General features: G+C 54.1%; 5 protein-coding genes and 3 non-coding genes across 11 annotated transcripts in view; 4 read left to right on the top strand and 4 right to left on the bottom strand.

Annotated features, from left to right (window-relative positions):
* Nucleotides 1–1,058: 1,058 nt before the first annotated feature.
* On the bottom strand, nucleotides 1,059–16,967 carry LOC148833270 (uncharacterized). Its single transcript, XM_088915975.1, has 4 exons — nucleotides 15,897–16,967; nucleotides 7,007–7,029; nucleotides 5,172–5,233; nucleotides 1,059–3,254 (listed from the first exon to the last, which is right to left on the bottom strand). Exons 1-4 carry the CDS (start codon nucleotides 16,446–16,448, stop codon nucleotides 2,374–2,376), a joined length of 1,518 nt encoding a protein of 505 aa, XP_088772101.1. The 5' UTR covers nucleotides 16,449–16,967; the 3' UTR covers nucleotides 1,059–2,373.
* Nucleotides 16,968–19,311: 2,344 nt separating this feature from the next.
* On the top strand, nucleotides 19,312–40,186 carry LOC148833269 (cerebellin-1). The gene is made up of 4 exons (XM_088915974.1): nucleotides 19,312–19,408; nucleotides 22,716–26,727; nucleotides 37,321–37,440; nucleotides 37,562–40,186. Exons 2-4 carry the CDS (start codon nucleotides 26,461–26,463, stop codon nucleotides 37,757–37,759), a joined length of 585 nt encoding a protein of 194 aa, XP_088772100.1. The 5' UTR covers nucleotides 19,312–19,408; nucleotides 22,716–26,460; the 3' UTR covers nucleotides 37,760–40,186.
* Nucleotides 40,187–45,147: 4,961 nt separating this feature from the next.
* trnag-ucc (transfer RNA glycine (anticodon UCC)) lies at nucleotides 45,148–45,219 on the top strand. Its single transcript has one exon. It is a non-coding gene; the product is annotated as a tRNA-Gly (tRNA).
* A 654-nt stretch (nucleotides 45,220–45,873) lies between these two features.
* Nucleotides 45,874–45,945, bottom strand: trnag-ucc (transfer RNA glycine (anticodon UCC)). Its single transcript has one exon. It is a non-coding gene; the product is annotated as a tRNA-Gly (tRNA).
* A 638-nt stretch (nucleotides 45,946–46,583) lies between these two features.
* Nucleotides 46,584–46,655, top strand: trnag-ucc (transfer RNA glycine (anticodon UCC)). The gene has a single exon. It is a non-coding gene; the product is annotated as a tRNA-Gly (tRNA).
* A 3,509-nt stretch (nucleotides 46,656–50,164) lies between these two features.
* ripk3 (receptor-interacting serine-threonine kinase 3) lies at nucleotides 50,165–73,168 on the bottom strand. 3 transcript variants are annotated; one of them, XM_088915968.1, is made up of 17 exons: nucleotides 73,024–73,168; nucleotides 72,159–72,334; nucleotides 70,642–70,963; nucleotides 69,587–69,729; nucleotides 61,444–61,493; nucleotides 59,886–60,041; nucleotides 59,710–59,792; nucleotides 56,085–56,172; nucleotides 55,625–55,701; nucleotides 55,254–55,293; nucleotides 54,465–54,526; nucleotides 53,237–53,276; nucleotides 52,880–52,941; nucleotides 52,102–52,141; nucleotides 51,734–51,837; nucleotides 51,107–51,167; nucleotides 50,168–50,336 (listed from the first exon to the last, which is right to left on the bottom strand). In XM_088915968.1, exons 2-17 carry the CDS (start codon nucleotides 72,314–72,316, stop codon nucleotides 50,182–50,184), a joined length of 1,641 nt encoding a protein of 546 aa, XP_088772094.1. In that variant the 5' UTR covers nucleotides 72,317–72,334; nucleotides 73,024–73,168; the 3' UTR covers nucleotides 50,168–50,181. The 3 variants fall into 3 exon arrangements, with proteins under 3 accessions (XP_088772092.1, XP_088772093.1, XP_088772094.1); XM_088915966.1 differs by lacking the exons at nucleotides 55,254–55,293; nucleotides 55,625–55,701 and having other exon boundaries at nucleotides 50,165–50,336; XM_088915967.1 differs by lacking the exons at nucleotides 52,102–52,141; nucleotides 52,880–52,941; nucleotides 55,254–55,293; nucleotides 55,625–55,701 and having other exon boundaries at nucleotides 50,165–50,336.
* Nucleotides 73,169–76,124: 2,956 nt separating this feature from the next.
* khnyn (KH and NYN domain containing) lies at nucleotides 76,125–97,066 on the bottom strand. 2 transcript variants are annotated; one of them, XM_088917937.1, is made up of 9 exons: nucleotides 96,992–97,066; nucleotides 92,504–92,911; nucleotides 90,684–90,818; nucleotides 86,580–88,627; nucleotides 84,573–84,703; nucleotides 81,652–81,748; nucleotides 78,796–78,903; nucleotides 77,765–77,866; nucleotides 76,125–77,399 (listed from the first exon to the last, which is right to left on the bottom strand). In XM_088917937.1, exons 2-9 carry the CDS (start codon nucleotides 92,855–92,857, stop codon nucleotides 77,036–77,038), a joined length of 3,339 nt encoding a protein of 1,112 aa, XP_088774063.1. In that variant the 5' UTR covers nucleotides 92,858–92,911; nucleotides 96,992–97,066; the 3' UTR covers nucleotides 76,125–77,035. The 2 variants fall into 2 exon arrangements, with proteins under 2 accessions (XP_088774063.1, XP_088774062.1); XM_088917936.1 differs by lacking the exon at nucleotides 96,992–97,066 and adding an exon at nucleotides 96,744–96,985.
* A 9,403-nt stretch (nucleotides 97,067–106,469) lies between these two features.
* The window catches only part of LOC148833263 (adenylate cyclase type 2), a 63,361-nt gene continuing 59,329 nt past the window's right edge, over nucleotides 106,470–110,501 (top strand). The window contains exon 1 of the mRNA XM_088915972.1: nucleotides 106,470–106,853. The gene's annotated coding sequence lies outside the window, so the exon portion shown is untranslated. The remainder of the gene's footprint in view (nucleotides 106,854–110,501) is intronic.

The following is a 110,501-nucleotide window of genomic DNA, read 5'->3' as shown; positions in this document are numbered from 1 at the left end:
ACGGACCAGGGGTCAAGACACTCCTACTCTTACTGACAGTGTCCCAGGATCTGGACTGAACAGTCAGGACACCCCTACTCTTACTGACAGTGTCCCGAGATCTGTACTGACCAGCAGTCAGGACACCCTTACTCTTCCTGACAGTGTCCTGGGATCTGGACTGACCGGCAGTCATGACACCCCTACTCTTACTGACAGTGTCCTGGGATCTGGACTGACCGGCAGTCATGACACCCCTACTCTTACTGACAGTGTCCTGGGTCTGGACTGACCAGCAGTCAGGACACCCCTACTCTTACTGACAGTGTCCTGGGATCTGGACTGACCAGCAGTCAGGACACCCCTACTCTTACTGACAGTGTCCTGGGATCTATACTGACCAGCAGTCAGGACACCCCTACACTTACTGACAGTGTCCTGGGTCTGGACTGACCAGCAGTCAGGACACCCCTACTCTTACTGACAGTGTCCCGGGATCTGTACTGACCAGCAGTCAGGACACCCCTACTCTTACTGACAGTGTCCTGGGATCTGTACTGACCAGTCAGGACACCCCTACTCTTACCGACAGTGTCCTGGGGTCTGGACGGACCAGCAGTCAGGACACCCCTACTCTTACTGACAGTGTCCTGGGGTCTGGACGGACCAGCAGGTTCCCAGGTGTACTACAGGTGTTCACACACACAAGGAAGGGAACCTGCTGGCCTGAGTGAAGACACAGCGAGCAGCAGCAGCACCTGGCTTCCTGGCAGACACGTCGGGAAAATCATCTCACACTCACAACATCTCACAGGTGAACGCTGTCCAGAGGGGAGCTGGACACAGACCGCCTGCTGTCCCTGCATGCAGCTGGTTATGTTACCTTCGATCATCTGTAGTCCACAGGCACTCTCTGCCTGCCGGCCTGATCGGTGAAGAAGCTCGGTGTTCGTCTCGGTGTCTTCCTGTGCCGTTAACCTCACTTCCATTGCGGGCATCCCAGAAGGCCCTGCAGCTAGCAGTAGCAATTGAAGTACCAAAAAACGGTCAGCCCTCTCCAGACAACAACACACAGTACTGAAATACACGTTTTATTAACAGCTCAATTCAACATCTTCTTTGACAACAAAAGGCAGTAAAGTCTGTCCGAGTCCTTATAGGTTCAGTTTCCAGAGAAAATAAAAATGGCAGCCCCGAATCTGAGACACCAGGAGCAGGAATACTGACACTGGATCAGACACGCCCACAGTGGGAATAATAAAACTGGATCAGACACGCCCACAGTGGGAATACTGACACTATCAGACACACTCACATTGGGAATATTGACAGTGTATCAGACACACCCACAGTGGGAATAATGACACTGGATCAGACACACCCACAGTGGGAATAATAAAACTGGATCAGACACGCCCACAGTGGGAATAATAAAACTGGATCAGACACGCCCACAGTGGGAATAATAAAACTGGATCAGACACGCCCACAGTGGGAATACTGACACTGGATCAGACACGCCCACAGTGGGAATAATAAAACTGGATCAGACACGCCCACAGTGGGAATACTGACACTATCAGACACACTCACAGTGGGAATATTGACAGTGTATCAGACACACTCACATTGGGAATACTAACACTATCAGACACGCCCACAGTGGGAATACTGACACTATCAGACACACTCACATTGGGAATATTGACAGTGTATCAGACACGCCCACAGTGGGAATACTGACACTATCAGACACACTCACAGTGGGAATATTGACAGTGTATCAGACACACCCACAGTGGGAATACTGACACTGGATCAGACACGCCCACAGTGGGAATACTGACACTATCAGACACACTCACAGTGGGAATATTGACAGTGTATCAGACACACCCACAGTGGGAATACTAACACTATCAGACACACTCACAGTGGGAATATTGACAGTGTATCAGACACACCCACAGTGGGAATACTGACACTATCAGACACACTCACAGTGGGAATATTGACAGTGTATCAGACACACCCACAGTGGGAATACTGACACTATCAGACACACTCACATTGGGAATATTGACAGTGTATCAGACACACCCACAGTGGGAATACTAACACTATCAGACACACTCACAGTGGGAATATTTACAGTGTATCAGACACACCCACAGTGGGAATACTAACACTATCAGACACACACACAGTTAAGCTCGAGATCAGAAAGGAGGTAGTTGAGAAAAGTGCACCAGACACATCGGTGTCGTTGCTCAGCCTGCGACCGAGCACCATGCTGAGCCCCTACACGGCGCAGGAACGCCGCCAGGCCTGCAGAGGGCGCCAAGGAACCTTCAGGGGGCTTCTGGCTCACCCGGCATCTCCTCTTCCTCCTCCTCAGCTGGAAGAGGAGTATTCCTCCTCCCCCCCATAATCTGCATCCAAGTACGCATCGCTGCCTTCATCTTCGGATGTGCTGATCTCCTCCTCTTCCTCATCTTCATCACGGACTCCAGAGTACTCCTCAATGGCAGGGGTCCCAATCTCCCCCACTTCCTCATGTTCATCACGGTCTCCGAAGAACTCCTCTTCCTCGTCTTCATCACAGACTCCAGAGTACTCCTCAGTAGCAGGGGTGCCAATCTCCTCCTCTTCCTCGTCTTCAGTGAAGAGTTCCTCAAAGGCAGAAGTGGCAGTATCTTCCTCTTCCTCGCTCTCTCCATCATACTCCTCAAGCGCATGAAAGTCATTCTCTTCTTGGTCTTCATCATGGCCTTGGAAGTGCTCCTCATCCTCACCCTCTCCACAGCTGTCCTCCTCTTCCTCCCCGCTCCCTTCCGCCAGCTCCTCCTCCTCTTCCACCACATAGTCCCCACCCCCGCAGCTCTCCTCTTCCTCATCGTGGCTGGAGGGGTCCTCAGAGGCATACAAATAGCTCAATACCTCTTCCTCCTCCTCCTCCTCTTCCTCCCCGCTCCCTTCCGCCCGCTCCTCCTCCTCTTCCACCACATAGTCCCCACCCCCGCAGCTCTCCTCTTCCTCGTCGTGGCTGGAGCGGTCCTCAGGAGAATTCTCTTGGTCTGACTCCTCTTCCTCTTCCTCCTCCTCGTCCTCCTCTTCTTCCTCCCCGCTCCCTTCCGCCAGCTCCTCCTCCTCTTCCACCACATAGTCCCCACCCCCGCGGCTCTCCTCTTCCTCATTGTGGCTGGAGGGGTCCTCAGAGGCATACAAATAGCTCAATACCTCTTCCTCCTCCTCGGCCAGCCTCGGTCGCAAGCCTGCTGACAGGAGCAGAGTGTGAGTTTGTGTGTGTGTACCACTGTATGTGTGTCAGTGTACCACTGTGTGTGTGTCTGTGTGTGTGTACGCGCGTGTGTCTGTGAGTGTACCACTGCGTGTGTGTTTCTGTGACTGTACCACTGTGTGTGTGTCTGTGTGAGTGTACCACTGCGTGTGTGTTTCTGTGACGTACCACTGCATGTGTGTTTCTGTGAGCGTTCCACTGCATGTGTGTTTCTGTGAGTGTACCACTGCGAATGTGTTTCTGTGAGCGTACCACTGTGTGTGTCTGTGTGAGTGTACCACTGCGTGTGTTTCTGTGAGCGTACCACTGCATGTGTGTTTCTGTGAGCGTACCACTGCGTGTGTGTCTGTGTGAGCGTACCACTGCATGTGTGTTTCTGTGAGTGTACCACTGCGAATGTGTTTCTGTGAGCGTACCACTGTGTGTGTCTGTGTGAGTGTACCACTGCGTGTGTTTCTGTGAGCGTACCACTGCATGTGTGTTTCTGTGAGCGTACCACTGCGTGTGTTTCTGTGAGCGTACCACTGCGTGTGTGTCTGTGTGAGCGTACCACTGCGTGTGTGTTTCTGTGAGCGTACCACTGCGTGTGTGTTTCTGTGAGCGTACCACTGCGTGTGTGTCTGTGAGTGTACCACTGCGTGTGTGTTTCTGTGAGTGTACCACTGTGTGTGTGTCTGTGTGAGCGTACCACTGTGTGTGTGTCTGTGAGTGTACCACTGCGTGTGTTTCTGTGAGTGTACCACTGTGTGTGTGTCTGTGTGAGCGTACCACTGCGTGTGTGTCTGTGTGAGTGTACCACTGCGTGTGTGTTTCTGTGAGTGTACCACTGCGTGTGTCTGTGTGAGTGTACCACTGTGTGTCTGTGTGAGCGTACCACTGCGTGTGTTTCTGTGAGTGTACCACTGTGTGTGTCTGTGTGAGTGTACCACTGTGTGTGTTTCTGTGAGTGTACCACTGCGTGTGTGTTTCTGTGAGTGTACCACTGTGTGTGTGTCTGTGTGAGTGTACCACTGCGTGTGTGTTTCTGTGAGCGTACCACTGCATGTGTGTTTCTGTGACCGTACCACTGCGTGTGTGTTTCTGTGAGCGTACCACTGCGTGTGTGTTTCTGTGAGTGTACCACTGTGTGTGTGTTTCTGTGTGAGTGTACCACTGCGTGTGTGTTTCTGTGAGCGTACCACTGCGTGTTTCTGTGAGTGTACCACTGTGTGTGTGTTTCTGTGTGAGCGTACCACTGCGTGTGTGTTTCTGTGAGCATACCACTGTGTGGATGTGTGTGTTTCTGTGTGAGTCTAATACTGTCTGTGTTGTTGTGTCAGTGTAATAGTGTCTGTGTTGTTGTGTCAGTGTAATAGTGTCTGTGTGTCTTGTGTGAGTGTAATATGAGCTGTCAGTGTAATAGTGTCTGTGTGTGTTGTGTGAGTGTAATATGAGCTGTTGTGTCAGTGTAATAGTGTCTGTGCTGTTGTGTCAGTGTAATATGAGCTGTTGTGTCAGTGTAATAGTGTCTGTGTGTGTTGTGTGAGTGTAATACTGTCTGTGTTGTTGTGTCAGTGTAATAGTGTCTGTGTGTGTTGTGTGAGTGTAATATGAGCTGTTGTGTCAGTGTAATATGAGCTGTTGTGTCAGTGTAATAGTGTCTGTGCTCTTGTGTCAATGTAATACAGTATGAGCTGTTGTGTCAGTGTAATAGTGTCTGTGCTGTTGTGTCAGTGTAATATGAGCTGTTGTGTCAGTGTAATAGTGTCTGTGTGTGTTGTGTCAGTGTAATGTGTGTTTATAGGTGTGTTGTTTGTATCTGAGCTACACCAGAGCCCACTCCAGTCAGCCTTGTTGATGAGTCGGGCGCTGATGCGCTGGAGCACGGACATGTTTCACACGGGACACATACGGGTCGGGCTCCTGTCCCGATGGGCCGCCGGAACCGCTGAGCTCCTCGGCTCCTCACTCCTGCTGCGGACAAAAGAAGATAACATGGTCCCAGTCTCCGGTACCGGTACCTCCCGATCAAGACGCGGTTCTGAATCCAGCCTGTTATAATAGGCGAGAGGGGGCCCCTCAGTCTGGCTGACCCGTTTGGTCTCTAGATAATTGTTCTGAGCCTCTCACCCAGCTGTGTCTGGAGAGGAGCCAGGGTATCGGCTTCAACAACAGGGCTGGGCAGCTTGTTCCCCACCCCCACCACCCTCTGTGTAAAGAAGAGCCTCCTGTCCTGACTGGAGGGTCTCACCCAGCTGTGTCTGGAGAGAAGCCAGGGTATCGGCTTCAACAACAGGGCTGGGCAGCTTGTTCCCCACCCCCACCACCCTCTGTGTAAAGAAGAGCCTCCTGTCCTGACTGGAGGGTCTCACCCAGCTGTGTCTGGAGAGAAGCCAGGGTATCGGCTTCAACAACAGGGCTGGGCAGCTTGTTCCCCACCCCCACCCCCCTCTGTGTAAAGAAGAGCCTCCTGTCCTGACTGGAGGAGCTCACCCAGCTGTGTCTGGAGAGGAGCCAGGGTATCGGCTTCAACAACATGGCTGGGCGGCTTGTTCCCCACCCCCACCACCCTCTGTGTAAGAAGAGCCTCCTGTCCTGACTGGAGGAGCTCACCCAGCTGTGTCTGGAGAGGAGCCAGGGTATCGGCTTCAACAACAGGGCTGGGCAGCTTGTTCCCCCCTCTGTGCAAAAACATGTTCAATTCGCCCACAAAGCAGCACCCTGTGACAAATACAGAGCTGTAATTTGGAAGCCGGTTTGTGAAACACAAATGGAAGGGGCTATCATGTATCATATCCTTCTCATACTATGCTGTAAGTATATGTAAGAGAATCCCCAGTCTGCCTACAACAGCGAGCTGAGCTACAGTCTCCAGGTTCACAGCTGAAAGTCACAAGAAAAACACAAAATTTTATCACCCTGTTCTTCAGGTTTGGCACTTTCCAGCAGCCCTGAATATCTCAATATTTACCCCTGATTTTTTTATGTTATCCCAACTTGAGACCGTAACCCCTCCCCTAAACACAGGGCCCATCTGACCTGAAACATGAGCCAGGTCTGCTGTTGCTATGTGTCTGTGTCTTTGTGTGTCTCCGTCTGTCAGGGTGTGCGTCTGTGTCTTTGTGTATGTGTCTGTCAGTTTGTGTGTGTGTCTGCGTGCATGTCTGTGTGTGTGTCTGTCAGTGTGTGGGTGTCTGTCAGTGTGCGCGTCTGTGTCTTTGTGTGTGTCTGTCAGTGTTTGTGTCTGTGTGTTTGTGTGTGTCTGTCAGTTTGTGTGTGTGTCTGTCAGTGTGCGCGTCTGTGTCTTTGTGTGTGTCTGTCAGTGTTTGTGTCTGTGTGTTTGTGTGTGTCTGTCAGTTTGTGTGTGTTTGTGTGTGTGTGTCTCTCAGTGTGTGGGTGTCTGTCAGTGTTTGTGTCTGTGTGTTTATGTGTGTGTGTCTGGCAGTTTGTGTAACATTGTGTGTGTCTTTGTGTGTGTTTGTGTGTGTCTGTCAGTGTTTGTGTCTGTGTGTGTGTGTCTGTCAGTGTGTGTGTTTGTGTGTGTGTGTCTCTCAGTGTTTGTGTCTATGTGCTTGAGTCAGAATCTCTCTACTATACATGCACACTATCTCAGATCTACAGTGAATTCACAGCCGAAGTCATCTTGCGCAGACTGTGCCACACTGTCTCAGCAGCGTGCTTGCTAAAAGGCTGGGGGCTGGGGGGGTGATATAGTTTTAATATCATTACAGAAAAAGAGATACTTACTTTCTCGGGATAGAACTGTTGTTCTGGAAGAAAAAGGGGAAAATTCTGGATGAGTTGTGAACACTTCCTCTCAACAACCAAGCAAGCCTGTCGTCTCTTCACCGAACTAATCAACCAGGCATGGAGAGAGGACCTCCTTTTCATCCCATCAGTCTCCAGTCCTGTGGAGCCCCTCTCATGTCAGTCCAGGGGTCTCCAGTCCTGTGGAGCCCCCATCACGTCAGTCCAGGGGTCACCAGTCCTGTGGAGCCCCTCTCATGTCAGTCCAGGGGTCTCCAGTCCTGTGGAACCCCTTTCATGTCAGTCCAGGGGTCTCCAGTCCTGTGGAGTCCCTCTCATGTCAGTCCAGGGGTCTCCAGTCCTGTGGAGCCACCATCACGTCAGTCCAGGGGTCACCAGTCCTGTGGAGCCCCTCTCATGTCAGTCCAGGGGTCTCCAGTCCTGTGGAGCCCCCATCACGTCAGTCCAGGGGTCACCAGTCCTGTGGAGCCCCTCTCATGTCAGTCCAGGGGTCTCCAGTCCTGTGGAGCCCCCATCACGTCACTCCAGGGGTCACCAGTCCTGTGGAGCCCCTCTCATGTCAGTCCAGGGGTCTCCAGTCCTGTGGAGTCCCTCTCATGTCAGTCCAGGGGTCTCCAGTCCTGTGGAGTCCCTCTCATGTCAGTCCAGGGGTCTCCAGTCCTGTGGAGCCACCATCACGTCAGTCCAGGGGTCACCAGTCCTGTGGAGCCCCTCTCATGTCAGTCCAGGGGTCTCCAGTCCTGTGGAGCCCCCATCACGTCAGTCCAGGGGTCACCAGTCCTGTGGAGCCCCTCTCATGTCAGTCCAGGGGTCTCCAGTCCTGTGGAGTCCCTCTCATGTCAGTCCAGGGGTCTCCAGTCCTGTGGAGCCCCCATCACATCAGTCCAGGGGTCACCAGTCCTGTGGAGCCCCTCTCATGTCAGTCCAGGGGTCTCCAGTCCTGTGGAGCCCCCATCACGTCAGTCCAGGGGTCACCAGTCCTGTGGAGCCCCTCTCATGTCAGTCCAGGGGTCTCCAGTCCTGTGGAGCCCCCATCACATCAGTCCAGGGGTCACCAGTCCTGTGGAGCCCCTCTCATGTCAGTCCAGGGGTCTCCAGTCCTGTGGAGCCCCCATCACGTCAGTCCAGGGGTCACCAGTCCTGTGGAGCCCCTCTCATGTCAGTCCAGGGGTCTCCAGTCCTGTGGAACCCCTTTCATGTCAGTCCAGGGGTCTCCAGTCCTGTGGAGTCCCTCTCATGTCAGTCCAGGGGTCTCCAGTCCTGTGGAGCCACCATCACGTCAGTCCAGGGGTCACCAGTCCTGTGGAGCCCCTCTCATGTCAGTCCAGGGGTCTCCAGTCCTGTGGAGCCCCCATCACGTCAGTCCAGGGGTCACCAGTCCTGTGGAGCCCCTCTCATGTCAGTCCAGGGGTCTCCAGTCCTGTGGAGTCCCTCTCATGTCAGTCCAGGGGTCTCCAGTCCTGTGGAGCCACCATCACGTCAGTCCAGGGGTCACCAGTCCTGTGGAGCCCCTCTCATGTCAGTCCAGGGGTCTCCAGTCCTGTGGAGCCCCCATCACGTCAGTCCAGGGGTCACCAGTCCTGTGGAGCCCCTCTCATGTCAGTCCAGGGGTCTCCAGTCCTGTGGAGTCCCTCTCATGTCAGTCCAGGGGTCTCCAGTCCTGTGGAGCCCCCATCACGTCAGTCCAGGGGTCACCAGTCCTGTGGAGCCCCTCTCATGTCAGTCCAGGGGTCTCCAGTCCTGTGGAACCCCTTTCATGTCATTCCAGGGGTCTCCAGTCCTGTGGAGCCCCCATCACGTCAGTCCAGGGGTCACCAGTCCTGTGGAGCCCCTCTCATGTCAGTCCAGGGGTCTCCAGTCCTGTGGAACCCCTCTCATGTCAGTCCAGGGGTCTCCAGTCCTGTGGAGTCCCTCTCATGTCAGTCCAGGGGTCTCCAGTCCTGTGGAGTCCCTCTCATGTCAGTCCAGGGGTCTCCAGTCCTGTGGAACCCCTCTCATGTCAGTCCAGGGGTCTCCAGTCCTGTGGAGTCCCTCTCATGTCAGTCCAGGGGTCTCCAGTCCTGTGGAGTCCCTCTCATGTCAGTCCAGGGGTCTCCAGTCCTGTGGAGCCCCCATCACGTCAGTCCAGGGGTCTCCAGTCCTGTGGAGCCCCTCTCTAGCCCTGGCCCTGCTCTGAGCACAGTGACACCTGAAGGCCTCTCTCTCTCAAATTTCAAATTCAAGGTGCTTTATTAGCATGGCCGATGGGTACAATCAGTGTTGCCAAACCAAATGAAATAATGAAATTTACATGAAACAAAACAAAAAATAACATTAATATAAAATCTACAGACATATTACAAACATTTACAACAATGACATATTATAAAATATTGACATATACTGTAGACAGAAGGAGCATTATTGGGAGACAGACTCACTGTTCCTCAGGCTGTGACAGGAGATCACACACTGTATTATTATTATTGAGAGACAGGCTCACTGTCTGTTCCTCAGGCTGTGACAGGAGATCACACACTGTATTATTATTATTGAGAGACAGGCTCACTGTTCCTCAGGCTGTGACAGGAGATCACACACTGTATTATTATTATTGAGAGACAGGCTCATTGTCTGTTCCTCAGGCTGTGACAGGAGATCACACACTGTATTATTATTATTGAGAGACAGGCTCACTGTCTGTTCCTCAGGCTGTGACAGGAGATTACATACTGGGCTGCCAGTTCAACTGAGTTCCCTCCTCCCTCTCCCAGTAGGATTGGGACCCGTTGTGATTCTGGCAGGTGTGGGAACTCTGGGACTAGATTTCTGAGTTTAGGGAAGAATGTTTCTCTAATCCCAGAGTATCTGTCAGTGCAGTAGGAAGTGCACCTCTGTCTCTATTTCTCCCCGCTGGCAGTGGGAGCACAGCCTGTCCTCTCTGGGCAGCCAGGTCTGCCTGTGTCCAGTGTCTCTGTCCAGGCTGTGGTCACTGAGCCTGTCCTCTCTGGGCAGCCAGGTCTGCCTGTGTCCAGTTTCTATGGCCAGGCTGGGGTCACTGAGCCTGTACTTGTCAGGGTCTGTTTCTTTTTGTTGTTTCTTATCTTGGTCAAATATTCGAGCTAGTGTGTATTGTCTGTTTAGGGATCTGTAGCATTCCAGTTTATGTTGTGTTTGTGTGTCCCAGTGTGTGAGATATTGATGTGTGATCTGTGCTGTGCTCGATTCTAGCAGTGCTGTCCTGAGGCTGGCTGGTGTCGGTGTGGCTCAGGTCAGTGAGTCTCAGGACCAGCTGGCTCAGGGGGCTCCTCTCTCTGTGTGTGTCCCAGTGGGTGAGGTAGTGTTGTGTGTGTGTGTGTGTCCCAGTGTGTGAGATATTGCTGTGTGATCTGTGCTGTGCTTGATTCTAGCAGTGCTGTCCTGAGGCTGGCTGGTGTCAGTGTGGCTCAGGTCAGTGAGCCTCAGGACCAGCTGGCTCAGGGGGCTCCTCTCTCTGTGTGTGTCTCAGTGTGTGAGGTAGTGTTGTGTGTGTCCCAGTGTGTGAGATATTGATGTGTGATCTGTGCTGTGCTTGATTCTAGCAGTGCTGTCCTGAGGCTGGCTGGTGTCGGTGTGGCTCAGGTCAGTGAGCCTCAGGACCAGCTGGCTCAGGGGGCTCCTCTCTCTGTGTGTGTCTCAGTGTGTGAGGTAGTGTTGTGTGTGTGTCCCAGTGTGTGAGATATGGCTGTGTGATCTGTGCTGTGCTTGATTCTAGCAGTGCTGTCCTGAGGCTGGCTGGTGTCGGTGTGGCTCAGGTCAGTGAGCCTCAGGACCAGCTGGCTCAGGGGGCTCTGTTTTGGGCTCAGCTCTTGGCTCAGCAGGGCTTTGTGGTGGTAGGAGTTTTGGTCGCTGTTTTTTAGGTGTAGCCAATACTTTAATATTCTTTTCTGTATGTTTATCAATAGTGAGTACTGTCTGTCTGTCTGTCTGTCTGTCTCTGTCTCTGTCTCTGTCTCTGTCTCTGTCTCTGTCTCTGTCTCTCTCTCTCTCTCTCTCTCTCTCTCTCTCTCTCTCTGTCCTCACCTGCTCTGAGCGCACTGACACCTGAAGACCTGTCTCTCTCTCTCTGCCCTCACCTGCTCTGAGCGCAGCGACACCTGAAGGCCTGTCTCTCTCTCTCTCTCTGCCCTCACCTGCTCTGAGCGCAGTGACACCTGAAGGCCTGTCTCTCTCTCTCTGTCCTCACCTGCTCTGAGCGCAGCGACACCTGAAGGCCTGTCTCTCTCTCTCTCTGCCCTCACCTGCTCTGAGCGCAGCGACACCTGAAGGCCTGTCTCTCTCTCTCTCTCTGCCCTCACCTGCTCTGAGCGCAGTGACACCTGAAGGCCTGTCTCTCTCTCTCTCTCTGCCCTCACCTGCTCTGAGCACAGCGACACCTGTAGGCCTGTCTCTCTCTCTCTCTGCCCTCACCTGCTCAGAGCACAGCAACACCTGTAGGCCTGTCTCTCTCTCTCTCTGCCCTCACCTGCTCTGAGCGCAGTGACACCTGAAGGCCCGTCTCTCTCTCTCTCTGCCCTCACCTGCTCTGAGCGCAGTGACACCTGAAGGCCTGTCTCTCTCTCTCTCTCCCCTCACCTGCTCTGAGCGCAGTGACACCTGAAGGCCTGTCTCTCTCTCTCTCTCTCTCTGCCCTCACCTGCTCTGAGCGCAGTGACACCTGTAGGCCTGTCTCTCTCTCTCTCTCTCTCTGCCCTCACCTGCTCTGAGCGCAGTGACACCTGAAGGCCTGTCTCTCTCTCTCTCTGCCCTCACCTGCTCAGAGCACAGCGACACCTGTAGGCCTGTCTCTCTCTCTCTCTGCCCTCACCTGCTCTGAGCGCAGCGACACCTGAAGGCCTGTCTCTCTCTCTCTGTCCTCACCTGCTCTGAGCGCAGCGACACCTGAAGGCCTGTCTCTCTCTCTCTCTGCCCTCACCTGCTCTGAGCGCAGTGACACCTGAAGGCCTGTCTCTCTCTCTCTCTCTCTCTGCCCTCATCTGCTCTGAGCGCAGTGACACCTGAAGGCCTGTCTCTCTCTCTCTGCCCTCACCTGCTCTGAGCACAGCGACACCTGTAGGCCTGTCTCTCTCTCTCTCTGCCCTCATCTGCTCTGAGCGCAGTGACACCTGAAGGCCTGTCTCTCTCTCTCTCTCTGCCCTCACCTGCTCTGAGCACAGTGACACCTGTAGGCCTGTCTCTCTCTCTCTCTGCCCTCACCTGCTCTGAGCGCAGCGACACCTGAAGGCCTGTCTCTCTCTCTCTCTGCCCTCACCTGCTCTGAGCGCAGTGACACCTGAAGGCCTGTCTCTCTCTCTCTCTGCCCTCACCTGCTCTGAGCGCAGTGACACCTGAAGGCCTGTCTCTCTCTCTCTGTCCTCACCTGCTCTGAGCGCAGTGACACCTGAAGGCCTGTCTCTCTCTCTCTGCCCTCACCTGCTCTGAGCGCAGTGACACCTGAAGGCCTGTCTCTCTCTCTCTCTGCCCTCACCTGCTCAGAGCACAGCGACACCTGTAGGCCTGTCTCTCTCTCTCTCTCTCTGCCCTCACCTGCTCTGAGCGCAGTGACACCTGAAGGCCCGTCTCTCTCTCTCTGCCCTCACCTGCTCTGAGCGCAGTGACACCTGAAGGCCTGTCTCTCTCTCTCTCTCCCCTCACCTGCTCTGAGCGCAGTGACACCTGAAGGCCTGTCTCTCTCTCTCTCTCCCCTCACCTGCTCTGAGCGCAGTGACACCTGAAGGCCTGTCTCTCTCTCTCTCTGCCCTCACCTGCTCTGAACGCAGCGACACCTGTAGGCCTGTCTCTCTCTCTCTCTGTCCTTACCTGCTCTGAGCGCAGCGACACCTGTAGGCCTGTCTCTCTCTCTCTCTGCCCTCACCTGCTCTGAACGCAGCGACACCTGTAGGCCTGTCTCTCTCTCTCTCTGCCCTCACCTGCTCTGAGCACAGCGACACCTGAAGACCTGTCTGTCTCTCTCTCTCTCTCTTTGCCCTCACCTGCTCTTAGCACAGTGACACCTGAAGGCCTGTCTCTCTCTCTCTCTGCCCTCACCTGCTCTGAGCGCAGCGACACCTGAAGGCCTGTCTCTCTCTCTCTCTGCCCTCACCTGCTCTGAGCGCAGTGACACCTGAAGGCCTGTCTCTCTCTCTCTCTGCCCTCACCTGCTCTGAGCGCAGTGACACCTGAAGGCCTGTCTCTCTCTCTCTGTCCTCACCTGCTCTGAGCGCAGTGACACCTGAAGGCCTGTCTCTCTCTCTCTGCCCTCACCTGCTCTGAGCGCAGTGACACCTGAAGGCCTGTCTCTCTCTCTCTCTGCCCTCACCTGCTCTGAGCGCAGTGACACCTGAAGGCCTGTCTCTCTCTCTCTCTCTCTCTCTGCCCTCACCTGCTCTGAGCGCAGTGACACCTGAAGGCCTGTCTCTCTCTCTCTCTGCCCTCACCTGCTCAGAGCACAGCGACACCTGTAGGCCTGTCTCTCTCTCTCTCTGCCCTCACCTGCTCTGAGCGCAGCGACACCTGTAGGCCTGTCTCTCTCTCTCTGCCCTCACCTGCTCTGAGCGCAGTGACACCTGAAGGCCTGTCTCTCTCTCTCTCTGCCCTCACCTGCTCTGAGCACAGCGACACCTGAAGGCCTGTCTCTCTCTCTCTCTCTCTCTCTCTGCCCTCACCTGCTCTGAGCGCAGTGACACCTGAAGGCCCGTCTCTCTCTCTCTCTGCCCTCACCTGCTCTGAGCGCAGTGACACCTGAAGGCCTGTCTCTCTCTCTCTCTGCCCTCACCTGCTCAGAGCACAGCGACACCTGTAGGCCTGTCTCTCTCTCTCTCTGCCCTCACCTGCTCTGAGCGCAGTGACACCTGAAGGCCTGTCTCTCTCTCTCTCTCTGCCCTCACCTGCTCAGAGCGCAGTGACACCTGAAGGCCTGTCTCTCTCTCTCTCTCTGCCCTCACCTGCTCTGAGCGCAGTGACACCTGAAGGCCTGTCTCTCTCTCTCTGCCCTCACCTGCTCTGAGCGCAGTGACACCTGAAGGCCTGTCTCTCTCTCTCTCTCCCCTCACCTGCTCTGAGCGCAGTGACACCTGAAGGCCTGTCTCTCTCTCTCTCTCCCCTCACCTGCTCTGAGCGCAGTGACACCTGAAGGCCTGTCTCTCTCTCTCTCTGCCCTCACCTGCTCTGAACGCAGCGACACCTGTAGGCCTGTCTCTCTCTCTCTCTGTCCTTACCTGCTCTGAGCGCAGCGACACCTGTAGGCCTGTCTCTCTCTCTCTCTGCCCTCACCTGCTCTGAACGCAGCGACACCTGTAGGCCTGTCTCTCTCTCTCTCTGCCCTCACCTGCTCTGAGCACAGCGACACCTGAAGACCTGTCTGTCTCTCTCTCTCTCTCTTTGCCCTCACCTGCTCTTAGCACAGCGACACCTGTAGGCCTGTCTCTCTCTCTCTCTGCCCTCACCTGCTCTTAGCACAGCGACACCTGTAGGCCTGTCTCTCTCTCTCTCTGCCCTCACCTGCTTTAAGCGCAGCGACACCTGAAGGCCTGTCTCTCTCTCTCTCTCTCTCTCTGCCCTCACCTGCTCTGAGCGCAGTGACACCTGTAGGCCTGTCTCTCTCTCTCTGCCCTCACCTGCTCTGAGCGCAGTGACACCTGAAGGCCTGTCTCTCTCTCTCTCTGCCCTCACCTGCTCTGAGCGCAGTGACACCTGAAGGCCTGTCTCTCTCTCTCTGTCCTCACCTGCTCTGAGCGCAGTGACACCTGTAGGCCTGTCTCTCTCTCTCTCTCTCTCTCTCTGCCCTCACCTGCTCTGAGCGCAGCGACACCTGAAGGCCTGTCTCTCTCTCTCTCTCTCTCTCTCTCTGCCCTCACCTGCTCTGAGCGCAGTGACACCTGAAGGCCTGTCTCTCTCTCTCTCTCTGCCCTCACCTGCTCTGAGCGCAGTGACACCTGAAGGCCTGTCTCTCTCTCTCTCTCTGCCCTCACCTGCTCTGAGCGCAGTGACACCTGTAGGCCTGTCTCTCTCTCTCTCTGCCCTCACCTGCTCTGAGCACAGCGACACCTGAAGGCCTGTCTCTCTCTCTCTCTCCCCTCACCTGCTCTGAGCGCAGTGACACCTGAAGGCCTGTCTCTCTCTCTCTCTGTCCTTACCTGCTCTGAGCGCAGCGACACCTGTAGGCCTGTCTCTCTCTCTCTCTGCCCTCACCTGCTCTGAACGCAGCGACACCTGTAGGCCTGTCTCTCTCTCTCTCTGCCCTCACCTGCTCTGAGCACAGCGACACCTGAAGACCTGTCTGTCTCTCTCTCTCTCTCTTTGCCCTCACCTGCTCTTAGCACAGCGACACCTGTAGGCCTGTCTCTCTCTCTCTCTGCCCTCACCTGCTCTGAGCGCAGCGACACCTGAAGGCCTGTCTCTCTCTCTCTCTCTCTCTGCCCTCACCTGCTCTGAGCGCAGTGACACCTGTAGGCCTGTCTCTCTCTCTCTGCCCTCACCTGCTCTGAGCGCAGTGACACCTGAAGGCCTGTCTCTCTCTCTCTCTGCCCTCACCTGCTCTGAGCGCAGCGACACCTGAAGGCCTGTCTCTCTCTCTCTCTCTCTGCCCTCACCTGCTCTGAGCGCAGTGACACCTGAAGGCCTGTCTCTCTCTCTCTCTGCCCTCACCTGCTCTGAGCGCAGTGACACCTGAAGGCCTGTCTCTCTCTCTCTCTCTGCCCTCACCTGCTCTGAGCGCAGTGACACCTGAAGGCCTGTCTCTCTCTCTCTCTCTGCCCTCACCTGCTCTGAGCGCAGTGACACCTGAAGGCCTGTCTCTCTCTCTCTCTCTGCCCTCACCTGCTCTGAGCGCAGTGACACCTGAAGGCCTGTCTCTCTCTCTCTCTGCCCTCACCTGTTCCTCCTCCAGCACACAGGCGGGACAGAGGTGCCGCTTCCTCTGGGTGCAGTAGAACCGGGCCGCCTGGCCGTGCCGCGGGCAGCGCTGGGCCCGGGGGTCCGGCAGGGGCTGGACCAGGGGGTGGTGGGCGTAGGCGGGGCGCTCCAGGTGCGGCCGCAGGTGGTCCAGGCAGAGGGACACCTCGCACTGCAGGCAGGTCCTGGCCGCCGGCGCGCCGCCCTGGGGGCAGGTGTCGCAGGGCACCGGCGCCGTCCCGTCCCCGACCCGGTCCCGGCGCAGGAAGTCCAGGGCGATGTTGGCCAGCCGGTAGTTCTGCCGCGGCTCCTCGGGGCCGCACTCCTGCCGGCACTCGGGGCACCGGATCGGCCCCCCCGGGGCCTCCAGGGCCCCCAGGGCCCGCACGCAGCGCAGGCACAGGTTGTGGCCGCAGGGCAGCAGGCGGGGGTCCTGGAAGATGTCCAGGCACACGGGGCAGGTCAGCTCCCCCTCCAGGGAGGAGTCTCCCTGCGAGAAGGAGGAGGAGGAGAAGGAGGAGGCGGCCGCCATCTTCCCGGCGGGTCTGAACGCCAGCAGCACCACCCGCCGCCCGGAAAGACACGGCAGCCGGACGCCACACTCCACGACACGGCCGCACGCCGCTTCCTCGCGTCTCGGCGAGGAATTATTATTCCTCAGGAGCTTTTTTTTAAAAAAAAATAAATATATATAAACACGGAGCTTCGCCGAGCGGGTGTGTGTTCGGGTCTCTCCAGCCGCCCGGAAACGGGCTGCTCCAGGGAGACACCGGTCGGCTCCCGACCTCACTCCGGGCGAAAAGGAAAGTATCGGCTGCTTGACTTCACGAAAACAGCAGCCGGCGCTTTCGCTTTCCAAACGGCGTGACGTGACGTGACGGTCGCGGGAAGTGGGAAGTGGAGTTGAGCGTGGTGGAGAGGGGGAGTGGGATTAGGGTCCCGTTTATAAAATGCTTGAAACAAGGCTTCCAGGAAAGCGAGCCGAGCCGAGCCCGTCCTGCGGGTCTGCACACCCCACCGGGAACCCGTCCCCCCCCCCCTCGCGCCAGCCGGCGGGGGGGGAACCGGAAGCGAGCGCGGTTGGGGGAGGAAGTGCGAGAAGGGGGTGTTTACCCAGGGTGCACCGGGAATGTAGTTTTTCTTCACCGCTGCGGGCAGGCAAGCACGTGACATTCCTGTCAAATTCTTTCCTTCCCGGGCGGGTGGAGCTGTACGGGAAAGAGTATTTCATGTGGCATCTCGCCACGACTTTCCCCTGGGGTTCATTCAGAACGAAACGTTATAACACAATTATAACCACGGGGGCGCTCACGCATAAAATCAGATCTCTTCACTGTCCCTATACAACTTCTTGCATCAGGGATGTGTCTTTTCACAGACCCCAGCTTGCTCTCCATGAGACACACAGGCAGGGAGAGAAGCTGGGGGTCAGAGCGCAGGGTCAGCCATTTATACAGCACCCCTGGAGCTGTTGGGGTGAAGGGCCTCGCTCGGGGGCCCAGCAGAGTAGGATTCCTCTGCCGGCTGCCTGGATACGAACCGGCAACCTCCCAGCCACAGGCACAGCTCCTGAGCCCCAGAGCCAGCGCTCGGCCCGATGTCCTTAAAACCACGACCGCACGATTGATTCCACTGCTTCAAACGGAAAGTCAGCTAATGATGATGGAGGTGCTGTACGACAGCTGAGCTATCGCCTGATGATCGCATGAAGTACGTGATCGTCTCCTATACGGACGGAGGTCATTCTGGAAGATCCCGGAGGGACGGCAGCGGCCAGGTTCAACCAGACCCGGCTGTCCGTCAGAAGCGATCTCTGCTGACGTCGTTCCTCTCCTAAACCCCGAGGAATACCGGACGTGATCGCCGCCCGTCGGGGATGGCGCTAGGAGCGCCCGGTCGGACCCGACGCGGCGCCGAGTCTGTAGGCAGCTAGTGGTTGGTGTCCGAAAGGCGAAAGGCGTAGCCGTGGCGGGAGAGCTAGGTCGGGTATCACAGGAGTCAGGACCAGGGCACCCAAGTCCCAAACGAGAGGCGAGCCGGAGGCGGAGGAAAGACGAGGCGGGGCCGCCAGGCATCAGGGCGAGAGTATTAAACGCGCACCAGAGAAAGCACCAGGGTAATTCTCACCAGTGAGCGGGGACTGAGCGGGTATCAGCAGGGCAGAGCGTGAGGAGTAATTGATTAATTAGCGCGCGGGTGGTGGCGGGGAGAGAGAGGTCCTCACAGGAAGGCGGTTCGTGACGCCGCATCTCTCTCTCTCGCGCACTTCTTTCTGCCCCCCCCCTCATTCCGCAGGCGGGGGGGTCTCCCAGCCTCCCCGCCTCCTCCTCGTGCCCCGGCCCTCGGCCAGGCGGGTTCAGACCAAGTCTGACTCCAACCCTCCCTCGCCCACTCAGGACCGTGCGATCGCGGGTGTTGTTCTGACCGGAGCCCACGACCTGTCCGGTCTGAGCGAGCTGGTTTCGTGGAGATAGCCCGTGAAATACTCTATTTCTTGTTTTCTCCCCCCGAGCCGTGTCCGTATCGCGTCGTCCTCTCCCAGCGCTAGGTCTTGGCACAGGCGTGCGCTCACTACGTCCCCCCCCAAAAAAAATTTCCGCCTCCAACTCTCCTCCATCACGGGGGGGGGGAACAATTCCAGATCTCCCAGTCCTGCGGGTTTGATGTTGCTGTTGTTTTCGTCGTGTGTTTTTTTTTAAATATAAATTTTGGGCTGTACGTGTTTGACACGCGTTCTCGCGCTCGCTCTGTTTCGGAAGACGTCCATGAATGTGTTTGTTTGTTTTTTCCTCGAAGAAAAAACAAAGAGTCGAGGACTGATCTGCGGTGACCAGCTTTATTCTTATTTTTATTTTTTTTTCCCCCGCAATCAGTGTTCCGCGGCGGTGTCCGCAGCCACGCGTGTGCGAGCACAAATCAGATTGATCTCCCGCGTGGGAAGGAAAAAGTTGGGATTCGAGCTTCGCTCGAGCGCGGCGCGTCGGTCGGGACCCCCTACTTTCCCACCGGCAGATCGGTACCGAAATCCCCTTTTCCTCTCCCTGAAACACAAGAGGTGCGACGAGGTTCGAGGGCGAGGCGAGGCGCTCACTCCTGTTAGACCGGCGAGCTCGGATCTCCGCCCGAGCCAGCGGGACAGCACCGACCCGACCGGCCCGCGGGGCGCGCAGTACCGCCTGCGGGCGGCAGGGGGCGCCGGGTCCTCGACTCTCCGTTCCGAGCAGGTGTGCGTGTGTGTGTGTGTGAGAGAGAGAGAGACCGGGAGAACGAGGCAGGCTGGAGGCGCTGAAGGGAGAGAGAGGGGGACACTGGCGCACAGGGCGATTGGAAAACGGAGAGAAGAGGAGGGAGAGAGAGAGAGAGAGAAAGTAGGAGGAGGGTGTGTTCAGTGTGAGAGAAGAATGCAGATGCCCCAACACCTCAGATCTGACACAGCGATCTGCTGCAGAACAGAGACGGCAAAGACAAGGACACAGGTCTTCATCACAGCCGGTAAGAGCTGCATTTATATCATTTCAATGAGAGAGGTCTGTAGTCTCACACTGACTCTGTGTACAGTTATAATCTAGTGTCTCTCACACTGACTCTGTGTACAGTTATAATCCACTCTCTCACACTGACTCTGTGTACAGTTATAATCTAGTGTCTCACACTGACACTGTATACAGTTATAATCTAGTCTCACATACTGACTCTGTGTACAGTTATAATCTAGTCTCACACTGACTCTGTGTACAGTTATAATCTAGTGTCTCTCACACACTGACTCTGTGTACAGTTATAATCTAGTGTCTCTCACACACTGACACTGTGTACAGTTATAATCTAGTGTCTCACACTGACTCTGTGTACAGTTATAATCTAGTCTCACATACTGACTCTGTGTACAGTTATAATCTAGTCTCTCACACTGACACTGTGTACAGTTATAATCTAGTGTCTCACACTGACTCTGTGTACAGTTATAATCTAGTCTCACACACTGACACTGTGTACAGTGATAATCTAGTGTCTCACACTGACATTGTGTACAGTTATAATCTAGTGTCTATCTCACTGACTCTGTGTAGTTATAATCTAGTGTCTCACACTGACACTGTGTACAGTTATAATCTAGTGTCTCACACTGACACTGTATACAGTTATAATCTAGTCTCACAAACTGACTCTGTGTACAGTTATAATCTAGTCTCACACTGACACTGTGTACAGTTATAATCTAGTGTCTCACACTGACTCTGTGTACAGTTATAATCTAGTGTCTCTCACACTGACTCTGTGTACAGTTATAATCTAGTCTCACATACTGACTCTGTGTACAGTTATAATCTAGTGTCTCACACTGACTCTGTGTACAGTTATACTCTAGTGTCTCACATACTGACTCTGTGTACAGTTATAATCTAGTGTCTCACACTGACTCTGTGTACAGTTATAATCTAGTGTCTCTCACACTGACTCTGTGTACAGTTATAATCTAGTCTCACATACTGACTCTGTGTACAGTTATAATCTAGTGTCTCACACTGACACTGTGTACAGTTATAATCTAGTCTCACATACTGACTCTGTGTACAGTTATAATCTAGTGTCTCACACTGACACTGTGTACAGTTATAATCTAGTCTCACATACTGACTCTGTGTACAGTTATAATCTAGTGTCTCACACTGACTCTGTGTACAGTTATAATCTAGTGTCTCACATACTGACTCTGTGTGTAGCTGTAATGCTGGCACTGCCTATGTGCCTGACAGTCGGAGTGCTTGTTTAGTTAATGACACCGCTCTGCAGACCTTTGATCAAACACCAGTTGTGTTTAATTTCCTCACGGCACCATTTTCTGACAAGACCGCACAGAGCCGTGTAATCCGCGCCCCGTGCGTGAGTCTAATCTGCTCTCGCTGCGGCCTGTGTGTGGACATCTGTCTCTCATCGGTGTTAGAGACTCAACACCTGCACCGGTACAGGGCCTGAATGCAGAGGCCTCCGACCCTGCTCCCACAGAGGCCGTCACGGGCAAGAGGGCAGAAGTGGAAACTCCAGGGGACATCCCTGTAAAAACCGAGAGCTTGAAGCACTTCTTTACACAGAGGGTGGTGGGGGTGTGGAACAAACTGCCCAGCCACGTTGTTGAAGCCGATACCCTGGCTTCTCTCAAGACGTGGTTGGAGATCTTTGGATCAATGAGCGACCAGCATCCTGATGGGCCACATAGCCACCACTCATTTGTCTCTGTGTCTGTCTGTGTGTGATTGCGAATGCCTGTCTGTCCTGGTCCTTCTGTCTGTCTGTGTGTGATTGCGAATGCCCGTCTGTCCTGGTCCTTCTGTCTGTCTGTGTGTGATTGCGAATGCCTGTCTGTCCTGGTCCTTCTGTCTGTCTGTGTGTGATTGCGAATGCCTGTCTGTCCTGGTCCTTCTGTCTGTCTGTGTGTGATTGTGAATGCCTGTCTGTCCTGGTCCCTCTGTCTGTGTGTGATTGCGAATGCCCGTCTGTCCTGGTCCCTCTGTCTGTGTGTGATTGTGAATGCCTGTCTGTCCTGGTCCCTCTGTCTGTCTATGTGTGATTGTGAATGCCTGTCTGTCCTGGTCCCTCTGTCTGTGTGTGATTGTGAATGCCTGTCTGTCCTGGTCCCTCTGTCTGTCTGTGTGTGATTGTGAATGCCTGTCTGTCCTGGTCCCTCTGTCTGTCTGTGTGTGATTGTGAACGCCTGTCTGTCCTGGTCCCTCTGTCTGTCTGTGTGTGATTGTGAATGCCTGTCTGTCCTGGTCCCTCTGTCTGTCTGTGTGTGATTGTGAATGTCTGTCTGTCCTGGTCCCTCTGTCTGTGTGTGATTGTAAGACTTCTGTGTCTGTCCTTGTCTTTATGGTCTGCCCTGTGGGTCCAAAATTGTGCGTGTCTCAGGCAGCGCCTGTGGGAGAATTCCTCTACTTGCTGGGGTGGAATGACAGGAGAGAGAGAAGGAGTGATGGAGAGGAAGAGAGAGCGTGCGAAGGACAGATGGCGTCTCTGTGGGACAAGCGCAGTGGAAAAGCCAATTCCTGCTGCGCACACTCCTCATCCAGCTGGCGTGGCGCATGTGGCCCTGGCACTGTCACACCCACGGATACTCATGCATTCATTACATCATGGTCTTCCGCATGCCATTACATCATGCCCCCCTCTGTGAGGCATTACATCATGGTCTTTCGCATGCCATTACATCATGCCCCCCTCTGTGAGGCATTACATCATGGTCTTCCGCATGCCATTACATCATGCCCCCCTCTGTGAGCCATTACATCATGCTCCTGCATCCAGCATCATTATCCTTCACTCTGTCTTTGTCTTTGGACGTGAAGGAGAACACAAAGTCTTATGTGCTTGTTTTTTTGGGGGGGTTTTCATGTTCACTTGTCCATCCATCCGTTTTCCAGCCTCAGTACAGGACACCAACCCATCACAGGACACACACACACACACACACACACACACACACACACACACACACACTGGACAGGACACCAGCCTGCGTATTAGTGAGCAGTAGTGTGTCAATGGGTATATTAGTGAGAGGGAGTGTGTCAGTGCTTATATTAGTAAGTAGTAATGTGTCAGTGTGTTTGGGAGGTAGTGTGTCAGGGTGTGTATTAGTGAGCAGTAGTGTGCCAGAGTGTGTATTAGTGAGCAGTAGTGTATCAGGGTGTGTATTATGAGAGAGGGTGTGTATTAGTGAGCAGTAGTCTGTCAGGGTGTGTGTTAGTGAGAGGGAGTGTGTCAGGGTGTGTTATGAACTCTATCCTCTCCTCCTCCACAGGATCTGGTGACCTGGTGTGATCAACACCCCCATCCTCCCAACTCCACTGAGGATCTGCAGGTCACAGACTGCCCTGTCTCAGGCCATGGCTCTGTAACCTAAAATAAGACCATCATTAGTCCTGGGACGTCCTGCTCTGATGCAGCTCAGCCTCTTGTCCACGCTGCTCCTGCCCTCTCTATAGAGGAACACCCAGCTCGTCCAGGGTCCCTGTAGAGGAGCACTCAGCTGTCCCAGGGTCCCTATAGAGGAGCACTCAGCTGTCCCAGGGTCCCTGTAGAGGAGCACTCAGCTGTCCCAGGGTCCCTATAGAGGAGCACTCAGCTGTCCCAGGGTCCCTATAGAGGAGCACCCAGCTCGTCCAGGGTCCCTATAGAGGAGCACTCAGCTGTCCCAGGGTCCCTATAGAGGGGCACTCAGCTGACCCGGGGTCCCTATAGAGGAACACTCAGCTGGCCCAGGGTCCCTACAGAGGAACACTCAGCTGGCCCAGGGTCCCTATAGAGGAGCACTCAGCTGGACCAGGGTCCCTACAGAGGAGCACTCAGCTGTCCCAGGGTCCCTATAGAGGAGCACTCAGCTGGACCAGGGTCCCTATAGAGGAGCACTCAGCTGGACCAGGGTCCCTATAGAGGAGCACTCAGCTGTCCCAGGGTCCCTACAGAGGAACACTCAGCTGGACCAGGGTCCCTACAGAGGAGCACTCAGCTGTCCCAGGGTCCCTATAGAGGAGCACTCAGCTGTCCCAGGGTCCCTACAGAGGAGCACTCAGCTGTCCCAGGGTCCCTATAGAGGAGCACTCAGCTGTCCCAGGGTCCCTACAGAGGAACACTCAGCTGGACCAGGGTCCCTACAGAGGAGCACTCAGCTGTCCCAGGGTCCCTACAGAGGAGCACTCAGCTGTCCCAGGGTCCCTATAGAGGAGCACTCAGCTGGACCAGGGTCCCTATAGAGGAGCACTCAGCTGGACCAGGGTCCCTATAGAGGAACACTCAGCTGGCCCAGGGTCCCTATAGAGGAGCACTCAGCTGTCCCAGGGTCCCTATAGAGGAGCACTCAGCTGGACCAGGGTCCCTATAGAGGAGCACTCAGCTGTCCCAGGGTCCCTATAGAGGAGCACTCAGCTGGACCAGGGTCCCTATAGAGGAGCACTCAGCTGGACCAGGGTCCCTATAGAGGAGCACTCAGCTGGCCCAGGGTCCCTACAGAGGAGCACTCAGCTGTCCCAGGGTCCCTATAGAGGAGCACTCAGCTGTCCCAGGGTCCCTACAGAGGAGCACTCAGCTGGACCAGGGTCCCTATAGAGGAACACTCAGCTGGCCCAGGGTCCCTATAGCAGAACACTCAGCTGGCCCAGGGTCCCTATAGAGGAACACTCAGCTGGCCCAGGGTCCCTACAGAGGAACACTCAGCTGGCCCAGGGTCCCTATAGAGGAGCACTCAGCAGCCCACTGCAGGAGCAGTGTGTGTGCCGGGCCGGGCCTGGACTTGTGGCTTTCGTCCGGCTCCAGACGTCTATAGAGGAGCACTCAGCTGGCCCAGGGTCCCTATAGAGGAACACTCAGCTGGCCCAGGGTCCCTACAGAGGAGCACTCAGCTGGACCAGGGTCCCTATAGAGGAACACTCAGCTGGCCCAGGGTCCCTACAGAGGAACACTCAGCTGGCCCAGGGTCCCTACAGAGGAGCACTCAGCAGCCCACTGCAGGAGCAGTGTGTGTGCCAGGCCGGGCCTGGACTTGTGGCTTTCGTCCGGCTCCAGACGTCGAGACCTCGAGCTCAAAGGCCCAGTTGGAGGACTAGAGAAAACTCCAGGTGATCAACAGGAGTCCCACAAGATCAGGTTTGTGATGACATAGTCTGTGAGCCTCCCTTATACAACACACTGTCTACAGGACAGCTCTGCTGGCACCTCCACAGACCAGAACAGCACAGGATCCGGAACCGTCTCGAATCGGCTCCAGAAAGGGAGGCACTAGAACTGACCAGAACCTGTTCAGGAACAACACAGGCTCGGACATTGTCTTGAAACTGTCCCGGAACGAGAGACACTGGACTTCACTGGGTGTTGTTCCAGAACGACAGGGGCTTGGGGCTGGTCTAGAACGTGTTCCAGAAGGACACCAGTACTGGAAGGGTCTAGAAGCTACTCCAGAGAGAGAGGCACTAGGATTGACTGGATGTTGTTCTAGAACAACAGAGGCTCCGGAATGGTCTAGAAGCTCCCTCAGAAGGACAGAGGTTCTGGACTGGTCTAGAACGTGTCCCACAAGGACACCAGCACTGGAAGGGTCTAGAAGCTGGTCCAGAAGACCAGGGGATCGGCAGATGTTCATGACTCGTGCTCTGCCTGTGTGTTCAGCCCATTCCTCCTGATTAGAGACCAGTGTATTCAGTACAGCTCGTACAGCTCACTGCCCCATGCTTAGATACAGTGTGGCCCCTATTAACACGCTCTCCATACTGTAGTTAGGCAGCGTATGGATACTGTCCACGAGGACACACGGTGTGGCCGCTGTCCTCACTGTAACCAGTGAGCAGTATAATTCATTCAGTGTCACCAGAGACACCAGTGAAATCTGAATATTTAGTAGAGACAGTGTATTTATAGTCCAGCCCTTGTATGTGAAGTGGATTCTGTGTAGCCAGTGTATTCAATGTGTAACCAGTGTATTGAGTGTCAGCCCAGTGTATTTGCAGGGTGACCACTGTATCGGCTGTACAGTACAACCAGTGTCTGTCTAGCATATTTACCAGTGTAGCCAGTGTATTCAGTGTCTCTCCAGTATAGTAACTTTACTGTACTTTAGTATAGACAGTGTATTTACAGTGTAACCAGTGTATTTACAGTGAAATCAGTGTCTATCAAGTGTATTTACAGCGCAGCCAGTCTGTGCAGTCTGTTTACAGTGCAATCAGTGTATTTAGTGTATTCTGTCTCTCCAGTTTATTTACAGTGAAGTCAACAAATTTCCAATTCAATTACAATGTAGCATGTGTATTTACACTACAGACAGTGTCAGTCCAGTTTATTTAAAGTAAAGTCAGGGTACTGTTTGTACAATGATGTTAGTATCTTCCCATTGTATGTACAGTGAAATCAGTATATTCACAGCAAAGACAGTGTCTGTTCAGTGTGTTTACAGTGAAATTGATGTCTCTCCAAAAGTATTTACATTGAAGGTAGTGTATTGACAGTGAAGACAGTGTTTGTTCAGTGTGTTTACAGGACAGTTAGTATATTTACATTAATATCAGAGTACTTACAGTGAAGTCAATGTTTGTCCAGTGTATCTACAATGAAATCAGTATAGAGTATCCAGAGAACTCACTGTAGTCCGTGTATGTACAGTGAAGACAGTATATTTGCAGTTAAGTCCGTGTCTCTCCAGAGTATAAACTGTAAGGTCAGTGTATTTACAGTGAAGTCCGTGTCTCTCCAGAGTATTTAATGTAAAGTCAGTGTATTTACAGTGAAGTCCGTGTCTCTCCAGAGTATTTAATGTAAAGTCAGTGTATTTACAGTGAAGTCCGTGTCTGTCCAGAGTACTTAGTGTGTAGTCAGTAAATCTACAGTAAAGTCTGTGTATTTGCAGTGAAGTCTGCCTGGTGTTTCCACAGTGAAGTCAGTATAGAGTGTCCAGTCTGACCTGTGTATTCGTAGCACTAGAGTGGACATCGTGCTGAGAGTTCCCTCGATAATCAGGATAGCCAGGGTGTCCAGGGTGTCCAGGGTGACAGGTGGTCATGCCAACTCCAGCGGGACCCCTGCTCCTCCTGCTGCTGGGCCTGTGGGCCCCTCTGGCGCCGGCCCAGAACGACACGGAGCCCATCGTCCTGGAGGGGAAGTGCCTGGTGGTGTGCGACTCGGTGCCGTCCACCGAGCCGGCGGGCACGGCGCTGGGCATGTCGGTCCGCTCGGGCGCGGGCCGCGTGGCCTTCTCCGCCATCCGCAACACCAACCACGAGCCCTCGGAGATGAGCAACCGCACCATGACCATCTACTTCGACCAGGTAACCTGTCTCTCTCTCAGTGCAGTGTTAATGTACTGGAGTGTCCAGTCAGTCAGTGTGTCTGTATGAACCCCTCTCTCTCAGTGCAGTGTTAATGTACTGGAGTGTCCAGTCAGTCAGTGTGTCTGTATGAACCCCTCTCTCTCAGTGCACTGTTAATGTACTGGAGTGTCCAGTCAGTGTGTCTGTATGAACCCCTCTCTCTCAGTGCAGTGTTAATGTACTGGAGTGTCCAGTCAGTGTGTCTGTATGAACCCCTCTCTCTCAGTGCAGTGTTAATGTACTGGAGTGTCCAGTCAGTGTGTCTGTATGAACCCCTCTCTCTCAGTGCAGTGTTAATGTACTGGAGTGTCCAGTCAGTCAGTGTGTCTGTATGAACCCCTCTCTCTCAGTGCAGTGTTAATGTACTGGAGTGTCCAGTCAGTGTGTCTGTATGAACCCCTCTCTCTCAGTGCAGTGTTAATGTACTGGAGTGTCCAGTCAGTCAGTGTGTCTGTATGAACCCCTCTCTCTCAGTGCAGTGTTAATGTACTGGAGTGTCCAGTCAGTGTGTCTGTATGAACCCCTCTCTCTCAGTGCAGTGTTAATGTACTGGAGTGTCCAGTCAGTCAGTGTGTCTGTATGAACCCCTCTCTCTCAGTGCAGTGTTAATGTACTGGAGTGTCCAGTCAGTGTGTCTGTATGAACCCCTCTCTCTCAGTGCAGTGTTAATGTACTGGAGTGTCCAGTCAGTCAGTGTGTCTGTATGAACCCCTCTCTCTCAGTGCAGTGTTAATGTACTGGAGTGTCCAGTCAGTGTGTCTGTATGAACCCCTCTCTCTCAGTGCAGTGTTAATGTACTGGAGTGTCCAGTCAGTCAGTGTGTCTGTATGAACCCCTCTCTCTCAGTGCAGTGTTAATGTACTGGAGTGTCCAGTCAGTGTGTCTGTATGAACCCCTCTCTCTCAGTGCAGTGTTAATGTACTGGAGTGTCCAGTCAGTGTGTCTGTATGAACCCCTCTCTCTCAGTGCAGTGTTAATGTACTGGAGTGTCCAGTCAGTCAGTGTGTCTGTATGAACCCCTCTCTCTCAGTGCAGTGTTAATGTACTGGAGTGTCCAGTCAGTGTGTCTGTATGAACCCCTCTCTCTCAGTGCAGTGTTAATGTACTGGAGTGTCCAGTCAGTCAGTGTGTCTGTATGAACCCCTCTCTCTCAGTGCAGTGTTAATGTACTGGAGTGTCCAGTCAGTGTGTCTGTATGAACCCCTCTCTCTCAGTGCAGTGTTAATGTACTGGAGTGTCCAGTCAGTCAGTGTGTCTGTATGAACCCCTCTCTCTCAGTGCAGTGTTAATGTACTGGAGTGTCCAGTCAGTCAGTGTGTCTGTATGAACCCCTCTCTCTCAGTGCAGTGTCAATGTACTGGAGTGTCCAGTCAGTCAGTGTGTGTGTATGAACCCCTCTCTCTCAGTGCAGTGTTAATGTACTGGAGTGTCCAGTCAGTCAGTGTGTCTGTATGAACCCCTCTCTCTCAGTGCAGTGTTAATGTACTGGAGTGTCCAGTCAGTGTGTCTGTATGAACCCCTCTCTCTCAGTGCACTGTTAATGTACTGGAGTGTCCAGTCAGTGTGTCTGTATGAACCCCTCTCTCTCAGTGCACTGTTAATGTACTGGAGTGTCCAGTCAGTGTGTCTGTATGAACCCCTCTCTCTCAGTGCAGTGTTAATGTACTGGAGTGTCCAGTCAGTCAGTGTGTCTGTATGAACCCCTCTCTCTCAGTGCAGTGTTAATGTACTGGAGTGTCCAGTCAGTGTGTCTGTATGAACCCCTCTCTCTCAGTGCAGTGTTAATGTACTGGAGTGTCCAGTCAGTCAGTGTGTCTGTATGAACCCCTCTCTCTCAGTGCAGTGTTAATGTACTGGAGTGTCCAGTCAGTCAGTGTGTCTGTATGAACCCCTCTCTCTCAGTGCAGTGTCAATGTACTGGAGTGTCCAGTCAGTGTGTCTGTATGAACCCCTCTCTCTCAGTGCAGTGTTAATGTACTGGAGTGTCCAGTCAGTCAGTGTGTCTGTATGAACCCCTCTCTCTCAGTGCAGTGTTAATGTACTGGAGTGTCCAGTCAGTGTGTCTGTATGAACCCCTCTCTCTCAGTGCAGTGTTAATGTACTGGAGTGTCCAGTCAGTCAGTGTGTCTGTATGAACCCCTCTCTCTCAGTGCAGTGTTAATGTACTGGAGTGTCCAGTCAGTCAGTGTGTCTGTATGAACCCCTCTCTCTCAGTGCAGTGTTAATGTACTGGAGTGTCCAGTCAGTCAGTGTGTCTGTATGAACCCCTCTCTCTCAGTGCAGTGTTAATGTACTGGAGTGTCCAGTCAGTCAGTGTGTCTGTATGAACCCCTCTCTCTCAGTGCAGTGTTAATATACTGGAGTGTCCAGTCAGTGTGTCTGTATGAACCCCTCTCTCTCAGTGCAGTGTTAATGTACTGGAGTGTCCAGTCAGTGTGTCTGTATGAACCCCTCTCTCTCAGTGCAGTGTTAATGTACTGGAGTGTCCAGTCAGTCAGTGTGTCTGTATGAACCCCTCTCTCTCAGTGCAGTGTTAATGTACTGGAGTGTCCAGTCAGTGTGTCTGTATGAACCCCTCTCTCTCAGTGCAGTGTTAATGTACTGGAGTGTCCAGTCAGTGTGTCTGTATGAACCCCTCTCTCTCAGTGCAGTGTTAATGTACTGGAGTGTCCAGTCAGTCAGTGTGTCTGTATGAACCCCTCTCTCTCAGTGCAGTGTTAATGTACTGGAGTGTCCAGTCAGTCAGTGTGTCTGTATGAACCCCTCTCTCTCAGTGCAGTGTTAATGTACTGGAGTGTCCAGTCAGTGTGTCTGTATGAACCCCTCTCTCTCAGTGCAGTGTTAATGTACTGGAGTGTCCAGTCAGTCAGTGTGTCTGTATGAACCCCTCTCTCTCAGTGCAGTGTCAATGTCCTGGAGTGTCCAGTCAGTGTGTCTGTATGAACCCCTCTCTCTCAGTGCAGTGTTAATGTACTGGAGTGTCCAGTCAGTCAGTGTGTCTGTATGAACCCCTCTCTCTCAGTGCAGTGTTAATGTACTGGAGTGTCCAGTCAGTGTGTCTGTATGAACCCCTCTCTCTCAGTGCAGTGTTAATGTACTGGAGTGTCCAGTCAGTCAGTGTGTCTGTATGAACCCCTCTCTCTCAGTGCAGTGTTCATGTACTGGAGTGTCCAGTCAGTGTGTCTGTATGAACCCCTCTCTCTCAGTGCAGTGTTAATGTACTGGAGTGTCCAGTCAGTCAGTGTGTCTGTATTAACCCCTCTCTCTCAGTGCAGTGTCAATGTACTGGAGTGTCCAGTCAGTCAGTGTGTCTGTATGAACCCCTCTCTCTCAGTGCAGTGTTAATGTACTGGAGTGTCCAGTCAGTCAGTGTGTCTGTATTAACCCCTCTCTCTCAGTGCAGTGTCAATGTACTGGAGTGTCCAGTCAGTCAGTGTGTGTGTATGAACCCCTCTCTCTCAGTGCAGTGTTAATGTACTGGAGTGTCCAGTCAGTCAGTGTGTCTGTATGAACCCCTCTCTCTCAGTGCAGTGTTAATGTACTGGAGTGTCCAGTCAGTCAGTGTGTCTGTATGAACCCCTCTCTCTCAGTGCAGTGTTAATGTACTGGAGTGTCCAGTCAGTGTGTCTGTGTGAACCCCTCTCTCTCAGTGCAGTGTTAATGTACTAGAGTGTCCAGTCAGTCAGTGTGTCTGTATGAACCCCTCTCTCTCAGTGCAGTGTTAATGTACTGGAGTGTCCAGTCAGTCAGTGTGTCTGTATGAACCCCTCTCTCTCAGTGCAGTGTTAATGTACTGGAGTGTCCAGTCAGTCAGTGTGTCTGTATGAACCCCTCTCTCTCAGTGCAGTGTTAATGTACTGGAGTGTCCAGTCAGTGTGTCTGTATGAACCCCCCTCTCTCAGTGCAGTGTTAATGTACTGGAGTGTCCAGTCAGTGTGTCTGTATGAACCCCTCTCTCTCAGTGCAGTGTTAATGTACTGGAGTGTCCAGTCAGTGTGTCTGTATGAACCCCTCTCTCTCAGTGCAGTGTTAATGTACTGGAGTGTCCAGTCAGTCAGTGTGTCTGTATGAACCCCTCTCTCTCAGTGCAGTGTTAATGTACTGGAGTGTCCAGTCAGTCAGTGTGTCTGTATGAACCCCTCTCTCTCAGTGCAGTGTCAATGTACTGGAGTGTCCAGTCAGTGTGTCTGTATGAACCCCTCTCTCTCAGTGCAGTGTTAATGTACTGGAGTGTCCAGTCAGTCAGTGTGTCTGTATGAACCCCTCTCTCTCAGTGCAGTGTTAATGTACTGGAGTGTCCAGTCAGTGTGTCTGTATGAACCCCTCTCTCTCAGTGCAGTGTTAATGTACTGGAGTGTCCAGTCAGTCAGTGTGTCTGTATGAACCCCTCTCTCTCAGTGCAGTGTTAATGTACTGGAGTGTCCAGTCAGTCAGTGTGTCTGTATGAACCCCTCTCTCTCAGTGCAGTGTTAATGTACTGGAGTGTCCAGTTAGTCAGTGTGTCTGTATGAACCCCTCTCTCTCAGTGCAGTGTTAATGTACTGGAGTGTCCAGTCAGTGTGTCTGTATGAACCCCTCTCTCTCAGTGCAGTGTTAATGTACTGGAGTGTCCAGTCAGTCAGTGTGTCTGTATGAACCCCTCTCTCTCAGTGCAGTGTTAATGTACTGGAGTGTCCAGTCAGTGTGTTTGTATGAACCCCTCTCTCTCAGTGCAGTGTTAATGTACTGGAGTGTCCAGTCAGTGTGTCTGTATGAACCCCTCTCTCTCAGTGCAGTGTTAATGTACTGGAGTGTCCAGTCAGTCAGTGTGTCTGTATGAACCCCTCTCTCTCAGTGCAGTGTTAATGTACTGGAGTGTCCAGTCAGTGTGTCTGTATGAACCCCCCTCTCTCAGTGCAGTGTTAATGTACTGGAGTGTCCAGTCAGTGTGTCTGTATGAACCCCTCTCTCTCAGTGCAGTGTTAATGTACTGGAGTGTCCAGTCAGTCAGTGTGTCTGTATGAACCCCTCTCTCTCAGTGCAGTGTTAATGTACTGGAGTGTCCAGTCAGTGTGTCTGTATGAACCCCTCTCTCTCAGTGCAGTGTTAATGTACTGGAGTGTCCAGTCAGTCAGTGTGTCTGTATGAACCCCTCTCTCTCAGTGCAGTGTCAATGTCCTGGAGTGTCCAGTCAGTGTGTCTGTATGAACCCCTCTCTCTCAGTGCAGTGTTAATGTACTGGAGTGTCCAGTCAGTCAGTGTGTCTGTATGAACCCCTCTCTCTCAGTGCAGTGTTAATGTACTGGAGTGTCCAGTCAGTGTGTCTGTATGAACCCCTCTCTCTCAGTGCAGTGTTAATGTACTGGAGTGTCCAGTCAGTCAGTGTGTCTGTATGAACCCCTCTCTCTCAGTGCAGTGTTCATGTACTGGAGTGTCCAGTCAGTGTGTCTGTATGAACCCCCCTCTCTCAGTGCAGTGTTAATGTACTGGAGTGTCCAGTCAGTGTGTCTGTATGAACCCCTCTCTCTCAGTGCAGTGTTAATGTACTGGAGTGTCCAGTCAGTGTGTCTGTATGAACCCCTCTCTCTCAGTGCAGTGTTAATGTACTGGAGTGTCCAGTCAGTCAGTGTGTCTGTATTAACCCCTCTCTCTCAGTGCAGTGTCAATGTACTGGAGTGTCCAGTCAGTCAGTGTGTGTGTATGAACCCCTCTCTCTCAGTGCAGTGTTAATGTACTGGAGTGTCCAGTCAGTCAGTGTGTCTGTATGAACCCCTCTCTCTCAGTGCAGTGTTAATGTACTGGAGTGTCCAGTCAGTCAGTGTGTCTGTATGAACCCCTCTCTCTCAGTGCAGTGTTAATGTACTGGAGTGTCCAGTCAGTCAGTGTGTCTGTATGAACCCCTCTCTCTCAGTGCAGTGTTAATGTACTGGAGTGTCCAGTCAGTGTGTCTGTATGAACCCCTCTCTCTCAGTGCACTGTTAATGTACTGGAGTGTCCAGTCAGTCAGTGTGTCTGTATGAACCCCTCTCTCTCAGTGCAGTGTTAATGTACTGGAGTGTCCAGTCAGTGTGTTTGTATGAACCCCTCTCTCTCAGTGTAGTGTTAATGTACTGGAGTGTCCAGTCAGTGTGTCTGTATGAACCCCTCTCTCTCAGTGCAGTGTTAATGTACTGGAGTGTCCAGTCAGTCAGTGTGTCTGTATGAACCCCTCTCTCTCAGTGCAGTGTTAATGTACTGGAGTGTCCAGTCAGTGTGTCTGTATGAACCCCCCTCTCTCAGTGCAGTGTTAATGTACTGGAGTGTCCAGTCAGTGTGTCTGTATGAACCCCTCTCTCTCAGTGCAGTGTTAATGTACTGGAGTGTCCAGTCAGTCAGTGTGTCTGTATGAACCCCTCTCTCTCAGTGCAGTGTTAATGTACTGGAGTGTCCAGTCAGTGTGTCTGTATGAACCCCTCTCTCTCAGTGCAGTGTTAATGTACTGGAGTGTCCAGTCAGTCAGTGTGTCTGTATGAACCCCTCTCTCTCAGTGCAGTGTTCATGTACTGGAGTGTCCAGTCAGTCAGTGTGTCTGTATGAACCCCTCTCTCTCAGTGCAGTGTTAATGTACTGGAGTGTCCAGTCAGTGTGTCTGTATGAACCCCTCTCTCTCAGTGCAGTGTTAATGTACTGGAGTGTCCAGTCAGTCAGTGTGTCTGTATGAACCCCTCTCTCTCAGTGCAGTGTTAATGTACTGGAGTGTCCAGTCAGTGTGTCTGTATGAACCCCTCTCTCTCAGTGCAGTGTTAATGTACTGGAGTGTCCAGTCAGTCAGTGTGTCTGTATGAACCCCTCTCTCTCAGTGCAGTGTTAATGTACTGGAGTGTCCAGTCAGTCAGTGTGTCTGTATGAACCCCTCTCTCTGCCAGTGCAGTGTCAATGTACTGGAGTGTCCAGTCAGTCAGTGTGTCTGTATGAACCCCTCTCTCTCAGTGCAGTGTTAATGTACTGGAGTGTCCAGTCAGTCAGTGTGTCTGTATGAACCCCTCTCTCTCAGTGCAGTGTCAATGTACTGGAGTGTCCAGTCAGTGTGTCTGTATGAACCCCTCTCTCTCAGTGCAGTGTTAATGTTCTGGAGTGTCCAGTCAGTCAGTGTGTCTGTATGAACCCCTCTCTCTCAGTGCAGTGTTAATGTACTGGAGTGTCCAGTCAGTGTGTCTGTATGAACCCCTCTCTCTCAGTGCAGTGTTAATGTACTGGAGTGTCCAGTCAGTCAGTGTGTCTGTATGAACCCCTCTCTCTCAGTGCAGTGTTAATGTACTGGAGTGTCCAGTCAGTCAGTGTGTCTGTATGAACCCCTCTCTCTCAGTGCAGTGTTAATGTACTGGAGTGTCCAGTCAGTCAGTGTGTCTGTATGAACCCCTCTCTCTCAGTGCAGTGTTAATGTACTGGAGTGTCCAGTCAGTGTGTCTGTATGAACCCCTCTCTCTCAGTGCAGTGTTAATGTACTGGAGTGTCCAGTCAGTCAGTGTGTCTGTATGAACCCCTCTCTCTCAGTGCAGTGTTAATGTACTGGAGTGTCCAGTCAGTCAGTGTGTCTGTATGAACCCCTCTCTCTCAGTGCAGTGTCAATGTACTGGAGTGTCCAGTCAGTGTTTCTGTATGAACCCCTCTCTCTCAGTGCAGTGTTAATGTACTGGAGTGTCCAGTCAGTCAGTGTGTCTGTATGAACCCCTCTCTCTCAGTGCAGTGTTAATGTACTGGAGTGTCCAGTCAGTGTGTCTGTATGAACCCCCCTCTCTCAGTGCAGTGTTAATGTACTGGAGTGTCCAGTCAGTGTGTCTGTATGAACCCCTCTCTCTCAGTGCAGTGTTAATGTACTGGAGTGTCCAGTCAGTCAGTGTGTCTGTATGAACCCCTCTCTCTCAGTGCAGTGTTAATGTACTGGAGTGTCCAGTCAGTGTGTCTGTATGAACCCCTCTCTCTCAGTGCAGTGTTAATGTACTGGAGTGTCCAGTCAGTCAGTGTGTCTGTATGAACCCCTCTCTCTCAGTGCAGTGTTCATGTACTGGAGTGTCCAGTCAGTCAGTGTGTCTGTATGAACCCCTCTCTCTCAGTGCAGTGTTCATGTACTGGAGTGTCCAGTCAGTCAGTGTGTCTGTATGAACCCCTCTCTCTCAGTGCAGTGTTAATGTACTGGAGTGTCCAGTCAGTCAGTGTGTCTGTATGAACCCCTCTCTCTCAGTGCAGTGTTAATGTACTGGAGTGTCCAGTCAGTCAGTGTGTCTGTATGAACCCCTCTCTCTCAGTGCAGTGTTAATGTACTGCAGTGTCCAGTCAGTCAGTGTGTCTGTATGAACCCCTCTCTCTCAGTGCAGTGTTAATGTACTGGAGTGTCCAGTCAGTGTGTCTGTATGAACCCCTCTCTCTCAGTGCAGTGTTAATGTACTGGAGTGTCCAGTCAGTGTGTCTGTATGAACCCCTCTCTCTCAGTGCAGTGTTAATGTACTGGAGTGTCCAGTCAGTGTGTCTGTATGAACCCCTCTCTCTCAGTGCAGTGTTAATGTACTGGAGTGTCCAGTCAGTCAGTGTGTCTGTATGAACCCCTCTCTCTCAGTGCAGTGTTAATGTACTGGAGTGTCCAGTCAGTCAGTGTGTCTGTATGAACCCCTCTCTCTGCCAGTGCAGTGTCAATGTACTGGAGTGTCCAGTCAGTCAGTGTGTCTGTATGAACCCCTCTCTCTCAGTGCAGTGTTAATGTACTGGAGTGTCCAGTCAGTCAGTGTGTCTGTATGAACCCCTCTCTCTCAGTGCAGTGTTAATGTACTGGAGTGTCCAGTCAGTGTGTCTGTATGAACCCCTCTCTCTCAGTGCAGTGTTAATGTACTGGAGTGTCCAGTCAGTCAGTGTGTCTGTATGAACCCCTCTCTCTCAGTGCAGTGTTAATGTACTGGAGTGTCCAGTCAGTCAGTGTGTCTGTATGAACCCCTCTCTCTCAGTGCAGTGTTAATGTACTGGAGTGTCCAGTCAGTCAGTGTGTCTGTATGAACCCCTCTCTCTCAGTGCAGTGTTAATGTACTGGAGTGTCCAGTCAGTGTGTCTGTATGAACCCCTCTCTCTCAGTGCAGTGTTAATGTACTGGAGTGTCCAGTCAGTCAGTGTGTCTGTATGAACCCCTCTCTCTCAGTGCAGTGTTAATGTACTGGAGTGTCCAGTCAGTCAGTGTGTCTGTATGAACCCCTCTCTCTCAGTGCAGTGTTAATGTACTGGAGTGTCCCTGGAAGTGTCCAGTCAGTCAGTGTTGTGTCTGTATGAACCCCTCTCTCTCAGTGCAGTGTTAATGTACTGGAGTGTCCAGTCAGTCAGTGTGTCTGTATGGAACCCCCCTCTCTCTCAGTTGCAGTGTTAATGTACTGGAGTGTCCAGTCAATGTCAGTGTGTCTGTATGAACCCCTCTCTCTCAGTCAATTATGTGTGTGCCTGTATGAACCCCTCTCTCTCAGTGCACTGTTAATGTACTGGAGTGTCCAGTCAGTGTGTCTGTATGAACCCCTCTCTCTCAGTGCAGTGTTAATGTACTGGAGTGTCCAGTCAGTCAGTGTGTCTGTATGAACCCCTCTCTCTCAGTGCAGTGTTAATGTACTGGAGTGTCCAGTCAGTGTGTCTGTATGAACCCCTCTCTCTCAGTGCAGTGTTAATGTACTGGAGTGTCCAGTCAGTCAGTGTGTCTGTATGAACCCCTCTCTCTCAGTGCAGTGTTAATGTACTGGAGTGTCCAGTCAGTCAGTGTGTCTGTATGAACCCCTCTCTCTCAGTGCAGTGTCAATGTACTGGAGTGTCCAGTCAGTGTGTCTGTATGAACCCCTCTCTCTCAGTGCAGTGTTAATGTACTGGAGTGTCCAGTCAGTCAGTGTGTCTGTATGAACCCCTCTCTCTCAGTGCAGTGTTAATGTACTGGAGTGTCCAGTCAGTGTGTCTGTATGAACCCCTCTCTCTCAGTGCAGTGTTAATGTACTGGAGTGTCCAGTCAGTCAGTGTGTCTGTATGAACCCCTCTCTCTCAGTGCAGTGTTAATGTACTGGAGTGTCCAGTCAGTCAGTGTGTCTGTATGAACCCCTCTCTCTCAGTGCAGTGTTAATGTACTGGAGTGTCCAGTCAGTGTGTCTGTATGAACCCCTCTCTCTCAGTGCAGTGTTAATGTACTGGAGTGTCCAGTCAGTGTGTCTGTATGAACCCCTCTCTCTCAGTGCAGTGTTAATGTACTGGAGTGTCCAGTCAGTCAGTGTGTCTGTATGAACCCCTCTCTCTCAGTGCAGTGTTAATGTACTGGAGTGTCCAGTCAGTGTGTCTGTATGAACCCCTCTCTCTCAGTGCAGTGTTAATGTACTGGAGTGTCCAGTCAGTCAGTGTGTCTCTATGAACCCCTCTCTCTCAGTGCAGTGTTAATGTACTGGAGTGTCCAGTCAGTGTGTCTGTATGAACCCCTCTCTCTCAGTGCAGTGTTAATGTACTGGAGTGTCCAGTCAGTCAGTGTGTCTGTATGAACCCCTCTCTCTCAGTGCAGTGTTAATATTAAACTGTGTCTCTCTCTGTCAGATCCTGGTCAATGTGGGTGGTCACTTTGACTCGGCCCGCAGTATCTTCATCGCTCCCAGGAAGGGTGTGTACAGCTTCACCTTCCACGTGGTCAAGGTGTACAACAGGCAGACCATACAGGTCAGCTCCCCGCCCTGACACCCTGACACCCCGACACCCCAACACCCCGACACCCTGGGCCGGACAGCCGCCCCGCCGCGGCCCACCGCTCTCTCACTCTGCCCCTCGCTCTCCCTCCCAGGTCAGCCTGGTGCTGAACGGCTGGCCGGTCATCACGGCGTTCGCAGGCGACCAGGACGTGACCCGCGAGGCGGCCACCAACGCCGGGCTGGTCACCATGGAGCGAGGCGACAAGGCCTACCTCAAGCTGGAGAGGGGCAACCTCATGGGCGGCTGGAAGTACTCCACCTTCTCGGGCTTCCTGGTCTTCCCCCTGTAGAGAGAGAGACGGGAGAGAGGGACAGGGGAGAGAGACAGGGGAGAGTGAGACACAGGAGGGAGAGACACAGGAGGGAGAGACACAGGAGGGAGAGACACAGAAGAGAGAGGAAGTACTCCACCTTCTCGGGCTTCCTGGTCTTCCCCCTGTAGAGAGAGAGACGGGAGAGAGGGACAGGGGAGAGAGAGACACAGGAGAGAGACACAGGAGAGAGAGGAAGTACTCCACCTTCTCGGGCTTCCTGGTCTTCCCCCTGTAGAGAGAGAGACGGGAGAGAGAGACAGGGGAGAGAGAGACACAGGAGGGAGACACAGGAGAGAGAGGAAGTACTCCACCTTCACGGGCTTCCTGGTCTTCCCCCTGTAGAGAGAGAGACAGGAGAGACACAGGAGAGAGAGAGACACAGGAGGGAGAGACACAGGAGAGAGAGGAAGTACTCCACCTTCTCGGGCTTCCGGTCTTCCCCCTGTAGAGAGAGAGACGGGAGAGAGAGACAGGGGAGAGAGAGAGACACAGGAGAGAGAGACACAGGAGGGAGAGACACAGGAGAGAGAGGAAGTACTCAACCTTCTTGGGCTTCCTGGTCTTCCCCCTGTAGAGAGAGAGACGGGAGAGAGAGACAGGGGAGAGAGAGAGACACAGGAGAGAGAGACACAGGAGGGAGAGACACAGGAGAGAGAGGAAGTACTCAACCTTCTTGGGCTTCCTGGTCTTCCCCCTGTAGAGAGAGAGACAGGAGAGAGAGACAGGGGAGAGAGAGAGACACAGGAGGGAGAGACACAGGAGGGAGAGGAAGTACTCCACCTTCTCGGGCTTCCTGGTCTTTCCCCTGTAGAGAGAGAGACGGGAGAGAGAGACAGGAGAGAGAGAGACACAGGAGAGAGACACAGGAGGGAGAGACACAGGAGGGAGAGACACAGAAGAGAGAGGAAGTACTCCACCTTCTCGGGCTTCCTGGTCTTTCCCCTGTAGAGAGAGAGACAGGAGAGAGAGAGACAGGAGAGAGAGAGACACAGGAGAGAGACACAGGAGAGAGACACAGGAGAGAGACACAGGAGAGAGACACAGGAGGGAGAGACACAGGAGGGAGAGACACAGAAGAGAGAGGAAGTACTCCACCTTCTCGGGCTTCCTGGTCTTCCCCCTGTAGAGAGAGAGACAGGAGAGAGAGACAGGAGAGAGAGAGACACAGGAGAGAGACACAGGAGGGAGAGACACAGGAGGGAGAGACACAGAAGAGAGAGGAAGTAATCCACCTTCTCGGGCTTCCTGGTCTTTCCCCTGTAGAGAGAGAGACAGGAGAGACACAGGAGGGAGAGACACAGGAGGGAGAGGAAGTACTCCACCTTCTCGGGCTTCCTGGTCTTCCCCCTGTAGAGAGAGAGACAGGAGAGAGGGACAGGGGAGAGAGAGACACAGGAGAGAGACACAGGAGAGAGAGGAAGTACTCCACCTTCTCGGGCTTCCTGGTCTTCCCCCTGTAGAGAGAGAGACGGGAGAGAGGGACAGGGGAGAGAGAGACAGGGGAGAGAGAGACACAGGAGGGAGAGACACAGGGGGGAGAGGAAGTACTCCACCTTCTCGGGCTTCCTGGTCTTCCCCCTGTAGAGAGAGAGACGGGAGAGAGAGACAGGGGAGAGAGAGAGACACAGGAGAGAGAGACACAGGAGGGAGAGACACAGGAGAGAGAGGAAGTACTCAACCTTCTTGGGCTTCCTGGTCTTCCCCCTGTAGAGAGAGAGACAGGAGAGAGAGACAGGGAAGAGTGAGACACAGGAGGGAGACACAGGAGGGAGACACAGGAGGGAGAGACACAGGAGGGAGAGACACAGAACAGAGAGGAAGTACTCCACCTTCTCGGGCTTCCTGGTCTTTCCCCTGTAGAGAGAGAGACAGGGGAGAGAGAGACAGGGGAGAGTGAGACAGGGGAGAGTGAGACACAGGAGGGAGAGACACAGGAGGGAGAGACACAGAACAGAGAGGAAGTACTCCACCTTCTCGGGCTTCCTGGTCTTTCCCCTGTAGAGAGAGAGATGGGAGAGAGGGACAGGAGAGACACAGGAGAGAGAGACAGGAGGGAGAGAGACACAGGAGAGAGAGACAGGGGAGAGAGAGACAGGAGAGAGAGGAAGTACTCTACCTTCTCGGGCTTTCTGGTCTTCCCCCTGTAGAGAGAGAGAGACAGGAGAGAGAGAGACAGGGGAGAGAGAGAGAGGGGAGAGAGAGGAAGTACTCCACCTTCTCAGGCTTCCTGGTCAATCAATCAATCAATCAATCAAAGGTTATTGATCAAATGCACAGCACAGTTGCTGGTAATGAAATGTCTTTTCTACGAGCTCACCATGGGGGGTAAAAATCACAAAATAAGGTTACATAATAATAGATAATGTAACAGAAATTGAATAAAATAAACTCAGACAAAACTCACCATGAATAGAGCTGTTCTGTGTCCAGGGTGTGTACAGTATATTATGTCCCAGTAGTGCAGTGTGCACAGTACAGTGAAAACTGTGTGTCCATGTAGCCAGTCCAGGTGATTTGCTAAAGGAGCTGCAGGTTGGCTGTTTAGCAGTCTTATTGCCTGGAGGTAGAAGCTGTTCCGTAGTCTGTTGGACTTTGACCGAATGCTTCGTTACAGTTTACCGGACAGTAGGAGGGAAAACAGTTTGTGACTGGGATGACTGGGGTCCCTGAGAATGGACCTGGCCTTCTTCAGACATCTAGCTGAGTAGATCTCCTGGATGCTTGGTAGCTCAAAGCCGGTAATGAGCTGCGCTGACTTCACCACCCTCTGCAGTACTTTGCGATCCCGGGCGGAGCAGCTCCCACACCAGGCAGTGATGCAGCCAGTCGGGATGCTCCCAATAGTGCACCTGTAGAAGCTGGCCTGGATATGTGACGGCATGCCGAACATCTTTAGCCTACGGAGAAAGAACAGGCGCTGCCGTGCTGTCTTGACCACGGTGTTGGTGTGGTGGGTCCAGGTTAAGTCCTCTGAGATGTTAACTCCCAAGAACTTAAACCTGCTGACCCTCTCCACTGCAGTCCCACTGATATAGACAGGTGTGTGATCTCCCTGGTGTTTCCTATAATCCACAATCATCTCCTTAGTTCTACTGATGTTCAGAGAGCCTCTTACCTTTAAAGCAACATTCAAGACTTCTGTTCCATTAATGAAACCAATTCCTGCACAGTTATATATTGACTCTCACCAAGTCTGGGGTTAAAAGGTCATTTTGCCACCTTTAAGCATTATCGAACACCTGACATCAGGGTGTGCCTGCTCATTACACTGGCTGTCTTAGCAGGGTAACCATCATCACAGATAATAAAGCCCTTTCAGAAAAACAGTTGACCGTAACCTTAAATTGAAAAAAATTGGGGTGATATTCGATTCTGGCTTAACATTCGACCCACATGTGCAGCATATTGACAAATCTTTTTTTTTCACCTCAGAAATATCGCTCGACTACGCCCTGTGTAATCACTAACTGTGGCTGAAAAGCGGATCAACACATTTGTGTTTTCCCAAACCGACTACTGTAACTCTTTACACACTGGGGTGTCTAAATCCACAGTGAACAAACTCCAGTCTGTCCAAAATTCAGCAGCCAGAATCCCGACCAGGTCTAGTGCAAGTGATCACATTACTCCCATCCTGGAGTCCCTGCACTGGCTCCCGGTCAAAATTCCGTGTAGACCTTAAAATCCTCCTGCTCACCTATAAGGCTACGCATGGCTTGGCACCTCAGTACCTGTCTGAACTTTTATCGCCCTACTCCCCACCTCAAAACCTTCGCTCCTCTAATTCTGGGCTCCTAACTGTCCCCCAAGCCCGTCTACACTCTGGGGGTGACAGGGTCTTCTCCTGGTATGCCCCCAAGCTCTGGAACTCTCTCCCCAAGGATATCAGAGAGTCACCTTCTCTAAACTCCTTCAAATCCAGACTCCAAACCCTCTTCTTCAGAAGAGCCTTTACTGACCTGGTTCCATTCTTCACCCCTCTGCTCCTACAATACTTAGTACCACCATCCACGGTCTCCTCTGTGTGTTGTAATTGTGTCTTATCTTGTGTATTCTTCTTATTTATTGTTGTTGTCATTCTGTAAAGCGTTTTGAGAAGCCACCTTTAAAGATGCTATATAAAATAAAGTGTATTATTATCAGTAGTAGTATAATTATTAAAACTTAACACAAGACACCAGCAAGGAAAGAAATTCCTGGGGAAAAAAAAAAGGCAAAGTACCGCCGGAAAACATGAAGGTAGGAAAAGCAGGGCAGAGCTGGAAAGGGAGGAGTGAACCACACCTCCAGTGATTGCAGTAACTGTGGTCCAGGATGTCGAGTTGCTGTGGCACGCGCAGATTTTACTGCAGAAAACCGCATACCAAACGAGGGCAAGTCCGCACGCTGACAGAGCTAGAGCAGTCCTCCCCGTATCACTGCCCCCTGCTCTGCGGCAGTGTGGTGGCATGGAGAACAGTGCTCAGGGTTCGTGCTCGGGGAGCAGGACATCCTCCTATCCAGGCTCACAGTTACAGGAGTTAAAGGGATGAGCCGTCTAGTTGGTTTAGCGGTTTAGGATCAGATCTCTTTACTGGCCCTGTACAGTCTCCTGCATGAGGACTGTGTCTTTTCTCAGACCCCAGCTTGCTCTCCAGGAGACACACAGACAGGGAGAGAAGCTGGGGGTCAGAGCGCAGGGTCAGCCATTTATACAGCACCCCTGGAGCAGCTGGGGTTAAGGGCCTCGCTCAGGGGCCTAGCAGAGTAGGATTCCTCTGCCGGCTGTGGGATTTGAACCGGCAACCTCCCAGCCACAGGCACAGGCACAGACCCTGAGACACAGTGCTACCGCTCCGCACTTGACTTGATATTGCCTGAAAGCAAGAAATTCTTCGGCGTGAGGAGTGCGATGGGTGTAGCTCTTCCCCCTCTGTAGGGACAGGGCCGAAATCCGCAGGCGGAAGTGAAAAGGGCTTCAGAAAGAGTTTCGCCGCGGCGCGCTCACGCACACACACACACACACAAACACACCCCGACCTGACAGCAGCGCTTCCGGGACGGCTGTAAATTTAGCTCGTCTCCTGCCGGGAGGTGTGTGTGTGTGTGTGTGGCGCTCCCACAAGTCCCAGCCGGCTCGCTCGCCCACCCCTGCGATTCCGGAGCCAGATGGTCGCCGTGGCTCTGACTGCCAGGATCCCCGCGGGCCGAACCGCGGGCCCTGTCAGAACCCATCAGCTGCTCTGCTCCAGTGAGCGGCGTCCCCGCCCGCCCCGCCGCCTACAGCTCCGGGACTTAACCCTCTCGCGACAGGCGCAGAGAGCGCCCGCAGGACGCCCTGCAACCACAGTGGATCTGTGCCACCGGCAGGAGAAGCGGTAATACTGTCAGCAGCTGCAGTGATATCTGGAGCTGTAGTAGTGTCAGCAGCTGTAGTGATATCTGAAGCTGTAGTAGTGTCAGTAGCTGTAGTGATATCTGTAGCTGTAGTAGTGTCAGTAGCTGTAGTGATATCTGAAGCTGTAGTAGTGTCAGTAGCTGTAGTGATATCTGTAGCTGTAGTAGTGTCAGCAGCTGCAGTGATATCTGGAGCTGTAGTAGTGTCAGTAGCTGTAGTGATATCTGAAGCTGTAGTAGTGTCAGTAGCTGTAGTGATAGCTGTAGCTGTAGTAGTGTCAGCAGCTGTAGTGATATCTGAAGCTGTAGTAGTGTCAGTAGCTGTAGTGATATCTGAAGCTGTAGTAGTGTCAGCAGCTGTAGTGATATCTGGAGCTGTAGTAGTGTCAGCAGCTGCAGTGATATCTGGAGCTGTAGTAGTGTCAGCAGCTGTAGTGATATCTGTAGCTGTAGTAGTGTCAGTAGCTGTAGTGATATCTGAAGCTGTAGTAGTGTCAGCAGCTGTAGTGATATCTGTAGCTGTAGTAGTGTCAGTAGCTGTAGTGATATCTGTAGCTGTAGTAGTGTCAGTAGCTGTAGTGATATCTGTAGCTGTAGTAGTGTCAGCAGCTGCAGTGATATCTGTAGTAGTGTCAGTAGCTGTAGTGATATCTGTAGTAGTGTCAGCAGCTGCAGTGATATCTGGAGCTGTAGTAGTGTCAGCAGCTGCAGTGATATCTGGAGCTGTAGTAGTGTCAGCAGCTGTAGTGATATCTGTAGCTGTAGTAGTGTCAGTAGCTGTAGTGATATCTGTAGCTGTAGTGGTGTCAGTAGCTGCAGTGATATCTGTAGTAGTGTCAGCAGCTGTAGTGATATCTGTAATAGTGTCAGCAGCTGCGGTGATATCTGTAGCAGTATGTGTGTCTCAGTGGGTGAGGTAGTGTTTTGTGTGTGTGTGTGTGTGTCTCTGTGTGTCAGGCAGTGTGTGTGTGTGTGTGTGTGTGTGTGTGTGTGTCTCAGTGGGTGAGGTAGTGTTGTGTGTTGTCGTGTTGTTGCAGCTCTGGTGGGTGTCAGTGAGCCTCAGGACCAGCTCAGATACAGATCTCCTCCCCCCTCCCTCGTGCTCTGCCTCACCCACACAGACACACACACAACACACTGCACAACACTGCCTCACCCACTGAGACACACACACAACACTGCCTCACCCACACAGACACACACACAACACACTGCACAACACTGCCTCACCCACTGAGACACACACACAACACTGCCTCACACACACACAACACACTGCACAACACTGCCTCACCCACTGAGACACACACACAACACTGCCTCACCCACACAGACACACACACAACACACAACACTGCCTCACAGACACACACACAACACACTGCACAACACTGCCTCACCCACTGAGACACACACACAACACACTGCACAACACTGCCTCACCCACTGAGACACACACACAACACTGCCTCACCAACTGAGACACACACTGCACAACACTGCCTCACCCACTGAGACACACAACACAACACCACCCCACCCACTGAGACACACACACAACACACAACACTGCCTCACAGACACACACACAACACACTGCACAACACTGCCTCACCCACTGAGACACACACACAACACTGCCTCACCCACACCTCACCCCACTCACTAAGACACTGGACACTCACACACACACACACACACACACACACAACACCACCCCTCCCACTGAGACACTGGACACACACACACACACAACACCACCCCACCCACTGAGACACTGGACACACACACACAACACCACCCCACCCACTGAGACACTGGACACACACACACACACACACACACGCTGCCTAGAAACGTCGGGATCCTGGAAAGGTGTGAGGAGCGCGAGGGAGGGGGGAGGAGATCTGTATGTGAACTGGACGCGACACCGGGTCCGGTTCCGGGGTCCAGCGGTACCAGCAGGAACAGCGAGCGGGGAGCGCGGCGCGTTGGTGGTATAGTGGTCAGCATAGCTGCCTTCCAAGCAGTTGACCCGGGTTCGATTCCCGGCCAACGCAGAGTGAAGCTTTTGTCACCTTTATACGCGCGGGGAACGGATAATATATGTCTTATTTTTCTCACCGTGACGTATTTTTGAAGTTTGTTTTCGACACGCCGCTCTCAGTATCAGTATCAGCACCTCTGGTGGGTGTCAGTGAGCCTCAGGACCAGCTGGCTCAGGGGCTCAGGGGGCGTGTTCCTAGCGTCTGTGACGCCTCTACCGTCCGCGGCCGGTTCTCCGTCTGAGCAGGAGATACGCGGCCGTTTGCTGCGGACGAGGCCCGTCGCCGGTGTGACAGCGAACCGGAGAGTCTGTGGTCTTGACTGACACCTAGCGGCCACACGGCACAGTCGCAGGAGCACCTCGACCGGATCAGGGCGCCGGAGGAAGTCGCTTCCTGCGCGGATACGAACGACTGGCAGTGTAGTATTTGTGTAGCGGATCAAAGTGAATATGAATGTGTGTGAATTGAAAATGAAACCTGTCAGGTAGCCCCGGCGCTCTTTCCCAGACCTCCGCTCAGATCTCCATGACTGATGTCACCCGCTCTCTTTGACGCGATACTGAGAGCGGCGTGTCGAAAACAAACTTCAAAAATACGTCACGGTGAGAAAAATAAGACATATATTATCCGTTCCCCGCGCGTATAAAGGTGACAAAAATCTCACTCTGCGTTGGCCGGGAATCGAACCCGGGTCAACTGCTTGGAAGGCAGCTATGCTGACCACTATACCACCAACGCGCCGCGCTCCCCGCTCGCTGTTCCTGCTGGTACCGCTGGACCCCGGAACCGGACCCGGTGTCGCGTCCAGTTCACATACAGATCTCCTCCCCCCTCCCTCGCGCTCTGCCTCACCCACACAGACACACACACACAACACACTGCACAACACTGCCTCACCCACTGAGACACACACACAACACTGCCTCACCCACACAGACACACACACAACACACTGCACAACACTGCCTCACCCACTGAGACACACACACAACACACTGCACAACACTGCCTCACCCACTGAGACACACACACAACACTGCCTCACCAACTGAGACACACACTGCACAACACTGCCTCACCCACTGAGACACACAACACAACACCACCCCTCCCACTGAGACACTGGACACACACACACAACACCACCCCACCCACTGAGACACTGGACACACACACACAACACAACACCACCCCACCCACTGAGACACTGGACACACACACACACACACACACGCTGCCTAGAAACGTCGGGATCCTGGAAAGGTGTGAGGAGCGCGAGGGAGGGGGGAGGAGATCTGTATGTGAACTGGACGCGACACCGGGTCCGGTTCCGGGGTCCAGCGGTACCAGCAGGAACAGCGAGCGGGGAGCGCGGCGCGTTGGTGGTATAGTGGTCAGCATAGCTGCCTTCCAAGCAGTTGACCCGGGTTCGATTCCCGGCCAACGCAGAGTGAGACTTTTGTCACCTTTATACGCGCGGGGAACGGATAATATATGTCTTATTTTTCTCACGGTGACGTATTTTTGAAGTTTGTTTTCGACACGCCGCTCTCAGTATCGCGTCAAAGAGAGCGGGTGACATCAGTCATGGAGATCTGAGCGGAGGTCTGGGAAAGAGCGCCGGGGCTACCTGACAGGTTTCATTTTCAATTCACACACATTCATATTCATCTTGATCCGCTACACAAATACTACACTGCCAGTCGTTCGTATCCGCGCAGGAAGCGGCTTCCTCCGGCGCCCTGATCCGGTCGAGGTGCTCCTGCGACTGTGCCGTGTGGCCGCTAGGTGTCAGTCAAGACCACAGACTCTCCGGTTCGCTGTCACACCGGCGACGGGCCTCGTCCGCAGCAAACGGGCGCGTATCTCCTGCTCAGACGGAGAACCGGCCGCGGACGGTAGAGGCGTCACAGACGCTAGGAACACGCAGCGCTGGACTGTGCGAGTCCAGGAGGACAGACTGCAGCCCGAGCGCTCGGAAGCCAGTATCCCTCTTGCTCCGACCTGTAGCGGTACTGGTGCGTCACACTGTAAGCGCCGAGTGCAGATGTCTGCCAGCAGACAAGCAGGAAAGTCAGCAGGCGAGGCAGAGCTGCTGTCTAACCCAGCTGCAGCCTGACTTGCGGAGGGATTCGACTCCCCACACAGGTGGGAAACGGGAGTCAGGCTCCTGCTGGGCCCAGAGAAGAGCCCCCTGAGCCAGCTGGTCCTGAGGCTCACTGACACCCGCCAGAGCTGCAACAACATGACCACACACACACACAGCACTGCCCGACCCACTGAGCTGAGACACACACACATTCACAGCACTCCCTGACCACACACACACACAGCACTGCCTGACCCACTGAGCTGAGACACACACACACACAGAGCACTGCCAGACCCACTGAGCTGAGACACACACACACACAGAGCACTGCCCGACCCACTGAGCTGAGACACACACACATTCACAGCACTCCCTGACCCACACACACACAGCACTGCTTGACCCACAGAGACACACACAGAACACACTGCCTCAGCCACTGGGGGACAGACACAAACACAAACTGGAACTTTCAGGACCCTAAACAGACAATAGGCTGAGTATCTGACTGGGATAAGAGATAGTTCAGAGGACCAGACCCTGACAAAGCACAGACTCAGTGACCACAGCCTGGACACAGACACTGGACACAGACACTGGACACAGGCAGACCTGGCTGTCCAGAGAGGACAGGCTCAGTGATCACAGCCTGGACACAGACACTGGACACAGACAGACCTGGCTGTCCAGAGAGGACAGGCTCAGTGATCACAGCCTGGACACAGACACTGGACACAGACAGACCTGGCTGTCCAGAGAGGACAGGCTCAGTGACCACAGCCTGGACACAGACACTGGACACAGGCAGACCTGGCTGTCCAGAGGACAGGCTCAGTGACCACAGTCTGGACACAGACAGTGGACACAGGCAGACCTGACTGTCCAGAGAGGACAGGCTCAGTGACCACAGCCTGGACACAGACACTGGACACAGGCAGACCTGGCTGTCCAGAGGACAGGCTCAGTGACCACAGTCTGGACACAGGCAGACCTGACTGTCCAGAGAGGACAGGCTCAGTGACCACAGCCTGGACACAGACACTGGACACAGGCAGACCTGGCTGTCCAGAGAGGACAGGCTCAGTGACCACAGCCTGGACACAGAAACTGGACACAGGCAGACCTGGCTGTCCAGAGAGGACAGGCTCAGTGACCACAGCCTGGACACAGACACTGGACACAGACAGACCTGGCTGTCCAGAGAGGACAGACTCAGTGATCACAGCCTGGACACAGACACTGGACACAGACAGACCTGGCTGTCCAGAGAGGACAGGCTCAGTGATCACAGCCTGGACACAGACACTGGACACAGACAGACCTGGCTGTCCAGAGAGGACAGGCTCAGTGACCACAGCCTGGACACAGACACTGGACACAGGCAGACCTGGCTGTCCAGAGAGGACAGGCTCAGTGACTACAGCCTGGACACAGAAACTGGACGACACAGGCAGACCTGACTGCCCAGAGAGGACAGGCTCAGTGACCACAGCCTGGACACAGACACTGGACACAGACAGACCTGGCTGTCCAGAGAGGACAGGCTCAGTGACCACAGCCTGGACATACATACTGCACACAGACAGACCTGGCTGTCCAGAGAGGACAGGCTCAGTGACCACAGCCTGGACACAGACACTGGACACAGGCAGACCTGGCTGCCCAGAGAGGACAGGCTCAGTGACCACAGCCTGGACACAGACACTGGAAACAGGCAGACCTGGCTGTCCAGAGAGGACAGGCTCAGTGACCACAGCCTGGACACAGAAACTGGACACAGGCAGACCTGGCTGCCCAGAGAGGACAGGCTCAGTGACCACAGCCTGGACACAGAAACTGGACACAGGCAGACCTGGCTGCCCAGAGAGGACAGGCTCAGTGACCACAGCCTGGACACAGAAACTGGACACAGGCAGACCTGGCTGCCCAGAGAGGACAGGCTCAGTGACCACAGCCTGGACACAGAAACTGGACACAGGCAGACCTGGCTGTCCAGAGAGGACAGGCTCAGTGACCACAGCCTGGACATACATACTGCACACAGACAGACCTGGCTGTCCAGAAAGGACAGGCTCAGTGACCACAGCCTGGACACAGAAACTGGACACAGACATAATAATCCTCATCATCATAGAGCTGTGATCACTGTCACAGCCTGAAAAACAGGTCGGTCCAGCTCTGAGTGCAAGTCAGTGAGTGACAACGTCAGTCAGGATGGGCGGGACAGAAGACTTGAGAGGTTGTGGGTTCGAACTGGGCGTAGGATGTTTCTGTTGTGCCCTTGAACAATTGTTAATGCATTGATACATTGTTAAAAATGTTTCAGCTAATGTTGTCTTTGTTTCATTAGATTTATAAGAATTCGCAGTTTAGAGCTGGAATATATGATTCTCAAAGTGATATATAAGATCACTTTACTGTCCCTGTACAGTCTCCTGCATGAGGACTGTGTCTCTTCACAGACCCCAGCTTGCTCTCCATGAGACAGACAGGGAGAGAAGCTGGGGGTCAGAGCGCAGGGTCAGCCATTTATACAGCACCCCTGGAGCAGCTGGGGTTAAGGGCCTCACTCAGGGGCCCAACAGAGTAGGATTCCTCCGCCGGCTGCGGGATTCAAACCGGCAACCTCCCAGCCACAGGCACAGCTCCTGAGCCCCAGAGCCAGCGCGCCGCCCCAGTGATCTGCTGCACTACAAGTCAGGATCAAGACAGGGAGGAACTGACTGGAAGGTGCAGTACAGCGAGGACACCCAGGACACATGAAAGATGACAGCCCCACGGACAGAGTCCTCGAACCCAGGGGCAGTCCACACCAACAGCCTCTCTGACAGCTGACAGAGTCAAGACTCCGCACACAGGTCGCTCCGAATATAAAACAGGGTTTATTTGCTGGGCGGGTGGCTTTGCTGCAATGCCGAAGGGGAGACAGCAGAGGGCGCTGTCATGTTCCTCCTCCGTGGCCTCTCTGTGATTATCATGGTGTTGTTGTTTCCAATCTGGACCCCTTGGACATGGGAAGAGTAAATGCTGATCCCACCTACAGAGAGAGAGAGGGGTTAATACAGACACACTGGCTGGACACTCCAGTACATTAACACTGCACTGAGAGAGAGGGGTTCATACAGACACACTGACTGACTGGACACTCCAGTACATTAACACTGCACTGAGAGAGAGGGGTTCATACAGACACACTGACTGACTGGACACTCCAGTACATTAACACTGCACTGAGAGAGAGGGGTTCATACAGACACACTGACTGACTGGACACTCCAGTACATTAACACTGCACTGAGAGAGAGGGGTTCATACAGACACACTGACTGGACACTCCAGTACATGAACACTGCACTGAGAGAGAGGGGTTCATACAGACACACTGACTGGACACTCCAGTACATTAACACTGCACTGAGAGAGAGGGGTTCATACAGACACACTGACTGACTGGACACTCCAGTACATTAACACTGCACTGAGAGAGAGGGGTTCATACAGACACACTGACTGACTGGACACTCCAGTACATTAACACTGCACTGAGAGAGAGGGGTTCATACAGACACACTGACTGACTGGACACTCCAGTACATTAACACTGCACTGAGAGAGAGGGGTTCATACAGACACACTGACTGACTGGACACTCCAGTACATTAACACTGCACTGAGAGAGAGGGGTTCATACAGACACACTGACTGACTGGACACTCCAGTACATTAACACTGCACTGAGAGAGGGGTTCATACAGACACCCTGAGCGGTTAGTGAAGGGGGAGAAGGTCTGGGACTCTAGTTATTACCTGGGGAGAGCTGAGGGCCGAGGAAGTTTCCAGGCTGAAACCGCGGAGATCCCCACATGCCCTGGAGAAACACACAGGTCAGTATGAGTTTGTGCACCAGTCTGTTCACAGGAAAGACAATATTAATCAGCTCTGGCCCTTTCAGAACGTTAGAGGAGTCCAGACAAACTACAGATGGCTTCAGCCCTGGTAGGACTCATCAGCATGGAATGGAACTGACAGTGCACAGTGATACAACAGGGTCAGCACCTTGACCGTGGACCAGCTGTCCTCCCGGTACAACAGGGTCGGCACCTTGACCGCTAGACCAGCTGTCCTCCCGGTACAACAGGGTCAGCACCTTGACCACCGGACCAGCTGTCCTCCCGGTACAACAGGGTCAGCACCTTGACCGCTGGACCAGCTGACCCTGGTAAAACAAGAGCTAAACCTTGACCACTGACCACTGACTGCCCAGTCCTTGTGATCAGTTACTGGACCTGTCGTTACCGCATAAGGAATGACTGGACAGTCATCTCACTGCACTCCCAACCCGTTCCTCACAACCTGGAGGCACAGAAACCCGCCTGTGTGGGAAACCAGTGCCCCACTTCCTTGCCACCTGAAAACATCCCTCTCAAGCCCCACCTGCTGGTTCCAATTGGTGGAAGGGATATACGCAGGTATCTGATTGGCTGATGGGCCGTGTGCCTCAACAGAGAATGCCCTCATTGGCTGAGGTGGAGCACTTCCTGGAAAAGGACACAAATGAAGTAGATTACAGAGATGTCTCTCTCTCTCTCACACTCACACTCACACTCACACACTGACACACACTGACACACACTGACACACACTGACTCTCTCTCTCTCTCTCTCTCACACACAGACTCTCTCCCTGTCTGTCTCTCTCACACACACTGACTCTCTCCCTGTCTGTCTCTCACTGATTCTGTCTGAGTGTGTCTGCGTCTGTCTCTCATTGTATGGATGGTAAATTATTAATACATTTTTACCTTTATCCATTCTATTCACAACTGGTTGCTCTGATGTTTTCTAAAAACAACAAAGTTCAGAATTAGCAGTCATTTTCTTCATGTTCAACATTCTTCATTTCACAGAGATTTCACATTTCACAATGAGCTCCGTGGAGCTGCCCTCTACAGGCAGCACAGCCAAGGAAACGCATCAGCAGCAGCGTCTGAGCTGCTATTGCTCCCGAGATGTAGCGCCTTTCTTTCAGGGCGGCAAGTGAGCCTGGGTGCCATTGTAGGGGGGCTGAGAGACGTCACACCCTGAATAAGGGTGGAGCTATCTCTCAGGAATGAAAGCAGCTCAGATGCCACTTTCAAGAGAGCAAACCAGCACAGACAGAGCACTATCAAAGGCCCTGGGTTACACTGTCTGCGCTGCTCGCAGGGGGACCAGCTTCACGGAGCTGACACCATGTCAGTGTGACGAGAAAATCCATCGGTATAGTCATACAGAGATATCAAAAAAGGCACAGCAGGGGTACTGCAGCTCAGGCTGGTAATGCTGACATGAGAAACAGCGCCCCTCTCTCTGTACAGGCAGAGCAGGGGAACTGCAGCTCAGAGTCATAGTGCAGAAAGGAGAAACAGCGCCCCCTCTGCCCAAACAGGAACAGCAGGGGTACTGCAGCTCAGGCTGGTAATGCTGACATGACAAACAGCGCCCCCTCTCTCTGTGCAGGCCCAGCTGGGAAACTACAGCTCTTAAAAATAACCAAAACAATTCCTTTTGCTACCACATATGACAGATAAGAGCTCGTACCTCTCGGGGGGGTGGCCTGGTCTGTATCACTGGTGTTGCTTTGACATGATCCTGAGGTCCAGCTGATGCAGAGACAAACACAATGACTACGAGCACAGCAGTTATTACACACACTGACTCGCTCCCTGTCTGTCTCTCTCTCTCACACACTGACTCGCTTCCTGTCTGTCTCTCTCTCACACACACACTGACTCACTCCCTGTCTGTCTCTCTCTCACACACACACTGACTCTCTCCCTGTCTGTCTCTCTCTCACACACACTGACTCTCTCCCTGTCTGTCTCTCACTGATTCTGTCTGAGTGTGTCTGCGTCTGTCTCTCATTGTATTGATGGTAAATTATTAATACATTTTTACCTTTATCCATTCTAATCACAACTGGTTGCTCTGATGTTTTCTAAAAACAACAAAGTTCAGAATTAGCAGTCATTTTCTTCATGTTCAACATTCTTCATTTCACAGAGATTTCACATTTCACAATGAGCTCCGTGGAGCTGCCCTCTACAGGCAGCACAGCCAAGGAAACGCATCAGCAGCAGCGTCTGAGCTGCTATTGCTCCCGAGATGTAGCGCCTTTCTTTCAGGGCGGCAAGTGAGCCTGGGTGCCTTTGTAGGGGGGGTGAGAGACGTCACACCCTGAATAAGGGTGGAGCTATCTCTCAGGAATGAAAGCAGCTCAGACGCCACTTTCAAGAGAGCAAACCAGCACAGACAGAGCACTATCAAAGGCCCTGGGTTACACTGTCTGCGCTGCTCGCAGGGGGACCAGCTTCACGGAGCTGACACCATGTCAGTGTGACGAGAAAATCCATCGGTATAGTCATACAGAGATATCAAAAAACTGAGAGAGCACCCCCTCACTGTGTGCAGGCACAACAGGGGTACTACAGCTTAGGTGGTAATGCTGACATGAGAAACAGCGCCCCCTCTCTTTATGCAGGCACAGCAGCAGAACTGCAGTTCAGGCAGGTAGTGCCGACATGAGAAACAGCACCCCCTCTCTCTGTACAGGCACAGCAGCGAAACTGCAGCTCAGGCTGGTAGTGCAGAAAGGAGAAATAGCGCCCCCTCTGCCCAAACAGGCACAGCAAGAGTACTGCAGCTCAGGCTGGTAATGCTGACATGAGAAACAGCGCCCCCTCTCTCTGTACAGGTGGAGCAGGGGAACTGCAGCTCAGAGTCATAGTGCAGAAAGGAAACAGCGCCCCCTCTGCCCAAACAGGCACAGCAAGAGTACTGCAGCTCAGGCTGGTAATGCTGACATGAGAAACATCACCCCCTCACTCTATGCAGTCTCATCAGGGGTACTGCAGCTCAGGCTGGTAGTGCTGACATGAGAAACAGTGCACCCTCTCCCTGTACAGGCAGAGCAGGGGAACTGCAGCTCATAATCATCATGCCAACACGAGTAACAGCGCCCCCTCACTCCTTGCAGGTCCAATGGAGGAACTGCAGCTCAGAGTCATCATACTGACAACAAAGGGCAAGCCCTCTCTCTGTGCAGGCCCAGCTGGGAAACTACAGCTCTTAAAAATAACCAAAACAATTCCTTTTGCTACCACATATGACAGATAAGAGCTCGTACCTCTCGGGGGGGTGGCCTGGTCTGTATCACTGGTGTTGCTTTGACATGATCCTGAGGTCCAGCTGATGCAGAGACAAACACAATGACTACGAGCACAGCAGTTATTACACACACTGACTCGCTCCCTGTCTGTCTCTCTCTCACACACACTGACTCTCTCCCCGCCTGTCTCTCTCTCTCACACACACTGACTCTCTCCCCGCCTGTCTCTCTCACACACACACTGACTCTCTCACACACACAGTGTCTCTCTCCCCGTCTGTCTCTCACACACACAGTGTCTCTCTCCCTGTCTGTCTCTCTCTCTCACAGTGTCTCTCTCCCCGTCTGTCTCTCTCTCTCACACAGTGTCTCTCTCCCCGTCTGTCTCTCTCTCTCACACACACCCACTCTCTCCCTGTCTGTCTCTCTCTCTCACACACACACACACTGACTCTCTCCCCGCCTGTCTTTCTCTCACACACACTGACTCTGTCCCTGTCTGTCTCTCTCTCTCACATACTGTCTCTCTCTCACACACTGACTCTCTCTCTCACACACTGACTCTCTCCCCGTCTCGCTGTCTCACACACTGTCTCTCTCCCTGTCTGTCTGTCTCTCTCTCTCTCTCACACACACACTGACTCTCTCCCTGTCTGTCTCTCTCTCACACACACACTGACTCTCTCCCTGTCTGTCTCTCTCTCACACACACTGACTCTCTCCCTGTCTGTCTCTCACTGATTCTGTCTGAGTGTGTCTGCGTCTGTCTCTCATTGTATTGATGGTAAATTATTAATACATTTTTACCTTTATCCATTCTATTCACAACTGGTTGCTCTGATGTTTTCTAAAAACAACAAAGTTCAGAATTAGCAGTCATTTTCTTCATGTTCAACATTCTTCATTTCACAGAGATTTCACATTTCACAATGAGCTCCGTGGAGCTGCCCTCTACAGGCAGCACAGCCAAGGAAACGCATCAGCAGCAGCGTCTGAGCTGCTATTGCTCCCGAGATATAGCGCCTTTCTTTCTTTCTTACAGGCAGAGCAGGGGAACTGCAGCTCATAATCATCATGCTGACACGAGTAACAGCGCCCCCTCCCTCTGTGCAGGCCCAGCTGGGACACTGCAGCTCTTAAAAATAACAGAAACAATTCCTTTTGCTACCACATATGACAGATAAGAGCTCGTACCTCTCGGGGGGTGGCCTGGTCTGTATCACTGGTGTTGCTTTGACATGATTCTGAGGTCCAGCTGATGCAGAGACAAACACAATGACTACGAGCATAGCAGTTATTGCAGTAGCTACACAATCCATCCATCCACATTCTTTCCATTTCTGGACAGGACACACCCCCTGGACAGGACACCAGCCCATCACAGGACACACACACACACACACACCCTGAACAGGACACCAGCCCATCACAGGACACACACACACAGCCTGGACAGGACACCAGCCCATCACAGGACACACACACACATACACACCCTGGACAGGACACCAGCCCGTCACAGGACACACACACACACACACCCTGGACAGGACACCAGCCCGTCACAGGACACACACACACACACACACACACCCTGGACAGGACACCAGCCCGTCACAGGACACACAGCAGTCCTACCTGACAGAGTGCGTGGAGAGGAGGAGAGGTGCAGAGACACCACCTGGCGGTGTAGTTTCTCCACGCTCTGCTCCGAGGATCGCCCACACTGCAGAGGGACAGGCAGGCAGTGAGGGGCAGGCAGGACCAGGCTATCCAGGAGCGTGGAGCCCAGGTGAGGGGAGAGGGTGAGGGTGTGTGCCAGTGCAGTGTCTGTGCCAGTGTACAGTCAGTGTGCCAGTGTAGTGTGTGCGCCAGTGTAGTGTCTGTGCCAGTGTAGACAGTCAGTGTGCCAGTATAGTGTGTGCGCCAGTGTACTGTGTGCCAGTGTAGACAGTCAGTGTGTCAGTGCAGTGTCTGTGCCAGTGTACAGTCAGTGTGCACCAGTGTACAGTCAGTGTGCCAGTGTAGCGTGTGCGCCAGTGTAGACAGTCAGTCTGCCAGTGTAGTGTGTGCGCCAGGGTACAGTCAGTGTGTCAGTGCAGTGTCTGTGCCAGTGTAGTGTGTGCCAGTATAGACAGTCAGTGTGCCAGTATAGTGTGTACGCCAGTGTAGACAGTCAGTGTGCCAGTGTACTGTGTGCCAGTATAAACAGTCAGTGTGCCAGTGTAGACAGTCAGTGTGCCAGTGTACTGTGTGCCAGTATAAACAGTCAGTGTGCCAGTGTAGTGTGTGCGCCAGTGTAGACAGGCAGTGTGCCAGTGTAGTGTGTGCGCCAGGGTACAGTCAGGGTGCCAGTATAGTGTGTGCTCCAGTGTAGACAGTCAGTGTGCCAGTGTACTGTGTGCCAGTGTACAGTCAGTGTGCCAGTGTAGTGTGTGCGCCAGTGTAGACAGTCAGTGTGCCAGTGTAGTGTCTGTGCCAGTGTAGACAGTCAGTGTGCCAGTGTAGTGTGTGCGCCAGTGTAGACAGTCAGTGTGCCAGTGTAGTGTCTGTGCCAGTGTAGACAGTCAGTGTGGCAGTGTACTGTGTGCCAGTGTAGACAGTCAGTGTGTCAGTGTAGACAGCCAGTGTGTCAGTGCAGTGTCTGTGCCAGTGTAGACAGTCAGTGTGCCAGTGTACTGTGTGCCAGCGTAGACAGTCAGTGTCTCAGTGAAGTGTCTGTGCCAGTGTACAGTCAGTGTGCCAGTGTAGTGTCTATGCCAGTGTAGACAGTCAGTGTGTCAGTATAGTGTGTGCGCCAGTGTACAGTCAGTGTGCCAGTGTACTGTGTGCGCCAGTGTAGACAGTCAGTGTGCCAGTGCAGTGTCTGTGCCAGTGTAGACAGTCAGTGTGCCAGTGTAGTGTGTGCGCCAGTGTAGACAGTCAGTGTGCCAGTGTAGTGTGTGTGCCTGTATAGACAGTCAGTGTGCCAGTGCAGTGTCTGTGCCAGTGTAGACAGTCAGTGTGGCAGTGTACTGTGTGCCAGTGTAGACAGTCAGTGTGTCAGTGTAGACAGCCAGTGTGTCAGTGCAGTGTCTGTGCCAGTGTAGACAGTCAGTGTGCCAGTGTACTGTGTGCCAGCGTAGACAGTCAGTGTCTCAGTGAAGTGTCTGTGCCAGTGTACAGTCAGTGTGCCAGTGTAGTGTCTATGCCAGTGTAGACAGTCAGTGTGTCAGTATAGTGTGTGCGCCAGTGTACAGTCAGTGTGCCAGTGTAGTGTGTGCGCCAGTGTAGACAGTCAGTGTGCCAGTGTAGTGTGTGTGCCAGTGTAGACAGTCAGTGTGCCAGCGTAGTGTGTGCGCCAGTGTACAGTCAGTGTGCCAGTGTAGACAGTCAGTGTGTCAGTGCAGTGTCTGTGCCAGTGTAGACAGTCAGTGTCTCAGTGAAGTGTCTGTGCCAGTGTACAGTCAGTGTGCCAGTGCAGTGTCTGTGCCAGTGTAGACAGTCAGTGTGCCAGTGTAGTGTGTGTCAGTGTACAGTCAGTGTGCCAGTGTAGTGTGTGCGCCAGTGTAGACAGTCAGTGTGCCAGTGTAGTGTGCGCCAGTGTAGACAGTCAGTGTGCCAGTGTAGTGTGTGCACCAGGGTACAGTCAGTGTGCCAGTGTAGTGTGTGCGCCAGTGTAGAGAGTCAGTGCGCCAGTGTAGTGTGTGCGCCAGTGTAGACAGTCAGTGTGCCAGTGTAGTGTGCGCCAGTGAAGACAGTCAGTGTGCCAGTGTAGTGTGTGCACCAGGGTACAGTCAGTGTGCCAGTGTAGTGTGTGCGCCAGTGTAGACAGTCAGTGCGCCAGTGTAGTGTGTGCGCCAGTGTAGACAGTCAGTGTGCCAGTGTAGTGTGTGCACCAGGGTACAGTCAGTGTGCCAGTGTAGTGTCTGTGCCAGTGTAGACAGTCAGTGTGCCAGTGTAGTGTGTGCGCCAGTGTAGACAGTCAGTGTGCCAGTGTAGTGTGCGCCAGTGAAGACAGTCAGTGTGCCAGTGTAGTGTGCGCCAGTGTAGACAGTCAGTGCGCCAGTGTAGTGTGTGCACCAGGGTGCAGTCAGTGTGCCAGTGTAGTGTGTGCGCCAGTGTAGACAGTCAGTGCGCCAGTGTAGTGTGTGCGCCAGTGTAGACAGTCAGTGTGCCAGTGTAGTGTGTGCACCAGGGTACAGTCAGTGTGCCAGTGTAGTGTCTGTGCCAGTGTAGACAATCAGTGTGCCAGTGTAGTGTCTGTGCCAGTGTAGACAGTCAGTGTGCCAGTGTAGTGTGTGCGCCAGTGTAGACAGTCAGTGTGCCAGTGCAGTGTCTGTGCCAGTGTAGACAGTCAGTGCGCCAGTGTAGTGTGTGCGCCAGGGTACAGTCAGTGTGCCAGTGTAGTGTGTGCGCCAGTGTAGACAGTCAGTGTGCCAGTGCAGTGTCTGTGCCAGTGTAGACAGTCAGTGCGCCAGTGTAGTGTGTGCGCCAGGGTACAGTCAGTGTGCCAGTGTACTGTGTGCCAGTGTACAGTCAGTGTGCCAGTGTAGTGTCTGTGCCAGTGTAGACAGTCAGTGTGCCAGTGTAGTGTGTGCGCCAGTGTAGACAGTCAGTGTGCCAGTGTACTATGTGTGCCAGTGTACAGTCAGTGTGCCAGTGTAGTGTCTGTGCCAGTGTAGACAGTCAGTGTGCCAGTGTAGTGTCTGTGCCAGTGTAGACAGTCAGTGTGCCAGTGTAGTGTGTGCGCCAGTGTAGACAGTCAGTGTGCCAGTGTAGTGTGTGCGCCAGGGTACAGTCAGTGTGCCAGTGTAGTGTGTGCGCCAGTGTAGACAGTCAGTGTGCCAGTGCAGTGTCTGTGCCAGTGTAGACAGTCAGTGCGCCAGTGTAGTGTGTGCGCCAGGGTACAGTCAGTGTGCCAGTGTACTGTGTGCCAGTGTAAAGTCAGTGTGCCAGTGTAGTGTGTGCGCCAGTGTAGACAGTCAGTGTGCCAGTGTAGTGTCTGTGCCAGTGTAGACAGTCAGTGTGCCAGTGTAGTGTCTGTGCCAGTGTAGACAGTCAGTGTGCTAGTGTAGTGTGTGTGCCAGTGTAGACAGTCAGTGTGCCAGTGTAGTGTGTGTGCCAGTGTACAGTCAGTGTGCCAGTGTAGTGTCTGTGCCAGTGTAGACAGTCAGTGTGCCAGTGTAGTGTCTGTGCCAGTGTAGACAGTCAGTGTGCCAATGCACACACCATAATACCACATAATACCAATACTGGCACACGGACAGTGGCGTGTCAGTACCAGTTCAGTCTGCACACGGTGGATGGCATCTGCTAATGTGGCCTTGTGGAGCTTGAACACTCGTTCTGTCACTGGCAGGCATTCTGCAACGATGGCAGGGAAACCGAACAGAGAAACAGGTGAGAAACTGCAGCTCAGACAGCGGGCACAGCCAGTCCCCACTACCGCCACCTCACCATGGAAGGAGGGCCTCTCTCCGCTCTTCGGACTCCAGCACCGTGTCATCAGCCCCACCAGCTCCGGCAGACCCTCCGCCTGACCCTGGTCCACTTTCGACAGGTCGGGCCTGTCTCCCAGCGGGATTCGGAAACGGATGAGACTAGAAATAGCATCTAAGAGACAGAGGGGTTCATACAGACACACTGACTGGACACTCCAGTACATTAACACTGCACTGAGAGAGAGGGGTTCATACAGACACACTGACTGACTGGACACTCCAGTACATTAACACTGCACTGAGAGAGAGGGGTTCATACAGACACACTGACTGACTGGACACTCCAGTACATTAACACTGCACTGAGAGAGAGGGGTTCATACAGACACACTGACTGACTGGACACTCCAGTACATTAACACTGCACTGAGAGAGAGGGGTTCATACAGACACACTGACTGACTGGACACTCCAGTACATTAACACTGCACTGAGAGAGGGGGTTCATACAGACACACTGACTGACTGGACACTCCAGTACATTAACACTGCACTGAGAGAGAGGGGTTCATACAGACACACTGACTGGACACTCCAGTACATTAACACTGCACTGAGAGAGAGGGGTTCATACAGACACACTGACTGGACACTCCAGTACATTAACACTGCACTGAGAGAGAGGGGTTCATACAGACACACTGACTGACTGGACACTCCAGTACATTAACACTGCACTGAGAGAGAGGGGTTCATACAGACACACTGACTGGACACTCCAGTACATTAACACTGCACTGAGAGAGAGGGGTTCATACAGACACACTGACTGACTGGACACTCCAGTACATTAACACTGCACTGAGAGAGAGGGGTTCATACAGACACACTGACTGACTGGACACTACAGTACATTAACACTGCACTGAGAGAGAGGGGTTCATACAGACACACTGACTGACTGGACACTCCAGTACATTAACACTGCACTGAGAGAGAGGGGTTCATACAGACACACTGACTGGACACTCCAGTACATTAACACTGCACTGAGAGAGAGGGGTTCATACAGACACACTGACTGGACACTCCAGTACATTAACACTGCACTGAGAGAGAGGGGTTCATACAGACACACTGACTGACTGGACACTCCAGTACATTAACACTGCACTGAGAGAGAGGGGTTCATACAGACACACTGACTGGACACTCCAGTACATTAACACTGCACTGAGAGAGAGGGGTTCATACAGACACACTGACTGACTGGACACTCCAGTACATTAACACTGCACTGAGAGAGAGGGGTTCATACAGACACACTGACTGACTGGACACTCCAGTACATTAACACTGCACTGAGAGAGAGGGGTTCATACAGACACACTGACTGGACACTCCAGTACATTAACACTGCACTGAGAGAGAGGGGTTCATACAGACACACTGACTGGACACTCCAGTACATTAACACTGCACTGAGAGAGAGGGGTTCATACAGACACACTGACTGAGAGGGAGGATCTTTATCTCGCACATCTTTCCCTCTTTACCTGAAGATGGTGACTTACTTGGATAGGGCTGCTCCCCAGTAATAATCGACCACAGGAGAACTCCAAAGCTGGAGAGAGAAGGACACCGGTGTCAACACAGTGTTCCACAGCAAAGAGCAGGTCAGGCAGTCTGAATGTGTATCTTTCAGAATGTCAGTGTTTCATTCAGTCAGGGCGACAGTCAGGGGGTGAGGGGGTCAGTCAGGGGGTGAGGGGGTTCAGTCAGGGGGTGAGGGGGGGTCAGTCAGTGTGTCAGTCAGGGGGTGAGGGGGGTCAGTCAGGGGGTGAGGGGGTCAGTCAGTGTGTCAGTCAGGGGGTGAGGGGGTCAGTCAGTGTGTCAGTCAAGGGGTGAGGGGGTCAGTCAGGGGGTGAGGGGGGTCAGTCAGGGGGTGAGGGTGTCAGTCAGTGTGTCAGTCAGGGGGTGAGGGGGTTCAGTCAGGGGGTGAGGGTGTCAGTCAGTGTGTCAGTCAGGGGGTGAGGGTGTCAGTCAGTGTGTCAGTCAGGGGGTGAGGGGGTCAGTCAGTGTGTCAGTCAGGGGGTGAGGGCGTTCAGTCAGGGGGTGAGGGGGTTCAGTCAGGGGGTGAGGGTGTCAGTTAGGGGTTCAGTCAGGGGGTGAGGGGGTCAGTCAGTGTGTCAGTCAGGGGGTGAGGGGGGTCAGTCAGGGGGTGAGGGTGTCAGTCAGTGTGTCAGTCAGGGGGTGAGGGGGTCAGTCAGTGTGTCAGTCAGGGGGTGAGGGGGTCAGTCAGTGTGTCAGTCAAGGGGTGAGGGGGTCAGTCAGGGGGTGAGGGGGTTCAGTCAGGGGGTGAGGGTGTCAGTCAGTGTGTCAGTCAGGGGGTGAGGGGGTCAGTCAGTGTGTCAGTCAGGGGGTGAGGGGGTTCAGTCAGGGGGTGAGGGTGTCAGTCAGTGTGTCAGTCAGGGGGTGAGGGTGTCAGTCAGTGTGTCAGTCAGGGGGTGAGGGGGGTCAGTCAGGGGGTGAGGGTGTCAGTCAGTGTGTCAGTCAGGGGGTGAGGGGGTCAGTCAGTGTGTCAGTCAGGGGGTGAGGGGGTCAGTCAGGGGGTGAGGGGGGTCAGTCAGTGTGTCAGTCAGGGGGTGAGGGGGGTCAGTCAGGGGGTGAGGGTGTCAGTCAGTGTGTCAGTCAGGGGGTGAGGGGGTCAGTCAGTGTGTCAGTCAGGGGGTGAGGGGGTCAGTCAGGGGGTGAGGGGGGTCAGTCAGGGGGTGAGGGGGTCAGTCAGTGTGTCAGTCAGGGGGTGAGGGGGTTCAGTCAGGGGGTGAGGGTGTCAGTCAGTGTGTCAGTCAGGGGGTGAGGGTGTCAGTCAGGGGGTGAAGGGGTTCAGTCAGGGGGTGAGGGTGTCAGTCAGTGTGTCAGTCAAGGGGTGAGGGGGTTCAGTCAGGGGGTGAGGGGGGTCAGTCAGGGGGTGAGGGTGTCAGTCAGTGTGTCAGTCAGGGGGTGAGGGGGTCAGTCAGTGTGTCAGTCAAGGGGTGAGGGGGTTCAGTCAGGGGGTGAGAGGGGTCAGTCAGGGGGTGAGGAAGGGTCAGTCAGTGTGTCAGTCAAGGGGTGAGGGGGTTCAGTCAGGGGGTGAGAGGGGTCAGTCAGGGGGTGAGGAAGGGTCAGTCAGTGTGTCAGTCAGGGGGTGAGGGTGTCAGTCAGTGTGTCAGTCAGGGGGTGAGGGGGGTCAGTCAGGGGGTGAGGGGGTCAGTCAGTGTGTCAGTCAGGGGGTGAGGGGGTCAGTCAGTGTGTCAGTCAGGGGGTGAGGGGGGTCAGTCAGGGGGTGAGGGTGTCAGTCAGTGTGTCAGTCAGGGGGTGAGGGGGTTCAGTCAGGGGGTGAGGGTGTCAGTCAGTGTGTCAGTCAGGGGGTGAGGGGGGTCAGTCAGGGGGTGAGGGGGTCAGTCAGTGTGTCAGTCAGGGGGTGAGGGCGACAGTCAGTGTGTCAGTCAGGGGGTGAGGGTGTCAGTCAGGGGGTGAGGGGGTCAGTCAGTGTGTCAGTCAGGGGGTGAGGGGGTCAGTCAGGGGGTGAGGGGGGTCAGTCAGGGGGTGAGGGTGTCAGTCAGTGTGTCAGTCAGGGGGTGAGGGGGTCAGTCAGTGTGTCAGTCAGGGGGTGAGGGGGGTCAGTCAGGGGGTGAGGGGGTCAGTCAGTGTGTCAGTCAGGGGGTGAGGGGGTCAGTCAGTGTGTCAGTCAAGGGGTGAGGGGGTTCAGTCAGGGGGTGAGGGGGGTCAGTCAGGGGGTGAGGGGGTCAGTCAGTGTGTCAGTCAGGGGGTGAGGGGGTCAGTCAGGGGGTGAGGGGGGTCAGTCAGGGGGTGAGGGGGTCAGTCAGTGTGTCAGTCAGGGGGTGAGGGGGTTCAGTCAGGGGGTGAGGGTGTCAGTCAGTGTGTCAGTCAGGGGGTGAGGGTGTCAGTCAGGGGGTGAAGGGGTTCAGTCAGGGGGTGAGGGTGTCAGTCAGTGTGTCAGTCAAGGGGTGAGGGGGTTCAGTCAGGGGGTGAGGGGGGTCAGTCAGGGGGTGAGGGTGTCAGTCAGTGTGTCAGTCAGGGGGTGAGGGGGTCAGTCAGTGTGTCAGTCAAGGGGTGAGGGGGTTCAGTCAGGGGGTGAGGGGGGTCAGTCAGGGGGTGAGGAAGGGTCAGTCAGTGTGTCAGTCAGGGGGTGAGGGGGGTCAGTCAGGGGGTGAGGGGGGTCAGTCAGGGGGTGAGGGTGTCAGTCAGTGTGTCAGTCAGGGGGTGAGGGGGGTCAGTCAGGGGGTGAGGGGGTCAGTCAGTGTGTCAGTCAGGGGGTGAGGGGGTCAGTCAGTGTGTCAGTCAGGGGGTGAGGGGGGTCAGTCAGGGGGTGAGGGGGTCAGTCAGTGTGTCAGTCAGGGGGTGAGGGCGACAGTCAGGGGGTGAGGGTGTCAGTCAGTGTGTCAGTCAGGGGGTGAGGGTGTCAGTCAGTGTGTCAGTCAGGGGGTGAGGGGGTCAGTCAGTGTGTCAGTCAGGGGGTGAGGGGGGTCAGTCAGGGGGTGAGGGGGTCAGTCAGTGTGTCAGTCAGGGGGTGAGGGGGTCAGTCAGGGGGTGAGGGGGTCAGTCAGTGTGTCAGTCAGGGGGTGAGGGTGTCAGTCAGGGGATGAGGGGGTCAGTCAGGGGGTGAGGGTGTCAGTCAGGGGGTGAGGGGGTCAGTCAGTGTGTCAGTCAAGGGGTGAGGGGGGTCAGTCAGGGGGTGAGGGGGTCAGTCAGTGTGTCAGTCAGGGGGTGAGGGGGTTCAGTCAGTGTGTCAGTCAGGGGGTGAGGGGGTCAGTCAGTGTGTCAGTCAGGGGGTGAGGGGGTTCAGTCAGTGTGTCAGTCAGGGGGTGAGGGGGTTCAGTCAGGGGGTGAGGGGGTCAGTCAGTGTGTCAGTCAGGGGGTGAGGGGGGTCAGTCAGGGGGTGAGGGTGTCAGTCAGTGTGTCAGTCAGGGGGTGAGGGTGTCAGTCAGGGGGTGAGGGGGTTCAGTCAGGGGGTGAGGGGGTCAGTCAGTGTGTCAGTCAGGGGATGAGGGGGTCAGTCAGTGTGTCAGTCAGGGGGTGAGGGGGTTCAGTCAGGGGGTGAGGGGGGTCAGTCAGGGGGTGAGGGTGTCAGTCAGTGTGTCAGTCAGGGGGTGAGGGGGTCAGTCAGTGTGTCAGTCAGGGGGTGAGGGGGTTCAGTCAGGGGGTGAGGGGGGGTCAGTCAGTGTGTCAGTCAGGGGGTGAGGGCGTTCAGTCAGGGGGTGAGGGGGGGTCAGTCAGTGTGTCAGTCAGGGGGTGAGGGCGTTCAGTCAGGGGGTGAGGGGGGGTCAGTCAGGGGGTGAGGGTGTCAGTTAGGGGTTCAGTCAGGGGGTGAGGGGGTCAGTCAGTGTGTCAGTCAGGGGGTGAGGGGGGTCAGTCAGGGGGTGAGGGTGTCAGTCAGTGTGTCAGTCAGGGGGTGAGGGGGTCAGTCAGTGTGTCAGTCAAGGGGTGAGGGGGTCAGTCAGTGTGTCAGTCAGGGGGTGAGGGGGGTCAGTCAGGGGGTGAGGGGGTCAGTCAGTGTGTCAGTCAGGGGGTGAGGGGGTCAGTCAGTGTGTCAGTCAAGGGGTGAGGGGGTTCAGTCAGGGGGTGAGGGGGGTCAGTCAGGGGGTGAGGGTGTCAGTCAGTGTGTCAGTCAGGGGGTGAGGGGGTCAGTCAGGGGGTGAGGGTGTCAGTCAGGGGGTGAGGGGGTTCAGTCAGGGGGTGAGGGGGTCAGTCAGTGTGTCAGTCAGGGGATGAGGGGGTCAGTCAGTGTGTCAGTCAGGGGGTGAGGGGGTCAGTCAGTGTGTCAGTCAAGGGGTGAGGGGGTCAGTCAGTGTGTCAGTCAGGGGGTGAGGGGGGTCAGTCAGGGGGTGAGGGGGTCAGTCAGTGTGTCAGTCAGGGGGTGAGGGGGTCAGTCAGTGTGTCAGTCAAGGGGTGAGGGGGTTCAGTCAGGGGGTGAGGGGGGTCAGTCAGGGGGTGAGGGTGTCAGTCAGTGTGTCAGTCAGGGGGTGAGGGTGTCAGTCAGTGTGTCAGTCAGGGGGTGAGGGGGTCAGTCAGGGGGTGAGGGTGTCAGTCAGGGGGTGAGGGGGTTCAGTCAGGGGGTGAGGGGGTCAGTCAGTGTGTCAGTCAGGGGATGAGGGGGTCAGTCAGTGTGTCAGTCAAGGGGTGAGGGGGTCAGTCAGGGGGTGAGGGGGTCAGTCAGTGTGTCAGTCAGGGGGTGAGGGGGGTCAGTCAGGGGGTGAGGGTGTCAGTCAGTGTGTCAGTCAGGGGGTGAGGGGGTCAGTCAGTGTGTCAGTCAAGGGGTGAGGGGGTTCAGTCAGGGGGTGAGAGGGGTCAGTCAGGGGGTGAGGGTGTCAGTCAGTGTGTCAGTCAGGGGGTGAGGGGGTCAGTCAGTGTGTCAGTCAAGGGGTGAGGGGGTTCAGTCAGGGGGTGAGGGGGGTCAGTCAGGGGGTGAGGGTGTCAGTCAGTGTGTCAGTCAGGGGGTGAGGGGGTTCAGTCAGGGGGTGAGGGGGGGTCAGTCAGTGTGTCAGTCAAGGGGTGAGGGGGTTCAGTCAGGGGGTGAGGGGGGTCAGTCAGGGGGTGAGGGTGTCAGTCAGTGTGTCAGTCAGGGGGTGAGGGGGTTCAGTCAGGGGGTGAGGGGGGGTCAGTCAGTGTGTCAGTCAGGGGGTGAGGGCGTTCAGTCAGGGGGTGAGGGGGGGTCAGTCAGGGGGTGAGGGTGTCAGTTAGGGGTTCAGTCAGGGGGTGAGGGGGTCAGTCAGTGTGTCAGTCAGGGGGTGAGGGGGGTCAGTCAGGGGGTGAGGGTGTCAGTCAGTGTGTCAGTCAGGGGGTGAGGGGGTCAGTCAGTGTGTCAGTCAAGGGGTGAGGGGGTTCAGTCAGGGGGTGAGGGGGGTCAGTCAGGGGGTGAGGGTGTCAGTCAGTGTGTCAGTCAGGGGGTGAGGGGGTCAGTCAGTGTGTCAGTCAAGGGGTGAGGGGGTTCAGTCAGGGGGTGAGGGGGGTCAGTCAGGGGGTGAGGGTGTCAGTCAGTGTGTCAGTCAGGGGGTGAGGGGGTTCAGTCAGGGGGTGAGGGGGGGTCAGTCAGTGTGTTAGTCAGGGGGTGAGGGTGTCAGTCAGTGTGTCAGTTAGGGGGTGAGGGTGTCAGTCAGGGGATGAGGGTGTCAGTCAGTGTGTCAGTCAGGGGGTGAGGGGGTCAGTCAGTGTGTCAGTCAGGGGATGAGGGGGTCAGTCAGTGTGTCAGTCAAGGGGTGAGGGGGTTCAGTCAGGGGGTGAGAGGGGTCAGTCAGGGGGTGAGAGGGGTCAGTCAGTGTGTCAGTCAGGGGATGAGGGGGTCAGTCAGTGTGTCAGTCAGGGGGTGAGGGGGTCAGTCAGTGTGTCAGTCAAGGGGTGAGGGGGTTCAGTCAGGGGGTGAGAGGGGTCAGTCAGGGGGTGAGGGGGTCAGTCAGTGTGTCAGTCAGGGGATGAGGGGGTCAGTCAGTGTGTCATTTAGGGGATGAGGGGGGTCAGTCAGGGGGTGAGGGGGTCAGTCAGTGTGTCAGTCAAGGGGTGAGGGGGTTCAGTCAGGGGGTGAGGGGGGTCAGTCAGGGGGTGAGGGTGTCAGTCAGTGTGTCAGTCAGGGGGTGAGGGGGTCAGTCAGTGTGTCAGTTAGGGGGTGAGGGTGTCAGTCAGGGGATGAGGGTGTCAGTCAGTGTGTCAGTCAGGGGGTGAGGGTGTCAGTCAGTGTGTCAGTCAGGGGGTGAGGGGGTCAGTCAGTGTGTCAGTCAGGGGGTGAGGGGGGTCAGTCAGGGGGTGAGGGGGGTCAGTCAGGGGGTGAGGGTGTCAGTCAGTGTGTCAGTCAGGGGGTGAGGGGGTCAGTCAGTGTGTCAGTCAGGGGGTGAGGGGGTCAGTCAGGGGGTGAGGGGGGTCAGTCAGGGGGTGAGGGTGTCAGTCAGTGTGTCAGTCAGGGGGTGAGGGGGTCAGTCAGTGTGTCAGTCAGGGGGTGAGGGCGACAGTCAGTGTGTCAGTCAAGGGGTGAGGGGGTTCAGTCAGGGGGTGAGGGGGGTCAGTCAGGGGGTGAGGGTGTCAGTCAGTGTGTCAGTCAGGGGGTGAGGGGGTTCAGTCAGGGGGTGAGGGGGGGTCAGTCAGTGTGTCAGTCAGGGGGTGAGGGGGTCAGTCAGTTTGTCAGTCAGGGGGTGAGGGGGTTCAGTCAGGGGGTGAGAGGGGTCAGTCAGGGGGTGAGAGGGGTCAGTCAGTGTGTCAGTCAGGGGATGAGGGGGTCAGTCAGTGTGTCATTTAGGGGATGAGGGGGGTCAGTCAGGGGGTGAAGGGGTTCAGTCAGGGGGTGAGGGGGTCAGTCAGTGTGTCAGTCAAGGGGTGAGGGGGTTCAGTCAGGGGGTGAGGGGGGTCAGTCAGGGGGTGAGGGGGGTCAGTCAGTGTGTCAGTCAGGGGATGAGGGTGTCAGTCAGTGTGTCAGTCAGGGGGTGAGGGGGGTCAGTCAGGGGGTGAGGGGGGTCAGTCAGGGGGTGAGGGTGTCAGTCAGTGTGTCAGTCAGGGGATGAGGGTGTCAGTCAGTGTGTCAGTCAGGGGGTGAGGGGGGTCAGTCAGGGGGTGAGGGGGGTCAGTCAGGGGGTGAGGGTGTCAGTCAGTGTGTCAGTCAGGGGGTGAGGGGGTCAGTCAGGGGGTGAGGGGGGTCAGTCAGGGGGTGAGGGTGTCAGTCAGTGTGTCAGTCAGGGGGTGAGGGGGTCAGTCAGTGTGTCAGTCAGGGGGTGAGGGGGTCAGTCAGTGTGTCAGTCAAGGGGTGAGGGGGTTCAGTCAGGGGGTGAGGGGGGTCAGTCAGGGGGTGAGGGTGTCAGTCAGTGTGTCAGTCAGGGGGTGAGGGGGTTCAGTCAGGGGGTGAGGGGGGGTCAGTCAGTGTGTCAGTCAGGGGGTGAGGGGGTTCAGTCAGGGGGTGAGGGGGGGTCAGTCAGTGTGTCAGTCAGGGGGTGAGGGCGTTCAGTCAGGGGGTGAGGGGGTTCAGTCAGGGGGTGAGGGTGTCAGTCAGTGTGTCAGTCAGGGGGTGAGGGGGTTCAGTCAGGGGGTGAGGGGGGGTCAGTCAGTGTGTCAGTCAGGGGGTGAGGGGGTCAGTCAGTGTGTCAGTCAGGGGGTGAGGGGGTTCAGTCAGGGGGTGAGGGGGGGTCAGTCAGTGTGTCAGTCAGGGGGTGAGGGGGTTCAGTCAGGGGGTGAGGGGGGGTCAGTCAGTGTGTCAGTCAGGGGGTGAGGGGGTCAGTCAGTGTGTCAGTCAGGGGGTGAGGGGGTTCAGTCAGGGGGTGAGGGGGGGTCAGTCAGTGTGTCAGTCAGGGGGTGAGGGCGTTCAGTCAGGGGGTGAGGGGGTTCAGTCAGGGGGTGAGGGTGTCAGTTAGGGGTTCAGTCAGGGGGTGAGGGGGTCAGTCAGTGTGTCAGTCAGGGGGTGAGGGGGGTCAGTCAGGGGGTGAGGGTGTCAGTCAGTGTGTCAGTCAGGGGGTGAGGGGGTTCAGTCAGTGTGTCAGTCAGGGGGTGAGGGCGTTCAGTCAGGGGGTGAGAGGGGGTCAGTCAGGGGGTGAGGGTGTCAGTTAGGAGTTCAGTCAGGGGGTGAGGAAGGGTCAGTCAGTGTGTCAGTCAGGGGGTGAGGAAGGGTCAGTCAGGGGGTGAGGGTGTTAGTCAGGGGGTGAGGGGGGTCAGTCAGAGAGAGGGACAGTCACAGTGTCTGACCTGTACACGTCAGAGGCTGTAGTAGGACTGTAGCTCAGTGAAGTGAGGGCCTCAGGAGGCATGTAGGTAATCGTACCCCCAGCCTCCTCATGAGCGCCTCTGGAAACACTGTGGGCTCGTTTAGACAGACCAAAGTCTGTGATCTACAGGGAAAGAGAGAGGTTAATACAGACACTCTGACTGGACACTCCAGTACATTAACACTGCCCTGAGAGAGAGGGGTTCATACAGACACACTGACTGGACACTCCAGTACATTAACACACAGGTGTGTGTCTGTGTGTCTGTGTGTCTGTGTGTGCGCGCCTGTGTCTGGTGCCTGTGCGCCTGGTGTTTGTGTGTGTCTGGTGTGTTTGTGTGTTTGGGTGTGCGTGTGCATGTGCGTGTCTGTCTGTCTGTCTGTCTGTCTGTCTGTCTGTCTGTCTGGTGTGCGTGTGCATGTGCCTGTCTGGTGTGTGTGTGTGTGTGTCTGGTGTGCCTGTGCCTGTGCATGTGTGTGTGTGCGTGTGCATCTGCGTGTGTCTGGTGTGCCTGTGCGTGTGTGTGTGCGTGTGTGTGTATGTGTGTGTGTATGTGTGTGTGTCTTGTGTGCCTGTGCGTGTGTGTGTATGTGTGTGTGTGTGTGTGTGTCTTGTGTGCCTGTGCGTGTGTGTGTATGTGTGTGTGTGTGTGTGTGTGTCTTGTGTGCCTGTGCGTGTGTGTGTGTGTGTGTCTTGTGTGCCTGTGCGTGTGTGTGTATGTGTGTGTGTGTCTTGTGTGCCTGTGTGTGTGCGTGTGTGCGTGTGTGCGTGTGTGCGTGTGTGTATGGTGTGCCTGTGCGTGTGTGCGTGTGTGTCTGGTGTGCCTGTGCGAGCGTGCATGTGTCTGGTGTGTGTCCTTGAACCAACAGAGCTGCCGGGAAATGGAAGCAGGGAAGACAGACCATAGTCTGCTCATGGATGTTGCCCTGACAACACTGTATGTCACCTGTCATGGTAATAAAGATCGCGAATCAGACAGTCGTCCTACATGAGGCCTAGCGCCCCTTCCCCCAGCTCCCGGGACCAGGGACTCACCTGTGCGTTGAGGCTGCTGTCCAGCAGCACGTTGCTGGGCTTGAGGTCCAGGTGCAGCAGGGGGGGCCTGTGGCAGTGCAGGAAGTTCATGCCGAGGGCGATCTGGTGGACCAGCCTGAAGGCCAGCGGCCAGGGCGGGGGGCCACCCCTGTGCTCCAGGAGGGACGCCAGGGAGCCGTTCTCCATGAACTCCATCACCAGCCCCATGCTGGCCTGGGGCAGGCCCGGAACGTCGCCGCGGTACACCCCCAGCACGCGCAGCACGAACGGGCTGCCACCCTCCCTCATCAGGTTGGCCTCCTTCAGGAGGGAGGAGCAGTCACTGAGGGAGAGAGGGGCGGTCGTCACTCCGGAGGACAAGAAACCAAACGACAACGGGACAGAAGTCCTCACGCAAGGTCGTGGGGTGAGACAGGGCTGCAGATCCCAGCCCAACTGATCAATATTGCGATCAATGAGCTCCTGGTCCAGCACTGATCAATATCTCTATCAACGAGCTCCTGGCCCAACACTGATCAATATCTCTATCAACGAGCTCCTGGTCCAGCACTGATCAATATCTCTATCAACGAGCTCCTGGCCCAACACTGATCAATATCTCTATCAACGAGCTCCTGGTCCAACACTGATCAATATCTCTATCAACGAGCTCCTGGCCCAACACTGATCAATATCTCTATCAACGAGCTCCTGTACTGGACAGCGCTGGGAGAGGAGGGTCCAGAAAGGCGCTATATAAGTGTTATGTGAACACTATATCACTACTATTAAACACAACACTGAACTGCTACAGGACCAAAAACACAACAGGTCCCATGGAGGAGAGAATTCAACTGAGCACAGTGTGTGATCTCCTGTCCCAGCATGAGGAACAGACAGTGAGCCTGTCTCTCAATAATAATAATACAGTGTGATCTCCTGTCCCAGCCTGAGGAACAGTGAGCCTGTCTCTCAATAATAATAATACAGTGTGTGATCTCCTGTCCCAGCCTGAGGAACAGTGAGCCTGTCTCTCAATAATAATAATACAGTGTGTGATCTCCTGTCACAGCCTGAGGAACAGACAGTGAGCCTGTCTCTCAATAATAATAATACAGTGTGATCTCCTGTCCCAGCCTGAGGAACAGTGAGCCTGTCTCTCAATAATAATAATACAGTGTGTGATCTCCTGTCCCAGCCTGAGGAACAGTGAGCCTGTCTCTCAATAATAATAATACAGTGTGTGATCTCCTGTCACACCCTGAGGAACAGACAGTGAGCCTGTCTCTCAATAATAATAATACAGTGTGTGATCTCCTGTCACAGCCTGAGGAACAGTGAGCCTGTCTCTCAATAATAATAATAATAATAATAATAATAATACAGTATAATTTGTTGCATGTTAATGTCCAATAACGTGTACTATTAATGCTGTTAATTGTATCAGCTTTATCAACATTGTAAATCATCAATCCTACCAATAGAGCTCCTGGATTTTGTGTGGAGAGGAGAGAGGAGCAGCTTGAACACTGACTTACCCGCTGTGTGCGTGGAGAAGCTTGACGGCCACGTCCATCCCCCACTCCTTGTGCCGGGCTCGGTGGATCACCCCAAACCCACCCTGGCCAATCAGGGTCCATGACTCCAAATTGGAGTCGCTGATAATGACTGGCGGGGTGCAGCTGACCAACTCCATCACACCAGTCACCACTCACTGAGAGAGAGGGGTTCATACAGACACACTGACTGACTGGACACTCCAGTACATTAACACTGCACTGAGAGAGAGGGGTTCATACAGACACACTGACTGACTGGACACTCCAGTACATTAACACTGCACTGAGAGAGAGGGGTTCATACAGACACACTGACTGACTGGACACTCCAGTACATTAACACTGCACTGAGAGAGAGGGGTTCATACACACACACTGACTGACTGGACACTCCAGTACATTAACACTGCACTGAGAGAGAGGGGTTCATACAGACACACTGACTGACTGGACACTCCAGTACATTAACACTGCACTGAGAGAGAGGGGTTCATACACACACACTGACTGGACACTTCAGTACATTAACACTGCACTGAGAGAGAGGGGTTCATACAGACACACTGACTGGACACTCCAGTACATTAACACTGCACTGAGAGAGAGGGGTTCATACAGACACACTGACTGACTGGACACTCCAGTACATTAACACTGCACTGAGAGAGAGGGGTTCCTGATATAAATAGAAATAAGGAATAAGAGAGAATAGAGAAGTACAAACACAGTAATTTCGATCCGTGTTTCTCCTCTCCGCCTTCGGCAGAGAAGCCAGCGAAGCTGTCTTTTAAACGCGACGAGAAGTTAGATCGCGGCAAACTTCAGAAAACCGCGCCCGACTCACCTCTGTCCCCCCCAGCGTCCGCCCGCGGCTCCGGCGAGACAGGAGAAATGTTTTATTTTTCCTTTTCAAGTACCAGGTAGAAGAAAGAAACACGGAAATAAAACTCCGAGAGGGATCCTCTCGAGTCTGACAGACGATCCCTCCCTCTCTCTGCCCGTCATATCCGGAGTCTATACCACCGCGCCTTTCACTTCTCTGAACCCGGAGCTCCGGCCGGGAGACCCGGGGGGAGAGAGACACCGCGCCGTGCGCCTCGTGTTTCATCGTGTCCGGCTTCGGCAGCTCCGTCTGTCGTCGGCCGTGCTCAGACACGGCTCTCTTCTTGAGTGTGAACCCGGGGCGGAGAGAGCCCAGGCTCGGAGACGCCAGGAGCGGGGCACGGCGGCTCTGTCCGCCGAGCTTGGAGGCCCCGTGTCGCCTGGACGCGAGTGACCGGCACCCCTCAGCGCTTCTGGCGGGCGGAACCGAGCCCCCCCACCACCACCCGTGTCCTCGGGTTCAGTCCCCTGCTGAGAAGTGGGACAAGGCTGTGGTCATCGTTACCGAGAGACACGGTGAAGCCCAGAGGACATCTCCCCTTTCCGACTACCTGCTGTTACCCCACTTTAGAATGAATCATTACAACATTAATATCCTCCACTGGGCTGCTATCTGTGAGTTTAGACATTCTGGGAATACAGACTTCAACTGGAGACACTGTATACACCCCCCCCCCCCCCCCCTGTACAGACTCTTACTGGACACTCTGTATACACACCCACACACACCTGTACAGACTCTTACTGGACACACACACACACACACACACACCTGTACAGACCCTTACTGGACACACTGTATACACACACACCCCCCTGTACAGACTCTTACTGGACACACTGTATATGTACACACACACACACCTGTACAGACCCTTACTGGACACACTGTATACACACACACACCTGTACAGACTTCAACTGGAGACACTGTATACACACACACACCCCTGTACAGACTCTTACTGGACACTCTGTATACACACCCACACACACCTGTACAGACTCTTACTGGACACACACACACACACACCTGTACAGACCCTTACTGGACACACTGTATACACACACACCCCCCTGTACAGACTCTTACTGGACACACTGTATATGTACACACACACACACCTGTACAGACCCTTACTGGACACACTGTATACACACACACACCTGTACAGACTTCAACTGGAGACACTGTATACACACACACACACCCCTGTACAGACTCTTACTGGACACACACACACACCTGTACAGCCTCTTACTGGACACACTGTACACACACACACACACCCCTGTACAGACTCTTACTGGACACACTGTATATACACACACACACCTGTACAGACTCTTACTGGACACACTGTATACACACACACCCCTGTACAGACTCTTACTGGACACACTGTATATACACACACACACCTGTACAGACTCTTACTGGACACTCTGTATACACACACACACACCCCTGTACAGACTCTTAATGGACACAATGTATACACACACACTACCCTGTACAGACTTCAACTGGAGACACTGTATACACACCCACACACCCCTGTACAGACTCTTACTGGACACTCTGTATACACACCCACACACCCCTGTACAGACTCTTACTGGACACACTGTATACACACACACCCCTGTACAGACTCTTACTGGACACTCTGTATACACACCCACACACCCCTGTACAGACTCTTACTGGACACACACACACACACCTGTACAGCCTCTTACTGGACACACTGTACACACACACACACACACACCCCTGTACAGACTCTTACTGGACACTGTACACACAGACACCTGTACAGACTCTTGCTGGACACACTGTATACACACACACACACCCCTGTACAGACTCTTAATGGACACAATGTATACACACACACTACCCTGTACAGACTTCAACTGGAGACACTGTATACACACCCACACACCCCTGTACAGACTCTTACTGGACACACACACACACCCCTGTACAGACTCTTACTGGACACACTGTATACACACACACACCCCTGTACAGACTCTTAATGGACACTGTACACACAGACACCTGTACAGACTCTTGCTGGACACACTGTATACACACACACACACCCCTGTACAGACTCTTAATGGACACAATGTATACACACACACCCCTGTACAGACTCTTAATGGACACAATGTATACACACACACTACCCTGTACAGACTTCAACTGGAGACACTGTATACACACCCACACACCCCTGTACAGACTCTTACTGGACACACTGTATACACACCCACACACCCCTGTACAGACTCTTACTGGACACACTGTATACACACACACACACCCCTGTACAGACTCTTACTGGACACTGTACACACAGACACCTGTACAGACTCTTGCTGGACACACTGTATACACACACACACACACCTGTACAGCCTCTTACTGGACACACTGTACACACACACACACACACACACCCCTGTACAGACTCTTACTGGACACTGTACACACAGACACCTGTACAGACTCTTGCTGGACACACTGTACACACACACACTACCCTGTACAGACTTCAACTGGAGACACTGTATACACACCCACACACCCCTGTACAGACTCTTACTGGACACACACACACACTCCTGTACAGACTCTTACTGGACACACTGTACACACACACCTGTACAGACTCTTACTGGACACACAGTATACACACACACACACCTGTACGACTCTTACTGGACACACTGTACACACACACACACACACCCCTGTACAGACTCTTACTGGACACTGTACACACAGACACCTGTACAGACTCTTGCTGGACACACTGTATACACACACACACACACCTGTACAGCCTCTTACTGGACACACTGTACACACACACACACACCCCTGTACAGACTCTTACTGGACACTGTACACACACACCCCTGTACAGACTCTTACTGGACACACTGTATACACACACACACACACCTGTACAGACTCTTACTGGACACACTGTATACACAGTATATATTGTGCATATGGTCAACAGTCAAATGTGAGATAAAAACAAATCAGTTTAAATTCTTTTTAATAAAACATCAGATTTTAAACCCAATTTCAATTAGAAATGAAATCTGTCAATAAATATGTACTTCCACACCAGTGCAATAGGCAATCACTGCTCGACAAAAAACTGCCCCCCACTTTTAAACACAGGCAGCCTGAACAAGCCGATTCACAGAGACGAACACCGCAAGACAAGGTCAGCCACTACAGCTGTAAGAGTTGGCCCCCATTCTCGATGTCGGCCTGATTTACAAAATGTATTTAAAATCCTGAACCGGTGGGGAGCAGGACGTGTTCCGAGCGCAGGGCTGGGCTGGACACGTCAGACATCAGTAAGAACTGAAGAGCAGGTACAGAGGAGAGGGGACCATCCTGCCATCCAACCTGTTTGTCCGTTATCAATTATGTGATTCCCTGGAGCCCATAAAGCTGGGCCTGGAGAGAAGCAACAACTTCCTCTTGCTCCCCACCCCCACCACCCTCTGTGTAAAGAGCCTCCTGTCCTGACTGGGGGGGTCTCACCCAGCTGTGTCTGGAGAGAAGCCAGGGTATCGGCTTCAACAACAAGGCTGGGCAGCTTGTTCCCCACCCCCACCACCCTCTGTGTAAAGAAAAGAGTCCTGTTCCCAGTTTTCAAAAGCAGCTCCCGATAGATTTCACTTGCTCCCCCTGGGGCTGGCTCGGTCCCCGCCTGTTTTTAGATACTCGAATGGCGCCCCCTTTGGCTCTCCTCTGCGTTAAGACGAAAGAGTTTCGAGGTCCTTTGGCCCGTCAGCGTGGGCCACGCCTTCCAGCCCACAATGCATCTGGCTGCTGGTGTCTGGAGCGCTTCCAGAGCGGCGGTGTCTTCTGTCTGGGGGTGTCTCACGCACACTGCTTTAACACCCCGACCCCCCCCCCCCCCCACCCCAGCATGCTACTCCCCCGCCTGCAGGCCGAGGATGACGTACGACAGATCGTTGACGTCTCGCAACGTGGGGTTAAAGTTCAGGGCCAGCTGCACGGTGCTGTCCTGCTCGGGGAAGACCTCCAGCAGCTGGAGCCTCAGCCTGTCCGTCTCCGCCGCGCTCCTGTCCCGGCCCGGCTCGCCGGCGGCCCCCGGGGGCCGCTCCTGGGCCTGCGCGGCGGCGGCGGCGGCGGCAGAGGCGCCCCCTGGGGCTCGGTCGCGGTACTGCAGCACCTCGGACTGGCTGCGCGGCGGGGGGCTGTGGGCGGAGGAGGAGGAGGCTCCCGTCGCCGCCAGTGGGCCTGTGAAGGTGTGACTGCCGGTGACAGGAGGCCTGAGAGACGGGGAGAGGAAGAGGAGCAGGTGACCCCACCAGCACAGGGCCCCAGGGTGCTCATGGGATTGAGGGGGATTCGACATGAACGCGAAAGCAGTCGGGTGTGCTGGGGTGTCTCTGTGTGTGTGGTTTGGGGGTGTCTCTGTGTGTTGGGGATTCTCTGTGTGTGTATGGTTTGGGGGTGTCTCGGTGTGCTTGGTTTGGGTGTGTCTCTGTCTTTTGGGGATTCCCTGTGTGCTGATTGGAGGTATCTCTGTGTGTTAGTTGGGGATGTCTCTGTGTGTGGGGGATTGTTGGGGATCCTTGTGTATATTTTAGGGTGTCTGCGTTTGCTACAAAGGTCTTCCATGTGTCTGGGTTACCTGTGCTCAAAGGAGAGGAAGACATCCAAGTGGGGTCCCCCTCGTCCCAAGGGGTCATCAGGAACCATGAAGTGATCCCCAGCAAATGTGTACTGGAGCAACCTGGAGGAGAAGAGAGGGGTTCATACAGACACACTGACTGACTGGACACTCCAGTACATTAACACTGCACTGAGAGAGAGGGGTTCATACAGACACACTGACTGACTGGACACTCCAGTACATTAACACTGCACTGAGAGAGAGGGGTTCATACAGACACACTGACTGACTGGACACTCCAGTACATTAACACTGCACTGAGAGAGAGGGGTTCATACAGACACACTGACTGGACACTCCAGTACATTAACACTGCACTGAGAGAGAGGGGTTCATACAGACACACTGACTGACTGGACACTCCAGTACATTAACACTGCACTGAGAGAGAGGGGTTCATACAGACACACTGACTGGACACTCCAGTACATTAACACTGCACTGAGAGAGAGGGGTTCATACAGACACACTGACTGACTGGACACTCCAGTACATTAACACTGCACTGAGAGAGAGGGGTTCATACAGACACACTGACTGACTGGACACTCCAGTACATTAACACTGCACTGAGAGAGAGGGGTTCATACAGACACACTGACTGACTGGACACTCCAGTACATTAACACTGCACTGAGAGAGAGGGGTTCATACAGACACACTGACTGACTGGACACTCCAGTACATTAACACTGCACTGAGAGAGAGGGGTTCATACAGACACACTGCCTGACTGGACACTCCAGTACATTAACACTGCACTGAGAGAGAGGGGTTCATACAGACACACTGACTGACTGGACACTCCAGTACATTAACACTGCACTGAGAGAGAGGGGTTCATACAGACACTCTGACTGGACACTCCAGTACATTAACACTGCACTGAGAGAGAGGGGTTCATACAGACACACACTGACTGACTGGACACTCCAGTACATTAACACTGCACAGAGGGGTTGGAGATGTTGAGTTCTATCTCACTCTACCTCTTCTTGATTATGTTCCTAAATGCAGGAGACTCATCTACCAGGTCTCTGAGGTTGTCATTCGTCACAACCACTCCATCAGTCTGCTGGGCCAGCTGGAGCATAAACCTGAGGCACAGAGAGAAGCGCAGGGGTTCCGTAATCACCGAGCTGTGTCTGGTCACGAGCCCCTCAAGTCAGAGCAGGGCACTACGTTCATTAACACCCAGACCAGTGGGCGTGACAGAAGAGGAGTGGTCTCTGATAGGTGGGCGAGACAGAAGAGGAGTGGTCTCTGATAGGTGGATGTGACAGAAGAGGAGTGGTCTCTGATAGGTGGGTGTGACAGAAGAGGAGTGGTCTCTGATAGGTGGGAGAGACAGAAGAGGAGTGGTCTCTGATGGGTGGGTGTGACAGAAGAGGAGTGGTCTCTGATGGGTGGGTGTGACAGAAGAGGAGTGGTCTCTGATAGGTGGATGTGACAGAAGAGGAGTGGTCTCTGATAGGTGGGTGTGACAGAAGAGGAGTGGTCTCTGATAGGTGGGAGAGACAGAAGAGGAGAGGTCTCTGATGGGTGTGTGTGACAGAAGAGGAGTGGTCTCTGATGGGTGGGTGTGACAGAAGAGGAGTGGTCTCTGATGGGTGGGTGTGACAGAAGAGGAGTGGTCTCTGATGGGTGGATGTGACAGAAAAGGAGTGGTCTCTGATGGGTGGGCGTGACAGAAGAGGAGTGGTCTCTGATAGGTGGGTTTCACAGAAGAGGAGTGGTCTCTGATAGGTGGGTTTCACAGAAGAGGAGTGGTCTCTGATAGGTGGGTTTGACAGAAGAGGAGTGGTCTCTGATAGGTGGGAGAGACAGAAGAGGAGTGGTCTCTGATAGGTGGGCGTGACAGAAGAGGAGTGGTCTCTGATAGGTGGGCGAGGCAGAAGAGGAGTGGTCTCTGATAGGTGGGCGAGACAGAAGAGGAGTGGTCTCTGATAGGTGGGAGAGACAGAAGAGGAGTGGTCTCTGATGGGTGGGTGTGACAGAAGAGGAGTGGTCTCTGATGGGTGGGTGTGACAGAAGAGGAGTGGTCTCTGATGGGTGGATGTGACAGAAGAGGAGTGGTCTCTGATGGGTGGGCGTGACAGAAGAGGAGTGGTCTCTGATAGGTGGGCGTGACAGAAGAGGAGTGGTCTCTGATAGGTGGGTTTGACAGAAGAGGAGTGGTCTCTGATAGGTGGGTTTGACAGAAGAGGAGTGGTCTCTGATAGGTGGGCATGACAGAAGAGGAGTGGTCTCTGATAGGTGGGCGAGACAGAAGAGGAGTGGTCTCTGATAGGTGGGCGAGACAGAAGAGGAGTGGTCTCTGATAGGTGGGAGAGACAGAAGAGGAGTGGTCTCTGATAGGTGGGCGAGACAGAAGAGGAGTGGTCTCTGATAGGTGGGTTTGACAGAAGAGGAGTGGTCTCTGATAGGTGGGAGAGACAGAAGAGGAGTGGTCTCTGATAGGTGGGAGAGACAGAAGAGGAGTGGTCTCTGATAGGTGGGAGAGACAGAAGAGGAGTGGTCTCTGATGGGTGGGTGAGACAGAAGAGGAGTGGTCTCTGATAGGTGGGAGAGACAGAAGAGGAGTGGTCTGATAGGTGGGAGAGACAGAAGAGGAGTGGTCTGATAGGTGGGAGAGACAGAAGAGGAGTGGTCTCTGATAGGTGGGTGTGACAGAAGAGGAGTGGTCTCTGATGGGTGGGTGTGACAGAAGAGGAGTGGTCTCTGATAGGTGGGTGTGACAGAAGAGGAGTGGTCTCTGATGGGTGGGTGTGACAGAAGAGGAGTGGTCTCTGATGGGTGGGTGTGACAAGAGGAGTGGTCTCTGATGGGTGGGTGTGACAGAAGAGGAGTGGTCTCTGATGGGTGGGTGAGACAGAAGAGGAGTGGTCTCTGACGGGTGGGCGTGACAGAAGAGGAGTGGTCTCTGACGGGTGGGCGTGACAGAAGAGGAGTAGTCTCTGACGGGTGGGAGAGACAGAAGAGGAGTGGTCTCTGATAGGTGGGAGAGACAGAAGAGGAGTGGTCTCTGATAGGTAGGAGAGACAGAAGAGGAGTGGTCTCTGATAGGTGGATGTGACAGAAGAGGAGTGGTCTCTGATAGGTGGGTGTGACAGAAGAGGAGTGGTCTCTGATAGGTGGGAGAGACAGAAGAGGAGTGGTCTCTGATAGGTGGATGTGACAGAAGAGGAGTGGTCTCATAGGTGGGTGAGACAGAAGAGGAGAGGTCTCTGATAGGTGGGTGTGACAGAAGAGGTGTGGTCTCTGATAGGTGGGTGTGACAGAAGAGGAGTGGTCTCTGATGGGTGGGTGTGACAAGAGGAGTGGTCTCTGATAGGTGGGAGAGACAGAAGAGGAGTGGTCTCTGATAGGTGGATGTGACAGAAGAGGAGTGGTCTCATAGGTGGGTGAGACAGAAGAGGAGAGGTCTCTGATAGGTGGGTGTGACAGAAGAGGTGTGGTCTCTGATAGGTGGGTGTGACAGAAGAGGAGTGGTCTCTGATAGGTGGATGTGACAGAAGAGGAGTGGTCTCTGATAGGTGGGTGAGACAGAAGAGGAGAGGTCTCTGACGGGTGGGTGTGACAGAAGAGGAGTGGTCTCTGATAGGTGGGTGTGACAGAAGAGGAGTGGTCTCTGATGGGTGGGTGTGACAAGAGGAGTGGTCTCTGATAGCTGTGTGCGTGAGAGGAGGGGCAGACCCTCCCTCTCTCCCCATGCGGAATGGGAAGACCACAGCCATCACGCTGTGCTGATCAACACCTAGAGAATTTCAAATTGGGAACAAACAGGAACGAATATGTATGAAATAACTGGAGATCCTATATGCAAAAAACAGCAGCCGACCCACCTGTCGTCATAGCTGCTGATCCTCTTCCCCATGATCTCTCGGGAGGGGGTGAGGGACAGTAGGCCCAGGTTCTGCAGCTCCGTCAGGTAGTGTTGCTCTGGACAGGTGGGCAGATGGACAAAGACCACAGGACGGGTTTACAAGCAGGTACAGCAGCTTCCCTGACACTGCAGGATCCCACCCGAGGGCAGCGGTCTGAGACAGCGGGGTGAAACCAAGCACAAAGACAGGCAGACAGGTAGACAGGCAGACAGAAGAATGCAGACAGGCAGACAGGCAGACAGAAGAATGCAGCCAGGCAGCCAGGCAGCCAGGCAGACAGGCAGGCAGGCAGGCAGGCAGGCAGGCAGGCAGAAGAAAGCAGACACGCAGGAAGGCAGACAGACAGGCAGGCAGACAGACAGGCAGGCAGAAGAAAGCAGACACGCAGGCAGGCAGACAGGCAGGCAGAAGAAAGCAGACACGCAGGCAGACAGGCAGGCAGGCAGACAGAAGAAAACAGACAGGCAGTCAGACAGACAGGCTGAAGAAAGCAGACAGGCAGGCAGTCAGACAGACAGGCTTAAGAAAGCAGACAGGCAGGCAGTCAGACAGGCTGAAGAAAGCAGACACGCAGTCAGACAGACAGGCTGAAGACAGCAGGCAGGCAGGCAGGCAGGCAGACAGGCAGACAGAAGAACGCAGACAGGCAGACAGGCAGGCAGAAGAAAGCAGACACGCAGGCAGGCAGACAGACAGGCAGGCAGGCAGGCAGACAGACAGACAGACAGACAGGCAGGCAGGCAGGCAGGCAGGCAGAAGAAAGCAGACACGCAGGCAGGCAGACAGGCAGGCAGAAGAAAGCAGACACGCAGGCAGGCAAACAGGCAGGCAGGCAGACAGAAGAAAGCAGACACGCAGGCAGAAGGGCAGACAGGCAGACAGAAGAAAACAGACAGGCAGTCAGACAGACAGGCTGAAGAAAGCAGACACGCAGGCAGGCAGACAGGCAGGCAGAAGAAAGCAGACACGCAGGCAGACAGGCAGGCAGGCAGACAGAAGAAAACAGACAGGCAGTCAGACAGACAGGCTGAAGAAAGCAGACAGGCAGGCAGTCAGACAGACAGGCTTAAGAAAGCAGACAGGCAGGCAGTCAGACAGGCTGAAGAAAGCAGACACGCAGTCAGACAGACAGGCTGAAGACAGCAGGCAGGCAGGCAGGCAGGCAGACAGGCAGACAGAAGAACGCAGACAGGCAGACAGGCAGGCAGAAGAAAGCAGACACGCAGGCAGGCAGACAGACAGGCAGGCAGGCAGGCAGACAGACAGACAGGCAGGCAGGCAGGCAGGCAGGCAGGCAGGCAGAAGAAAGCAGACACGCAGGCAGGCAGACAGGCAGGCAGAAGAAAGCAGACACGCAGGCAGGCAAACAGGCAGGCAGGCAGACAGAAGAAAGCAGACACGCAGGCAGAAGGGCAGACAGGCAGACAGAAGAAAACAGACAGGCAGTCAGACAGACAGGCTGAAGAAAGCAGACACGCAGTCAGACAGACAGGCTGAAGACAGCAGGCAGGCAGGCAGGCAGGCAGGCAGGCAGGCAAGCTTATAGCACAGAGCAGACCCCGAAGTGAGGCTGATAACAGGCTGAGTCAAAATGTGGGAGAACACAGGAAGAGCACAGAGTGGGGATGGTGATCCAGACGCGTAGCTGAACTCTGCAAGCGAAGAAAACACATGAAGGCCAAATGGGAAAGGAACGCGCTGAGATGAGAGGCAAAGCTCTAAAGACCGAGAGGGGAGGCGCTGCTGGATCTGGTGTTAAATACCCCCCTCAGCAACGAGTAAGTGATCGTTTCTCTGCGCGCGGGTGGAATCAATCTCACACCAGATCACGTCGTCACGGCAACTGGCTGACGGGCATGTTGAGGAGAGGCAGCACCTGCTCCAGAGGTAACCCAAGCCGTGCCCTCGGGGGAGGGATACCCCAGACTCAAACCAGGCTGCTGCTGCTGTAGTGCTCCTGGTGGAGCGGTAAGAGGCGCTCTCTCCGGTCCCAGAATCTCCAATCAGGACGACCGCCTGCCCCACGTCAGGACCCATCCTGCTGTGGGACAGACCCGCCCTGGGTTCTAGAGCTCCGATCCAGACCAGCGAGATGGGCCGGGCCGGAACCGAGCCGCCCTCGTCCGGGATTTTCGGTGGGGGGGGGGGGGTGCTAATGCGCCGCAGTCGCTGTCCCGAACGCGCGAGCGAGCGAGCGACGGCAAACCAGCCAACACTCTCCCCCCCCCCCCCCCCCCTGACGTGACCACGCTGGGGCAAGCCACAGGAGAAACTCGACCTAGGCAGCGAGACCCCACAGATCCACACCCCCATCCTGGGCACCGCGAAGGAAACCTTCTGGGCTACGTCCCGCTCCCCGTCTCTCTCCCAGGAGGAGCCTGATACCTGATGGCGATGGGGGAGACAGACAAATCCACACACACACACACCCGGGCTCCTGGAGACCCCCACTTCAGTCAGGTCACCCTGAATCACGCATTTCCCAAGACGGGGATCACTTGAGGGGTTTCCGATCACACAGGCAACTCAACTCGGGGGCCCCTGCTCCTCAAGGGCTGAAGGGACGCGCTCCTAATGATCCGACCCAGATCAGGGGTCTCCAAGCCTGGTCTTGGGGAGCCCCAATGTAATCTGTGTTCCTGGTGGCCCGAGATCACTCGTTAACGAAGACGGGGTTCACTTCAGAGGTTCTGATCCGTAAGGCCGGCTGATTCGGGGGACTCTGGTCCTCAGGGGCTCCAGAGAATAGCGTCTTAGAAACCCCACAACCGCGGGCATGCTCAGGGCACGGGGTGGCATGGGACAGCGTGAGCCCAGGGGGACGGCTCCACCCCCCGCCCAATGACACCCCGACTTCACACCGCTCCGGGGCGTCTTACCTTTGACCTTCGGGTCCTTCTTCAGCCTCCACTGCGGGACAAAGGTCGTGATCTTGCGGTGACCCCGCTTCCAGAAATACTGGACAGCCAGAGCGATTCCCCGGCAGGAGAAGAAATGACCCAGGCCATGACTGAGAGAGAGAGAGGGGTTCATACAGACACACTGACTGACTGGACACTCCAGTACATTAACACTGCACTGAGAGAGAGGGGTTCATACAGACACACTGACTGGACACTCCAGTACATTAACACTGCACTGAGAGAGAGGGGTTCATACAGACACACTGACTGGACACTCCAGTACATTAACACTGCACTGAGAGAGAGGGGTTCATACAGACACACTGACTGACTGGACACTCCAGTACATTAACACTGCACTGAGAGAGAGGGGTTCATACAGACACACTGACTGGACACTCCAGTACATTAACACTGCACTGAGAGAGAGGGGTTCATACAGACACACTGACTGGACACTCCAGTACATTAACACTGCACTGAGAGAGAGGGGTTCATACAGACACACTGACTGACTGGACACTCCAGTACATTAACACTGCACTGAGAGAGAGGGGTTCATACAGACACGCTGACTGACTGGACACTCCAGTACATTAACACTGCACTGAGAGAGAGGGGTTCATACAGACACACTGACTGACTGGACACTCCAGTACATTAACACTGCACTGAGAGAGAGGGGTTCATACAGACACGCTGACTGACTGGACACTCCAGTACATTAACACTGCACTGAGAGAGAGGGGTTCATACAGACACACTGACTGACTGGACACTCCAGTACATTAACACTGCACTGAGAGAGAGGGGTTCATACAGACACACTGACTGACTGGACACTCCAGTACATTAACACTGCACTGAGAGAGAGGGGTTCATACAGACACACTGACTGACTGGACACTCCAGTACATGAACACTGCACTGAGAGAGAGGGGTTCATACAGACACACTGACTGACTGGACACTCCAGTACATTAACACTGCACTGAGAGAGAGGGGTTCATACAGACACACTGACTGGACACTCCAGTACATTAACACTGCACTGAGAGAGAGGGGTTCATACAGACACACTGACTGGACACTCCAGTACATTAACACTGCACTGAGAGAGAGGGGTTCATACAGACACACTGACTGGACACTCCAGTACATTAACACTGCCCTGAGAGAGAGGGGTTCATACAGACACACTGACTGACTGGACACTCCAGTACATTAACACTGCACTGAGAGAGAGGGGTTCATACAGACACACTGACTGGACACTCCAGTACATTAACACTGCCCTGAGAGAGAGGGGTTCCTACAGACACACTGACTGGACACTCCAGTACATTAACACTGCACTGAGAGAGAGGGGTTCATACAGACACACTGACTGGACACTCCAGTACATTAACACTGCACTGAGAGAGAGGGGTTCATACAGACACACTGACTGACTGGACACTCCAGTACATTAACACTGCACTGAGAGAGAGGGGTTCATACAGACACACTGACTGGACACTCCAGTACATTAACACTGCCCTGAGAGAGAGGGGTTCATACAGACACACTGACTGACTGGACACTCCAGTACATTAACACTGCACTGAGAGAGAGGGGTTCATACAGACACACTGACTGGACACTCCAGTACATTAACACTGCACTGAGAGAGAGGGGTTCATACAGACACACTGACTGAGTGGATACTCCAGTACATTAACACTGCACTGAGAGAGAGGGGTTCATACAGACACACTGACTGACTGGACACTCCAGTACATTAACACTGCACTGAGAGAGAGGGGTTCATACAGACACACTGACTGGACACTCCAGTACATTAACACTGCACTGAGAGAGAGGGGTTCATACAGACACACTGACTGACTGGACACTCCAGTACATTAACACTGCACTGAGAGAGAGGGGTTCATACAGACACACTGCACTGAGAGAGAGGGGTTAATACAGATGCTTTCTCACCTCATGGCCACGTTGCTGCCGTCGATGATGATCTGACGCAGGTTGGGGTTACCGGGGGCATCCGTCAGCTGGAGGTCAAAGGGGGTCTGCAGTACTTCCTGGTAACGCTGGGGCCCCGTGACAGCCGTCTTCGTGGACCCCCCCCGCCTCCTTCCCCTCCCTGCAGGAGCAGCCTGGGTCTCCCGGGGCAGGGGGGCTGGGAGGAGGGGGTCGGGGCTCTGCCCGGGAGAGAAGTCCTGGATGGATTTGGGATAGGTGTGCTGGGGAGGGCCCTTCACCGCCGGGGCAGCCGAGCGACTGGCCCTCCTCCTGGGGGAGGCCGCGCCCCCGCCGGTGTCGGGGTGCAGGCGCCGCTCCTGCCTGTCGGGAGACCTCGCGTCTCCCCCGAGGCCGGACCCGCCGTTCCGCAGGCCCGGGTCCTGTGGGAAGACCCCCGGCGGAATCCGGGTCCCGCGGCCCGGCCAGGGCTGGCTGGCCGAGCGTTCAGGCCGGGGGCAGTCCCGGGGGTCAGGAATGTCCGGCGGGTACTCGCAGCCTCCTCCTCCTCCTCCTCCTCCTCCTCCTCCCCACTCCAGCTGTCCCGCGTCAAGCCCCGGTCGGTCGCGGCTCATGGAATCGAAGCCCTCCAGATCAACACCTCTCCTGACATCTCGCTCTCTCCCCCTCTCCCCGCCCACCTCCCCGAGCCCCGCCCGCTGCCCCCTCTCCCCGCCCAGCTCCCCGAGCCCCGCCCGCTGCCCCCTCTCCCCGCCCAGCTCCCCGAGCCCCGCCCGCTGCCCCCTCTCCCCGCCCAGCTCCCCGAGCCCCGCCCGCTGCCCCCTCTCCCCGCCCACCTCCCCGAGCCCCGCCCGCTGCCCCCTCTCCTCGCCCAGCCCGGCCCCCGCCCGCCTCTCCCCGACCACTCCAAGCCCCGCCCACTTCCCCATCTCACCGCCCACATTGTTGAGCCCCGCCCACTCCCTCCTGTCTACGCCCCCCACCTCCTCAAGCCCAGCCGGCTGCCTCCTCTCCTCGCCTGCCTCACCCAGCCCGGCCCCCATCCGCCTCTCCCCGCCCACTTCAAGCCCCGCCCACTCCCCCACCTCGCTGCTTACATCGCCGAGCCCCGCCCACTCCCTCCTCTCCCCGCCCCCCTCCCCGAGCCCCGCCCCTCTCCCGCTCCCGGCCCCTCCCTGTGCCTCGGCCTCGGCCTGGAGCTGCAGCAGGAGCTGCCCGGCGGAGAGCCCGCCGCCCGTGCCCGGCATCGCGCTGCACGCCCGCAGGACGTCCTCCTCCGCGTAGCCGCAGCTGGCCGCCGCCGAACGCAGGATGCCCATCACGAAGTCCCCCGCCTCCCCGCCCCCTCCCAGCTCCTCCGGGCCGGGACCCGCCCCGCTGCCCTGGAGGGGGTCCCCGTCCTGCTCCTGCTGGACCAGGTCCAGGATCTGGGAGGCCTCCCGGGGCCCAGTTCTGGCCAGGACCCGCTGCACCACGCCCTCGCCGTAGCCCATGGCGGTGAAGAACCTGAGCAGCAGGCTGAACTCCTCCTGCGAGCCGGACGAGAGGAGCGCGCCCGGCCCCTCCTCCTCCTCCTCCTCGCCCACCTCCTGGGGGCCGCTCCCCGAGCCCGGCCCGTCCTCCCCGCCGCCCAGCGAGGGGTCCGTCGACTCTTCCGCCACCCGCGCTCCGGGGCCCCCCCCTCTCCCGTCCTGCCCGGGCCCCGGCCCGGAAGGAGGAGCCCCCTCCCGGCCCGGCCAGGCCCTCGGGAGCCCCCCGGCCCCCCCCCCCGGCCCTGCGGAGTGGCGGGACTCCCGGAGCAGCTCCAGCAGGACCTCCTTGACCGGCCCCGGCAGCAGCAGCAGGTCCATGGAGTGCCGGTCCTCGTGCGCCTCCACCAGCGCCTGGAAGGCCCTGCGCACGTCCTGGGGGTCGCCGGCCGCGGCCCCCCGGGGCTCGGGGGCCTGGCTCTGGGTGCCCTGGTACTTGTCCACCAGGTCCAGGACCAGCGTGTAGGCCTGCATCACCGGCTCCATCAGCCCCGACACCAGCAGGCACCCCGGGGAACCGACCTGGGGGAGAGGAGCAGGGAGAGGAGCAGGGAGAGGGAGAGGAGCAGGGAGAGGAGCAGGGAGAGGAGCAGGGGCAGGGAGAGGAGCAGGGAGGAGGAGAGGGGCAGGGAGAGGAGCAGGGGCAGGGAGAGGGAGAGGAAGAGGAGCAGGGGCAGGGAGAGGAGCAGGAAGAAGGAGAGGGACAGGGAGAGGAGCAGGGAGAGGGAGAGGGGCAGGGAGAGGGGCAGGGAGAGGGGCAGGGGCAGGGAGAGGAAGAGGGAGAGGGGCAGGGGCAGGGAAAGGAAGAGGGAGAGGAGCAGGGAGAGGGAGAGAGGCAGGGGCAGGGAGAGGAGCAGGGAGAAGGAGAGGGACAGGGAGAGGAGCAGGGAGAGGGGCAGGGGCAGGGAGAGGAGCAGGGAGGAGGAGAGGGGCAGGGAGAGGAGCAGGGAGATGAAGAGGGAGAGGGGCAGGGGCAGGGAGAGGAAGAGGGAGAGGAGCAGGGAGAGGGAGAGGAGCAGGGGCAGGGAGAGGAGCAGGAAGAAGGAGAGGGACAGGGAGAGGAGCAGGGAGAGGGAGAGAGGCAGGGAGAGGGAGAGAGGCAGGGAGAGGAGCAGGGAGAGGGGCAGGGAGAGGGGCAGGGAGAGGGGCAGGGGCAGGGAGAGGAGCAGGGGCAGGGAGAAGGAGAAGGACAGGGAGAGAGGCAGGGAGAGGGGCAGGGAGAGGGAGAGGGGCAGGTAGAGGGGCAGGGAGAGGGAGAGGAGCAAGGGCAGGGAGAGGGAGAGGAGCAGGGAGAGGGGCAGGGAGAGGGGCAGGGAGATGAAGAGGGAGAGAAGCAGGGAGAGGAGCAGGGAGAGGGAGAGGGACAGGGAGAGGGGCAGGAGCAGGAAGAAGGAGAGAGGCAGGGAGAGGAGCAGGGAGAGGGAGAGGAGCAGGGAGATGAAGAGGGGCAGGGGCAGGGAGAGGAAGAGGGAGAGGAGCAGGGAGAGGGAGAGAGGCAGGGGCAGGGAGAGGAGCAGGAAGAAGGAGAGGAGCAGGGAGAGAGGCAGGGAGAGGGGCAGGGGGAGGGGCAGGGAGAGGGAGAGGGGCAGGGAGAGGGGCAGGGAGAGGAAGAGGGAGAGGAGCAGGGAGAGGGAGAGGGGCAGGGAGAGGGGCAGGGAGAGGGAGAGGGGCAGGGAGAGGGGCAGGGAGAGGGAGAGGAGCAGGGAGAGGAGCAGGGAGAGGGAGAGGGGCAGGGAGAAGGAGAGGGACAGGGAGAGGAGCAGGGAGAGGAGCAGGGGCAGGGAGAGGAGCAGGGAGGAGGAGAGGGGCAGGGAGAGGAGCAGGGGCAGGGAGAGGAAGAGGGAGAGGAGCAGGGAGAGGGAGAGGAGCAGGGGCAGGGAGAGGAGCAGGAAGAAGGAGAGGGACAGGGAGAGGAGCAGGGAGAGGGAGAGAGGCAGGGAGAGGGAGAGAGGCAGGGAGAGGAGCAGGGAGAGAGGCAGGGAGAGGGGCAGGGAGAGGGAGAGGAGCAAGGGCAGGGAGAGGGGCAGGGAGAGGGAGAGGAGCAAGGGCAGGGAGAGGGAGAGGAGCAGGGAGAGGAGCAGGGAGAGGGGCAGGGAGAGGGGCAGGGAGAGGGAGAGGAGCAGGGAGAGGGAGAGGAGCAGGGAGAGGGGCAGGGAGAGGAGCAGGGAGAGGAGCAGGGAGAGGGAGAGGGAGAGGGAGAGGGAGAGGGAGAGGGAGAGGAGCAGGGAGAGGGGCAGGGAGAGGAAGAAGGAGAGAGGCAGGGAGAGGAGCAGGGAGATGAAGAGGGAGAGGGGCAGGGAGAGGGAGAAGAATAGAGGCAGGGAGATGGAGAGGGAGAGAGGCAGGGAGAGAGGCAGGGAGAGGAGAGGAGCGGGAGAAAGAGACGGCCAGGGAAAGGGAGAGGAGGGAAAAAGGAGAAAGGAGAGAGGGAGTCGAGGGGAAAAAGAGAGAAGGAGACACAGTAGGCCGGAGGAGAGAGGAGAGAAGGAGGAAGGTTAGAGAGACAGATTTATGTAGCTTTAAAGTGTCTACTACATCTGCAACACCTGTACAGTCCTGGCATGGTCATGTCACTCACCACGACGTAGGCAGAGGTGTTTCTGATCAGGCAGTCCAGGAACAGCCCCCGGGCCCCAACGAACACACAGTGAAGACCCTGAGGATATGTCACTTCCTGCTGATCTTCCACACTCACCACCCCTTTAATAAACACCTGAGGAAGAACAGGAGGGAGAGGGGTTCATACAGACACACTGACTGGACACTCCAGTACATTAACACTGCACTGAGAGAGAGGGGTTCATACAGACACACTGACTGGACACTCCAGTACATTAACACTGCACTGAGAGAGAGGGGTTCATACAGACACACTGACTGGACACTCCAGTACATTAACACTGCACTGAGAGAGAGGGGTCCATACAGACACACTGACTGGACACTCCAGTACATTAACACTGCACTGAGAGAGAGGGGTTCATACAGACACACCGACTGACTGGACACTCCAGTACATTAACACTGCACTGAGAGAGAGGGGTTCATACAGACACACTGACTGACTGGACACTCCAGTACATTAACACTGCACTGAGAGAGAGGGGTTCATACAGACACACTGACTGACTGGACACTCCAGTACATTAACACTGCACTGAGAGAGAGGGGTTCATACAGACACACTGACTGACTGGACACTCCAGTACATTAACACTGCACTGAGAGAGAGGGGTTCATACAGACACACTGACTGACAGGACACTCCAGTACATTAACACTGCACTGAGAGAGAGGGGTTCATACAGACACACTGACTGGACACTCCAGTACATTAACACTGCACTGAGAGAGAGGGGTTCATACAGACACACTGACTGGACACTCCAGTACATTAACACTGCACTGAGAGAGAGGGGTTCATACAGACACACTGACTGACTGGACACTCCAGTACATTAACACTGCACTGAGAGAGAGGGGTTCATACAGACACACTGACTGACTGGACACTCCAGTACATTAACACTGCACTGAGAGAGAGGGGTTCATACAGACACACTGACTGACTGGACACTCCAGTACATTAACACTGCACTGAGAGAGAGGGGTTCATACAGACACACTGACTGACTGGACACTCCAGTACATTAACACTGCACTGAGAGAGAGAGGTTCATACAGACACACTGACTGACTGGACACTCCAGTACATTAACACTGCACTGAGAGAGAGGGGTTCATACAGACACACTGACTGGACACTCCAGTACATTAACACTGCACTGAGAGAGAGGGGTTCATACAGACACACTGACTGACTGGACACTCCAGTACATTAACACTGCACTGAGAGAGAGGGGTTCATACTGACACACTGACTGACTGGACACTCCAGTACATTAACACTGCACTGAGAGAGAGGGGTTCATACAGACACACTGACTGACTGGACACTCCAGTACATTAACACTGCACTGAGAGAGAGGGGTTCATACTGACACACTGACTGACTGGACACTCCAGTACATTAACACTGCACTGAGAGAGAGGGGTTCATACAGACACACTGACTGACTGGACACTCCAGTACATTAACACTGCACTGAGAGAGAGGGGTTCATACAGACACACTGACTGGACACTCCAGTACATTAACACTGCACTGAGAGAGAGGGGTTCATACAGACACACCGACTGACTGGACACTCCAGTACATTAACACTGCACTGAGAGAGAGGGGTTCATACAGACACACTGACTGACTGGACACTCCAGTACATTAACACTGCACTGAGAGAGAGGGGTTCATACAGACACACTGACTGACTGGACACTCCAGTACATTAACACTGCACTGAGAGAGAGGGGTTAATCTAATAAATCACACTTCCTGACCTTGGCTGACCCCACGCCTCCTCTCTGGCCCCGCAGCTGGAGCCACATCTGGTTGTCGCTGAGGGAAGACCCTCCTGCCAGCTCTGCCGGGCCCCCCACCTCATCGAAGCACAGTGACACCCCAAAAACCCGCAGCAGGGTGGGCCTGAGCGAGGTCAGGGTGGCCCGCACGACCGCAGGCACGGTGAACTCGTCCAGCACCTCCTCTTCCTCCTCCTCCTCCTCCTCCTCTTTCTCCCTGCCCTCTCCTCTGGTGGGGTGCCTCCCGTCTCCCCGAGATCCCCCTTGGTTCACCCCGGCGTTCCGGTCGGCGTCCTGGAGCCCGGGCCCGCGGGACAGGAGGAACATCGCCATGTGGTCCGTGTGGGCGTGGCAGGAAGTGCAGTCATAGAGGACGAAGCGGATTGGCTGCAGGGGGAGAGGAGGGCACACAAGACAGGAAATAGGTCAATCTCTCTGCTCAGCCCCTCCCACATCCTCGTTTTCTGGAGCTCTGCGGCAAGCACCTCTTCAAGTCCGCTGCTGACAGGCCCAGCCCAGGCTCAGACCCTGAACACAGAGCGTCTCACCGCTGAGCACAGAGGAGTCTGACCCCTGAACCCAGAGCGTCTCACCGCTGAGCACAGGGCAGTCTGACCCCTGAACCCAGAGTGTCTCACCGCTGAGCACAGAGGAGTCTGACCCCTGAACCCAGAGCGTCTCACCGCTGAGCACAGGACAGTCTGACCCCTGAACCCAGAGTGTTTCACCGCTGTTCACAGAGGAGTCTGACCCCTGACCCCAGAGCGTCTCACCACTGAGCACAGGGCAGTCCGACCCCTGAACCCAGAGCGTCTCTCCACTGTTCACAGGGCAGTCTGACCCCTGAACCCAGAGCGTCTCAGAGGAGTCTGACCCCTGAACCCAGAGCGTCTCACCGCTGTGCACAGGGGAGTCTGACCGCTGAATTATTGAAGTCACTACTCCAGTAACTGTCTCATACCAGCTGTAATACTGAAGTCACTACTCCAGTAACTGTCTCATACCAGCTGTAATACTGAAGTCACTACTCCAGTAACTGTCTCATACCAGCTGTAATACTGAAGTCACTACTCCAGTAACTGTCTCATACCAGCTGTAATACTGAAGTCACTACTCCAGTAACTGTCTACTACCAGCTGTAATACTGAAGTTACTACTCCAGTAACTGCTCATACCAGCTGTAATACTGAAGTCACTACTCCAGTAACTGTCTACTATCAGCTGTAATACTGAAGTCACTACTCCAGTAACTGTCTCATACCAGCTGTAATACTGAAGTCACTACTCCAGTAACTGTCGCTACTACCAGCTGGATTACTGAAGTTACTACTCCAGTAACTGTCTCATACCAGCTGTAATACTGAAGTCACTACTCCAGTAACTGTCGCTACTACCAGCTGGATTACTGAAGTTACTACTCCAGTAACTGCTCATACCAGCTGGATTACTGAAGTTACTACTCCAGTAACTGCTCATACCAGCTGGATTACTGAAGTCACTACTCCAGTAACTGCTCATACCAGCTGGATTACTGAAGTTACTACTCCAGTAACTGTCTCATACCAGCTGGATTACTGAAGTCACTACTCCAGTAACTGTAGCTACTACCAGCTGTAATACTGAAGTTACTACTCCAGTAACTGGTCATACCAGCTGGATTACTGAAGTTACTACTCCAGTAACTGCTCATACCAGCTGGATTACTGAAGTTACTACTCCAGTAACTGTCTCATACCAGCTGGATTACTGAAGTCACTACTCCAGCAACTGTAGCTACTACCAGCTGTAATACTGAAGTTACTACTCCAGTAACTGCTCATACCAGCTGTAATACTGAAGTCACTACTCCAGTAACTGTCTACTATCAGCTGTAATACTGAAGTCACTACTCCAGTAACTGTCTCATACCAGCTGTAATACTGAAGTCACTACTCCAGTAACTGTCGCTACTACCAGCTGGATTACTGAAGTTACTACTCCAGTAACTGTCTCATACCAGCTGTAATACTGAAGTCACTACTCCAGTAACTGTCGCTACTACCAGCTGGATTACTGAAGTTACTACTCCAGTAACTGCTCATACCAGCTGGATTACTGAAGTTACTACTCCAGTAACTGCTCATACCAGCTGGATTACTGAAGTCACTACTCCAGTAACTGCTCATACCAGCTGGATTACTGAAGTCACTACTCCAGTAACTGTAGCTACTACCAGCTGTAATACTGAAGTTACTACTCCAGTAACTGCTCATACCAGCTGGATTACTGAAGTTACTACTCCAGTAACTGCTCATACCAGCTGGATTACTGAAGTTACTACTCCAGTAACTGTCTCATACCAGCTGGATTACTGAAGTCACTACTCCAGCAACTGTAGCTACTACCAGCTGTAATACTGAAGTTACTACTCCAGTAACTGCTCATACCAGCTGGATTACTGAAGTTACTACTCCAGTAACTGTCTCATACCAGCTGTAATACTGAAGTCACTACTCCAGTAACTGCTCATACCAGCTGTAATACTGAAGTCACTACTCCAGTAACTGTAGCTACTACCAGCTGTAATACTGAAGTCACTACTCCAGTAACTGCACATACCAGCTGGATTACTGAAGTCACTACTCCAGTAACTGCTCATACCAGCTGTAATACTGAAGTCACTACTCCAGTAACTGTCTCATACCAGCTGTAATACTGAAGTTACTACTCCAGTAACTGCTCATACCAGCTGTAATACTGAAGTCACTACTCCAGTAACTGCTCATACCAGCTGTAATACTGAAGTCACTACTCCAGTAACTGTAGCTACTACCAGCTGTAATACTGAAGTCACTACTCCAGTAACTGTCGCTACTACCAGCTGTAATACTGAAGTCACTACTCCAGTAACTGTCTCATACCAGCTGGATTACTGAAGTTACTACTCCAGTAACTGCTCATACCAGCTGTAATACTGAAGTCACTACTCCAGTAACTGTCTCATACCAGCTGTAATACTGAAGTCACTACTCCAGTAACTGTCGCTACTACCAGCTGTAATACTGAAGTTACTACTCCAGTAACTGCTCATACCAGCTGGATTACTGAAGTTACTACTCCAGTAACTGCTCATACCAGCTGTAATACTGAAGTCACTACTCCAGTAACTGTAGCTACTACCAGCTGTAATACTGAAGTCACTACTCCAGTAACTGTAGCTACTACCAGCTGGATTACTGAAGTTACTACTCCAGTAACTGCTCATACCAGCTGGATTACTGAAGTTACTACTCCAGTAACTGTCTCATACCAGCTGTAATACTGAAGTCACTACTCCAGTAACTGCTCATACCAGCTGGATTACTGAAGTTACTACTCCAGTAACTGCTCATACCAGCTGGATTACTGAAGTCACTACTCCAGTAACTGCTCATACCAGCTGGATTACTGAAGTTACTACTCCAGTAACTGTCTACTACCAGCTGTAATACTGAAGTCACTACTCCAGTAACTGTAGCTACTACCAGCTGTAATACTGAAGTCACTACTCCAGTAACTGTAGCTACTACCAGCTGGATTACTGAAGTTACTACTCCAGTAACTGCTCATACCAGCTGTAATACTGAAGTTACTACTCCAGTAACTGTCTCATACCAGCTGTAATACTGAAGTCACTACTCCAGTAACTGCTCATACCAGCTGGATTACTGAAGTCACTACTCCAGTAACTGCTCATACCAGCTGGATTACTGAAGTCACTACTCCAGTAACTGTCTACTACCAGCTGTAATACTGAAGTCACTACTCCAGTAACTGTAGCTACTACCAGCTGTACTGCTGCTACTATAACCTACAGCATGACTGTAGCTGCTGCTACAACACTGTCTCTATGTCGCTACTACAAGCGCTTCTGCGCCCTCCCCACGGCTGCCGGTGAACTAGTGAACCTCCCCTTTCAAAAAACTCGCGTGTGGCCCTTAAAAGTCCCCGATCGGGAAACCCACACCGAAGGCGGCGCGCCAGGCACTGCGATCGAGAAAGTCGCAGTTTTTAGATGAGTAGATTTCATGACAGGGCCGTCTCCAGCTCCACACCTCGCTCTCTGGAAAACACGGCCAGGGCTCAAGCCCCTCGCTGCGTGGTCTGTAACTCCCAGCCCGGCCCGACCTGCGTGGGTACGTGCGCATCGCCCGGCGCTGTTGTGATCGTCCGGATTAAAAGCCCTCGTCTTCCCTCTCACCTCGTCGTACGTGGTCTGTCGACCCGAGGCTGGTCTCTCGCTTCCTGTCGGGACTTTCGGTTATCGCTCGCTCGCTCGCTCGTCTGTCTCTCCCTCTCTCTCTCTTCCGCAACTTTCCGAGTCAACTCCACGACCCGTCCGTGGCGCCGCCGGCCCCGCAGCGCGCGCGCCCGCGCGCTCGCGTGTCACAGTCCACGCATCCCCCTCCCCACCCGGACCCCGAGGTGGACAGCGACGAGAGCACCCGCCTGGAAATGGAGACCCCGGTCCGCCGAGCTCGTCGGACGGCGGCGGCGGCTGCTGCTACCGCTGCTGTTGTTGTGAAAAACGAAACCTACAGTAGGAGAGGGCGTGACTTCGCGCTGCTAGTTTGCAGAGTGGGCGCGTCCCGAAGCCCTTATCAACGTCACCGTGTGTGTGTGTGTCACAGATCAGTGTGTTCGTGTCTGTCACAACTTCACTGTGTGTCTGTGTCACAACGTCACCGTGTGTGTGTGTGTGTTCACAGATCAGTGTGTTCGTGTCTGTCACAACTTCACTGTGTGTGTGTCACAGATCAGTGTGTTCGTGTCTGTCACAACTTCACTGTGTGTCTGTGTCACAACGTCACCGTGTGTGTGTGTGTGTCACAGATCAGTGTGTTCGTGTCTGTCACAACTTCACTGTGTGTGTGTCACAGATCAGTGTGTTCGTGTCTGTCACAACTTCACCGTGTGTGTGTGTCACAGATCAGTGTGTTCGTGTCTGTCACAACTTCACTGTGTGTCTGTGTCACAACGTCACCGTGTGTGTGTCACAGATCAGTGTGTTCGTGTCTGTCACAACTTCACCGTGTGTCTATGTCACAACGTCACCGTGTGTGTGTGTCACAGATCAGTGTGTTCGTGTCTGTCACAACTTCACCGTGTGTGTGTGTGTGTGTCACAACTTCACTGTGTGTCTGTGTCACAACGTCACCGTGTGTGTGTGTGTCACAGATCAGTGTGTTCGTGTCTGTCACAACTTCACTGTGTGTCTGTGTCACAACGTCACCGTGTGTGTGTGTGTGTGTGTCACAGATCAGTGTGTTCGTGTCTGTCACAACTTCACTGTGTGTCTGTCACAACGTCACCGTGTGTGTGTGTGTGTCACAGATCAGTGTGTTCGTGTCTGTCACAACTTCACTGTGTGTGTGTGTCACAGATCAGTGTGTTCGTGTCTGTCACAACTTCACCGTGTGTCTATGTCACAACGTCACCGTGTGTGTGTGTCACAGATCAGTGTGTTCGTGTCTGTCACAACTTCACCGTGTGTCTATGTCACAACGTCACCGTGTGTGTGTCACAGATCAGTGTGTTCGTGTCTGTCACAACTTCACCGTGTGTGTGTGTGTGTCACAACTTCACTGTGTGTCTGTGTCACAACGTCACCGTGTGTGTGTGTGTCACAGATCAGTGTGTTCGTGTCTGTCACAACTTCACTGTGTGTCTGTGTCACAACGTCACCGTGTGTGTGTGTGTGTCACAGATCAGTGTGTTCGTGTCTGTCACAACTTCACTGTGTGTCTATGTCACAACGTCACCGTGTGTGTGTGTGTCACAGATCAGTGTGTTCGTGTCTGTCACAACTTCACTGTGTGTCTATGTCACAACGTCACCGTGTGTGTGTGTGTCACAGATCAGTGTGTTCGTGTCTGTCACAACTTCACTGTGTGTCTATATCACAACGTCACCGTGTCTCTGGGTCTGTGTCTGTCACAACTTCACTGTGTGTGTCACAGCTTCAATGTGTGTGTCACAGTTTCAGTGTGTGTCTGCGTCACAGCTTCAGTGTGTGTGTCTGTGTCACAACTTCACTGTGTCTGTCACAGTTTCACTGTGTGTGTCACAGCTTCAGTGTGTGTCTGTGTCACAACTTCACTGTGTCTGTCACAGTTTCACTGTGTGTGTCACAGCTTCAGTGTGTGTGTCTGTGTCCTTTACTGTGTTTTTAAGTTCCTGTCTGTGAAACACTATACTATTGACACTGTCAATGTCTCAGTGTAACATCAGTGTAACATCAGTGTCTGAGTCTGTGTGTGTCTGTCAGTGTGTCTGTGTAACATCACTGTGTCTCTGAGTCTGTGTGTGTCTGTCAGTGTGTCTGTGTAACATCACTGTGTCTCTGAGTCTGTATGTGTGTCTGTCAATGTCTCTGTGTAACATCAGTGTCTGAGTCTGTATGTGTCTGTCAATGTCTCTGTAACGTCACTGTGTCTCTGAGTCTGTATGTATCTGTCAGTGTGTCTGTGTAACATCAGTGTGAGACTGTATGTGTGTCTGTCTGTCTGTGTAACATCAGTGTGAGACTGTATGTGTCTGTCTGTGTAACATCAGTGTGTCTTACAGTGTCTGTGTAACATCACTGTGTCTCCGAGTCTGTATGTGTGTCTGTCAGTGTCTCTGTGTAACATCAGTGTGTCTGTCAGTGTCTCTGTAGCATCAGTGTGTCTCTGAGTCGTTTTGTGTCTGTCAGTGTGTCTGTGTAACATCAGTGTCTGAGTCTGTATGTGTCTGTCAGTGTCTCTGCAACACCAGTGTGTCACTCAGTCTGAAAGTGTCTCTGTAACATCAGTGTGTCTCTGAGTCTGTATGTCTGACAGTGTCTCTGTAACATCAGTGTGTCTCTGAGTCTGTATGTCTGACAGTGTCTCTGTAACATCAGTGTGTCTCTGAGTCTTTATGTCTGACAGTGTCTCTGTAACATCAGTTTGTCTCTGAGTCTGTATGTCTGACAGTGTCTCTGTAACATCAGTGTGTCTCTGAGTCTGTATCTGTGTCAGTATTTGTTTTTGAGAGTATTTTTTTCATCAGTGTGTATATCTGTATATCAGTGTGTGAGATTGTGTGTGTGTATTTGTACATCAGTGCATGTCATTGTATGTATCTGTACATCAGTGTGTGAAGTTGTGTTCTCAGTGTGTGTATCTGTACATCAGTTTGAAGGTTTTAATGTGTATCTTTACATGTGTAGTGTGTAAAAATGTAGTATATCAGTATTAGTGTGTGTAACTGTGTGTCTGTGTACATCAGGGTTGTGAAGGTGTACATTAGTGTGTGTAGCTGTGTGTTTGTGTACATCAGTGTGTGAAGGTGTATATTAGTGTGTGTAACTGTGTGTACCTCTACATCAGTGTGTGAAGTTGTATATTAGTGTGTGTAGCTGTGTGTACCTCTACATCAGTGTGTGAAGGTGTATATTAGTGTGTGTAGCTGTCTGTCTGTGTACATCAGGGTTGTGAAGGTGTACATTAGTGTGTGTAGCTGTGTGCCTGTGTACATCAGTGTGTGAAAGTGTATATTAGTGTGTGTAGCTGTGTGCCTGTGTACATCAGTGTGTGAAGGTGTATATTAGTGTGTGTAGCTGTGTGCCTGTGTACATCAGTGTGTGAAGGTGTATATTAGTGTGTGTAACTGTGTGTCTGTGTACATCAGTGTGTGAGGTGTATATTAGTGTATTTATACATTAGTGTACATGTTGGGATGTGGGGGTCAGAGGAGTGAGGGGGTTGTGGTTGTGGACACAGTCCTCCGTGGGGAGCCGTGGGCGGTAGACACGGTCTGGACGCGCTCCCGGGCCGGGGGGAACTCCGATGACGTCACTCTCCGCGACAGGGCCCACCTGCGGGCACGAGCGCCGCTTCACGGCCCCCTGATTCCCCCCCTCCCGCCTGGCGCGCGTGCCTCTTTCCCCCCCCGCTCTCCGGCTTCCGGTTCTCGCCTCGCCTCGCCTGGCGCAAGCTGGGGTCTCTCCCCGCTCTGTCCCCCCTCAGTCGCCGCAGGTCCGACGGGCCGCCGCGAGGGGGCGCCCCCCGCCCGGCGAGAGAAAGAGAACTAGACCAGCCGGCTTCTGTACCTCCGGGAAGACGGGCGACTGTTCTTCCTGCTCTTCGGCTGCGAGAGGCGGCCTCCTCCTCCTCCTCCTGCCCGCCGCCCCCGGGCGCCGCGCTGAAGCACATTCCAGGCGGCCCTGACCTCTGAAACAGCCGCCCCGCCCCGGGCGCCGGGGACCGCGTCTGCCTCGTCCCGCCCGTGTCTCCCGGGCCGGTCTCAGCAGCCGGGCGCCGGGCGGAGCTGCTCGGTGCCGGTCCGGTCCGGGTCCGGTCCGGTCGGGTTTATTGTCATGTGCGCGAGGGCGATGACATGCCGGCTTCCACGCGGACTCGCCGACACCACGAACCCGGAACAGCGGCAGCAGCAGCAACAAGTTGAAAAACAGACAGCCTGGAGAGAGAAATCGCATCTGCGTGAGCCGGCGGCGGGGGCAGAGCTCAGTCGCCTGACAGCCTGGGGGAGAAGCCGTCTCTGAGGCTGGGCGCCTCTATGCACCTGTAACGCTCGCCAGAGGCCGGGGGGGAGACGGGTGTCATCCTCATCCTCACCCTCACCCTCATCCTCAGGACTGCCATCCTCCACGGCCGCGCTCAGAAGTATTCACCCCCTTCCCCCCTTGGTACTTTTCCTTTTACATTGTGTTGGGTAACCGTCCGGAATCACAGTGTATCTAACGAAACGAGGGCGGCGCGCGTTGGCTCTGTGGCTCAGGAGCTGTGCCTGTGGCTGGGAGGTTGCCGGTTCGAATCCCGCGGCCGGCAGAGGAATCCTACTCTGCTGGGCCCCTGAGCGAGGCCCTTCACCCCAGCTGCTCCAGGGGTGCTGTATAAATGGCTGACCCTGCGCTCTGACAGGGTGATTGAAAAGCACCAATCAGGGGAGGGCTGTCAGAAAGTTTACCCCAGCTTGCTCTCCATGAGACCCACAGACAGGGAGAGAAGCTGGGGTAAACTTTCTGACAGCCCTCCCCTGATTGGTGCTTTAAAGTCATTACTTTGCCAGTTCCTTCGACTGCATGATGTGGTTTTTGTTGGGAGCTGTGCTCATCCACTGTGGGATCTCCCAGAGACAGGAGCATTCACCCTGAACTCGTGTGAAGCACTGTGGGACCTCCCAGAGACAGGAGCATTCACCCTGAACTCGTGTGAAGCACTGTGGGACCTCCCAGAGACAGGAGCATTCACCCTGAACTCGTGTGAAGCACTGTGGGACCTCCCAGAGACAGGAGCATTCACCCTGAACTCGTGTGAAGCACTGTAGGACCTCCCAGAGACAGGAGCATTCACCCTGAGCTCCCGTGAAGCACTGTGGGACCTCCCAGAGACAGGAGCATTCACCCTGAACTCGTGTGAAGCACTGTGGGACCTCCCAGAGACAGGAGCATTCACCCTGAACTCGTGTGAAGCACTGTGGGACCTCCCAGAGACAGGAGCATTCACCCTGAGCTCCCGTGAAGCACCCTAGTCGCTCACCGGTGGACTCCGTTCAACAGACAATGTGACTTCTGAAGACAGCTGAACTGACTTTGTGGTTGCAGCAGAGCCTATTTAGGTGCATCACAATAAAGGGGGTGAATACTTGTGCAATCACTCGTTTTCTCTTTTATATTTATAATTAATATAGGAGGATCTGCAGAATTTATTTCCACTGTGACATGATAGTGTTCGGTGTCGATCGGTCCCATGTACTGTAAATACATTGTGGTTCTATATGGTAACACGGTAAGATGTCAGAAAGGTCCAAGGGGGGTGAATACTTTTGATAGCCCCTGTATGTTGTGTCTGTTTGTCAAGGGCTTTCTGTTATAATCTGTCTCTCTGTGTCATATATCCCTTCGTTACCCACACAAAGGGAGGCCAGCTGGTCCGGCGGTCAAGGTGCCGACCCTGTTGTACCGGGAGGACAGCTGGTCCGGCGGTCAAGGTGCCGACCCTGTTGTACCGGGAGGACAGCTGGTCCGGCGGTCAAGGTGCCGACCCTGTTGTACCGGGAGGACAGCTGGTCCGGCGGTCAAGGTGCCGACCCTGTTGTACCGGGAGGACAGCTGGTCCGGCGGTCAAGGTGCCGACCCTGTTGTACCGGGAGGCCAGCTGGTCCGGCGGTCAAGGTGCCGACCCTGTTGTACCGGGAGGACAGCTGGTCCGGCGGTCAAGGTGCCGACCCTGTTGTACCGGGAGGACAGCTGGTCCGGTGGTCAAGGTGCTGACCCTGTTGTACCGGGAGGACAGCTGGTCCGGTGGTCAAGGTGCTGACCCTGTTGTACCGGGAGGACAGCTGGTCCAGTGGTCAAGGTGCCGACCCTGTTGTACCGGGAGGACAGCTGGTCTAGCGGTCAAGACCCATACCAACACCCACACAGACAGATCCACACACATAACCTCACACACATACTGTACATACACAAAAATACACTCGGACAGACGACACACACTTACACACACAGATACATTCACGCATACTCATGCAGACTCATACACACTACAACACCCACACACATACACACACAGCCACATTCACGCATACTCATGCAGACTCATACACACTACAACACCCACACATATACACACACTCACACAAATACACACTCAGACAGACCGACACACTCACACACACAGACACATTCACGCATACTCATGCAGACTCATACACACTACAACACCCACACATATACACACACTCACACAAATACACACTCAGACAGACCGACACACACTCACACACACAGACACATTCACACATACTCATGCAGACTCATACACACTACAACACCCACACAGACAGACCCACACATGTACACACACTCACACAGACAGACCCATCCACGTACACAAACCCACACAGTCCTGCTCTGACATTAAGAAAGCAGTGTGGAGGGAGGGGGAGGTGGTGACGAAGGGCTAAATTATTGATAAATGCTGAGGCAGGAAAGGACACATATCCATCACAATGGACCACCTTTCAATTACTGTGTATAATATCAAAGACTGGGAGAGAGGGAGAGAGACGGGGAGAGGAGAGAGAGAGAGGGAGAGACAGAGAGACAGGAGGAGGGGAGAGAGAGGGAAGAGAGGAGATAGAGACAGAGAGACAGGAGGAGGGGAGAGAGGGAGAGAGACAGGAGGAGAGGAGAGAGAGACAGGAGGAGGGGATGGGAGAGAGACAGCCACAGAGAGAGAGGAGGAGAGGGAGAGAGACGGGGACAGAGAGACAGGAGGAGAGAAAGGAGGAGAGGGAGACAGAGGGGTGGAATGGGAGAGATAAGGAGAGGATATGAAAAGGAGAAAGGAAGAGAGAGAGAGGGGAGAGGACAGAGGGAGAAAGGAGGAGGAGGAGAGAGACCTCAGGGGAAGAAGAGAGGGGGGGGAGAATAGAGAGAGACCACAGAGTGAAGGAGAGGAGAGGGTTTAAAATCATCCTTCCTCTCTTGCATCCTCTCTCCCGGTGGGAGACTTCTGTTCCATTCCTGGGGCTCCTCAGCTCATCAACGCACTAATTAACCCCCCACCGCTAACGAGGAAACTGAACTCACCCTCTCAGAGGGATCATGGAGGATTTGGGTGATATTCAATGCACTCACACAGGACTGTGAAACAGAGGGACAGAGGGACAGGAGAGAGAGAGGCCTCCTCTCTCCCCCCTCCTCCTTATCCTCTCTCCCCTCTCCTCCTCCTTATCCCCTCTCCCCTCTCCCCTCTCCTCCCCTCCTCCTTATCCTCTCTCCCCTCTCCCCTCTCCCCTCTCCTCCCCTCCTCCTTATCCTCTCTCCCCTCTCCCTCTCTCCTTATCCTCTCTCTTCCTCGCTCTCCTCTCTCCTCCCCTCTCCCCTCTCCCCTCTCCCTCACTTTCCTCTCCCTCTCTCCCCTCTCCTCTCAATTCAGTTCAATTCAAGGTGCTTTATTAGCATGACCGATGGGTACAATCAGTGTTGCCAAAGCAAATAAAATAATGAAATCCTCTCTCTCCTCTCCTCTCTCTCCTCTCTCTCCTCCTCTCCTGAGCTGCATCCAAACAGCTGCAGTGACTGCTCAGACCCCAGACACACTGCTGCTGGAGCTGGGGCAGGGGCAGGGGCAGGGGCAGGTTTGAATGCACTGTAAAAACTCAGTCCATCTGCTGCTGTTTCTCTCCTCTGCTCTGAGCAGAGCGGCTGTCGGAGCACCCGGTGAGCTTGCACTGTTGCGAGTTCATCTCACAGCGAAGTGATCCACATTGTGACAGGACACACACTCACACACTGCTGCCCGGTGAGCTTGCACTGTTGCGAGTTCATCTCACAGCGAAGTGATCCACATTGTGACAGGACACACACTCACACACTGCTGCCCGGTGAGCTTGCACTGTTGCGAGTTCATCTCACAGCGAAGTGATCCACATTGTGACAGGACACACACTCACACGCTGCTGCCCGGTGAGCTTGCACTGTTGCGAGTTAATCTCACAGCGAAGTGATCCACATTGTGACAGGACACACACTCACACGCTGCTGCCCGGTGAGCTTGCACTGTTGCGAGTTCATCTCACAGCGAAGTGATCCACACTGTGACAGGACACACACTCACACACTGCTGCCCGGTGAGCTTGCACTGTTGCGAGTTCATCTCACAGCGAAGTGATCCACACTGTGACAGGACACACACTCACACACTGCTGCCCGGTGAGCTTGCACTGTTGCGAGTTCATCTCACAGCGAAGTGATCCACACTGTGACAGGACACACACTCACACACTGCTGCCCGGTGAGCTTGCACTGTTGCGAGTTCATCTCACAGCGAAGTGATCCACACTGTGACAGGACACACACTCACACACTGCTGCCCGGTGAGCTTGCACTGTTGCGAGTTCATCTCACAGCGAAGTGATCCACACTGTGACAGGACACACACTCACACACTGCTGCCCGGTGAGCTTGCACTGTTGCGAGTTCATCTCACAGCGAAGTGATCCACATTGTGACAGGACACACACTCACACACTGCTGCCCAGTGAGCTTGCACTGTTGCGAGTTCATCTCACAGCGAAGTGATCCACATTGTGACAGGACACACACTCACACACTGCTTCCCAAGTCAAGACTCCTGCGTGCTCATTGTCTTTTCTGTCTCTCTGTGGTGGGTTGTGTGTCTCTGTGTGTTTGTGCACTTGTGTGTGACTGTGTGAGGCTCTGTGGGTTTGTTGTCTGTGTGTGTCTGTGCACTTGTGTATCCCTGTGTGTAAGTCACTGTGTGAGGCTCTGTGGGTTTGTTGTCAGTGTGTCTGTGTGCGTTTGTGCACTTGTGTGTGACTGTGTGAGGCTCTGTTTGTTTGTTGTCTGTGTGTGTCTGTGCACTTGTGTATCCCTGTGTGTAAGTCACTGTGTGAGGCTCTGTGTGTTTCTTGTCAGTGTGTATCTTTGTGTGTGAGTCACTGTGTGAGGCTCTGTGTGTTTCTTGTCAGTGTGTATCTTTGTGTGTGAGTCACTGTGTGAGGCTCTGTGTGTTTCTTGTCAGTGTGTATCTTTGTGTGTGAGTCACTGAGAGGATCTGAGTTTGTCAGTGTGTGTTTATGTGAGTGTGTCACTGTGTGAGGCTCTGTAGGATTGTCAGTGTGTATCTGTGTGTGTGTGTGCACTTGTGTCAGTGTGTTTCAAAGTGTGTCAGCGTGTCTCTGCGTGGCTCCTCTGACATCCCTGTGGAAATGAGAGTCGACACTTGTGAATTGTGTGGAAGATAAAGAATCCGGATGAAAAAGCAGCAGCCCGTCCAAGCGTCTGTCACCACCCCCGGAGAGAAACTCTTCTGGAGCATTCCTCCAAAATGTCACCGGTACAACGGGTTTAGCGAGTCCAGCCCTAGAAATCCGAACAATTTCCAGTCTGTTTCACACAAGGAAACACACACACACACACGCAAACACGAGGGGGTTTTAACACCTGGAGGAACGGCACCTCGTCTGCCGCGCACAACACCGAGGACGACGAGCGCTGAGGAGACAACTCTCAGAACGAGCTCCGTCCTCAGATATTCAAGTTCTTAGTCGGGACGGTTTCTAGCACACACTCCGGGTCCCGAGTCCGGACGGGCTCCGAGTCCAGCCGGAGCGCGCGCGCGCTCACGCGCGAGGAGTCGACGAGCCCCGCGAGCCCCGCGAGCCGCCCTGACGCCGGGAAGCGGGGCGCGCGAGGACAGGGGGGAGCCCCGAGCGAGGGACTCAGATCTGGGAGGAAAGATGAGGTGCAGGGAGGGGGGGACCTGACCCTTGAACCGGCAGTGGAAGAAAACAGGTAAGAACTTTATTATTACATAAAAACTACAATAGGAATCTTCTCCGCTCAGAAGAACACAAAACAGCCTCGCTTTTCATTTAAATTCAAACTAAAAAAAGTCCACTAGAACACGACTGCTCTACTGTTCTCCTGTACTGGGACTGTAGCTCCTATTGTAACTGGACTGTTCTCCTGTACTGGGACTGTAGCTCCTATTGTAACTGGACTGTTCTCCTGTACTGGGACTGTAGCTCCTGTTGTAACTGGACTGTTCTCCTGTACTGGGACTGTAGCTCCTATTGTAACAGGGCTGTTCTCCTGTACTGGACTGTTCTACTGTACTGGGACTGTAGCTCCTATTGTAACTGGACTGTTCTCCTGTACTGGACTGTAGCTCCTATTGTAACTGGACTGTACTCCTGTACTGGGACTGTAGCTCCTATTGTAACAGACTGTTCTCTTGTACTGGGACTGTAGCCCCTATTGTAACTGGACTGTTCTCCTGTACTGGGACTGTAGCCCCTATTGTAACAGGACTGTTCTACTGTACTGGACTGTAGCTCCTATTGTAACAGGACTGTTCTACTGTACTGGACTGTAGCTCCTATTGTAACTGGACTGTTCTACTGTACTGGGACTGTAGCTCCTATTGTAACTGGACTGTTCTCCTGTACTGGACTGTAGCTCCTATTGTAACTGGACTGTTCTCCTGTACTGGGACTGTAGCTCCTATTGTAACTGGACTGGTCTACTGTACTGGGACTGTAGCTCCTATTGTAACTGGACTGGTCTACTGTACTGGACTGTAGCCCCTATTGTAACAGGACTGTTCTGCTGTACTGGGACTGTAGCTCCTATTGTAACAGGACTGTTCTCCTGTACTGGACTGTAGCTCCTATTGTAACTGGACTGTTCTACTGTACTGGACTGTAGCTCCTATTGTAACAGGGCTGTTCTCCTGTACTGGACTGTAGCTCCTATTGTAACTGGACTGTTCTCCTGTACTGGACTGTAGCTCCTATTGTAACAGGGCTGTTCTCCTTTACTGGGACTGTAGCCCCTATTGCAACAGGACTGTTCTACTGTACTGGACTGTAGCTCCTATTGTAACTGGACTGTTCTCCTGTACTGGGACTGTAGCTCCTATTGTAACTGGACTGTTCTCCTGTACTGGGACTGTAGCTCCTATTGTAACTGGACTGTTCTCCTGTACTGGGACTGTAGCTCCTATTGTAACAGGACTGTTCTCCTGTACTGGACTGTAGCTCCTATTGTAACTGGACTGTTCTACTGCACTGGACTGTAGCTCCTATTGTAACAGGACTACAATAGCTACTATTGTAACAGGACTGTTCTACTGTACTGGGACTGTAGCTACTATTGAAACTGGACTGTTCTACTGTACTGGACTGTAGCTCCTATTGTAACAGGACTGTTCTACTGTACTGGGACTGTAGCTACTATTGTAACTGGACTGTTCTACTGTACTGGACTGTAGCTCCTGTTGTAACAGGACTGTTCTACTGTACTGGGACTGTAGCTCCTATTGTAACAGGACTGTTCTACTGTACTGGGACTGTAGCTCCTATTGTAACAGGACTGTTCTCCTGTACTGGACTGTAGCTCCTATTGTAACAGGGCTGGTCTACTGTACTGGACTGTAGCTCCTATTGTAACAGACTGTTCTACTGTACTGGGACTGTAGCTCCTATTGTAACTGGACTGTTCTACTGTACTGGACTGTAGCTCCTATTGTAACAGGACTGTTCTCCTGTACTGGGACTGTAGGTCCTATTGTAACTGGACTGTTCTCCTGTACTGGGACTGTAGCTCCTATTGTAACTGGACTGTTCTCCTGTACTGGACTGTAGCTCCTATTGTAACTGGACTGTTCTACTGTACTGGGACTGTAGCTCCTATTGTAACTGGACTGGTCTACTGTACTGGACTGTAGCCCCTATTGTAACAGGACTGTTCTGCTGTACTGGGACTGTAGCTCCTATTGTAACAGGACTGTTCTCCTGTACTGGACTGTAGCTCCTATTGTAACAGGACTGTTCTCCTTTACTGGGACTGTAGCCCCTATTGTAACAGGACTGTTCTCTTGTACTGGGACTGTAGCTCCTATTGTAACAGGACTGTTCTCCTGTACTGGACTGTAGCTCCTATTGTAACAGGACTGTTCTCTTGTACTGGGACTGTAGCTCCTATTGTAACAGGACTGTTCTCCTGTACTGGACTGTAGCTCCTATTGTAACAGGATTGTTCTACTGTACTGGGACTGTAGCTCCTATTGTAACAGGACTGTTCTACTGTACTGGACTGTAGCTCCTATTGTAACAGGACTGTTCTACTGTACTGGGACTGTAGCTCCTATTGTAACAGGACTGTTCTCTTGTACTGGGACTGTAGCTCCTATTGTAACAGGACTGTTCTCCTGTACTGGACTGTAGCTCCTATTGTAACTGGACTGGTCTACTGTACTGGACTGTAGCCCCTATTGTAACAGGACTGTTCTGCTGTACTGGGACTGTAGCTCCTATTATAACAGGACTGTTCTCCTGTACTGGACTGTAGCTCCTATTGTAACAGGGCTGTTCTCCTTTACTGGGACTGTAGCCCCTATTGCAACTGGACTGTTACAGGGAGGGGGTGGCCGGAGGGCCCTGTGCTGTGCTGATTTGCCTATCAGGTTGCGGTCGGAAGGTTTGTTTAGAGGGGAGACAACGGGCTGGGTTGTGAGATCCTCTCTGTATGGAAATCAGCCCCCTGTCAGTAACTGGGCGGCTTCTGTTCTTCTTGTTCACCTGAGGCCAGTGAGCTTCTGTCCTGGAATTCAGGCAGCGAATTCGTTTCCCATCTGAAACAGCACAGAACAGTACAGCCCAGTGAGATTGTGGACAGAACAAAAGAAAAAGATACAGCAGTGACACTAATAGTGTCTACAGTACAGTCAGGTGTGACAGTGTGTGTGTGCTGGTGAGTTCAGGGTGAGTGTGAGAGGAGAGGGACAGCAGTGACACTAGTAGTGTCTACAGTACAGTCAGGTGTGATAGTGTGTGTGTGCTGGAGAGTTCAGGGTGAGTGTGAGAGGAGAGGGTCAGCAGTGACACTAGTAGTGTCTACAGTACAGTCAGGTGTGACAGTGTGTGTGCTGGTGAGTTCAGGGTGAGTGTGAGAGGAGAGGGTCAGCAGTGACACTAGTAGTGTCTACAGTACAGTCAGGTGTGACAGTGTGTGTGTGCTGGTGAGTTCAGGGTGAGTGTGAGAGGAGAGGGACAGCAGTGACACTAGTAGTGTCTACAGTACAGTCAGGTGTAACAGTGTGTGTGTGCTGGTGAGTTTAGGCTGAGTGTGAGAGGAGAGGGACAGCAGTGACACTAGTAGTGTCTACAGTACAGTCAGGTGTGACAGCGTGTGTGTGTGCTGGTGAGTTCAGGGTGAGTGTGAGAGGAGAGGGACAGCAGTGACACTAGTAGTGTCTACCGTACAGTCAGGTGTGACAGTGTGTGTGTGCTGGTGAGTTCAAGGTGAGTGTGAGAGGAGAGGGACAGCAGTGACACTAGTAGTGTCTACAGTACAGTCAGGTGTGACAGTGTGTGTGTGCTGGTGAGTTCAGGGTGAGTGTGAGAGGAGAGGGACAGCAGTGACACTAATAGTGTCTAC

The sequence above is a fragment of the Atractosteus spatula genome, chromosome 5, assembly GCF_055471065.1.
Source record: "Atractosteus spatula isolate fAtrSpa1 chromosome 5, fAtrSpa1.hap1, whole genome shotgun sequence".
Taxonomy (NCBI): domain Eukaryota; kingdom Metazoa; phylum Chordata; class Actinopteri; order Semionotiformes; family Lepisosteidae; genus Atractosteus; species Atractosteus spatula.
This window is presented reverse-complemented; position numbering and strand designations above follow the sequence as displayed.

What these genes read in the sequence shown, in the direction of transcription:
- LOC148833269 (XM_088915974.1), top strand. Translation starts at nt 26,461, where the DNA reads ATGCCAACTCCAGCGGGACCCCTGCTCCTCCTGCTGCTGGGCCTGTGG. An exon ending in TGACCATCTACTTCGACCAG is followed by an intron (nt 26,728 to 37,320) that starts GTAACCTGTCTC and finishes TCTCTCTGTCAG; the next exon opens with ATCCTGGTCAATGTGGGTGG. An exon ending in ACAACAGGCAGACCATACAG is followed by an intron (nt 37,441 to 37,561) that starts GTCAGCTCCCCG and finishes TCTCCCTCCCAG; the next exon opens with GTCAGCCTGGTGCTGAACGG.
- LOC148833270 (XM_088915975.1), bottom strand. Translation starts at nt 16,448, where the DNA reads ATGGCGGCCGCCTCCTCCTTCTCCTCCTCCTCCTTCTCGCAGGGAGAC. An exon ending in GTGTGCTGGAGGAGGAACAG is followed by an intron (nt 7,030 to 15,896) that starts GTGAGGGCAGAG and finishes TTTTTCTTCCAG; the next exon opens with AACAACAGTTCTATCCCGAG. An exon ending in AACAGTTCTATCCCGAGAAA is followed by an intron (nt 5,234 to 7,006) that starts GTAAGTATCTCT and finishes TTTTGTCCGCAG; the next exon opens with CAGGAGTGAGGAGCCGAGGA.
- khnyn (XM_088917937.1), bottom strand. Translation starts at nt 92,857, where the DNA reads ATGGCGATGTTCCTCCTGTCCCGCGGGCCCGGGCTCCAGGACGCCGAC. An exon ending in ACACCTCTGCCTACGTCGTG is followed by an intron (nt 88,628 to 90,683) that starts GTGAGTGACATG and finishes CCTCTCCCCCAG; the next exon opens with GTCGGTTCCCCGGGGTGCCT. An exon ending in GAAGGACCCGAAGGTCAAAG is followed by an intron (nt 81,749 to 84,572) that starts GTAAGACGCCCC and finishes CCACCTGTCCAG; the next exon opens with AGCAACACTACCTGACGGAG.
- ripk3 (XM_088915968.1), bottom strand. Translation starts at nt 72,316, where the DNA reads ATGGAGTTGGTCAGCTGCACCCCGCCAGTCATTATCAGCGACTCCAAT. An exon ending in CTTCTCCACGCACACAGCGG is followed by an intron (nt 70,964 to 72,158) that starts GTAAGTCAGTGT and finishes TCTCTCCCTCAG; the next exon opens with TGACTGCTCCTCCCTCCTGA. An exon ending in ACCGTGTGCAGACTGAACTG is followed by an intron (nt 56,173 to 59,709) that starts GTACTGACACGC and finishes GTCCCTCTGCAG; the next exon opens with TGTGGGCGATCCTCGGAGCA.